Source organism: Hoplias malabaricus, chromosome 3 (genome assembly GCF_029633855.1).
Source record: "Hoplias malabaricus isolate fHopMal1 chromosome 3, fHopMal1.hap1, whole genome shotgun sequence".
Taxonomy (NCBI): Eukaryota; Metazoa; Chordata; class Actinopteri; order Characiformes; family Erythrinidae; genus Hoplias; species Hoplias malabaricus.
Genome location: NC_089802.1, coordinates 68,794,767 through 68,938,945, shown reverse-complemented (window position 1 = coordinate 68,938,945; position 144,179 = coordinate 68,794,767). Strand labels below are relative to the sequence as shown.

At 39.8% G+C, this 144,179-nt stretch overlaps 1 protein-coding gene and 1 long non-coding RNA gene across 3 annotated transcripts; one reads left to right on the top strand and one right to left on the bottom strand.

Moving 5' to 3' along the window:
- The first annotated feature begins 33,697 nt into the window (after positions 1–33,697).
- On the top strand, positions 33,698–36,462 carry LOC136690691 (uncharacterized). Its single transcript, XR_010801750.1, has 4 exons — positions 33,698–33,805; positions 34,450–34,955; positions 35,043–35,135; positions 35,987–36,462. It is a non-coding gene; the product is annotated as an uncharacterized lncRNA (long non-coding RNA).
- A 26,529-nt stretch (positions 36,463–62,991) lies between these two features.
- tns1a (tensin 1a) lies at positions 62,992–139,567 on the bottom strand. 2 transcript variants are annotated; one of them, XM_066663280.1, is made up of 30 exons: positions 139,548–139,567; positions 129,521–129,570; positions 128,779–128,950; positions 127,482–127,532; positions 126,644–126,766; positions 124,030–124,094; positions 122,262–122,345; positions 120,074–120,186; positions 118,974–119,034; positions 118,358–118,433; positions 118,037–118,166; positions 116,527–116,592; positions 113,462–113,578; positions 89,649–91,205; positions 82,409–82,602; positions 81,907–82,057; positions 79,378–79,473; positions 78,447–78,473; positions 77,877–78,033; positions 76,293–76,972; positions 75,708–75,797; positions 75,485–75,613; positions 75,151–75,246; positions 73,635–73,712; positions 72,058–72,129; positions 71,785–71,814; positions 69,106–69,274; positions 67,476–67,544; positions 66,887–66,916; positions 62,992–66,159 (listed from the first exon to the last, which is right to left on the bottom strand). In XM_066663280.1, exons 3-30 carry the CDS (start codon positions 128,938–128,940, stop codon positions 66,018–66,020), a joined length of 4,815 nt encoding a protein of 1,604 aa, XP_066519377.1. In that variant the 5' UTR covers positions 128,941–128,950; positions 129,521–129,570; positions 139,548–139,567; the 3' UTR covers positions 62,992–66,017. The 2 variants fall into 2 exon arrangements, with proteins under 2 accessions (XP_066519377.1, XP_066519379.1); XM_066663282.1 differs by lacking the exon at positions 71,785–71,814 and having other exon boundaries at positions 81,982–82,057.
- Positions 139,568–144,179: the final 4,612 nt, after the last annotated feature.

Here is a 144,179-nt window from a genome sequence, read left to right as displayed (position 1 = left end):
AAGCCAAGGCATAAGAATAAAGAACGAGGAGGAAGGTGAACTTTTGAACCAGCAAGCTCTCTTGAACTTCTCTTGGATGTGAACATACTCTGTTTCCTCTGAAGTTTCGAATCGGGAGGGTTTGCACTGAGCTTGAACTTTTCCTATTAGCCTCTATTATGAATGCTGTTGCCTACTCACACACACACCCATGCAGAGAAAGAGAGACAGAAGAACAGACAGAGAAAAAGACAGGTCACAGGGTGAACTGGCTTTGGTGGCTGTTCCTATGAGACCAAACAACATATTTGTTCAATAGAAAACACTGAGTTGTTGACAGGAGAAAAAATATTAGAACTGGAAATCCTACATAATCTCTAAAAGGACATACAAACAGTCAGCAATAAATTCTTTCTGGTCAGACAGTTTTAAAGGAACACTAGGTAGTATTTTACATTGAAATTACAGCTTCAAAATAATTTTCATGATACACTGACCTTCTGTAGGGAGAACAGAGGCTTTTTCGTTGCTAATCATGGCTCAGCACAGCAGAAACTGCACTATGTAACTTCTGGAGGAGGGTTGGAAACCACCCTCCTTTATTTCAGGACATTGCTGTAAAAGTGAATAACAGTCTGCAGCTCGGGGCTCCCCCAAGTGTAATTCATTATTTACAGCACTGTATTGAAAGAAAGGGGCAGGAGCAGGGAAGGGGATGGTTTCCTACCCTCCTCCAGAAGTTACACAGTGCATTTTCAGCAGTGCTGAATCCAGAGTATCAATCACAGAGGCTCTATTCTCCCTATTACAGTTCAGTGGAACATCAGAAGGATTTTGAAACTGTACTTTTAAGGTAAAAATATTACATAGTGTACCTTTAAGTTACTAGATACTACAGAGTGAACAAGGGATATTATTTAGCATGCACTGGATAATATTAAGGGACCTCCAGATGCTAACATTATTTTGTGCTTTCTTAAAAACTAATCCATCAGAGGCAGTGCTCATGTTAGAGCATAAACCTGGAGCGCATTATTGTGATTAGACCACAGTTCTGTTCTCCGTTTATGGCCGGGTTTCCAGATAAAATGGACAGAATTTTATTTATTTTTGCTTTTCAACATCCTGCAAGACAAAGCATTTCCACTTCTTTCCACATTCCTTTCACCCCTTTTGAATGAAACCTGGATCTCAAACTGGTTCCATTCAAGATTTATGAACCTTGGTGTTATCCAGTGAACCGTACCAGTAATCCACAGCACAAGTTTTGATGGGAATCAAGGCTGCGTCCCTTCACAGAGCTGCTGTCTGTTTTAACCAGGACAGAGCCAGATCCAGAGATAAACTAACAGAGTCAGGAAAGTGTTGTGGTTTATTCTGCTTACAGTGGGTTCAGATCATAGTGATATATGATACATGTGCAAATGATGCTCAGTTGTGTCTGTTTAAGTTCAAAATGAGTATTTTGGAGTAGGGTTCCAGAGCTGTCCTGCTGAGATTCTTTTGTGAAAAAGAGCAGCAGAGAAAAGTATAAGAAAGTCTCTTGACTCACAATGACCTCAGCCCCAGAAAACAGCTTTTTTCCTGATTTTATTTCCTTGCCATTTTCTTTTAAGTTTTCAAATCAGAAAACAGAAAATGGGGCCAGTGCAGCATAACTCATAACCAAAATCATGATTATTAGTCACTGCTTCACATTTACTACATTTACTAGAATGGAGATTGGTGTCAGCACTCATCTCACTTAAGCTATAGTTGCGCAGTTTTAGAAATGTGCCTCCAGTGCCTGCAGTTTTTCTAAATACCCACTTAAAGGGAACATCTACGATTATGGAAAAATGCTGTTCTCCATTTTTTACGTTCTGGGTCTTTGCATCTTTTAAGATGGAGCGATATGTTTGAGAAAAAGATCAACTGTTATTTGTACATGGCTGAACATAAACTAGGGCGGCTCCAGGGGCCTGGAGGTTGTGGGTTCGATTCACGCTCCAGGTGCCTGTCTGTGAGGAGTTGATGTGTTCTCCCCGTGTCCGCGTGGGTTTCCTCCCACAGTCCAAAAACACACGTTGGTAGGTGGATTGGCGACTCCAAAGTGAATGTGTGTGTGTGTGTCTGTGTTGCCCTGTGAAGGACTGGCGCCCCCTCCAGGGTGTATTCCTGCCTTCTGCCCAATGATTCCAGCTAGGCTCTGGACCCACCGCGATCCTGAATTGGATAAGCAGTTACAGATAATGAATGAATGAATGAATGAACATAAACTTACCTGTAACTTTTTTTCACTGTTTGAATTACCACAGAAACACATTTGTAAGTTGAGTTGTTTAGTTTTGTAGCACTTTTGGTCTGTGTTTACTTTCTGAATTTAGAGTTAGTTTCGTCTACAGCATAAATCAGTCAATATAATAAGTCAAGTCCCACCTATGGAGAAGGAATAGAACAATATCCTCATCTCTATTCATGCTTTTCAAAATTTGGAGGTTATTTGGCTGTTTAAAAACATCCACAATGCCTTTTTTTTGCCATGAGCAGAGAGAGAAATCCTAGCACACTATACCAAGACCCATGTTTTTTTTGTTGTTTTTTTACCCACTTATAGACCCTAGACCTTTGAAACACATAGAACTGGTTTTGAGCACACAAACTGACAGGAGAGCTAGAAAATGGTGAGGACAAATCCTCAGAATTAAAATCTTGAATGTTGCCTTTTTTATACTGTACAAAAATGTGGTGGGGCGTCGCCCCAAGTATTTCTAAAAGTGATGGGTCAAATGCCCGCTCCCCTCCGTGGTTCCGGTGGCCCTGACATGAATTTGCTTTTCAAATAAACAGAATTGTGTAACACTTCGTAATTACCATTCGCGCTCCGGTAAACAGAATTTGCTCTGGTCAGCTTTGGTCATGTGTGAGGGTTTATATGATACAAGTAAACCAGCAATTGTGGATGCGCCTGAGGTGTGTGGGTTATGCAAATTCATTTTGAACAGAGAAATACAAACATATTGATATATTCCGGAACACAATATCTGACACAAGGCCTAGCTGTGGTCAGAGCTATTATATCATGTAGAGAGGAAGAATGGAAAGGATGCCTGGCCTCAGCGTGTCAAGGGTAAAGCTAACAAACCAACGCAGCTACAAAATATAGCCTAGGATCTGTTTGAATATATCACAATTGCTGTCACGATAAGCACTCACAGGGCTTGTACCCGGCAGAAAATCCTCTCTCATAATGTCCAAACATCTTGCGTCAATTGTCACCAGCACCCTATCTGTTGGAAGTGCACCTCATAGAGGGATGGGGCATAAACAGAGGCACATAATAAGTCACCTTAATGAAGTAGCACAAGCATATACCGTGTCATGGTTCTTTATAACTGTATACGTTACAGAAGAGTGCTTGAATGAAGACGTGAGCCTCTTGCAGTTGCGCATACTGTGGCACGTAGCTATGCCTTGTCCTGGAGCTGTGCCAGCATATGGAGAGCTGTTTGGTGCCAGGGCCTACCATGCGCCAGAGCTGGAACAGAACATATCAGCACCAAGCTGCGAGGATTAGAGTGCTGCTTGCTAGACTACAAAGAACGAGCTGTCATGACAGAACTCTTCATGCAGAAGCAATGCAAAGAACAGGCACCACAATGAGAGCAGTCCAGTCTGAGAAAAGCTACTCTGGACGTACATGCCGTCTATAGACCATGTGCTCTCAGCTAATTGCTTAACGATAATCCACAAGCTCTAATCCAATTGGTTTACTTATAAAATATGTCTGAATATTAGTAGACACCTTTTGTTACTTAAAGGGGCTCTGGCTGTGGATGTGGACATTCAGTTGTATAATCTCAATGCCCAGAAGTAGGCAAACTCATGAGTGATGTCTGCACTTTTCATTAAATTCAAAGGATGTTTCCTGACCTAGCTAGCTCTCCAGTCTGTTTGCATGCTGGAGAAAGCTCTGGTGTTTGTACACAGCCCTAACTCAGTAAACAGAGAAAACTGCCACCCTGTGCTGGATAAGTGGTTATTTGTCTCACATCGCTTTTCGCCATTTAACATGGCCAAGGGTTCCCTACTGCTGCAGGAAAAGAAGATTGACTGACAAGCAAAAGGACCCATCACAAGTCTGCTCCTTCAGCATGATGTGTAAAATAATAATAAGAACCAGTACAAAACAATACACAAAAATGCATATATGTATATATGTGTATACAGAGAGCCAATCAGAATACAGCTGGCAGAATCCTGTCAGTGAGGCCAGGTTAGTGCACTGAAAGTATCTGACTCTTCGTCAACTTGTGGGAGGAGCATCTGTGACAGAGACTAAGCAGTTACAGACAATGAATGAATGAATAGGGGTAATACTGACTTATTTTTTTTGTTATAGGTTAGGGTTAGGGTTAGGGTTAGCGGTTCAGGAGACTACTAAGTACATGATAGTACATACAGACAACAAGCACTACAAAACTAAACTCAAGTTACAAATAAGTTGCTGTAGTTATTCTTGTGAATAAAAACTTACAGACAAGTTAAACTTCAGCTACCTAAATGCTACAGGCAGTTTCGTACTCAAACACACCATTCCACCTCACAAGGTGCGGAGCTTCAGAATGAACACAAACATGGGGCGTTTGTTGTGCTGTGAGAACAGTAGTCATCCAGAATCTTCAAAGTCACCTTTAAATTTACCACGCTTAAAGCCAAGCAAGAAATAGAGTGGCATAAAATATGGAACTAATTTACTGCTAAAATGTTGCAAAAAAAGGGCAGCACAGTGGCACAGCAGGTAGTGTCGCAGTCACACAGAGGTTGTGGGTTCAAGTCCCACTCCGGGTGACTGTCTGTGAGAAGTTTGGTGTGTTCTCCCTGTGTCCGCGTGGGTTTCCTCCAGGTGCTCCGGTTTCCTCCCAAGGTCCAAAAACACACGTTGGTAGGTGGATAGGCGACTCAAAAGTGTCCGTAGCCCTCTCCAGGGTGTGTCCCCACCTTGCGTCCAGTGAATCTGGGTAGGCTCCGCACCCACCGTGATCCTGAACTGGATAGGCGGTTACAGACAATGAATGAATGAATGAATGCATGTTTTGTATTTGCGAAGCGCAATGCTAGCTAGTTCTGTTTGGCCTATATGGCGCGCTCTTTGTTTGTAAATTGTATTATAGTTACACAGTACATTCTGTTTATTTGATTAGTTCTAACACTGACTTGGTTCAAAAATAATGCCCAGCATTGGAGTGTGGAGCAGTGGAACCTTCTGGAAATCAGTGGCAAACATCAGTGCATGAGCTCACTAAAGTTAATGCAGTAGAATGCAATCATATCCTCACAGCAGTGTGTCAAGATGGAGTATAATACCTTCCTAGAGGACTATGTTCCTGAAGCACAGCAGAAACAAACTGCCAGTCGATACCCTTAATTTCAAAAGAAACAATGAGCATGTAGGAGTCTACAAACGTCTGGCTATAAAGTGCATACAGTTCAGTAAGAACCTATCAGAATTATTGAAGGTGTTAGTGGGATCTGAAGCTTTGTTAGTCCTGGTATTGCAAGTTCCATCTCACAACATTATGGTAATGCTTTGCTGAGTATCACATTGAGCTTGTGCAGCCTCAAATTGTTCTTGCATACATTTTCAGTTACTGGAATGGCTGCCTCTAATTATGAGGGGAACTTCATAAACATTTCAAATTGCTCTTTCCAGGAAAGGCCACATCTCCTTCCACGCTGAGAGTCAACAGACATTTTTGGTGGTTTAGAATCTTCACATTGGACAACAACAACAACAAAAAAAAGAAAGCCAACAGCAATTCCTATCTCAGTATCTCAGTCATAAATTACAAATGTGCATTCTAATATCAGAACATTCCCCAGCAAGCAGGAATAGTTTCCTTCATTCTTTCTAGTTTTTTGGCCACTGAAAACATTGTGCGAGTACAGAAATGCCTGAAGAGCAGTAATCCTCAGCTCAGGATATTTTAATAAAATAACATCATGATATAACTTATGAACTGCTTGGATATTTTATATTTTATGAAGCACATTACAATGAACATAGTTCAGTAAGCTTTTATAAACACAATGTAAACATTGTGCTTTGTGGTGATAAACACAGCTAATGGGTCTAAGGGCCTTTTCTTAAGGGGAACATATTCTACCCCTTTGCCACAGTTGAACACAGTTCAATGTATTGAGTCTTAATGAAATGTCTTTGACATGCTTTGGTCAAAGTATCACAAAGATCAAGCCACACAGCACCTTTCACCCTCTCCCGAAACAGCCCTGTTCAGAAAAAACAGTTTCAGCGCCTGTTCCTTTAAATGAGAATGAGCCTCTGTTCACCCCAGATCCATTTCATGAGGTGAAGCGGACACTGGGGTCATTTAAAACAAATGTAATAGCGGCATTATTCTTATAACACAGCTTTGGCATAATTTCTCACTTTTTTCAGTTGAACAGAGTAGTGGATAACACTACTGTTTTGAAAATGTAAATGGTCATCCCTGACCCCCACAAAATATCATGAGACAGTCTCATACAAATTCAAACAGCGAATGATCAAGCCGCTGATACAGATTAAACCAACCACCCAGGCTCAGTCCGGTTAATATATTGTAGGATTGAATACAAAGTCCAGATATTATTTGACTTTCTCAAGGATTTCAGAGCTCCTAGTTAAGTGTTAACATGGAGACTTACCTGCCTTTCTCCTTCAGAATATTCTGACATGATGCAAACACTTTATAGTTACCTGAAGATGACCATTACCATAGAGCTGGAAACTTACTGGTGAAGTGACATTGAATTCCACAGCATGCAACACTGCCTAGATGCATAGAACCACTGTGGTGTAACCAACTCTTCTTCCTAGGGGATGTCAGTCATTTTGTCCCAGCTGTCGTAGTCATATGAGTCATGATGAAAAAAAAAGAGAGAGAGAGATTCATGTGAGTTAGTAAACCGCTCCTTAATTCAAAACATATCAGTGTGGGCCATACTCAGCAGATCAAGGGTTGACCATAATCTGCTTGTAAATAGAAAAGTATTTCTCATTTGGCAATCATGAGCCTGACAAAGAAGGTGTATCTTTTATTTAACGCAGTTTTAATCTCGGAAACCTTTTATAAGGCTAAAACATTTCTGTGAGCATCTAATTAAATATTAGTGAGCTACAGTACTCATGTATGTTTAGTTCTGCATCTTACAGGGGTTTTCAAGGAGGCGTGAGGTTACGAGACTTTAAACTTCTAACTCTCACACAAACAGAATATAATACTGCAGTGTCCCTGTCCTGAAGGTCCTTAGCCATTCATTTTTCTTTCACTAGTCTCTGACCAATGGCAGCGTGGTTACTGCCTTTATTTAGAAGATGAGTTATACACGAGTTAAGACGAGTGGCTGCAGTGTAAAATAATAAACGACTCCTGTCTTCGATAAATCAGGCTAAATCAGGGGTGTCCAAAGTCTGTGGGTTTCCTCCGGGTGACTGTCTGTGAGGAGTGTGATGTGTTCTCCCCGTGTCTGCGTGGGTTTCCTCCGGGTGACTGTCTGTGAGGAGTGTGGTGTGTTCTCCCTGTGTCTGCGTGGGTTTCCTCCGGGTGACTGTCTGTGAGGAGTGTGGTGTGTTCTCCCCGTGTCTGCATGGGTTTCCTCCGGGTGACTGTCTGTGAGGAGTGTGGTGTGTTCTCCCCGTGTCTGCGTGGGTTTCCTCCGGGTGAATGTCTGTGAGGAGTGTGGTGTGTTCTCCCCGTGTCTGCGTGGGTTTCCTCCGGGTGAATGTCTGTGAGGAGTGTGGTGTGTTCTCCCCGTGTCTGCGTGGGTTTCCTCCGGGTGACTGTCTGTGAAGAGTGTGGTGTGTTCTCCCCGTGTCTGCGTGGGTTTCCTCCGGGTGACTGTCTGTGAGGAGTGTGGTGTGTTCTCCCCGTGTTTGCATGGGTTTCCTCCGGGTGTTCCAGCTTCCTCCCACGGTCCAAATACACACGTTGGTAGGTGGATTGGCAACTCAAAAGTGTCCGTAGGTGTGAGTTTGTGTGAATGTGTGTGTTGCCCTGTGAAGGACTGGCGCCCCCTCCAGGGTGTATTCCTGCCTTGCGCCCAATGATTTCAGGTAGGCTCTGGACCCACCGCGACCCTGAACTGGATAAGCGCTTACAGATAATGAATGAATAAATGAATGAATGTTTGGTAATTGGTATTTTCCATATTTTAAAAACACTGTTATACATCATGTATTAAAAATATATTTGGAAAGAGAGACTGGCCCTTAAGAATTTTGATATGATCCAGTTCAGCCGCCTTTGAAACAATTTGGATACACCTGGGCAAAACAGATTGTGACTGACAATGAAAATCTACTATCTGATTGGCTACAGTTGAAAATGATTAACATGTACCCTATGCACTGACTCCTCCCACTGATGTAAATTCACACTGTTATCCAGCTCAGAGCTTAAAAATAGACAGGTGGCTTGCAAATTTTAAAAGTAAGGCTAAAAGTGAAGATTAGTTCATAGAAGTGAACATAAGTGAAGACTAGAAACTGACGAGCAACCGACAGTTTTTAACAGTCTCGTGCTGCCCGCAAAGACCAGACTCAGGCAAAGACCACAGGCTCCAACACCGAGAAATTTTAAGCAGAATAAACTTAACGGTTACTTAATTGTAGGAACATGGAAGAGGAGGTAGAAACAAAGGCATTTTCTAAACACAAAACACTTTAAGATAATTTTGTATGGGATATCCAGGTATCTTTTTTTTTTTTTTTTTTGGAATCTGTAATTTCTTGACTTATGCACGGAGTGATTTGGGATTAACACCTCTGTGTTTCTCTCATGCGTCATGGTGTTTTGATGCCTCTCTTTAAGAGGTACTATGGGCCCCTACTGGACTTGTTTTCATCTGGAAGGCAATATTTTCTAAAACGTAGAGAGGAAAATTCCAGTTTTTAAAATTAATAGATGGAGTCTTACAACTGTGCATGACAAATTATGCTCATATGTAACTGCTCCCAGGGTGACATTTGACTAATTATAATGGTTGTCTAAAAGGTTTAGGCATATTTTCAGCTAAAATCACTTGCTACAATAGGAGCTGAATATTTAGACATGCATAACTATTACTAAAGAGTTTGGATAAGAACGTAAAGTGATGTCTTTGAAGGAATCAGTTCATCTGGAACTGAGGTAATTAGCAAAGTGCTGCCTGCATGATTCTGAATGGTGCGACAGTGAAGTTTGGTAGTAGGAATAAGTGACCTCAGCCTCTGTTTGACATGTTAAAAAGCAACAGATTACACTCCGGAGTTCCTAAAACTGAATGAAGATTTGGCTCCTTGTGATAAGGAAACATGGACAGCACACCTGTGCCGAAAATGAGTCCCTCAATCCTGGTTTTTGCAGTTAAACAAATTATACTACAGCACACACAGGCATAAATCTAAATTAAATTTGTCTAGGGTACTCCCCATGAGGTCATCAATGGGGGGACTGCTGGAAGGGACTGTATAATGTGTTCTGAACCTGGAAAACATAACCAAACATTTATTCACTTGACAAATTTCATTAAGGCAAACAAAAAGCACTGTATTTGGAAGGGAAGGAAAGTGAGATAAATGACAGAAGGAGGCAGATGTTGCATGTGAGGAAATGAGAATACCCAAGGTGCTGCCTTATGGGATGTGAGGTTGCTAACAGGTTGTTTCTCATGTAATTGCTGCATCTGTAGCAGCCATAACTCTAGCTCTTTCCATCATTCACACTTTCAGTGCATATGTTTTCCAGCTGAGCTCTCCCAGCCTCAAGTTGGGATTTTGCAGTTGTAAGGGATTAGCCCTGTGATGGCCTAACTACCATTTAGGCTGCCGTTCCACGTCTTACTAAATGAAAAACCAAAGCCTGTATGATGCAATTACCACAGATGTTAGCAACAAAACCTTTACTGGCATTACCCAGTCTAAAATGGAAGCCGAGGATAAACCATTCAAACCGGTGTCACTTCTGTGCTAGTGTGTGGGATGACAAATACTCAAATGAGTTTACAGTTAAGACCCACCACTGTGTGTGCCACAATTGTGTGAGAGTGCCCATGTGATAGCCATTTTAAATGCATGTTTATTACTGACAATAGCAGAGAGAACAAATACTGTGCTTCTACACATACGTACCATTACTGAGATATGATTATAGTGGTGCAGAAGTCCTAAAAGCACACACAGTGAATCCAGTTAAACAAAATATTAAGTTTAAAATAATATTTTTTGTGTAACATTTAATTGTAGTTCATAACTCAAACATTTCTTTTGCTTGTTTTTTTTAATGGTTTTGCACAGTATTGAGAATTAAAACTGTCATTTAATTCACTTATTTTTATCTATAAATTAAATCCTAATATGCTATATTCAGTAACACTAACATCAAAACTACCGTCTTTAAATTGACTAAACTGAAACTCACACATACTTTCGGATACAATAATATCCCCAGGAACAGAACAAATAGATGCACATGCTTTTGCAGTGCTCTTTCCTTGAGGGATCTCATAACGAATGCAGAGACGAATAAACACTTCTCGCTTTCCATTCTCAGTCTACTTCATTTTTAGTTTTTTTAATATAATTCTTACTTTCATTTGTAATGCTATGCAATGTTACAATAATGACTTGTTTGAATTTTGAATTACAATTATAAATTACACACAAACAAACAAAAAAACAAAACAAAAAACAAGAGCATGTGAAGCTCTTGCAAGAGCTATTAATTCAAAAGTGAACTCAGAAGTCAGATGTTAATAAATGGCATGGCAATAAGTACTCAGTGGGTGCTCTGATGAACAGGGATCTTACAAAGTCTGAATCTGCACTACATATGGTTGAGGAACTGTATCAGGAGTTTCCATAAGACCTCAGAAAAAGAGTAGTTGATACACATCAGGGTGGAAAAGGTTACAAAACCATCGCTTTGAGTCCAACAGTTTGGACTCAAAACACATTCAGACAGATTGTGTACAAATGGAGCAAATTCAAGACTGTTGTTATGCTCCCCAGTGGTCGACAAACAACGAACACTCCAAGAGCAAGATGTGTGATAGTCTGCGAGGTCACAAAGGTATCCAGGATAACTTCTAAACAACTTAAGGCTTATTTCCATTGGCTAATGTTAATGTTCATGAGTCCAACATCAGAAGGACACTAAACAAAAGTGGTGCGCATGGCAGGGTTTCAAGGAATGCTCTCTAAAAAACACTGCTACCCTTTTTCCATTTTGTAAGGATCACACTGATAAGCCGGAATGCTATCAGAAAAATGTTTTGTTAATAGATAACATTTTGATCTTAATCATGAGCTTTATATCTGGAGAAAGTAAAACACTCCATTCCAGCATAAGAAACTTACTTATCTCATCTGTGAAACATGGTGGTGGTAGTATTGTTCAGGCCTGTTTTGCTCTTCATAGGCGTGATTGAACAAATTCTAAATTTGACTGCAAATTCTAAGGAAACTGTCAGAAATCTGTTTGTGAACAGAATCCCAAGGGATTGTGAATGGTGCTGTGAGATAGCAACCATAAGAGCACAAGCTGTTCTACTAAAGATTGGTTAAAAATGATGAATAAATTAATACTGGAACGGCTGACCTGAGGTCCTAATCCCAGTCCAACTGACATGATGGGGAAAAACCTGAAGGGAGCTGGTCACCTAAGAAAACCCACTAACATAACAGAGTTGCAATGATTTACACAAATATTAAGTGGCACTTTATCTATTCTACACTACATTTATGCTAATTTACATATATATATATATATATATATATATATATATATATATATATATATATATATATATATATATATATATATATATATATATATATATATATAGTTGCAGCTGCTTTCCAGATGGTGATTCACCTACTGACAAGCTTTGTTTGTCATAGTTCATCATTAATCCTCATTAAAGCCCATTCTTCCCCCCTCTTGAATCTCTTCTCAATTTTGCATGTGTTTTGGGTTGGGTTTAGTTGCTCTCCTGGTCCTTCTGCCTGACAGTAAATCAAATGAGGCAAAGTTTGCTCTCATCCCAGACAAACTAACCACACCTCAAACAACGCCGACTTTTACAGCCCTTTCAGGTCCTGTAAGGGACACGTCATTTTAAGAATTCCCACTTTCATCCAAAATGTGTAAACAGAAAACCGAATGGCTCATTCGAGAACCTCAGACGTGCACCAGGAGGAAAACAGGCCTTGATCCACCACTGATAGAAATGTGATTGTGGAGAGAAAAAGGGAAGGAATGAGCCATAATTGAGAGCCACTACATTATTACATTTTTCACCTCATGTAATTGAGTATATGACCTTTAATCTTCTAAGAAAGCTTTACACTAGAGTATTGAATTCAGCCACATGTTTATTAATGTTGTTATTTTGTTAAATGATTCGTTTTGGGTCACAAAGAGGATTCTCGCTCATCCCAATGGTACTTGATTGTGATCCTTGATTATGCATTCTAACTCATCCCACAGATACTTGACTCTGCTCCAGAGAATGCAGATTCAGTCCAACATTTGGGTCTTTATATCCCTCTAGTTGACATGTGGCATTAGGAAAAGTGATATTTTGTAGTGTATTATGGTGTTGCAGCTTGAGATTGCTTGTGTGCAAAATCACTACTCAAATTATTCTGAAGGCAGTGCTGCCTTTGAGCCAACAGGTGGGGAGAAATGTGATTAAGTATTATGCAATGATTTTTTAAAATACCACGAGCTTGAGTGCTACATTCCTGCTGAATTTATAAAACCTATAAACTACAGTTCAAACCAGCATCTCACTTGGCAATCCGTCCTGTGCCTAGATGTGTTTAGACCCCAAAGTCCAGTTTGTTTGACTAGTGTGAGTGCTCTGCTGAACCGTGCCTTAGCCTGCTTGAAGGAGGTGGACCTAGGTAGGATTCAGGGACCGGACACGACAGTGTAAGAGGACACCCTTACTACAGCACGGTATGTTTTAACTGGGCCAAGTGTGAATACACCTTGAGATTTGCCCCAGCCCCCACCATTGAACTTAACATCAATACACTATGTCCAAAACTTTCCACTGACATCCACTGAGCCAACCTTTGCTCTGAAATAAAGGTCCACTCTAGCCAACGCTTGACACAGAGAACAGTTGGGCAGTTGCTGTAGAGCATCCCATTTACATAGACATAAAGCATCAGAGCCGTGAAGCTATCTCTGGTTGGGGAATTACAATAGGACCGATTTATGTCCAGAACTTAGTGAATACCCTTTCTAATTACTGAATTCAGTGAGTTTAATGTGCAGCTATTGCTGACACAGGTGGTCAGTTACAGCCCCAACTTGCGTAACACATTGTATAATCATTATACAAAAACACTGACCATTATAATGAGACACTCTGGAGCATTTGCTCTTGACCATTTGAGCTTGCGGTCAACGTACCTAATGCCAAGCGTGGGGTGGAGGGGTAAAAGAGCCTCGCCAGCATTGGGCTGTGAATCAGTGGAACTGTGTTCTCTAGAAGGATGGCTCTCGATCCAAAACGTTTGATGTGAGCTCGGGTGGCATTTATGATCCAAAACTGAATATCTAATATGATATAATCTGCCCTCACTTATGGTAATGTGGCTGAATGAGATAAAATCTTTTTAGTCCTCAGTGTTAATTTAGTTAATGAATATTATAATGTAATATTACAATTTTTCACTTGTTTTTCTGCACCAATAATAGACAAGAACTAATTAAAAATATGTTTTGGACACTGATATTACATCAACTAATAGATACTAAAGTGAAACTCTGATAAATGACTCATATCTGATTTAAAACTGAAAAGCGAAAAAAAAATTGTATGTTTGTTGTTGTCAGGGCGATGAGAGGGAATAGTGAACAGGAGTCGACTCGCAACTAATCGATTCTTCGAACATCTGGGAGTTGAATCAACTGTTGGATTGTGATTCATAGAATTAAAACTCTTAGAGTCGACTCAGCCTCGGTTTACAAACACAACTTCTATGTTAAATAAATGCAAAATATATTTAGGAACAAAGTGGCCATTTCTTCCCAAAATTTGGATGTTTTTATATGTAACAATTTTTTAAATATTATTTAAATATACATAAAAATCTTCCCAAATCCTAAATCTTTAAAATTTCATGACTAAAATGAGACCTTTGTAATATAACTGGACTAAAACTAGACAAAAATGAGTTTTGTTTTCGTCGACTAAAAACTAAAAGTAATTAAATGACCGTTACAACTTTTAGTCTAAAGACTAAAAATAGACCAAAATTCAGCTGCCAGTATAAACAGTTAGTCACGTAGTCTTCTAAAAACAGAGTAAAAATGAAAAACATATATAACATTTAAACAATAACATTAACACAAATGCAGAATTTAAAAGCTGATACCACTGTGATTGAGCTCATGCAAGAACAGTTACTTGTTTATTTGACCTCTGCTAAGAGCCCCCAAACATTACGTCATCTGTCAGCAACGACAACAAGATCTTACTGGAGAATGAAAGGCGCTGAGAGTCACTGAGCAATCCTGGCTTTTCCTGGCCAGCATGTTCAAGACTTTTAGACACTAATACGCCCGACACGGTCATGCAGGGTTCCTGTAACTTCGACAGCTGTTGTACTTAAAGCAGATGAAATACAGACGCATGATTTCTCCCAGCCTGACAAACAATTGAATTTGATGCGCTGTATCACATTGTTCTCGAAGGCCTCGTTTCCAAAGGGTCCTTCCTGGCCTTATCCAACACAACATTAAAACGTCAGCTTTTGCGAGATGTTGAACTTCACAAGTAAATGATTGCTTCAACGGAACATCTTGTTATGAATTGATATATTGGTTACAAAACGACAGTATGCGGACACCCTTTCAACTGCACTCTCCTGCCTTGACAGATACGATCGCTTTGAGGTACATTAAACATGAAAGCTCCAAGGCTCTCCAAACAACTCCTATGGCATGACTGCATTGTCTTTTGCTAAAGGCATTAAGAGTGATTTATGTTGCCTGGGGACATCATCTTTTTCCTGCAGACCGTTTCTTAGAAAGCGATTGCGAAATCAAGAGCGACAGACCTTCATCTCTGGAAGCATATGAGCTACACTATATGCTCAAAGTTTGTAGACACTGGCTCAACCAATGTTTCTTCTGAAATAAAGGGTATTAACAGTGAGTTTGTTCCCCTTTGCTGTAACAACAGTCTGAGCTTTTCTAGTAAAGCTTTAACACACATATTTGGAACATTGCTATGTTGATTTAACTGATTTCAACCATGTAAACATTAGTAAGGTGAGCTATTGAGGTCTGATGGTTAGTTCTGGACTACAAACATCATTGCAGGTCATCCCAAAGGCATTGTATTGATCAACCTAGAAAAAACATCTTGTTGCTGGGAGGCTTCATACCTCTCTAGCTAAAGCTTGGCATTATGCATGGAGACCTTGGGGTGCTCCAGCTGTGTGAATGGCCATGCCAGCAATGGGTGCACCCTGAAGTAGCTGAATACACTCATTATAAAGGGTGTCTACAAAGGTTTGCCAATTGCAAATTCATAAGCCTTCCAAATCCAAAAGAAATATCGGTGGCAAGGTCAAGATGACGTATGGTCTTGTGAAGAGGGGTGCCATTGAAACAAGGGTGTTGGGAGTTATTTGAGTGGGGTTTTTGCTTGGATTAGAATGTAATGTGTACAATAATCAACACATTTGGAGCTGGTATGAAAACAGAGCTGTTGTGAAGGCCAAAGAGGGGAGAAAAGGAAGGAGAGTCAGAAGGCGTCTGTTAAAAGCCCGTGGCCACAGGGTCAGTCTGGGGCTCTGGGGTACGCTCCGTACATATGAACCAAATTAATTTTCATCATTATTTTGAAAATCATTTTTCCATCACCACTTTTTGCAAAAAAAAGTTTAAGACAAAGTTTTTGCGATTCTAGTTTTCGATTCTAGTTTTTTAATTTGCAAAATATTGGTTGATGGAAATCCCACTATAGACGGTGTGTAGAATCTAAATTGCCCTTTTCTCTTTCTTCTAGCAGGGGCAGAACAAAGGGTCAGAATTAGCGTAAATTTGCGAATACAGACTTTGCCGAGCGCCTGGATGATATCCTTTCTAAATAAATAAATCCAAGTTAACCACATAATCTTCCTCACCAGCATCAAATGTTCATGTAATATGTATTCAATCCTGCTGTATTGATGGAGGCACAAGTTCAAAAGGAGGTTGATATGAAAAGTCAGGCGAGAAGTGTGAATGTAATCAGTGTCCTAGAGTCATGATCCCGACCCATGACAATAACCATGCTCTGCCCTTGATTCTCTGGCCTTTTCTCACAGCACCTTGGCCCCTGGAGTAGCTCTGGTCAGCATTCCAAATGAGTGCGGTGGTCTTGCGTAATTCCAGTTGGCCATCCGATAGGCGGCTTGGGTCAGGTTCCAGTGTTTTGCGGCCCCGTTCGGCGAAAAAGACCTCATCTATCACACTGCTGACAGCATACTACCTCCTCCCTTCTTCCTTCCATCCCACTCTCACTTTTTACTCTCACACCCACCCCTCCATTCCTCCATCTCTCGTCTCTTCCTGTGTGCAAACAGGCCAGTGCACTGTGCAGATGGGAAGTGCACTTGTTGTGTTCCCCTTTGGCCGCCCTTAGGCCCCTGTAGATGTGTTGCGTGGTGACCCGACAAAGAGCCCCGTCTGGCCCAGGCCACTGCAGACTCGCACCTGTCCATTTCTCACAGCTGTATCCTTCACACGGGGTACTGCATTCTACACCACTGTTCATGTCCATTTAGTGTGAGGGGAAAAGCCTGTTAAATCCGTTTCGGAGAAAATATGACATAATGGGATTTGGACTTTCAAACAGTGAAAAGAATTCTTACGTGAAGATTTGAATATTTTGCCAATGTTTGTTCTGTGAAGTGATTTTTCAAGTATCACATAATGCAGATATTTTTCTCATGAAATATTATGTAGTATGGGAGGCATGGTGTCGCAGCAGGTAGCATTGCAGTCACACAGCTCCAGGGGCCTGAAGGTTGCGGGTTCAAGTCTGGGTGACTGTCTGTGAGGAGTTTGGTGTGTTCTCCCTGTGTCTGCGTGGGTTTCCTCCGGGTGCTCCGGTTTCCTCCCACAGTCCAAAAGCACACGTTGGTAAGTGGATTGGTGACTCAAAAGTGTCCGTAGGTGTGAGTGAATGTGTGAGTGAGTGTCGCCCTGAGTAGGACTGGCGCCCCCTCCAGGGTGTATTCCTGCCTTGTGCCCAGTGATTCCAGGTAGGCTCTGGACCCACCGCAACCCTGAAATTGATAAGAGGTTAAAGACAATGAATGAATGAATGAATGAATGAATGAATGAATTAATTAATTAATATTATGTAACACTGACTTCATGTTCAGCAGACTTTTTTTTTTTCTTACAAAAAGTACATGCATCTTGTTCAAGTGGAACGTCACCAATCATACAAAATGTCCCTAAAGATGTAGTGAAGTCAGTGTCAGAGTGGTCTGTTGTGTTTTTTTTCTTTCAGTGGTGATGCTGGTAGGAAGGGGATACAACTCAATTATTGCCCTTTAATTTGCTGTCCGAAACGGCCAATAATCCTGTCTTCAGAGCATTTACAGAGTATATTACACAGTCCAATCATAATATTATGAGTATTTCTATACTCACTGTACATTCTCTTAGCTCTACTGATCATACAGGTCACTTTGTAGTCAACCTGTTGCTCTGCATACTTCATTATACCCTTTTACCTTATTCTTCGATGATCAGGTAACCCAACAAAAGCAATACAGAGCAGTGTCAGTGCTGCAGTAACACTGACGTGGTGGTGGTGTATAAGTTTGTGTTGTGCTGGTGGACTGGATCAGACACATTTCTTCTTTGTTTCCACCATAAATGCACTTTTTGGGTTCAGTCTTAAACATCCATCCATCCATCCATGATCTGTAGCCGCTTATCCAATTCTAGGGTCGCGGGGGGTCCAGAGCCTACCTGGAATCATTGGGTGCAAGGCGGGGAAAACACCCTGAAGGGGGCGCCAGTCCTTCACAGGGCAACACAGACACACACACATTCACTCACACACTCACACCTACGGACACTTTTGAGTCACCAATCCACCTACCAACATGTGCTTTTGGACTGTGGGAGGAAACCGGAGCACCCGGAGGAAACCCACACGACACGGGGCGAACACACCACACTCCTCACAGTCACAGTGCATTACACTTTAGGCTTTCTATCACCACCCCTGACTAGAAGTTACTCTAGAATGAAGAACTTCACATGAAACCATCAGCTATGTGAAAAATCAGCAACATTCCCCTTTAAGCTTTATATTTTACACTTAGATAGGCCCAAACTGAGATACACTACATGGCCTAACGTTTGTGGACACCAGCTTACCCAGTGTTTCTTTTGAAAACACATATTAACATAGAATTTGTTCCACCTTTGCTACAAAAACATTTCTAGGACGACTAGGATGTATGATTAGTTCTGGATTCTCAAACCGCCAAAACTCCAGTTCACTACAAAGTGCTCCATCATTCCAGAAAACTCATTTCCACTGCTTCAGTGTCTCATGCGGTTATTCCAGAGCATCCCATTCTATTTGTGAGCAATGGAAGCGCCTTAAAATGATGGAAATCATTCATTAGAAGATGTGTCTACAAGTAGCACAAGTATATAAACTTTGAATTTTGAAGATGATGCTCCTTAAAACATCTTTGACAGTTTATTTAGTGTGTTTCAGTGAGATCTGTTAACAAGTGTGTAGCAAGCCTGACAGGTCAACAAGCTGAAAGAACCCCCAGTGTCTACAGCGTGCCTTTAAACTGTACTGACATCTTAATGTTTGCACCTCTCTTTCCTCAGCGTCCCAGGAGATAGGGAGTCCTGCTTTCCCTGACATCACCCCGAAAGATTAATGTCTTTGTAGCCTGAGGAAGAAACACAGCTGTACTGAACAAGATTGCTACATGAGTGGCTTTGCCAAAGCAAACTCGCAAGAGATGTATGTTAGCACTTTATTTGAAGGGTAATGGCATAAGCACTTTGTTCAACTATACCCAGAACGCCGCAGAAAAGAACAAAATACATACTTGACATGATGACTAGGAAGGTTTACACTTTCAAATCTGGGATAAACTTACAAAATATGGAATCAATTATAATTAAAGCAACTACCACCAATTTTCTAGATATTAAGGTCACCATGCTCAGAATCCCAAACAGTACTTGACTGTGGAGCTGCGGAACTGTGTGGCCTGGAGTAATGGTGCAATAGAGTTGCGTATGTGATGTAGAAGGACTTGTCCAACATCAATGTATGACCTCACTAATATTCAGTCAAATCCTGAATGTAATGTTGCAATATTGAGTGTAATGCCTTAGCAGAAGCTGTTACTGCAGCAAATGGAGCAGCAAACTCCATGATGTTCCCTTTATTTGGCAGCAAAGTTATCTGTCATTAGAATTTAAATTATTTTAAAAAGATAAAACACTTTAGAACAAGCAATAGGTCTTTGAATATGTTAATATATTCCTATATGTTACTATAGTGTACTAAGTTCATTGACACTCATGGCCCTATAAAAACACTCTAGTGGTGCTTTTCCACTGCATGGACCCAATTGTACTCAATTCATTTCAGCTCAGCTCTAGTACTTGGTCCATGGAACCGGCTACATTTTTAGTCCTTATGCCTGGTACGAAGCGAGCCAAGTAGGGACTAAACATGGCGTGTAAACCTTGCAGAGCTCTGACTGGCCAGAGAGACTTGTTTACACTGCAAAATGCAGACCTCTAGCACAAACTAGCCACTTGTATAATCTTCAGGTTACTGTAGCTATCACATCTGCTTGTATCCAACTCACAACAGAAGCTCGTAAACTTACTCCGTGGTCTTTTGAAGATGTTCAAACACTCACGGGATCAATGTTAGATGAAGAAGTCCAGCAAGAGCTGCACATGAAACCGGGAAATCTCGGTTGATCTGTGAAAACTTGGGAGCAGAGCCAACAAACCTAAACAACCAAAGGAACGGAAATATACAATGTGTAAACAACACATAACTTTACCCCAGCCATTGTTGGGGTTTTTAAAGCTAGTGGTTGGTATTAGAGATGGGATTTTGCGATGTCACTGCCTACATTTTGTGGGGGAGCTGTGTTTGTGTAAAAGCAATCAGAAAAAAGGAAATTCCTGCACATTTGAGTTATGACTGCTGCCTCTGAACGAGCTACGGGATGTTATACAATAAAGACAAAGTGAAATAGCACATCATTGCTGCCTCTGAGTCAGCAGAGCATTTTTGTATGCCATTTAGCAGTTTCTTCAGGAGCAATGATCATAGATCAAATGTGTAAAATGTGCTTGTATAGAATCTGCCTCAGATGCAGCAGAACCTTATTGCAGAATGTCAGAAGCAGCAGTCATAACTCAAATGTACAGGAAAGTACTTCTTCAGTATCTGCCTCAGAGGCAGCAGAGCATTATAACATTCTGCAGCTTCCTCAGAGGCAGTTAAGTGACCCTCCATTCACGCAAAACAAAACACTGGAATTTTATGCGGTAGCTGGAACTGATTCTAAATCCAGGAGACTGCTAAATGCATGAAATAAACACAGACTGAAAGTGATACAAAACTAAACAACCAGAGATACAAATGAGTTTCTGTGGTAATTCAAACAGTGAATAATACAGCTACCTACAAACAATAGTCATTTTTCCCCCTCAAACATACCGTTCCATCTTAAAAGATGCAGAGTTTCAGAACGTAAACAAACCAGAGAGCAGAATTTCCCCACCATTGTAGACGTTCCCTTTAACAGAACGTACTGTGTTCGTTGGCTGGACGTCAGAACATTAGAATGATGTTAGCCTGGCAGCTATGCCATGTGACCACACTCTGCTTTTCAATTTCAAACAAACATTCTCCATATTAGGTGCAAGCCAATGTTTGATATTGATTTTTAATATGGGGGTCCTGGCAATTTATACCATGGAATGATGTGCCATGCAAAACATTATTTCCCTCTTATACTCAGACCTGTCCAAGCTTTGGGGGGTGAGCTTTTCACCAGCTCCAGCTGAAACAGAGAAAGGTGAAAAAGTTTCATAAAAATGAAGCCCCAAAAAACAAGCCATAATAAATAGCATATAAATCAGGGCATGCTGGTAAGCCACAACAAATACAAACACAAAGCAGGAATTTCTGCTGGAATATACAGCCTTGTCCAAGCCTAATTACTTTTATTAGACAATACATACCTTAAATTATATGCTCTAATGTTCAAGGTTTGACATCTGAAGCTTACTGTGCAAACATTCAATAAATAACCAAACCTCTGTGTCAGCTTCTCTTTGCCTAAATCATCAACTTTTAGCATAAACTCAATCATGGTCAGTCTAAGGAAAATTGGTTTCCATCTGTGTTTCTCTATCCATATCCAGTATCACACATGTTGTTGTTGTTTTTTCTCTGCTATTGAATCCTGTAGCGTGTTCACTGGCAGGTAAATATATCCCAGTGTCTTTCTGGTGATATTTATGGCATTATTTTCCACAGTCAGTGCTGCCATGCCAAGAAAAATCTGTTTGGATTTCTTGGATTTCCCTATCCGTAAAATCCATCAGAAAAAACAAGGGAGGGGGGTTGGGGGATGGGGTTAGAACGGAAGCATGTTTACTGCCTCACATTTTGCCCAAGATACAACATTTTAGACTGAATAACAGCTTAAGAGATGTTGGGGAAACTGTTTTGAATATACAGCACTAGTCAGAGGTTTGAACACAAATAACACAGAATTTACTTCACGCTTGCTTCAGATATACATTAGAACCTGTCCAACCTTCCACTGTGTCAATACTAGGGGTCTGAAAGGACATATATGTATAAATAGACAAAAAATGCACTGGAAAATTGAAACTGTACAACTAGCATTAATGTTTTAGGCACTGGGGTTACTACGATCAGGAAAAGTAGAAAACGCAATCAATTTCTGAGACTAAACCATGAAAGAAGGACAAAATATCTCAGTATATTTCTTAAAAAACCTTGTGTCATTAACTGTTAAATGTATCCTCTGATACAGAGAGCTTTGAGGTAAAAGTGTAGTCTCTGGCTTTTAAACAGTACTAAATTAAATGACATTAAAATGCCCCTCAAAAACAACTGAGGAATGAGGGTGGAATTTGCTGAAGCTCATTTTGGTTGGGGCTTGTTTTAAACTTTTTTTTTCCTTTGTGTAAATAATCTGACCCATTATTACAAGTGTTAAATAAGTCCTGCTAGAATGAGGGCACTGATACATGAACTCAACTGAAGCACTGGAAGGAAAGGAAGAGCATGAGGGGGCCTGAAGGGTGTTAAATTTGGGATGGGGCTTGGTATCTGGGAGGGGTAAGTCACCTCATAAAGTTAATGGCCTTTATTAGAAAATTAGATCATTCCCCGTGGACACACGTTATTGCTTATGCTGTCCAGATGGTGGCTAATGGTCTGCACCTGGCTTTTCGCTTGCACGGCCAAATGACCCAACTCCGCCAAGATCACACTGAGACCGCATTTGTCCGTATCAAAAGGGCAAGAGAGCCAGGCCACCATCAGGTCAGCTTTTGGAACACTCCAGTTCAGTCATTCTTCTTTGTGAAATAGGCAGGAAAGAATAGTGCTGGTGCAGAACATGGCAAACCTTCTCATAAAATGCCCAGTTCACTTAGGGATGTTTTTAATCATAGTCTGTATTGCCAGTGAAAACTTTTGCTGTCCTTTCCTTTAAATGGCCAAAATAATTATTGATGGATAGACAGATAAATAGATAGACAGACAAAGGAATATCACCCATATCTGTAAAACATGTACAAAAGCATTCATTCATTCATACACTATCTGTAACCGCTTATCCAATTCAGGGTCGCGGTGGGTCCAGAGCCTACCTGGTATCATTGGGCGCAAGGCGGGAATACACCCTTCACAGGACGACACACACAAACAGACACATTCACACCTACGGACACATTTTTTTTTTTGAGTCACCAATCCACCTACCAATGTGTGTTTTTGGACGGTGGGAGGAAACCGGAGCACCCGGAGGAAACCCACACGGACACGGGGAGAACACACCAATTCCTCACAGACAGTCACCCGGAGTGGGAAACGAACCCACAACCTCCAGGCCCCTGGAGCTGTGTGACTGCGACACTACCTGCTGCGCCACCGTGCCGCCCTGTACAAAAGCAATTCATGTATAATTGACATTTATTTTATGATTATGTAGGCCCAATCCCATTTCCTATTACTACCCACACTACTCATTTTCAAGTGTACTCTTGCTGATCCTAACTTAAAAGATGTGGTGGATAAAATCGTCCCCTGTGGAGTGGGACAACCCTTCAAGAGCCTGATAGGTCATCACCAGCTCTGCCAGTCTGCAGTGATATCAGAGGCATGGTACAATGCTGCCTTCAGAACAGTTCAACAATCATGTCATTACCCACTCCTAACTCTTCTGTGACATGAAGCAAAATTCAGCTTCTTACTTGTCACATTTTCTTTCAGGACTTCCAGTTCCAATTAAAATGCGGCAGTAGCAACAGGCACCAGAATGTAATTGCTTCCCCATTTAAGGTGGAATAGGAAATTTACTCACTAAATTGGTGCAGGGCAACTGTATCCATCTGCCATTAAATGCACTTCTGTTTTTCCACTGTTGTATGCAGGAGACCCACAACAGCAAGAACCTTACCAAGAGTCATTAATTCTGCTACAATCTCCAGAGATTCCAGCTTGACTCCTCTAACCAAGCCAGCCTTCCTGAATGAAAACTCCTTGAATAAATTCTTCTTCAACTGGAAAGATAATTATGGCCATTTTTACCTTCTTTGTGAAGCTTAAAATCCACCAAAACTTGGGTGGGCTGATTTATTCTGTAATTTCTTTCTTAATGAAGACCAAGCAGCATGCTCTCGTGAAAAACGATGCAGCAGAATTCGTGGAGAGCATGTCTGCTTCAGTGTGGGACCTTAAAATTCCAAGTTTTTCAAAGAATAAAAAAAAAAAAAGCCAAATCTATCCAGACCATTTGCACATCCTCTGGATGTAATAATACCGCCTCACGCTTCACTCCAACACAAACAGGCCCCTGCCGAGATCCCTATCAAAGGCCCAAAATGTCCACCACACACCTAATGTGTCAGGTTTCAGCGTGCAGGCTAATGGAAGGGAACGGTGAAAACAAACGGAACTATTAATTAAGGAGGTGTTCGATACCAACCATAATAATAATATCCACCCAGCACACAGTACATGACTGTTAAAGTATAGCACGGGTGGTTTGGTCATCTCCACCCGTGTGGTTCTGAGGCAGAGAATAAAAATTTAGATGTAGGTCGGTAGAACATGATCATTTTATTCAATATTTATCTGTGCCTGTTCCTCACCTAAAATATTTGCACTCTTGGAAGGCCTCATGAATGATTGTGTGTCAAAGAACCGAATGAATGTGTATTGGACCTAAAGCCGTAAAGAATACTGTTTGATTTTGGCCTTGTTTTAAGCTCCATTTGGTAGTCGCTGATTAAACTATAGGTTTGGGCAAAATTTCGACTTCATCAGTTGTCGTCTGATATGCGGCGTGAGGTGAAGCGTTCTTTTAACTGTATGGGTGGATTTATTGATATGAAAACCTCAGAACCAGCTATGCGGCATAAAATTCGCAATCGCAATAACACAGCAAGTTCACAATGGTTTTGAAAAATGCAAAACACTATCAAAATGTGGAGTTGCTCTTGTTTCCTTTGTAAAATGGACAAACCACTGTCCACATTGTTTTTGGGGGTCAGGGGGTGTGATTTCAGTGCACAGTACTCAGTCAGCAAAGCTATACCCAGCTCAACCATAATATTTTGACCACCTCCTTGTTTCTACACTGACTGCCCAATCTCTCAGCTTCATTGACCATACAGGAGCACTTCATAATTCTACAGTTTTACAGGGTGTAGTCCGTCTCTAGTTCTGCTTTCATTGTTTACCAACTTTCAGCCTTTTCCTCAATGCTCAGGACCCCCACAGAGCAGGTATGGTTTGGGTGGTGGAACCAATGAGGTAGGTGTGTCTAACACAGTGGAGAGTAAGTGTTTGTAAAGTCAAGCAGCATTGCTGTGTCTGATCCACTCATATCAGCACAACACACACTAACACACCACCACCACAGTGTGACAGTCAGTGTCACTGCAGCGCTGAGAATGGTTCACCACCCAAATCCCAAACTGTACCTGCTGTACGGGTGTCCTGTGCCAGACTATTAAAGAACAGGGTGAAAGGGGGCAAACAAACTATGCACAGCTACAGATGTATGGTCAATGCAGTTAACTGGCCCTTCTAAAGCACTTCAGACAGTGAGGAACTGTTTTAAAGGTTCCTAAATGGTTCCTAACTTGGGTGAAGGTTAAAGCTCTGATGCAATCGTTAGATGTAGTTACTTAAATTTAAAATGATCTTTACTCTTACACATCTCCTGCATTTGTAGCTGCTACTTTCCCTGGTGGTTTAGGAGTTTATCCACTATCGGCTGACATCTGGCCAAGAGTTTCCATCCACATAGTGGAGTTTGACTGGGCCACAGTTATGGCGCTGATTAGGCCCAGTCAGGGTCCTTTCTTACCATGGTTGCTGTGTTTAACTGGGCCAATAGCCAAGGACATATTCAATGCTGTTTTTCTCTTGGCTCAGAAAAGAGGGCTTTTTTTACAGCAGCTGAGGATATGATAGCCCCAACCTGGGGACTTACCTAATGAAGGGGCAGAGCTGACAGCCTTGAACTGGGGACTTCCTCACTGCAGCCGAGGAGCCGATGGCTCCTGTAGCCTGCCGAACCAGCAGAACGTAAACTGCCACTATATTCAAAATCAGTAAAAACAGTAACAACACAGAGTGACAACCTTTCAACATCCTGTAACTTTAGGTTATAACTTACATTTTACACATAACCTACAGTAGGGGCAAGTCCTGCAGTAAGAACCTTGTTTTAATGCTATCTCACACATACTCTCTGTCTCTCTGTCCTCCGTTTACTCTCTGGAACATGTTTGTGTGTGTTATTCACAGCTTAGATTGAAAACAATGTTAATTTCTCTTGAATTCAAATAGTGATTAATAGAATACCTGCAGCTTTGCTAACATTACCGTCCATTCATTTATACAATGCCCTTAAAATATGTACGAGAACCTCAGTTTAAACATCCAAGCATCAGGAGAAGAGAATTAACACAAATACCACCACTTTATTGTAAAACACACTCTTTTTTTTTTTAATAATTACGTTGGAAACATAACTGATTGGCTGCAGAGAGTGAAGAAATTATTCTGGGCATCAATGTTCTGACCTAACCATCACTTATGCACTTGTTTAAGTGTCTGTATTGCAACTGAAACTGTGTCCCTAGTTTTAACGGGTGAGCTTTCTTACAACTTACAATCAAACTTATGTTTAGCTGGTGCAACAGGCTATAGGCCCAAATGGGGCACATCTGCATGTCTCCTAAAGCCCACATGTGGCCTTGGGCTTCAGCGTGAGTCTGGGTGCCTCAACTCTGCTACAGGCCCATCTTATAAAGGGCCAGATGCAGGTGTGTTGTGGAAAAAATCTGAGCCAAATGTCCAGCTCACACAACACTTGCAGCAAACCGAGTCAAAAGTGAGACCGATTTAGCCTAAATGTGACTGCTGTCTGGGTACTGTGCTCTCATGAAGTCGTTTTTACAGATGGCTGCTATAATGGCCAATGCATAGAATGTCAATTGAGAGCCCATACTTAAACTTTTAAATAATATTACAAAACATTTTTTAAATGTATCAAAATTTTATCTCACATTATCATTTCTAACTGATTTCAAAGTCATGTAGCACATTTTGTTAACACTAATTAATCATTTTACCAAATTTGGCCGCAACATCCCCCTCATAATTCTTTCTTTTTCACAGTCTAGTTACGTATTAGCGACTTTATCTAGCGATGTTAAGTGTCGCTACTATTGAATTCAGAAGGTAGATTACATATTTAATTTGTGTTCACTCTCTCTCTCTCACACAATCACAGCTCCTATTTAGTCTCCTACCTCACTTAATTCCGCCAGTATTGAGCCATGAGTTGCACTGTAACTTCAATTTTCTACATTAAAGCTTGGGTGTCTCCACAAACAAAGTTCTCCCTGAAACTTTAACTCAAAACTACACTGAGATATTATAATAAAGTAAAAAGAATGGTTTCTTCAAGCCAGTTTGTCTACAAATCTCACTACTAAAAATACAAGGAAGTACTAGCATTTTATCTTCATTGCCGTGATTACATTTTTCAATCAATAGACACTATTAATAAAAAGAACTCCATTGTGTTGATCTCACATTGAGTTGTTAATTTTACATGTAAATATATATTATTTAAAGCAAAAAGTCTTTGTGAAGAAGAGGAAATGCGATTAATCGGGTTTAATTTCAACAAATCCAGCTACAAATCAACAGCGCTAAATATCCTAGCCCTAATTAAAACAAGCATTCACAAAAAAGAAAAGAACCAAAAGTCTAAGTATGTTTTAACCATGTTCTCTGCTAGTGAGAAAAGTGCTGTGGCACTACTGGACGTTCTGGATGCTGCCTAAACAAACTTTGAAGTCCTGTGTACAGTCTGTGCGAGCTGATGTAAAGAACGGGGTACTTCTGACCTACCTTTTACCGACACACAAACAGCATTTCCATGGTAATACAGAACAAACAGCACAAATCTAAAATGGAGCATAACCTGTCCATTCGCAGCGCAACCTGAGCCTGCGGCAGCGGTGCCAGATCATGCAGGAAGAAGCCAGGAAATACACACTTCATAACACACTTTAGATTCCACACATGCCTGTCCTGTCAAATGCTGTTAATTGATGGACACTGGAATACCAGGTTGAAGCTGTCAGTCGTGCGTACACCCTGCTTTCAACTTACTCGGGAAGAATTGGAGAGTATATGTGGAGAAAGTGAGGTGCTATTTTGAGACGAAACAAGAAACGAGGCCTTGGCAGTCTACACCAGGATGGATGGATTTTTCTGAGAAGTGGTGGATGTTTTTAATTTTGTTATGGAAACTAATGGGTCTCACAGATGCTTTTGTTGACAGCTAAAGCTCTGTCCAAACCTCACGTTCTTTCTTGAGTGTTCAGGTAACTCTGCTTCAGCATTTGTCAAAGTAATGCTTGAATATGCTGATATAAATCAGACTTTTCAGCATTCCTGCAGTATGCAGGATTAGTTAGCACACTGACTGGTTACCAGACTTAAACAAATAAGCCTAGTTCAGGCTTGGGCATTTCTGTCTGCTAGCACACATCCTCATTCACTGATTTAGAACCGCAGTAAAGTAAGGGCTGTGGAGCTCATCACTGTAGATATGTCTGGGGGCTTTTTGGTCACTGCTTTTGTTTAGTCCTGTGGGTTTGGGGCATTTTTTTTCCCACCAGCCAACTCACTCCTGGCTGACTCTGAAGCCGTATATATATTTATGTGTGTGTGTGTTTAAATCTCTTTGCAGGGACAGATCATGGTCTCCCTTGGGATCTAGCCAAACAGGTATTTGGAGCCCTTCTATGCTCTGTAAAAGATAAAGACCTAAAAAAACAACCATTAAAAATGTTTACACTTGCTTTAAGAAAGATCTTATATAAACAAATAAAAATATGATTAAAAAAGATCAATACATGTGACACAGTCCTGCCCATTTTGGTGTTAAGTCCCCTGACAGTCAGAAGCACTATCTGCAAGAAATCCTAGAAAGTCAGAGTTCCCTAGCAGTCTGCAGCCTCTGGCAGTCGGAAATCTCTGATACTCAGAGGCCTCCTGCAGTTCTTAGTTGGAGGTCCCTAGCAGTCAGAAACCTCTGGCAGTCAGGGATCCCTGGTAGTTAGATACCTCTGGGCAATGGCCTTACGGGCCACAAATCCATCTCTGTCTGTTTGTGAGGGTCAGATATCCTCATAATTGTGGGAAAATGTGAAAATTTGGATGTTCTGACATATGACATGAGTTTGCTAATCACTGAATTTATGAGGAAAAAACTTACATTTGAAGAACTGAAGGGTCAGAACATTGCTGGTGTATTATGCTTAAAGTTAAAGAGCAGAATTTGTTTATGGGAACACACTGCTAAACCAAAAACTCCCCCAAAAAAATTCTCATATTATCAACCACTCTATTATTATTATTTGTGAGAAAAGGATGAGAGAGAGAGAGAGAGAGACTGAGAGAGAGAGAGAGAGAGAGAGAGAGAGAGAGAGAGAGAGAGAGAGAGAGAGATACTGTTAGAGCAGGACCCCTGAGAGGGACCAGCAGGCAGGGTGTGGGAACTTGGCAGGAGAGTCCTATAACCCCCTCCAAACCCCCCCAACCACCAGCCTATAAAAGCACTGAAATAACACTTGAAGGCAAACAAAGCCATGAAATACAAAATGAACTGGTGCATTCTTTTTCAGGCTTGTGAGTGTCAAGACAAAACATTTTCTGTGCGCATAAAGTCATGAATCCCAGCTTAACTGAGGTCAGTCATTCCTGATGTGCGTAGAATGGTATATATGTTCGGCCATACACCCATCTTGCCTCCGCATCTGTGCTCCTTTTCCCACATACAGTAGGTGAAGGGTCATTCTTCGCAGATGGCTAAAGTATCAGGAGAGCGGCGGACAGCTGTGTTTATGCACGGAGGAAAGGGACTGGAAAATAATTGCCTTTCATTGCTGACACCATGCCTCCGTTTCACCCTTCCATTTGCCATGCCCAACTAAATCCTAGCTATATTTAGTTGCACGGACTGTATATTTGTGTATCCTTACAGAGTGCTTACAATGTCCTTTGGAAAATAGCCTCTCCTTGTCTAACGGTGTGTTTATGTAACAGAGGTTAATGGTTCTCCGGGTGCACAGAGGACAGAACCAGCCACTGTCACTGATTAATAGAAAGATGTTAAACCTGTAGTGTAACAGCGAAGGAAGAAGATGGCTTTGTGCAGGGTGAATTACCAAAAAGAAAAAAAAAGTTCTGCGTCAGCTGCATAGATTTATGACGTGTTTATAGGTGAACGCACATTAAATCACATTACATCAGCATGTCTCCTCTGATTCATGGGCCCTTTGTTTCTCTTCAAGTCAACTCCATTGTGTCTCTTTTCTTTCTTTATCTTCCAAATCTTCATCTTCATCTCCTCATATTCTAACAATCAACATTTTGGAATCAGTTGCCCAATGAATCATTTTGGTGCTTTTATACACCAAAGTAAATTATACAGTTAGAAAGAGTATGAACTGGATGTTGGAACATGTCTGAGAGTATTTGACAGCATTCAGCCAAGACCATCCCTCCATTGCTCTCAGTCTAAAGCTGTATTATATGCACAAATCTATCATAAAAATTAAAATGACCTCACTGTATCAACACTCATTGTCCAATTAATCAGCTACTCTTTCCATATGGGTGCACTCTGTATTTCTGCAATTACAGACTAGTCCCTCTGTCATTCTGCATACATCGTAAGCCCTTAAAGAACAGGACTTCTATAGACCTCCAGAACAGGTAGTGTTTAGATGATGGATCATTCTCAGCACTGTAACACTTTTAAAACACTGTAGATGCTGCCCACATGTTGGTAGAATATTCTCAGTCCAGTAAGTAAACCGAGTGGTGTAAATACTCCAGCAGCACTGCTGTGTCTGATCCACATTACCAAGGGTGGCCAGCTGACCAGATTTAAAAGTCCACCTTTTGAGATTAAACTAATTAAACATTTCACTTTGAACTTGTTTTATAACTTGTTTTGGCTAGAGATGCATTAATACTCTATTTGCCAGATACCGTGTTCATTTACTTGTATTTTTAATCCCAAACAAGACTCCGATACCAACATCTGATAGCTTGTGCCAAAATTATTTCACAATAAGTGAAGGCAACCCAAGCAAAGCAGACTGGAGGGAGAACCCGAGAGCAGTGAGTATGCTGCAATGTTTTGACTGTCCTCGAACAAGGTGGGTTTTTCTTCACTCAAAGTGTATTTTCCTCCCAGGAAACGTTTTCTCACTTGCAAGAGCACTGTTCATTGCTTGACGTGTTTTTTCCTCACACTAATTTATTCCCTCGGATTGTGAATTTTGAATCGGATCCGATGCTGTAGATCAGGCTGCTGCTCTTAAATAAACACTGCCAATAAATAAACACTCCCAAGTGCAGAACTTCCCAGCCGTTATCATATAACGCACACTGTTTTACCAAAGATGCTCAATGTAAATGCATATCAAGAGCTTGTTGCAGCTCATATTTCTAATTCATAGATAGATACTTTATTGATCTAATTATTGGTGCTGCACCGTTCCAGAAATGAACAATAAAGTTAAACAAAAATATTTGAATTAATAATTACACTATTACACAATGCTCCTGATTGCTTAATTCTAAGTAAGTATCAGTATTGGCAAGTACAAAAAACACACATACTTCATACTCAATTGGAAAAAAATGGTACTTATGCATCCCTAGTTTTGTCTCCTGCAAATATCATAAGTAACACATTGTATTTAACTGATTCAACAGCAGTTTCCAAGCTGATAAACACAGACAGCACATTTCTGTTTCTACAGGGTGAATAAGATTAAAATAGCAATTTAAACACAGCAGAATCCATGGATCTAAAACTGTGAGGTGCCTGCTGATGTGTTTTTGGGGATGGGAGTGCAGTCGTGCTGGTCGTGTGCAGTGGAGGGAATGAGTGGTGACATAACTGCTGTATAACTAATGCAATTCTAATCTTTTTTGAAAAAAGATAAATGTTATACAGCTGCCTATGTAGGCTGTGGGCAGTAAGGCAGCTCACTAGAGACTGAGACTTACTAAGTGTGTTCCGCAGCATGTGAGCACATCATTTCAGACTGCATATTACTTACTGCATATTTGCATAAAGTTGTTAACTTTCCTTTATGGCATTATAGCTAAATTGGTATTCAGTTAAACAAAGGCTTTTTACAAGGTGAAAGGTTTCTCTGACTACACTGCAGGGTCTCCATTTTTAAGAATGCACAACTGTTAAGCATGGCATTTTACTTGGTATTGTGGTGCTGTGAACACCTTTTCAAAATGTCAAATTATTTCCTTGTTCTATGATGATCAGTCTTCTTCAAATTGTCACATTATATATGCAAAGATGCATCATATAGAAAGAAGAAAATAAATCTGTCATCCAGGTTTTTTACCATATAGTTGAGAATAGGAATGAAAAGGTAGGAACAAAAAGTTCAGAGAGCAGAAGCTGGGGACTTTTTGTACAGCCATGTTGTACATTCATACTTACCAAATGTCGCTTCACCACATTAAAGTTCATTTGCATAAAGTTGAGGAAATCTCAACTCAATTTGTCGCTTGTTGCTAAACTGAGGCCAAGTTTGGTTCTCCTCTACACTGTAAAAAATGTTTGTAGAATTTACGGTAATAAACTATAAAATAGCAACGGTAAAAGATCATAACTTTGAAAATAGTATATCACCGTAACATATAAAGAAGTTTTCCTTAAATAAATAAATAGAATATTACATTAATTTTTACTGACATAATATTTATAATATACACATTTTTACTGTTAATTTTATTACTTTATGTTAAATATATTGGAAAATACCATAATATCATAAGCAAAGTATAACCCTAAAAATAACAGAAATATTCAGTCTAAATTAAAGATTTTGCTGATCTGCACATTTATATTTACAATATTAAACCGTTCATTATTCAACAAAATACCTTGATTTCTACAGAAAGAAAATGTTAAAAAATATGGCATGTGTTGTAAGGTGAAGTAGCTATATATCTTTAAGTATACTAGAATGTCATTTTAGGAATTGTCTTTGCAAATATTGGTTATATATACCACTTAATTTTCTATTTGCAATGGAATATTTTAAACATAAATAGAAAGACACAAATTTTGTTGTAAAGTAATTGCTGGGCAGCAATGCTAACCATTTTTGTGGCTGTCAGAGAAGGTGGTTACTAGGATGTAACCATATATGGGTTGCTAGTTTCTTAATATAAGCTAAGATGTAAAAACTGACCGGGGTGTTTATGGGTTGCTAAGCTGTTCTGGGTGGCCACAAGTGAATGTTGGATTGTTGCAAAGTTTGCTACAGTGTACCAAATAATTGTTATGATGTACTTGGTGGTTGTCAGCATTTCTAGATTGTTAGGATGTACAGGGATCCATAGGTGATTGCAATAGTGCTTATAAGTAGTTACTAGGTGTATAATGTGGTTGCCAAAGGATGTTCTTGTTGGTTGCTTTTATTTACCAGGTGTTTGCTACAATAGAAATACAAAGAATGCTCTCATTACATTAATAAATTGTATGTATACAATATAAAATAATTCTGTGCATGAGCATGAGTTTATATATGTTAACCCTACAGCCTGGGAAAGTGTAAAAGAATACATTTAAATATAAAAATAAACAAAATAAAATTGAATTAAAATTAAATAAATAAATAGAAACATGCATCACCAATTGCTATTATGCCTACTTTAAAATAACTTCTGAGTTCAAGATAATGTTCTAATTTAAAGGACGAGCGAGCCGACAGACTGTTCAATACTAACGGACACTGAACTTTTGACCCCATGTAAACCAAATAACTCAATTTCTGCGCGCCAAAAACCCTACGCATCTGTGGGGTTTAGTCTAACTCCGATGCTGACGGAATTTTTCCTGACTGCTGGTGACAAAAAAAATCTTGAGGTAAGTTTTTCACGTAAATTGTCACAATGTGAGAATAAAACTTTGTTTAAGGCTCGTTTGTGTGTGTATTGTATATACTTTAAATTTGTTTAGCTAACTAGGTCAGGATAGGTAGCACTACTTATTGACTAACATTAAGGATGTGTTCAAACTTGTTTCGGTTCCCTCGGCAGCTACATAGACTGTTAAAGTTTAGCCCTGGATTGGTTTATGTTCCCACTATACACTGACAATCAAACCAACGTAAGTAAAAAAGTCACGTATGATGCACGTATGACTTTTATTTTTGAGCCAGTCTTCAGAGCAGTGTACCCCGCTGGGCTTGATGATTTTTTTGTGGTTCTGTGTGTTTACGTGGTGATATTTTTCCCCACTTGAAAAAAAACGAGAGGCGGTAAAGTGAATAAATGAGTCAAAACAGCGGCAGGAATTCCTCCGCTGCCCAAAGTAGGTCTATTGCAAAGACGTTAGGAGAGGCTTTGGCCTCGGCTCGTTTTTTGTTTTTAACGGACTCAGTTCTCTCGACGCGCGATTATGTTCACGTCTTAGAACACCACATCCTGCCTTTGATCATTTTTTCTTCAGTAAGGTCAAGGCAAAATAATTTATTTATTTTTTTTATTGTTGTTTGGCTGTTTTTTCAGTTACGTCTTACAATTTGAAGGGAAGACCAGTTTCGATTGCATAATTCTGGAAATGGCAAACAGCAATGTGCTTCTTCAACCTGCATCACTTAAAGGTATTCAAATTTTTGGATCCTGGTTTGCAATATATATGCGTGTTCCTAGCAGGGAGACTGTAGAGCTTGATGGTTGTTCATGCATTTGAGTTAATAAAAATTTTTTGGAGAACATTTGATCCTTTATTTGATTGCTTTAATGAATCTTCAGAGTTAGATTGAAGGCTGCTAGCATTGCTAAGATAGGCATCTTCAAGGTAAGAAAACTACATATATATAACAAATGTTTTATCGTGTTATGACTGCATTGTCATAGTTATCTGTACACAGTTCGGTTTTATAAATTGTTTTTATAACGATTGTTGCAGTTTAAATTTTTCATTCCTGCTACCTTTCAGGCATTGCATTCCAGCTCCTATGAGTGGTTGTGGAAGGAACAATGTGCTGGCCTTTGTGACACCCAGGACAATGGTGATATTCTAATTCATTTAAAATCAAGCTTTTGTTGTTTGATACTTTAGAAGATGATTTGTTTGCCATTTTTCCTTTTTTTGACAGCTGTGGTAGAGAGACAAACACAGTGAAGAGAGGGGATGATATGCAAAGGGCCCAGGCCAGAACTGAACTTGCCCGCTACAGTAACAATATGTGGTATGTTTTTTTTTCTTAGAACAATGCATCTCCTTGTCTTTTATTACTTTTGTTTCAGGTATTAAGATTTTTCTTGACATGGACATCACATCCATAAAAAGTGGTAGTTGGTTGTGCAGTTCAGTTTACATTAATTTAATGACAGAAGGCTTTGGGTTAATCTCTTTTTGTAGACTGTGTAGCCATTTCATGTTCAAACAGTGTATGCAGTTGCTGATGCTAAACATGGTCACAATCATATAACCTAACGTGATTTCAATTTCACCCATTCTAGTCCCTTTCTTCAGATGTTTTGATAACTGTTTAATAAATCTTTTATTATTAGTGATTTTATTAACTATTAGGATTTAGGTATTTTATTCCTTATGGGGAGTGATTGCTGTCACAGCAGACTGGAGAGAGGTCAGGTGATTTTTGTCATAGTGACGAACTTGTGCAGTTGTGCTTGATTTATGTATGTTCTATTGGTTCGATAATCTGGTTCAGAAGATACAATGGAGTTTGTTTATGGGCTGGAGACAGCACAGACTGAGCTCCTTCAGTCTCCTTCATTTTCTCTGTCTATTCATTGTTTTAGGTGGCTCATGAAGTCTTTATTGTAACGTGGCTTGCTCTCTTGTTTGTTTGTTTATTTATTATTTACAATTCATTTTAACATACTGTTTGTTAACAATTTAATGTTGTCTTGTTTCATTTATTTAATGTTTTGTATTTTTATCTTTGTTTTGAGAAGCACTCTGCAACTGTGTAAGTGCAATATAAAAAGTTGTTATTGTTATTATGTTTATTATTATTAATTCTAATATTATTAACGTTGTTTTTGCTTATTTTGTTTTTCTTTTGGGCTGCAGAGAGGATCATGTCAGTCTGCAGCAAATGCCTGAGATGTGAGTCTTCAAGCAGAACTGGTGGCAATACACGCTTTTATTTCCAGTTTCTTGAACACGTCTGTGTAAGACTCTGTCCCATGTTAAATGCCACATTTGGACTCAGTGACATTACTTTTGATGAACTAAGGCAAGTGGACACTTTTCATAATGTTTCTTCATTCCACCATGGATTAGTGCATATGTTTGGACACACATGATCTCACCACTGCTTTGTAAGTATACTGGGCAAGTTATTGGATCTGTTCTACACTGTTGGATCTGTTTTACACTGAGAATGTACTAATGCAAGTGCCTCAATAATAGTCTGTACCTTGGTTTATATCTAACTTGTTTTGCCTTTGTAACTTCAATTAGTAATTGTAAAACCCATGGCAAAAAAGTGTAAAGCCTAATGTGTAATGCCGTATTTTTTGCAAGGATATTCTGTCAACCACAGCTGCTGGTAATTTACTGTAAAGTTGAAATTTACAATAAAATACTGTAAAATAATCATGGTTGTAATGTGTTTATCATGGAAATGGGATGTAATATTTTACAGTAAAACTGTGGTTTTTTAATTGTTCACCGTAAACAGGTTCATAAAAATAGCTGTTAATTTTACAGCATAGTACTGTAAACAGGTTCAATATAATTTTTAAAATTTACAGTAATTTTCTGTAATTAAACAACAGTTTTAAACTGTTGAAAATTACGGTTGCCAGAAAAGATACCGTAATGTTATTTACATTGTCAACATTTTTTTTACGGTGAAGTTCTGGCAACCACAGCTGCCAGTATTTCACCGTAAATTTAACAGATTTTTTTTTTACAGTGTAGGAAATGACTGGTCGCTTGTCACTCAGTTAACTAAGGGGTAAGTGAAATGACCCTCAACACCCATAATCCAACACTCAGCACCATGCTAGCTAATTTGGGTAACTATTAGCTAATTTAACAAAACAAACAATCAGGCTGATCACCAGACATCACCAGTTTGAAAAGAAGTGGTGGTTGGCTACAGGCATCTCAGCAAAAGCTTGTGCTAGCCGTCACGCTCCAAGTTTTGCAGCGTTGTGTGTTCTGGGGAGTCCTATCTAGGGATTAGAATCGACAGTAAATCCATTGGGTTAAATTAAAGTTCATCAATAATAGGTTTAATTTCACATTTTATGGTTTCTTGACAACCATAACCTACTGTAAACGTATACCATTTCTTTTTGGAAAAATCATTAAAATGCGGTGATACATTCAGATTTTTCTTATTTTAATTCTATGATATATTGTTATTTCCATTAGTATGGTTGGCCTCACATGGTCCCCCATCAGCACTGCAGTGTGAGCTAACAAATGGCTCTACAGAGTCTCAGCACTCAAACTCACTGCAGTGTGAGTCCTGCACACTCAAAGCTCCTGTCACAGTTAAAGCACCATTTAGAGACCCTGCAGCCGTCCTCCTAGCTGCTCCTGTCTGCACGGTGGTGTCTTGTGATTTCCCAGCAGCCATGACTCTCCATTTGTCAGGGAACTGCATGTGTGCAACTTTGGGCCATTATTTTATGTCATGAATTAGATTCTCATGTGGCAGAAGCCTTAATATATCTCAGTGACATATGATAATGGTAGTTCACCTTGAGCAGTCACGAATACAATATGTGTTTATGTGTGTGTGTGTGTGTGTGTGTATTCTTGGAGTTGGGCATTGACGGTCCTGTTGTACTACAGTAACTGTGAGCCAATCTTGAATATTTATTTTGGAGCACAGCAGAGTTACTCGGAGAGTGTGAGAGAGTGAAAGAGAGAACGAGAGAGGAAAGTTCCCAGCTCCATATGAATCATATTTGCAAGGCAGTTAGCAGGTGTGCAAAGCAGTTTAAGTAAGGGTCAACTGTGTTTAAACACCAGGACGCCACAGATTTATTCTCATCATTTTGGTCTCTTTTAGCAGTGTGTGTGTGTTTGTGTATATCCGATAACTAAAAAGTGCAAATGGTAGAATAAGTTCACTGTGGGGTTGATGACTAATAAAGGAGGAATCATACAAGAACTTCAGCTGTTAGAACACAGTAAATACTTCCTGAAACCTATAGGCCTGAGTACATGGAACAGTGGGGTTTTTATGACACAGAAAAATGGAACACATCATACTGTGGAAGGTATCTATACTCCCAAAAATGTTGTTTGTCAGGTAGGTATTGGTTTTTCAGTATTGAGGTAAAGATACATGTTGTTTTGTGGATTTATTGGCTAGATATTGCCTAGCAATAAAGAGAACGCTCCGCTCTTTTTGTATTTAGGCTCTCCAGCACTAAAAACAACCCTCAGCTCTGCTCCTGGAAACCCCCCACTCCAGCTGTATTCAGGCTTGTCAAAATAAAAGCCCTTGTACAAGTGAAATGCACTCTACATATCCTTAGTGAGCAGAGGCTAGCAAGCAAAGCTGTGCTGAGCCACAACAGTCTATGAGGAAAGCAGCCTGGAGACTGGGCATGGATATTGAACCCCCACCCCCCACTGAATATTCAAATATTCACTTAATATTACTGCTGATGCTTCAAAGCCCTAAAAATAGTATTTGGGACAGCCACATTTTTGGCTCTTTGCTAATCAAACCATGTTTTTTTAGTGAAAATTAAGCTAGTTCCAAAATGTTAGTTTTATCAGTTCAAGATACAGACAAGTGACAACTGCAGTGACGTGCAAAATTCAAAGACAACCATTCATTTCAGCCTGTTGGTGTTTTCAGAAAACCTATATTGAGTCCAGACCTCAACATGATTTCATGTGTTTGGGATGTGAATTTAGATCATGTGACACAGGAAATACAACAAAATTCTAAACAAATTTTAAGATGTGAAAAAACACTTCTATAAGCTTATTCTAAAATAGTATTTATAAAAACAATTGAATCTATTAAAGGGAAGGTGTGGACACACTAAACACCCAAAAATATATAATATTGGATGTTGTTTTCAGGGATTCTATTGTAATTTCCTGGTAAATATATGTTTTATGAGGCTCCTGAGTCATGCGGTGGTCTCAGCCTTGGCTCCATTGTTAGACTGCCAGTAAGATCCACTGTAATGACTAAGTCATCAGAGGCCACAAGTCCAAGAGAGAACAATTGGCCTTGCCCTCTGGGTGAGTATGTTGGCCCCATAACACAATCACAGTGCTGGTAAGAGGAGCAACCTTTTGCAGCATGTTAAATACTCTAGTGGAGATGCAATAGCAGCAGCTCAAAAAAGAGGAAATGGCTAACTTCTTGTGTCTTGGAGTGATATGTGAATGGCCTATCAGATGTTTTATGACTTTTATTTGGAATTTTAAAATAAAAGCTTGCTTATAATGGTCACTTTGACTACATATAAAACAAGAGGGATCGCAGATTGTACACATCACTGCTAAGTACAGGGGTTGGACAATGAAACTGAAACACCTGGTTTTAGACCACAATAATTTTTTAGTATGGTGTAAGGCCTCCTTTTGCGGCCAATACAGCGTCAATTCGTCTTGGGAATGACATATACAAGTCCTGCACAGTGGTCAGAGGGATTTTAAGCCATTCTTCTTGCAGGATAGTGGCCAGGTCACTACGTGATGCTGGTGGAGGAAAACGTTTCCTGACTCGCTCCTCCACGGCACTGCCTTCAGGATACAATGTTTGAACCATTGGATCGACATGGTCCTCCAGAATGGTTCGGTAGACTTTGGCAGTGCCCATCTAGCACAAGTATTCGGCCAAGGTAACGCCATGATACAATCACCCATAATGTTGTGTGCATTGCGATATTTTGAGCAAAACTGTGCTCTTACCCTCTGCTAATTGAACCTTCACACTCTGCTCTTACTGGTGCAATGTGCAATTAATGCAGATTGGCCACCAGGCTGGTCCAATTTAGCCATGAAACCTCCCACACTAAAATGTTGTTTCAGTTTCATTGTCCAACCCCTGTATCTTAGTAAGGTCAAATATCCAACTTTTACTGTACTTTTAGTGTACATTCTTCCATTCTCCCAAATCTAAACACAATTCTGACCTCTCAAATGTTCATTTGTTTTGTAATTAGAAGTTTATATGCTGCAAACCTACTATAATATTTCTCTCTGTATAGCTGTGAGCAGACTAAATGAGCTTCACCTAATCACTTATGTATTTTTGTCCGCCATTTTAACTACATCTTTCCCACAGAACAAAATGAAGATGACCCTTTTTTCCTACTGGAACAATGACCAGCTGAACTGCCTTTATAACAGAAGCTCCTCTCATCGTGACCCAATATAATTCAGAGCATTATTATACATGCAACAGATTATGGATGTTTAGCGTATCATAGAGTGCACCTGTTTAGAGATGTTTCTCCTTTGATTTACAGGATCAACAGAAATTCTTCCAGAGGAACCCACCCAAACACAGACCCAGACAATCCAAGGAGATCCTGATACAGGCGGCTGCTGGAGTTTAAACTCTGCTGGTTATTTCCAGGCTGAATGAACATTTGAGCCAGCCAACTCTGACAGCAGTGGAAAGCCAACATGGGTGTGTGAGGGCCAGTTTAGGGTCACTGAGAAAGGAGAGTACCCCCCACCCCCACCTTCACTAAGCTGTCTAGCCTCTCTGATCTGCGATTCAAAACACATGTACGTATGGCCTCCTCCTATAAGTGTTACCATGTGAAGACCCCATATCCCCTTTTATGATGCAACTTCTACGCAATCTCATAATACAATACACATGGGAGGGAACGCGCCAGGATTTCCTCAGCCTTCTATCCTTGCTTGGGTGTTTACAGGTCAATTGGAGTTTGTCACTGCTGTAAAGTGTCAGTCAAGTGAAATACAGAGTGAAGGTAATTCTCAAGAGGGAACTTTGCACATGCTGCCTTCCATTTGACCCACTTCACCTTAAACAAGTTGGATCTGGCCTGCTTTTGGCCAAGTCTACCGCATGCCAGTTTCCTCCATGGTCTTCCAAGTAAAACAAGAGTGAAGAAAAAAGACAAATCTTTGCAGCTTTAATCACTCACTTTGCACCACTATAACCCATAGACACTGTAGTTATTACTGGTGAAAATGTGTGGGACTATTATTCATCATTTCATTCATTTTCTTTAACTGCTTTATTCTGTCCAGGGTCATGCTGTCTCTGTGCTTAATATCAAGAATTATTGAGCACAAGGCAGGACTCAGGAAAAGGCACCAGACCATTGCAGGTCATTACACACTTACCCCTATGAGCAATTTTACACAGCCAATCAACTTACCAGCAATGGATAGTTTTTGGATTTTGTTTTTCACACATTTATGTATGATAGATGCTGCAGCATGTAGTGTCGCTGTCACACAGCTTCAGGGTCCTGGGGTTCTGGGTTCAAGCCCTGATCCAGGTGAATGTGAGGAGTTTCGTGTGTTCTCCCTGTGTCGACGTAGGTTTCTTCCGGGTGCTCCAGATTCCTCCCACGGTCCAAAAACACGTTGGTAGGAGGATTGGTGACTCAAAAGTGTCCATAAGTGTGAGTGTGAATGTGCGAGTGTGTGTCAACCCTTGAGTGTGTGTTCCAGCCTTGCGCCCAGTGATTCCGGGTAGGCTCTGGACCCATGGTGACCATGAACTTGATAAGCGGTTACTGATATTGAATGAATGAATGAATGAATGTATGGTAGATGATCAAAAATAGTTTATCATAAATCAGTAAGCAACATCCTATTTTACTTGCAATGTCTGAATTTTTATATATTTGCCTGCTCATAGTGTAATGCTTCAAAACAACATGACAAACTTTCTATAATTTAATTTCGGAGTGTGCTACAGGCACCAAATCCACTGTTTGTTTATATTTACAAACACAATCATGTTGGTCAGTGAAATCACTGGAAATATTTTTGTTGTGCTTTTGTCAGTTAAATAAATGAACAGACAAATGACCAGAATTATAAAATCAGATTCTTGCTATGCCATTATAAATATAAATCTGCAATTGAATTTGAGCAGTGCGGCAAAAGGGTTAAATTCCCCTTATACAGCTTGAACAGCTGCTTATTATGAATGTTGTCTTAATCAGTACAGTGAGAACCTGGGGCCAGGAATGTACATGTATGGTTCGTTTGATTCCATAACACTGGTTACTACTGTGCTGTAACCAAGGCTGAGGCTTGTTTAACACGTTCAACAGAAACTCTATATCTCCTCCACATTATTCACATTAATTCACTTTCCTCTTTGCATTAGTCAGTCACTGCCAATCAATTTTTAGCCACAGTGTGGCTGTGCACCCTGACTGAGCTGGTTTAATGACTGTGATCTTGCATTAAAGTTGGTTTAAACTGAATATTCTTATTGTCTCAATAATGTTTTAAAAGTGTCACACTAGATGCCAGACTTTAATATAAGCTCTAATTAGAGTGGAAGTTTAATTTCAGTACATTCTCACCTCTCCAAATCGATTCTTTTTAAAAATCTGCCCTGGTAGTTTACTGAACATTGAAAATAATTATATTAGGGTGACCAGATCTGAGATGCAGAAAAAGAGGACAACTGTCGGTGGGGGGGGGGGGGGGGGGGGGGCTGCCGTTGTATGCTTAGCTGAACCTATGCATGCTTTTAGGTCCTTTACACCTTTATTTGCTACACAAAACATGGAAATTTCTTTTTTAATTCATCTGAGAACTTACATTTTTACGTTTCGGCATAGCTGCTCGAGATGAGGGTAGGTACATGAGCTTTGCCTGACGTAAACAAGGACTACTGACGTGCAGCCTGACCAATTAAATGTTTACAGAGAAAGTTATCGACCAATAACGGTAGCTCTAAAGTCAGACCGTCCAATCAGACGATTTTAGGCTCCTTCACCACGCCCCCTTCTCACTCAAGCGAACCAATCGGAGTAGGGGAGGGCGGGACTAGTTTGTGAACGAAACGCTTCTCGAAATTCTATGTAAGCTCTAGAAAAACAAAATCCCGGAAGTTTGTGAAAGTTTTTAAGTCTAAAAAAAAGAAAATGTCCAGGTAAAAGAGGACGTCTGGTCACCATACATAACCAGCTTAGACCTATAGTCACAAATAGATAAGTGAAACACTCACTTTTCAATGGTTGCTCCCGCTGATTAATTCAGTAAAAATATACAAATATTTAACTAGTTTATATTTGACTAATAGTTACAGTTGTTTAGTTTCTGTTACCACACACATATTCTTTATATTCTTAATACCTTAGTGATCAAAACTTGCTAGTCTGATGGACCCTGTGAGTAGCCTTGAGTTGATAAAGGATTGTAAACTAATTATTGTGTACCACTGCTGAATTATTATTATTTGATTTTTTTTAATGTATTTGGTTTTTATTTATTCATTGGCTTTGTACAAGCATTCTACTGTTTTTAGAAAAAAAAATAGTGTTATTGGTTTTTAGCATTACCTCAGCCCAACATGCTTAAGTGCCTAACGACAAACAGGAGCTGACACTAAGCACTTGGTATTACCCAGACTGATGCTATCAACTTAGCAACATGCACTTACGCTCACTGACCAATTTAAAATGATCTGACAAATCTTTCTGTATTGAAAAGATGTTAGATTTGTAAATTGATAGTTGGCTTTTCCATGGTTTGCTGTGATAATGAGATGCGATTTGGATCACAGGCTTCCTCTCTGAAGGTTGCAAAGTTAAGAAATGTGCCTTTTACCCACATAAGAAGCACACGTTTCCAATTCCTGAGATCAGTTAAGATGCTTCCTGCATCCTGAGCAGGAAGGTTCACCTTCGCCTTGATCTTTTATGATGGAAGACAAACTTTTCTCTGCTTTCAGAAAAAAAAAAGTCTGTGTGTAAATGAGGTAAGCTCATTCTCTTTCAGGGAAAGCATGTTTATGCAATTCTTTAGCTCGGAGCCGAGGCTGGGGATGACTGCTTTGGAGATGCCACAAAAACAGATCATCTTCCATCCGCATCTTTCATATGTGAAACTAAAGTATTATGTCTCCATAACAATGACTCTTGGAGACCATTTTGTTGCTTTGCAGATATACTGCAAAGAGAGTCACATCACGGCATAAGATTACATCACAGACTATAGAATCTACAGCCTTTCTTATGTAGCTTCTGTAGTTTATTTCAGATTTCTTTTTCCAGTTTGTTAAGGTTTTATGAAGATGCTTTGATGTTCTTCCCGGTCCACACCTAACCACAAGCTGACAAATATCATCAGGCAAATTTCTTAGAATAATCAGCCTCAAGGCCATGAAGCTTAGAATGACATCCTTTAGTCTTGAAAAGAAAGAGGTTCTCAGTAAGTTCTCTCAAATGTACGCTGAAAATTAAAAATAGTCTTTCAGTGTGGCACAGCTTGTGGCACAGAAGTCTACCTCCAGGAGTGTGATGGAATCATTCCCACACAATTCCTCACAGCAGGCTCACAACAACAGCTAAATCATGAAGACAGCAACTGAAAACCACAGGGGACCAGAATTTGCTGAAGAATAAAAGGAGAAATCTGTAAAGACAACACAGGCAACTATAGCTGGATTTCCATTCAAAACGTTTGCAAATGTTAGGCGCAATAAAGGAATATTTGAAGGGAAAAAAAGTGAAATAAGTCATGGTTCCATCCACTATACTTCTGCAAATTAACTTTAGATGATGTATGCTCCTGTGATCAGTGGCAGCATCAAAATGAGAGAGATGGAAATATGTGAGTGGGTTTTACTTGTTTACAGTCATTTATATGAAAATGCTTAATATTTATTTGCTGGGGTCATTTCTGTGGTATATATCTTGTTCTTAAGGTTATGAGAGGAGTAAAATGCCTTGTGGTCTCTGATGCGCAGTGTTAGCAGGTTGGGCCATTTATATGGATACACCTTAATAAAATGGGAATGGTTGGTGAAATTAACTTCCTGTTTGTGGCACATTAGTATATGGAAGGGAGGAAACCTTTCAAGATGGATGGTGACCATGGTGGCCATTTTGGATCCAACTTTTGTTTTTTTTCAATGGCAAGAGGGTCATGTGACACATCAAACTCATTAAGAATTTCACAATTTCACATAACTTTATTCTTTCATGAGTTATTTACAAGTTTCTCTTTGTTTACAGCTATTGACATGTCGCAGAGGTTAACATGTGAGGAGCGGATAGAAATTGTGTTGATGTCTGGTGAACGCAGCAGATTTCAATGCAAAACACCCTACGAGACCACCCATCTCCCATGCTACAGTTAGCAAACTGCTTGCCAAGTTTCGTGAAACTGGTACAGTGTTGGATTTGCCAAAATGTGGACACATAAAAACTGTCACTAATGAAGAAACATCAGTGGCTGTCCTAGCTTCATTCAGCAAGAGCCCACAGCGTAGCACTCGCCGCATGTTAATTGGAGAGTGACATCAGTCGAACATCCATTCGGCAGATATTAGCTACTCACAAATGGCATCCCTACAAACTCCAGCTGCTGCAGCAACTCAACGAGGATGACCCCGATCGGTGCACTGAATTTGCAGAATGGGCAAAACAAAAATTGGAACAGGACCCTCAGTTTACACAGAAGACTTTGTTCAGTGATGAGGCAAACTTTTATGTGAAGTTAACAAACAAAACCACTGCTATTGGTCTGACACTAACCCACATTGGATAGATCCCTCCAACAAAAAAAAATGATGGTATGGTGTGGTATATTGGGTACAAAGATAGTGGGGCCATTCTTCATCAATGGAAACCTCAAGGCCACTGGATATGCAAAATTGCTAAATGATGATGCGTTTCCCTCTTTATGCACTGAAGCTGGCAAGTTCCCTGAGTTTTTCCAGCAAGATGGTGCACCACCACATTATGGGTGGCAGGTCCGAGCATTCCTAGATTAACAGTTTCCTGGATAGTGGATTGGGCGTCGTGGGCCAGTTTAATGGCCCCCAAGCTCTCCCGATCTGACCCCCTTAGATTTTTATCGTTGGGGTCATCTGAGGGCAATTGTCTATGCTGTGAAGATACGAGATGTGCCGCACCTGAAAATATCGATACTGGAAGCCTGTGCTAGCATTTCGCCTGCATTGTTGCTATCAGTGTGTGAAGAGTGGGAGAAGAGGGTTGCACTGATCCAACACAATGGGCAGCACTTTGAACACATTTTATAAGTGGTATAAGTATATACAAGCACACCATTGTTTTTCTTGTGAAATTCCCAATAAGTTTGATGTGTCACATGACCCTCTTCCCATTGACAAAACAAAAGTTGGATCCAAAATGGCCACCATGGTCCCCACCCATCTTGAAAAGTTTTCCCCCTCCCATATACTAATGTACCACAAACAGGAAGTTAATATCACCAACCATTCCCATTTTATTAAGGTGTATCCATATAAATGGCCCTCTCTCTCTCTCATTCATATATATATATATACACACACACACACACACACAGAGAATTCTACACATACGCTAAAATAAGTGCTTGTATGAAAACAGTGGTCCTACAGCGTGAAGAGAAGAGGTAAAAAACTCATGGGGTGTCCGTTAAAAGCTTGTGGTCGTGTAGTCCAGAGTTTTGTGCGTACTATGCTGCGTGTGTAGTAGGTATGAACAAGCCAAAATATAATTGGTTATTTAAAAAAAAAACTATTAGCATTTGCACTTTAGGGATAGTCTAACTTTTCCACCTCGTCCGAGCGTCAAACTCTTTTTGCAATATTTGGGTGTATTTGTGAATGTTGGGACTTTTCCATTCTGTTTATTTTATGCGCAGTTTTGCAATTTGCAAATATTCTGTGGATGGAAAAAACGCTTATGTTCAGGCCATAGCATCAGCCTGTGGTTTAAGACCAAGATTCACAACTGGAGACAAACAGTACCCTCCCAAAAACAAAACTCAAAAATAATTTGTCTTACCAGTTTACTAGCCTTATGTCTTGCATTAGTGGTGCATGATAAAGGAGTTGTCTGGACATAGCCCATATTAGATGACCCTTGATGTAGTGCCTGCCTCTGAGTGAACTTAGCAAAATGGTGAAAAGAAGACAAGAAGGCATAAGAAGGGAGTATATAGAAAGAAGTTACTTGAAGGCAGAAGGATGTAAAGCTTCACATAAGGGAAGTATTTGATACGGTTTAGCAAGCGTTGGACATGGCAAGATTTCTTATATGGGCACAGAAATAGAACTCATAGGAGAGATGGTCCATTCTTCATACAAAGCTGGTCTAAATTAATGCCTTCATATGAAAGTGATTTTGGCAGATTGCAATATCACCATTTTTAAAGTAAAACAACCCTTTCAAAAAGTTCCAGGAGAACAATGGCGACATTTTGAAACATAGAAAGGGATATATGTATTACAACGTTTTATTCAAGATTTTGCTAACTTTTACCTACGGATAAAATTAGTTTAATGCTGCCTTTATTTTCGGATTTAGAAAAAAATTCAAATTGCTATTTGTTTCATCACAGTAATATTAAAAGGCAGCGTTTTCTTCTTCATACATTTGCTCAATCAAAACTGTAATAGCTCAGTTAGCACTGTAGTTAACTAATGGAAGGGGTTGCTAATGTGTGGTCCGCACTCTGGTTCCGGACACAGACGTTGTCCTATCTGGACCAGGACATATAACTAATAAACTATGGAGAATTTTTCATTTTATTACCATTCAAATCCTACTGTCCAGAAAACCCACAGACAAATCACTTGTGCTGTACATATCACACATTGCAGTACTCAGCCAATCAAATCTGTGCATTATGATGAGCACAGTAATTTGACAAAAGGCATGGCTCCAGACACCGCTGTCCTGGGGGCAATACAAATATATCCCATGGGATGAGATAAAAGCCCATTTGAGAAAGTCAACCCTGTAGCATTAATGGTAAAGCAGGCATGCTGTAAGTAATTAGCACCAAGTGAAAACATGTTTGATTTGCATACCAAAATCAAATTGTGTGTGTGTGTTGGAGGGAGGGTTTGTTTTTGTGGATTCCGGAACAGAAGCAAATTATTGCTCACAGCTGCTATACAGAGATGATGACCAATGAGAGATTCAGGATAAACATCAAAACACAACGCTGATTGTTCCATTTGATAAGGACAGGGCTTTTTTTTTCCAGCACCCAACTCCTCTCTTTACAGACTAATTGGAACACACACTCTGTACCAGGACTAACAGTATGATATCTAAGTTATTTTAGTTTAACCTTAATTATTAATAAATATAGTGTTAAATGAAAATGTGATACATCATGCTGTGTGGTCATTGTACAACTGTACAATGCAATCTGACCTCTGGCAGGGAACACACACAGACCTGGAGTAGCAGGCCACCTCCCTTGTTGCCCCAGGGATTACCTATGGATGTTCCCCTTGGTTGCACGGATCAAACTGGTGACATTCTGGTCCCAAGCCCATTTTTCTAACAACAAGAACACATCTTTAATGAAAAACCTCTATAAGCAATTAATATTTAGCTTACAACTACAATACATTTTTTTGCCAATTCTGAGTATTATTCAATGTGTATCCATGCAGTTTCTAGGCTTACACACAATTAAATGTTACACACTCAACACAGAAATATTGGTCAACTCAAAACACAAAATCCAATGGTAATTCACTATACTCAACGGCTTATTATTAAATAACTCAATTAACAGGAATCTTTTATGCTCCTAAATCAGTGGTTCCCAAACTGATCTTTTCCATGGCATTGTACCTACTCAGCTTGGCTCAGCTCTGCTTTTCTGCTTTTTCTCTATGCAAATCTGTTTTTTTTTTTTGTTTCCGTCTGGTTCCAAGTGAGCCAAGTATGGATAAAACATGATGGGTAAAACTTGCAGGACCCTGATTGGCCAGCACAAACTAACCACTTGCAAAATCTCCAAGCTACAGTCCAGATCGTACCGTTTAGCCGACTCACTACAGCAGCTCGTAAAAGTGTGGTGTAGTGCTTTGAAGAGGTTCAAACACTCCGTGGATTGTTGGCTGACAAAAGAATCCAGCAAAAGCTGAATGAAGAAACAAGGAACGGACATAATCTATTGATCTGTCAGAACTGGAGCTGTGTTCAGTCCCAAACAAAAACAACAACATGCGAATACACAATGAGTAAACATTGCTTAATGTGACCGTTACCACTGTTGTAGTTTCCAAAGCCCACAGTTCTGGTTAGTGATGTTGGTTTTGGGTTTGTTAATCACACAAGATTTACTGAATAAAGATTCAAAATAAATACGTCTGCTCCAACTTTTCAGACTGGTTCACTGTAAAATGCTTGTCAGAGCTCATAATAAAATGTATGATAATGCTAAAGATCACATAGAGCAGACTAAAAAAATTATCTGCTTAAAATGTAGCATTAAACAGCAATACAAGATGTAACAGTTACAAAAATATAACACTAATAGATATGTCCAAGTTTCAGCAGGCCACAAACTGTCAACTCCAATCACAAAAAAAACTGAAAACTAAATTAATTTGAGTACACAACTAGCATGCCTTGATAACAGTTAATAAAGTACTCAGTCCATTCATGCACATGCCAAATTAATATATGAACTGTATCGTGACTGCATTAGATTCTTGTGTACTCACAATGTGCAGACATCAAACATAGACACTTTCTAACTAATCAATGTCAAAGTAACCCTGTACTGAATTTATATTTCAATCATCTCATCTGCTCTGCATGTGTAAATATATCCCAGGATAAAGATAAATGAAGTGTGTCTGATATTTTTCACTTACTCCCTCTTAACATCATTGGGGTACCCGTTTGAAAACCACCGATAAAAAATACCGCGACTAGACAACGCTACCCTTCTCAAAGCTTTGTGGAATGGAACTTTGAAGATGCCCACCCTGTATGTGGTATACAATTTTTTTTTATCCAAGGGTTTAAAAAAAAATGGCAGACAATCCTTCATACCTCTGAGAAGTTGACTTTCTCCCATATGGTGGGCAGGACACCTACAGTCAGCCTTGGTGGGAACCCAGCAGGAGCCCATAAAATGTATACTGCCAGGGAACCCAGAGGCTCTGATGCAAACTCCTGTACTTTGAACAGTCCTCCAGCACTGAGATTCTCATACACCAGCCTTGAGTTGTGTTAGGAGAATGTAAGGTGAGTAAGGGAAATGTTTTCCTTGTGGTGAGCCCCAAGACCAAAGACTAGAGTCCCAAACATCTCTCAGGCTGGGGGAGGAAGATGAGGTTTCTCTGGTGTGGTGATGAGGATGAGTGGTGTGTGAGGACCTGGGCTGCCAGCCATGACGGCCTCCACCAGTCTGCCAGTGGCGCCATCCAACTGGGCCTCAAATAACTGCTGGAGAAATCCCATAGTATACTTGACGAAGACTTCAAAGCTGTCCTTCAAGGAGTGAGGAGGAAGATGAAGACAGTTTGGAGTTTTTCCTGCAACCTATGCACCATTCCTGTGTTCGATTTGGTGGATGCTCTACAGCGGTTTTTAAAAGTTGGTTCATGTTCTGAAGCTCAGTTATTTACAAGAACAAAAGAACTGACCCGTCCATGCTCTTGCCACAAACGCATTCTTTCACAGTAACAGTTGTGAGGTTGGGCAACTTTTGCTTAACGTTAACCAAATTCCCTTTCAACCCCAGAAGAAAGTCAGATTTTATCAAAATAGAATTAAAATGATATTCATTTCAAACTGCATTTATTTTGCATACATGTTCAAGGTCGTATTATTACACACTGTGTTTATATTGTGGAGCTGTATGGCAAGTAAACAGTAATTGGCAATCTGGTATTGTTGGGGTTGGACTGAGACCCAAACAACACACTACCAAAACCAGAACTTGTGCAAATTTGAATCTCTCTCAGAAAAGAAATTTCTAGAAATATTTATATGACTTATTTTAACACAAAACAGCTAGACATTTTCTTTGAGGGATGAAAAGACAGAAGTAGCACAGTAGTGTCACTGCCCATGCCTTGGGACACTGTCTGTGAATTTGACGTGTTCTCCCTGTGTCCTCCAAGTGCCACAACACATTTGTAGTTGGATTGGTTGTTTAAAAAAAGTGCTAACAGGTGCGAGTGTGTAATGCTCTGCGATGGACTGGCATCACCATGAGATTAACATAAACTTAAAAAAGTATTAGATGAAATGTTCTGAAGTTGTACAAATGAGTCTCCTCAACTTTCACATGAGGCTGGAGAGAAGTGTAGCTTGGATCACTCTAAAAAAACCTGATTTGTGGTTGGAGCACTAGGTTAACTAACCTGAGTTTCCCAGGAATATATGATTTGTTAGCGGTGAGTTTATGAGCTGTTTTCATTGGATTCTTCACCTCCCACTGAACACCTTCAGGTAATAAATATTATGCAATGTCAAAAAGGTATGTTTATGGTCTACTGTATGTGCAGCTGAAAACACTGCTTTGAGATTCCAGCTTCAAAAGTGATGACTGACAAAACTGAGAAGCTAATAATTTATCAATGTTATCCATACCTTGTGCTCAAACACCTTAGATGTTTCACAGTTTAATGGCTGTGGTTGTTCTTGCCTTGTACAAATAAGTGTCCTGACAGTGACTAATCTTCCTGCACATGTATGCCTTCTGTGGATGTCAACATGACAACATGATTGGTCTCTTAGACATCCATCAAATGCTATAGTAACGTTATCTCTCACAAGAGAATACCTAAAGAATATAACAAAAAGTGGGTTAATCATAAGGAATAATGGTGAAAATGCTCAGTACCCCTCAGAAAGAAAAGCAATACTTGGCAAAGAAAACATTGAGCTGTTTCTAAAAATGCATTCTTGTATGTTCTTACGTTCTTGTGTACTTGCCCGACATCGTTTTCCACTGCAGAACTTATGTTCCATTACTCAAGAACACAAACATCAAGTAAGTTTAAAGTACTCAGATGTTGTTCTTGCTCTGGCCAAACAACAAGGATGCATCGGTTCATGACTTGCCCACAAGAACGTCATGAAATTTGCTTGCGAGTTGACTTCTCAAAAACGGTCTTCTGGAGCATGCACTGGACGGGGTGCCAATCCATTACAGAGCACACTGATATACTCACTGCTATGGACAGTTTTGGACAGACAATCCACCTACTAGCATGTATTGTTGGGCTGTGGGAAGAAACAGGAGCACTCAGAAGAAACCCATGCAAGCACACGGGAGAACACTGCCATTCACCAAATAGCATAAATGAATGGATGGATGGATGGATGGATGGATAAATAAATATCCTGCCACCAAAATCTATTTTTGGCCACTGTATTTTCACATATCATGACTAGTTGGTTTCATACTACTCTCAAATGTCCTTCTTACAAACTTTCACCTTAAAGGGGATGCCTACGATGGTGGGGAAACACTGTTGTCTTTGGTTTGTTTAAGTTCAGAAGCTCCACATCTTTTAAGGTGGATGGGGAAAAATGTATGTTTATAAGTGAAGTGGCTGAAGTTTAAGTTGTCTGCAAGATTTTATTCACTGTTTTAATTACCACAGAAACTCATATATAACTTGAGTTGTTAATGTTATATCATGTGGTCATGTGGATCGGGTGGTCTAGAGGTACCTTTTGGGGAAGCGTCTTGTTGTTGGAAAGAGGTACTACAGAGTCAGGAATTACATTCTCCGAAAGTGAGTGTTTAATTAAATACACAGAAAAGAAAACAAAAGATATTTACAAAATATATAAACTAATTACACTTTTAGCAAGGAGCTAAGCTAATTATAGTGAGTTCTGGCTACCACTAGTAAAACTAGATGGCATAATAACTTACCCCAGTCAGTAACAGTAGTAGCTGCTCCAATCATTGAAGTTTACTTGACTCCAATTCACAGTCAGGATCTGGTTTATAGTTAGTTTTTTATCAGCTCTGGGTTTGAGGTCAGTAACGGGGGCACAACAGATAGCAATGATGGCTAATTACAGTTATAAAAGCAGCTTGTATATAACTGCTAGGGAAACATAGGAGGATCTGAGAGTTTGTCAACATTAATATTAGCTATGTGTAGGTTGTGAGCCATATTCCAAACTGCACACTGCTGCACTAAATAGTACACACACACACACACACACACACACACACACACACACACACATCACCCTAAGCAGTTTTTCTATAGTGTAGTATGTAAAGTTCCATAGTGTGTTGTTTGGGACACAGCCTTACTCTCTAATGTTAATCAAATGATGTTTGATGATAAATGCAGTATTTTAGTGCCTTATCTATACAGGTATCAGTTTATAGCTAATATTTTGCGTATGGGGTGGGCTTTGACTCATCAAATATGTCCTCCCCCACCCCAGTATCAAACTCACTCCAGCGCCCTTGCACATGCCTCTGTTCACTTTTGCACAGATTGAAAAGTGAGAAACTGAAGTGCAGTTTAATTAGTGGCCAGTTTTCTGTATTTTTGAACATTGATGTTAATGTTGTAATGTTATAATGTTAAGCTACTGTTCAGAGTTAGAAGCTGATGTTACTTAAATAAAGTAGAAAATTGTAAACTTGTATGTCTATTTTATTACCTCTTTTTGGAGGGCGATATGGGACAGTTGGGACACGGAGATTCCCTTTTGTCTGAGGTGGTGAATGATAGAAAAAGTTTGAAAACCACTGCCCTACACAGACAGACATACCTCAGTATTCCCTGTATCTTTTCACAATGTCCTGTGTGGTAGGTGATAAGGACCTAACATGTTTGCAATCATGTGTGGAGAAATATTGTTCTTAAAATTGTCTGACAGTTCTTTCACAAAGTTTGGCACAAAATGGTTAGCCATGATGTAGTCTCAGCCACACACGCTCTGCCCACAAGTGCCTGCCAACTGCATTCTGATTGGCTATCTGCCCTTCTTTATGGCATGCCAAAATAGCAGGCTTGTGAGTGGTCCTTTTGAGTGTCAATTAAATTTCTCCATAAAATGTCTGGCAATGGGAGACCAGCTATGATGTATCTATGCTCGCAAAGGCTAAGCCATTTGTGTGTGCTCTTTTACACTCAAACATGAGACCCTCACCTGTTATGAATTCACCATTTTATTGTTGATGGTTTCAAAGCTTGAATATTCTTAATAGTTGTCACTCTTATTTTGCCCTGTCTCAGTTTTTTGGATTGTATTACACATATTTAACCAAAATTTATTACATTTACACAATGCATCCAGAAAGTCTGTGAAAATATTAATATACATTTCTTTGTAACTTTTCAGTTCAACAGGCTTTAACAAATCAACGAGAAACATGAGAAAACACAAGAGAAGCAAACGTGTAGCAAGTGTATAAATACCTCTGGTTTTGTATTTAATTGCACTATGCTATACATTAATTATATTTTTCTACCTGCTGAAGAGATGATATCTGCTTAACTGTGTCATGTAACATTTTTGTCTTTGTGTTTATCCCTTATTCTAGGTCTGCCATTTTCTACTCTATACTGCTTTAATCAGTGATTACTATAAAAGAGTCTATATTTAAACAGCAGTTAAGCCAATCCTCCACTAGATCAAATGGCCATCCTACACAGTTTAAAGTAAAAATCCTATGGTCAATCTAGTCGAACCCCGCTTTGATATGCTTCGATCCTTGTTACTAGGCTATTATTACAATCTTAGTAATGAGACACAGCTGCACAGGAACAACTGGATGAGAGAGAGAGAGAGAGAGAGAGAGAGGGGGGGGGGGGACGGCCCAGTGGAGCTTGAACCTGGAACGGATCTTTTCTGAGATGCTGTTAGAGTAATGTTTGTACATGTTGCATGTCTGGTGCATGGCCTTACTTTTCCATTACATTGCGGTCACGCATCAGTCTCACACAAAAAAGGAGCGACCACGCCAAAGCCAAACAAGCGTGGCGCTGTGTTAGCCGCTAACAAAGCAGAACGCCCTCCATCAGCACACGCCACGCTCCGGCGCAGGCGCACTCTCCCCTGCCACGGATTATTTACACAACCGGACAGCACAGCCCCTGAGATTCCCCTCTCTTTCTCTCTCTCTCTCTCTCTCTCTGAAAAACACAAATTACAAGGGTCAGAAGACCTCTGCTGCATGTAAAGCCACTGTAATGAATATTACAATAAGTGATATCACGTAAAATACAAAAAGTACATGAACCTTTATGAACCCATGTACAAGTTTTAAAGCATTTGTGTGAAATGTATAACTGTAATTCAAACTCAAACATTCTCTCATTCATTTTATGATAACTGTCGTGTAATATTAAAAAATGACAATTATTTCATTAAAAAATGTAAAAACTTTGCAAAAATAATAACAAATGCAGTCACCAATAAATTCTTAATTCTTCATGTTTGCCATTTTCTGACGGCTTAAGCAGGAGAGTGTTTGAATTTTGAATTACAATTACAAACTAACCAACCATGACGTTATGACCACTTCCTGTTTCTACACTCACAGTCCAGACAGGAGCAATTTGTAGTTCTACAATTACAGACTACAGTCCATCTCTTGTTCTGCATACTTTATTGGCTCCTTTCACCTTGTTCTTCAATGGTCAGGACCCCCACTGAGCAGGTTTGATTTGGGTGGCACATCATTCTCAATGTTGCAGTGACACTGACATGGTGGTGGTGTGTTAATGAGTGTTTTTCTGGTATGAGTGGATCAGACACAGCAGTGATGCTTGAGTTTTTAAACAATGTGTCCACTCATTGTCCAGTGGTCCTGGCCATTGAAGAACAGGGTGAAAGTGGGGTAACAATGTATGCAGATGAACTACACTACAGAGTAGAACTGCAGAGTGCTCCTGTGTGATCAGTGGGGCTGGGAGAATTAACCTTGACTGTAGAAACATGGAGGTGGTGTTAATATTAAGGCTGATCAGTTTACATGACAATTACATGAGCAGCCGTCAATAGATTAAGACCAACACTAATCATAGTATCCAGTCTAGAGCCCTTTTATAGAGTCCTACTTCAGTAGGAAGGAAAGATCTCACACTTTTCAAATCTCACCCTGTGCAGCTGCATCAGTCCTCTGCTGAATGTGTTTCTGTTTTTCCATTGTTGTGTGCAGGGTGTGTGTTGTATTGTCCATAACGGCCAGCAGTTTATTCAAAGTATATTGCTCTGCTACAACCTCCAGAGAGTCCAGCACAAGTCCTACAGAGCCAGCCTTCAACACTTTGACAGCCAAAGCTTATGACATAATATCGGAATGTACTTACGTGAAAAGAAGCTTCTGATGACCTCAGAAAAATACCCAGGCTACCAATAGGTCAGACTTCAACAATATTACGTTTATTTGGGAATATTTGGACTGTGAGAAGTAACGCAACCAAATTCTAGGACTCTACTTGGAAATACGGAAATATATCCTTGCAGATCTCTTAAACAAACACTGAAACCAAGTCTTCTGGAAAAGAATGGAAGCTACAATAAAGGCATTTTTGGACACACTATAGACCAGGGGTCCTCAAACTTGGTTTTCCTGTCTTTCAGGGGGCCGGAGGGCAGCTAAAAAATAAAATATATCTAAAAATCTATTCACCACGTCATAATTGATGTATTGTCCTATATATGTCTGCAGATTATAGTAATAATGCACATATGATATTTATTTTAAATCATACTTCATACAGTCTCCATATATCAGTCACTGGACTCCCTGACTGCATCTCGTTCTGCTCTTATGGGCTCTAACTTTGCACAGATTTGCACTGTATTCAGGATTCCCTGATAACAATACAGCACTAGTAAAGTCTTAGACCATTTCCTTATCCATTAATCTCTATATACTCCTCTGCCACAAGACAGGAATACAAATGGTTTTGTGTGTTTGTGTGTGAGCAAATACTAATTGGAGACATTCTCAGATTCCCGGCCTGTGAAGCAGAAAGCATGAAGCGGCATGGCGTGTGTCTAAACTCCCTGCAACCAATTTCACACCTACTAACAGGATTTATGAGCTCAGTGGACTTCACTGCCCAAGGCTTTTGAAGAATTAAGTCAAGAGACACTGATGTATTTTCCACATGCGGAACACAAGAAATACACACACACACATTCACTAACAGATGATTCCTTGGTCTGCTAGCATTGGCAGCTGCTTGTCCTCAGGGCCTACATACCTGTCTTCTCTGTCTGACAGGTACAGTGTGTGTGCAGGAATTGGGCAGGGTACTGTGTGGTGGGGGGAGTCCACAGGGCCTGTGACTGTTGAGCTCACATGAAAATGTCTGCCCATCATGCTTCAAATCAAAACAGAGCCACAATTAAAAACATGCCATTACAGCTTGCTTTCACTTCATATCGCTACCTTTCCTCACTGCAGCCTGTGAGTGTGGCGCTCACACACCTTAGCAAATGAAAAAGCACAACAGAGCAGTAGTCTACTCATCTGGTCGTACAGATTTTTGGAACTTAGCTTTGAGCATTACAAATGACATCTTCAAATAAGAGTTTGTCCTGCTTTCACTCTCACAGCTCTGTAGCATAATGTTGTGGGTTCAAATGGGCAATTAATGAAATTGAGGGACAACTGTAAATTAATAAACCAATCAATCCATCCATCCCAAAGTGTCTAATAACCCTGATTAGAATCACTTGTCATTTTTATGATTGCTGTTATTTCATTGGGCGGCATGGTGGCGCAGCAGGTAGTGTCGCAGTCACACAGCTCCAGGGGCCTGGAGGTTGTGGGTTCGATTCCAGCTCCGGGTGACTGTCTGTGAGGAGTTGGTGTGTTCTCCCCGTGTCCGCGTGGGTTTCCTCCGGGTGCTCCGGTTTCCTCCCACAGTCCAAAAACACACGTTGCAGGTGGATTGGCAACTCGAAAGTGTCCGTAGGTGTGAGTGTGTGAGTGAATGTGTGTGTGTCTGTGTTGCCCTGTGAAGGACTGGCGTCCCCTCCAGGGTGTATTCCCGCCTTGCGCCCGATGATTCCAGGTAGGCTCTGGACCCCCCGCGACCCTAAATTGGATAAGCGGTTACAGATAATGGATGGATGGATGGATGTTATTTCATTGAGATATTAGTACTGAGCTATAAATGATATAAATCCAATGCAGTAAAGTACAGGGTGAAAAGGACATGACCTCTTTTAGTATTAAGGCTTTCTGCAGGCTGATTTTATCATGATTTCATTCTCAGGATTTTATATTTTTCTCAGTCACTGCAATCGTATACAACTCCATCTACAACACTGTAGAAATGAAACGTAAATCTGTAGAGAAATATTAGTTGTACAAACTATTTATAAAGCATTGTTTTGTGTAGCGTCTAACTGTAATTCAATATTCAAAATACCTCCTGCACATTTGACATTTTATGGTAATTTGCATAATGTTGAAGTGACCATTTTCATTTAATAATAATATAAACATCAAATAATAATAATAATAAACTAACATCAAAAATATTTTAATCAAAAAATATCCCCAAGAACAGATCAAATTGATACACACACTTTTGGAGCGCTTTTTCTTGATGGAACTCATAATAAATGTTGAATGCAATGACAAGCACACTCTTCTTCTTTGCCGTTTTTAAACTAATTCATTTGCAGGTCATTTTTTCTTGAATAAAACAACAATTGTCATTTTAATACTACACAACAGTTACCATAAAAACAGTCAATATAGGCACATCATGGCCATGTGGCTCCCCATGTTGTTATCACATGCTGTGCATGTGCTGCCCATGCTCTGGACAAAATTTGAGGGGTGAGGCAGTGAGAGCAGCCAATAGGATCAGTCCCCCTCCCCTAACACAGAGAGAAAGAATGAGAGCTCTGACCAAAGAGAGAAAGTGCTTGAGTGTGGTGATTCTTCTTGTTAAAAAAGTGTTCGGTTTAAAGGATCAGGGCGCCCTGAGCCATTAACTATATAATCAAACATATTTTTTTGCATACAGGAAGTGGTATGCAAAAAAATAAATAAATAAATAAACTCTGGAGAGATGTTGTGATATGCAGCTAACTCTGAGAAATGTTTCCAAGCTCTGAGTAAAACTGTGTGGGCAGGTGAACGTGGCATATCTGTAATCTAGAACCAGGGCAGGATATCATGGCTACAGAGTGCTGATTCAGGATTTAAGATTAACACACCGTTAACTGGGACAAGGTCATCCACTAGTGGGAAAGTTGTTACAGTAAATTACCTTTAACTCTGAGGTGACATTTGCGGTAGTTAAAGCTAGATGTAAACAAACATTTCATAACCATAATCAAATCCCACCGTGCCACAATCCTGCATTTATAACACCTGCTTGAAACACCAACGCAGAGAAGAGATTCTCTAAAAGGGTGACAATTTTTTCCCCCACACACTTTGGATAGTCTCCATTTGTGTGTGTGTGTGTGTGTGTGTATATATATATATATATATATATATATAGTTTAGTGTGTTCTCCCTGTGTGTTCTTCCTGTGTCCATGTGGGTTTGCTCCGGCTTTCTCCCATTGTCCAAAAACACGTTGGTAAGTGGATTGGCTACTCAAAATATCTGTGGGTGTGAGTGTGTGTCGCCCTGTGGGGGACTGGCCCCCCTTGCACCCAGTGATTCCAGGTGGATAAGCGGTTAGACAATGAATGAATGAATGAATATATGTATATACACATACACACACACACACACACACACACACACACACATTCCCTTAAAGAGTCAGAACAGTTTACAGATGATGTGTTAGGAACCAGATGTCTGCAGTATTTAATACATCATATAGTTACCTCACAGAATGCTATTTCCAGGTGCTTCAGACAACGTCTTGAGCTTTTTGTGATAACACTTTGTTATAAAACTTTAACCCTTCAAGGGGAAGGAGCATATGTAGGGCACTTTAAATAATAAAATCATCTGCATCTAGTTCTAGACATTACTCACCAGTGTAGCATGTATTTTGTGTGAATCTTATGACAATAAACAGCAGTTGGACTATTATTACTGTTATTAATTAAATTAATACATTTAATGGAAAAAGGGAAACAAACTTCAAGGAAGTAAATAAATACTCCATAATAGCGTGTATAAGCAGGTGGGAGGCAAGAAATGCTGACAGGAATAGCTAAATGTTATGAGAATATTGATTCAAGTCCAGAGCATATTTGCCACCGAGCATGTTGGCCTTTAACTCATTCCTTGCTGCTCCAAAGTCTCCTATTTCATTTCATGCTTTCTGTAATTTTACAGGATGTGAATACACAGTTGAATGTCTGTGTCCACAGTGGATGCAACCTGGCAGAGGCTGAGTTTTTTAAATGATAAGGGGTGTCTACAAACCTTGGAACATTATATATATATATATAATGTGTGTGTGTGTGTGTGTGTGTATAGGAGTGTCTGAAGGAGAAAGGTTGTTAATGGTAAAGGTTTTGATTTGTTTTGTTCGTTTACTATTACTTTTGTGGAGTACATCAGCGTGTGTGTGTGTGTGTATGTAGCAAAGGAAGATATATAGTTTGATTTTAAGCTGGGCTTGTCTGCATCCTATTATGCATCATTTCACATCAGTACACCCTCAAGGTTTCTTTCTGAGCGATATTTTCTCAACGCCTGATCATAACATTACAAAACTTATTTCTTATACATAATTGAGTCCCATTGTCCAAATACTGTCAATACTGGCACCTGCTGGCAATAAGAGGTAATTCTCATCAATTACAACTTTCACTACCAACAGCAGTACAAAAGTCACAATTAAAACTGTAAATATGTTAAATAATACAAAGCTTATTTTTTCAAACTACAAAAATAGTATTAGGCATTCTTACATATGAACATTCATTAAGATTGTGAATATTTATGACTATATGGTTTCCCTTTATCACTCATTCTTTATCTCCATCAGCCTGATTGACCATGGAAGCACTAATGGCACCATATCTTCTAGGTGACCGACAAAGCAGTGATTCAGGATTAAGCCATTACCAGGTGCATCTCCTTGCTAGTACTCTAATACTACAATCTATTTTCCTTTCCTCAAAATGTGGCCCCGATTTTTGCCAGCTCCATATAACCATTAACAGCTGAGAAATGCAGGACAATTGGGCAAATTTGCTCCTCCTGACAATCATAAAAATGTCCCCAGATTTCAGGATATTCCTGGGTGATAATGTAGCTGTTTTTTCCAATCTGGTTTAATACATGGTCCTGCTGATTTTGACAGCATTTGCCCACAATTTGACCTGTCAGCTGTTCTCATGGATCCTTCACAGACACAGGTAGTCCTTGGAGGTGTCTCCATGTGGCCAGCATGGTCTGTTACATTTCTAAACCAACACAGCCTCAGATGGGAAAGCCTGTACCTAGATAGCAGACCAGTTTGGGCCTAATCTGTCACTTATGGCACTTACGGCTCAGGGAGGACATTCGCGTGAGTTTTTTGAGGCCCACATGTCTTTAAACTGATCTGGGCCATTTCTGGCAAAGATGTTATACTGGCCAAAGCGGGCATACTGCATGTTAGCCAAAAGTGACCTGCATATTAAAAACTGCTATTTGGCCCACATGCCTCATATGGGCTCTCAGCCATTTCTTGAAAGGTTTATGCTAATTTGTAACTTACAAAAATGATGTTTTTTCCACCTTAACTCATTAACATAGATTAAATTCAACAGGAAATTTTAAAACCATTATTTTTATTCCATTTTTTCAATTTGCTACAGTAAACTGAACCTTTAACATGTTTGTAACTGTAAACTTGAATAGTTATAGTATCCCTACATGTTTATCCTCCAGGGTTATATGAAAACCAGGGTTCTGCCCTCTGTGAACAAACTGAGGACACACCCACTTTAATAAGAAAATTAACAAGTTTTACCGTAGCATATTGTTCGACAGACACGAACAGTAATTTTCAACCACCATCTTATTTTTCCTAATTCTGTACTTTATCACTGCAAGAAAGCTAATTAATAAGGCCAGAGTTACTATTTTCTAATTCCATCTTAAATGGTGGACTTTTGCAACGTTTCCAAGATGTATCGTCTCTGTTCATGAAGCTTCTTCGAATTTTTGTTCCTCCGTAAATATGAGATATAGCTAGAGAACAGAAGAAATTAACTGATTAGATTTTTCCAGTATATTCCACCACGCTTTAACGGGTATGGTGTGGATTTTTACACAGCGTTTTCGTTTGAGACTATTCCAGCTTAATTTCTTAAACGGAAAACACTGCCACGTAAATCGCGAAATTCAGCCCGTAACGTCATCGTTTGTAGTGGAATAGAACATTCTAAAAGGTCACATTCAGCCTGCACTATCCGAGGTCCGCTGTATTACAAACTTTTAAACTTCGAGCTACAAAATCTTACCTGTAACACGCTCTGTATTTAGTAGTACTTTTCCCGTTCCACCTCAACACGAGTAGTCTCGTTGATTCGGATTTTCCGTTGCGGGTTAAATTGTGCATTCTGGGGTCGCCACAGTTCCACAGTGTATGTCTTGTGTATGAGTTTGTTTTAAGTTTATTCGTACAACCAAATAAAAATGAAAACATATAAATATTTGTAAATAAATAAATAAAATCCCCCCATGTACTGAGAACATGGAATGACCTATGATATATCTTTGGCTACAAAAATGTTACACAAAGCCAATGTCATCATCATAAGCCTTATTGACTTCTAACACTAAAATGGCCTCATCGTTTCTAAACTCTCTGTCTCTATATCTATTCCCAGTCCAGCAGTGACACTGTGAAATGTGTAAAAACTCTGTAACACTGCTGTGTCTGATCCACGCATTCCGGTGCAATGGCAAAACCAAATCACTGCAGTGTTGACAATAATCAAACACAAAATTTGTATATGTTCTGCGGTGACTAGGGGTCCTGACCAGTGCAGAACAAGGTGAAAGGGGGCTAAGAAAGTATGCAGAGCAACAGGTGGACTACAGAATGTAATTGTTGAACTATAAATACAAATGCACCTATGTGGTAATTGGAGCTGATAAAATGGGCAATGACTGTAGAAACAAGAAGGAAATTAAAATGTTATGGCTGATCGATGTAAGTGAAAAGATTTAATTAGAATCATGTATTTATACACCATTTTGTAACAGAGTTGTATTGCTTTTAATGTTCTTTTTTTCTTATCAGGGACAATGAAATAATGCAAACAAAACAAATGAAAAAAGGAAAAACAATACAGTTCAATATAGCCTTAGTAGTACATTCACATCTTCAGAAGCAAAATCCATCTTTTACAAAGCATATGTCTGAACAAAGCTCGCTGTCCAACTCACTGCAGCACGCGATCCCATTTCAGATAACACTGATTACTATGAAGGGCCACTCTCTCAGGAAGAGGACCTTGTTGAACTAAGCTGGACCAGACAGAAATAAATAGGTAAAAATAACAAAAGACATAAATACATTGTATGCAAGCTGATGATGTTGAATTGTATGACGTGGTCATGGAATAGGCAGGTTCAGACCGCAGATGCCCAAAGAGTGCAAACCAGATGGTGAATTAAAGCAAGACCAAAATTAGCATTGAATAAAGTTTTCGGTCTAAAATATACAGGAAATATTTTACCAGGCAAATTTTTCATCTTTAAACTTATTAGTTAAAAAATAAATAAACAAAATTTAAATCTCGTCTATATGTCTAATATATGTCTCATTATGATAAGATATGATAAGATTATACAGCCTTTTTCTACAAAATTGTACTCAATTTTATCTAGAGAAAGTGTTTTATTCTTTTGGCAGATTTCTCTAGAGTGTGATGTAAAACATGCAAACATTTCAAGAAACAGGCTGAAAAATCTTATAATATGCTTACAACAGACTGACTTGCTAAGATCAGAACAAGTTAGTTGCATAGACCACAGTTTGGGCAGCTTTGATCTATGTCCTTGTGAGCATAGCTAGAAGAGGAGTAGCTTTCCACACTATAATGAAGTTGTGATTTATGGACAGGTCTGTTTCTATCCTAAATCCTTAAGTGCTTTACAATCATATATATGGGGTAAAGGTAATGAACTGCAAAAGCAAAAGTCAGCTGACGTTACAGAGGGCACATCATATCAAATTCTGTATTTCTTTGGCAAACATATTATATTGCATTGCCTTGTTTTACATTCCTAAAGAGAACAGTGACTAAGCACTGTTCTTATGACCAGTAACATACTCCATTATCTTTTGCATGATAAATCTGAATTGCACAATTAAATGGCAGCATTCATGGCAAGATCTACGTTTGTTTCTTGTAACCCCAACTGTCTTTTATTCAGTAAATATAATTTTTTTGTACTTTTTTACATTTTTTTTATCAGTTTCATGCCTTTCCATCCTAATCACCTAAAAATGGCATGATGAACACATACTCAAAAAACAAAATGACAAGCTTGTAACATACAGTTTACATCTTACATATTTCAAGAGCTTCTCAAAATCTCCTGACTTTGACATCTTAGCCAAAATAAGTCTTTTTTTTTTCTTCATTTCTTTTCCTATAATGCAATAAATTTTCTTGGTGTACTATACAATTTTTTAAACTCCTCCATATAATGTCTTAGTTACTCGATAGTAACGCAGCAACAAAAATAAATATTTAATTAATGTCATCTTTTTTTTATATATAGTAATACATACATACATATCTAGTAATATTCAATTCCATATTTATATTATCAGTTGTTAGCTTATGGTGTGTGGGTATTGTTGATTTGTTTATTCATTTATTTTTTTTCTGTTAAAAGTCAGGTGCTGACACAGTGAGATAAAGATGGGCTTCTGACCATGACTCGAGAAATAATCCTCAGATTAAAAAAATAACTTGTCTACTTTGTTACAGTCAAATAAAACCCTGCTTCAGAAAGGACACAAATGATACAAGCATAGCAATTCTTTTATGTTTCTTTTCTTCTTTTTTGTACATTTTAGTCCCTATTTCATTAGAAGGGATGTTGAAACTTAGGTTTTTAGACCTTTTCTTTTAAGAGTAGTACAAAATAGATCTACACATGCAGGCAAGCAGCTCGCTAGGGTTAGCGCCCGCTTAGCGTATTCGTCTTTTTGGAGTAGCGCCGAAGCCTAGGGATTAGGGATAGGGAGGGAGAGGGAGGTGATGACGCAGAGCACGGAACACAAGAGCTAAAGGCCTACTAGCACGTGCAATGCACTGCGGACTTGTCCAGAGAGGTCCTTACCGAAAGGGAATTGTCAGAATTAGCACCAACCACAAAGGGAGGAGCCATTGTCCATTAGCCATTAGCCACTAGCTCACGTAGCTGCAGCTGACGTTAATAACACTTTTAACAGTCCCACGTCCCACAGACGAGAGTATCTTATCTCGCTCTCTTATCTCAGTAATCGACTCAGACCTGGGCGAGGTGCTCAATATTGCCAATGTTGGACCACAGTGTATGTTGCTTTTGTTTTTCCCTTGATGCTTTTGGTCTGTTGAGAAAAGGTTGAAGAGTGAAGAGTCGTGTTTTGCGAGAGCACAACACTAAGAGTCCAAAAGACTAGTGGAGGAGGTTCTTTGCAAGCAAACATGCAAATGTTTCTTCATATATATTTATTTTGTTTTATTAGTAGATCAGACACTGATATGAATCCTAGAGGATTTTATATTTTTCACCTGTGTCTGGATCAACAATCTAATCCTTTACAAAAACAAAATTGGGGAAACAAAATTGTCCTGCATGGCCTACTTTTATCTTCTGAGCTCTACCTTTGGTTGTTCCACCTATATTCTCTTCCATGTTATCCTTGAAATATCAGTTTTTTCCTTCTCTTTTCTCCTTTGTTTATACACAAAGCTTCATCTTTTCCCAGGAAAGCTACAGGGATTGGCTGTGTCCCTGTCAATTACATCATCAAACTGTCACAACACCCTTTGGCACCTCCTCAGGCTCCACTTTTAATGTTCGCCAAGCCCTTTTCACGACGTGTCCAAAAATCCTTCACCAAGAAGTCGCCAGAGTAATGGCCTGGAAGCCATGTGTTTTTCAATCGAAGGGAAACACGTTATGTCCACACACAAAAAAATACAAAATAAGAAATGAATAAAGAAATCTTCTTTGGTGGGAGAAAAACACACTTACAGAGAGAGAAACGCAAGATGGCCTCCACAGCGGTCGTTCAGGGTTTCTGAGAGTTGAGCATGACTTTGGAGACAAAACTGACAATGGCTGTAGCTGGCTGGTCGGGCTCCAGCTCGGCAAATAGGTGACTCATATTATCTGTTGTGCTTCCTTGTTTTCGGGCCACAAAGCCAAAGATCCTGAGGTTCAAGAGAAGGAACATCCATTTAGTTTAGCAAATACTTTATTATTACCACCAAGAAGGAGCAAAACATTTTTTATTAAAATTATGGTTTTTTTTTAGTGTTTCCATTTTGTGCAACTCAATAATGAATAACCCAGTTTACATTTCATATAGTGAGTACGGCCATTTTAAAAAAGTGTTAAGTACAAAATCGCAGATACAATCCGGACACTAGGGCTGTGACCAAAATGGCTCCCTATTAACATTTTAGTGAACTAAATAGTGGGGGTGGCACGGTGGCGCAGCAGGTAGTGTCGCAGTCAAACAGCTCCAGAAGACCTGGAGGTTGTGGGTTCGATTCCCGCTCCGGGTGACTGTCTGTGAGGAGTTGGTGTGTTGTCCGCATGGGTTTCCTCCGGGTGCTCCGGTTTCCTCCCACAGTCCAAAAACACACGTTGGTAGGTGGATTGTGTGTGTTCCCGCCTTGCGCCCAATGATTCCAGGTAGGCTCTGGACCCACCGCGACACTGAATTGGATAAGCGCTTACAGATAATAAATGAATGAACTAAATAGTGCCTCACTATATAGCACAAATTACTGAGGGATTAGGGAGTCATTTTGTTTACAGCCTAGGTGATATATATATAAGGGCTGTCTCGTAATGTGAAGAAATATTATTGCTCCTTTAACCAGTTTATCCTTTGCTCTCTTCAAGATATGGATATGGACGTATTTCACTCACCGTGCTGAACCCCCGTCTGCCCTGTTCCACCTGGTAATAAAGAGAATGTTGATCAATGTTGAAATTTTTAATTCAGACCACACTCATATATTAGATCAATCATATATTATTATCACAAATGGCATCACAAAAGCCAAACCAACTCATCCCAAAAGTACTTCATGTTGCTCTTTCACTTCAGACATTGCAGTTCCACTGCTGAACAGTCCATGGCTGATGCTTGGCACTGGGAATGATGACTTTAAGCTCATGCATTTCTGCAGAGCATCTTATTTAATTTCTTTTCATTTCAATTCATACTTTTCTATGAGGATTGCTGTTTGCCCATGATGCAGGCCACTTTCACTGAAATCATTAATAATAACGGGTTTCTACAAACTTGGACATAGAGTGTAATTGGTGAGGGCTGTTGCTGTGAATTTGGATATTTCTGGAGGTCATGGACGTGCAATTGAGCAACACTGTGCTGTCAAATATATAAGTGCTCTCCATTACTGTAGGTCGCCATGCACTGACGGCCCTACTATGAGTTTCCCCTAATATTGACTTCACTGGTGTGAAATACAGTTTGTGTCACTCTAATACTCACTTCCTTTCTTGTGGGTCTACGTTGCAGTATGTGACTGTGTTGACGGGATAGTGACGACGGAAGAAGACCCTTAAAGACACAGGTAACAACACGCAATAGCATTACATAGACATATAAAATGAACAAGCTCATTTTAATCTGAAGCACAATAAACAAATAAGATAATATGTTTTTGTTGTAACATGTTTTGCAATAATGGGTGGAAAATATCTAATAATTCATTGGCAGCTTCACTAATTTGGGTTAAGCTACATTGATTTTACATCATTATTTAACATGTTTGCTTCTAAAATTAAGTAAAATAATCTTTGTAAACTTTGTAGTTCTACAATTATAGACTGTAGTTCACCTGTTTCTCTGCATATCTTATTCCCATTTCACCCTGTGCCTCAACAGCCAGGACCACTGCAGAGCAGGTATGATTTGGGTGGTGAATCATTGTCACTGCTACAGTGACAATGATGTGGTGGTATTGTGTTAGTGTGTGTCGTGCTGGTACAAGTGGATCAGAGACATAAGGGATGCTAGAGATTTAAAGCCCTCAGTGTCAATGCTGGACTGAGATAAAAATATCCAGCCAAAAGCGACCTGTGCGGCCGACACAAACTCTGCAGCCACAGATTAGCTACTGTCTTTGATTTCACACCTGCAAGGTGGACCAACAAGGTAGGTGTGTCTAACAGAGTGGACAATGTTTTTCAAAACTCGAGCAGCACTGCTGTGTCTGATCCACTTGTACCAACCCAACACCCACTAACACATTACCAGCAAGTCAGTTTGAAGACCATGATGAAATGGGGAAAGGAAATATGTCGGAAAACAAGTGAACATTAGGAACAAGGTAGGTGTTCCTAATCCAGTGATTGTTCAGTGTTTATCTCCCTTACACAATAGGCAAAAGCACATGACATTCTTCTGTATATTTTAAATTATCTCTAGATTACTTACAATACCTACAGTAAGTCTAGATGCTATAGTTGTTTACAGAAACAAAATTTGGACACAACGCAGGTAGCTAACAAACAAAATTGTGAGAAATGGTAGAAGGCTACATCAAAGGGAGAACATTATTTTAATTTTTAACCTAATAAATATGTAGAAACTATGCACTAAAATAAACAGTAAATTACCCATAGAGGATGTGGTAACGTATTTACTCTGCAAAAAAAAAAAAATTTTTATATAAAATTTCCCATTTGGGAACAATGCATAAAAATAAACATATTTTTGCAGAGAAAATACGTTACCACATCCTCTATGGGTAATTTTACTGTTTATTTTAATAAAATAAATCAAATTAATGCCTCAGTCACAAAGTTCTAGGGCCCTGAGGTTGTGGGTTCAAGCCCAACTCTGGGTGACTGTCTGTGAAAAGTTTGGTGTGTTCTCCCTGTGTCTGTGTGGGTTTCCTCCAGGTGTCCTTGCTTCCTCCCATTGTCCAAAAATACGTTAGTACATGGATTGGCGACTCAAAACTGTCCATAGGTGTGAGGGTGTGAGTGAAAGTGTGAGTTTGTGTTCCCTGCTGGAGCCCAGTGAGTTCTGGTAGGCTCTGGACCCACTGCAACACTGAACTGGATAAAGAGTTACAGACAGTGAATGAATGAATGAATGAATGTTACAAACTCACTTCCTCTGATTGTCAGTGAGAGTGATGCCCTGCAAGGACACTTTGAAGTGGACGATGGTTGCCATTGGCGCAGGGTTAGTGGCCAGCGTCTCGCTGATGGCTTTGGCCACAGCCTGAGGGCCTGTTAGAGATTCCATATCCACTGAGTTTATATACAGGACGTTACATGCTGCAGGGGAATTGGGACAAAAAAGAGAACAACACATGAATTTTGGTTACAAATGTAATAAAACATATGTGAGAAATGAACAATGAGACATTTAAATGAGGTAGAAGAATTTGTCCTGGATTTTTGGGCTAGGCATTCACTGAGGTGCTGAAACAATGAAGAGATAAGAACTGTATTATTCTGGTAATGTAAAATTAGAAAAAGATTTCTCAAAGCTGGAGAGTTGTGTGACTTTATCCATGCTTTCTGCCTCATGCCTGGGGAAACTCCTTTTGAAAACACAAACCAAGTGAAAAGCACTGCAAAGTGGTGGCAAAGAATTAATGTTGTACAATACTGTAGAGGAGAGCAGGGCACAACCCTAATTTGACTAATAATTTCAAATAAAGTTGAGCAAAACATAAAATAGGCCCGGTCCGGGTGACTGTCTGTGTGGAGTGTGGTGTGTTCTCCCAGTGTCTCCGCGTGTTTCCTCCGGGTGCTCCGGTTTCCTCCCACAGTCCAAAAACACACATTGGTAGGTGGATTGGCGACTCAAAAGTGTCCATAGGTGTGAGTGTGTGAGTGAATGTGTGAGTGTGTGTCGCCCTGTGAAGGAAGGGTGCCCTCTCCAGGGTGTGTTCTTGCCTTGCTCCGGACCCACCACGACCCCTAATAATAATTTAATACAAATAACCAACACAGCTCACCTGTAAATGAAAACAGAAATCTGGTGTAATTATTGAAAAGGTTTAGCCAAATAAGGCATTTACACCCTGAAAATCACTGACCCGTAATGTGGAGAATAGAGCCTCTGTCATGAATAGCCTGGGACTTTTGAAGGAGGGTAGGATACCACTCCCTCCCCTTGATTTCAGGAAAGTGCTATAAAATTGATTTACACTCTGCAACTATAGAGGGAGCCCAGAAGCAAAAATACTAAATCTTATTATGTGTTTCTTTAACTGTTACAGTTCACTCCATAGGTGGGACCAAATGCAAAAGACTGAAAGGCTTGCTGGAAAGGTTTAGTAAATTCATGTAAACGAAACGTTCAACTAAAAGGCAATGTTTCCTCACCCTTTGCTAGCTTTCTGGTTTGGTTATGTGCTGGAAAAAGCTGAGGTGTCAATATACCAGCGGCGATTGCTCTAAGACTGAAAGGGAAGCTCAGCCTCCCCTAAATGTAAAAAATAAGTGATCAAATATATACTGCTGTGTGTACATGTCATTGAATAAATATTCACAACAACGCGCTCAACTTTTGTTCAGATTCATCTTCTTATCACTGGTAAAGACGCGGCTTTCCTCTCAATCATTCCCTTTACAGTGCTTTAAACAGTGAGGACGCTGAGCGTCCACGGAGTTCAATAGCGAAGCAGCGAAACGAGACGAGTCATTGGATAAATGCTGGGCTTTGTCCCGCCCATCGGACGCTCAGCGTCTCTGGGGGTCTATGGGGCAGTGAGCTGGCCTCGGCTGGCCCGGACGCTCAGCTTCTGCATGATGATTGGATGATCTGTCTGAGGCTGAATCCCTTTTGATTGAAAGCGAAACGAGCAAATCAGCGATCCTTTGGTGTAAAGATCCATGGGAGCACAGGCGGACACACTTCACATGGGCCAAGGCCGTTTAAGCAGCCTAGCTCTGCTGGCCATTGAGAGGACACTAGTCAAGTCCCTGGAAAAGACGCCTTGTTGGTACGACAGGGTCACAGATCATTTTCTTGAAAAGGAACGGAGGGTAGAATTTACGTATAAATAAACCGACACATTTTATGATGTAGATTCCCCTCCTTGAAAGACCAGCATCCACCACTGCAATATACATTACACAGCCCTAGCTTGGTAAATGAGTAAATAACTAGGATGACTGAGAAAGGGCTTCTAGAGGAGTTTGGATGAAGGTAAGACCTTAGAACATTGAAAAGCATGAAAAAAACGAGAATGCTGCTCTATTCCTGCTCCATATGTGGGTAACATTGACATATTTTAGCTGTACAGTCTGTTCTTATTGAAACACACTGTTTCACCTTAAATTATTCTGAGCTACTCAATGAAAACAAACACGAGGGGGAGTTTGTTTTGCTGTAGAATCACTGACAGTGCCTTTATTACATGTTTCTAACTATTTGCAAACACTCTGTAAAATAAGTGAATTAATCTACTTGAAGCTATAGATATGTTCAGTGGTGAACCCACACCTTCAGATGCCAGAAATAACTGAAAGTAACTCAAGTTACGTTAAATGTCATTCAAATGTAGTCATATTACCCACAGTACAGATTCAAGGAAAATGAAAAGTAAAAAAAAACACATTCTGATTTCATCTCTTAATTTACATTAAATCTTTACATTTGACCCTTTGTTAGGTTCTGCCCTGCTCTCTGTTTCTGAGCTCTCGAGCATCCACTGAAAGGGGGAGAGGTTATATGACCACTTGCTGTTATTAGTAAATGAACATGCTCATCTATGGGGGGACCAAAAAAAAACACTCAGTAGTGTGGGACAGATACCGAAGGCCATATTTACCATGAGACTCTTCAGGAGGCTTTGGTGGCCCTAGAGTGGTATAGGAGTGACATGGAGAATGAGAAATGAAATAGACACACATTCACACACACACACACACACACAGTCACACACAGCAATGAGTGAAGGTCACTCAGCTATGAGGGTGAACGCAGAAACAGACAGAAAAGTAAGAAACAGAAAACAGAGAGGGGACAAGACAGAGAGAGAGAGAGAGAGAGAAAGAGAGAGAGAGAGATATTGAGAGAGACAGCGAGTATAAGCGAATCATACCTGCGCCTTGTTTGAGGAGATCCATTGCAGAACTTGTGGGTGTGGCCAACTCCAAAGCCTCTTCGTTTGGATCTACTCAGAGAAATTCAATAATAATTTATTACATATTGTACTTTTTGAACATTTCAGTAAAGAAAACTCTGCATGGCATAAACAGTATTTGATGTAAGTGAAATATGAAAGAAATGTAAAAGGAAGCATTTGGTTTTCATTGGTATGCGTGGCGATGGTCTGTTAGCGTTTAATGTAGCGTTTAAAGGCGGTTAATGTTCTCCTCCAAGCGTGTTGAGGTGCCCAGTTGCAGTGGACAGTAGTGAACAGTGGGAAAAGTAGCTTTAGCTGGTCTCTCATTCTTTCAACTTGTTTGCATCATGTGGAGACCTAGCAAGTGGCGGACTCCTTTAAACATGGAGTGTAGTATATGTATTCATATTCATATTCATGACTAAATCCAGTTGCCTCTTACATGTGAAGCAAGTCAAGTCTGCCACTGCTTCTTTACAAACTGCTGCTAACACTGCACAGCTGAACACGCTTGGAGAAGACCAGTAACTGCTTAATTCTTGATAACACTTGATATCAGTGTACTGAGTGTCAGATCAGTGCACACATCAGTGGTGATTTTCCACTGCATGGTACCTACTCTACTGTGTTTTGGTCCTCGGTACTTGGTTCGTTTTTCACTACAATGGCTCTGCAAGGTTAACACATCACATTTAGTCAATACAGAAGGTCCTCAGGTTATGTCAGTTCCGAGTTACGATGTTTTGTGGTTACGACACATCTCCCATTTACTGTATAAAGCCTTGTTTCGACTTAAGTGGTTTTGCGTCGTAAACGTCGTAACGCGAACTTCGTGTTTGGTGTGCGCGGCGGAAGAATGCACCGTTACGCTGCTCGGGACAGAGGAGGATAGGTGTTAGGATAGGATAAGTGCTTACAGTATGTTATCTACGTAGAGTATGTACATATGTTCCGACTTACACCGAAATTCAGTTTACGATGCGACATAGGAACGGATCAACGTCGTAAGTCGAGGACCCCCTGTACTTGGCTCGTGTGTGGAGTTACCAGGGACCAAGTTTTCAGAGTAGAGCCAAGTCGAGTAGAGTAGTTACCATGCCAATAGTTTCAAAAAGGTGTTCCATCCACCATGTTTTTATCAATTACAAAAATGCACATAAAAACCTGAATAGGAAATAGACTAAAATTCACAAAACCACCCAAATATTGCAAACATAAGTTTATAAATGTAGGAGGATATTAAAAAAAAAGAATATGGCTAAAGCCAAAATGGAAAAGGCTTTTTCAAACAAACAATGATATTTTGGCTGGTCCACATCTATGGCGCACGTGGCACAGAGTGCATCTGATCCCTGGACTCTGCAACAACAGGTTTTTAACAGACGGCCCTAGCCCTGTTTTCATACCAGATATTCCTTTGTTATGCATAACATTTAAATGGCTTCATTTGTATGCACACACTGCATGAAGATTCAGAAAATAAAAGGAGTTCGAGTTTACAGAGTACAGTCCAGAGAAGCTGAGAGAATGGAGTGATAGAATGAAGCTCTCACCTCTAGTGGGGATCATAAGCTTGCATGGCAAAGCCAAGGGTGTGATGGAGTGTTGGTACACCAGTGCAGACAGACACCCTGTAGACACACACACACACATACATACACGTACACACATACACGCACATAGTGAGCAGATACTCACAAACATACAGTACATACAGTTACTCTGCACAAATAAGCTGATGGATGGAGCAATCAAAATATGTTCACTCAAACAAAATACCTTTAATACAATATTATTTTACAGATAGGACAAAAGCATAATGATGTGAATGTGCAAATAATGTCCATCTCTGAAGCTGAAGGGCCACAGCAATGCACAGCTCAATCCTGTTCCACCTTAAATGGCGCAGTGCACGGTTCCGCCTTAAATGGCACTAGAAATCTATTACATTTCTCTTTTTCATCCACCGTAATGTGAGAATAAAAAAGAGATTCTTTCTACATTAAACAGTACTTAATAACATTCTGTAACCAATGTTATCACTTTAAGTTCCACCTTAAACAGCTCAAGTGCATTTTCCTTTGTGTGCTAGAAGCTGTTTGAAATAAAGTTTCATCTATGTAGCATATGCATTTCCACAAAAACAATAAACTAAGGTTTATACATCAATGATTATTGATTACCTGTTAAACAAGACTTAATAAAATGATTATCATCTTAATCTCATATGTCTTTTTGTCAACCCCTGGCCCTGTCCTGTGGTTCCCACCATGTGCTTACTTAGCAAAAGGCTCTTTGTTTTGTTTTGTTCCTGTCTCCCTTGTCTACTCCTTAGCCTCTCCTTGGTTTGTAGCTCCAGCCTCTCATCAGTGTCTCCTCTTGTGATTGTTGTTCCCAGGTGTTTTGTGTTGTCCTCTAGTTTATCAGCCCTGTCTTGAGTCTCAGTGTTTGTCGACCATTGCATTCCACATATCCCTTTGTGTCTTAATATCTGTCATTCCAGGTCCCGCTGTTTCTTTGTAGCTCAGTATTTAGATTTAGCGTTAGCTCTGTGTTTAGCATTAGCTCCTTGATTTGGTTTAGCCTTAGCTTTCTGTTTAGTTTTCTGGGTAGTTCTGTTCAGGTTAGTGTTTAGTGTTTTCAAGTTGTTGTTTTCCTTTGTTATAATAAAGTTGCTCCCTGCATTAACCTCTGCCTCCCCGAGTGCATAGCCTGACACTTTTACAGCTTTACATAAGGCAAAAAGAAAACAAGACTAGGGAGTGTGTTGTATTTTTGTCTAAACTTTATTTAATTGTTAATGATAGCCCTATAGGATTTAGGTATGTCCTTTGTACAACGCTAACATGTCTGACTGACTATGCATGGATTAAGGAGAACTTTGTTCATGTTTAATTTTTTTTTTTCAAAGAATTCCTTGATATAAATAAAGATTTCAAGTTCAGCAAAGCTGTGGTCTTGAAGGAAATAAGCCTGACAACACTGGACAAGATATTTCTCTCATTGCATACTGGGTACAACTTTGTTACTGACTGAGTGTATAAAGAATGTAGAGGATAGTTCACCCACCAAAGTGTGGCTCGTTGGGACAGCCTTTCAGCCTGACACCCTTCGGACTAGTCTCGATCAAGAAGTGCCGCACCAGCTCGTTAGTCATGTCCATCGCTTCAACAGCAGAAAGAACATAAGCTTCAATCCTACTGTTCTGTACAGGTACTGTTAGCTTATTATAATGGAATGTAGCATTTGCATTTATGCCCAGCATTCAAGAACATCTGACCACAATTCCAAATAGTTGAGATGCTGTGTAAAATGTAGATGAATGTAAATTAATCTTTTGCAAATTGGGGTAGTTCAGTAGTGTTTACATTAACCTAGTAATTGTGGAGTGTGGTGTGTTTACCTTTCTTGGTCTGCTGTATTGTTGGTGGTGGACAAGCAACTTTCATGGCAAGTCCATATGCCCCTCGGAAGGAGTGGCTGTCCCGAATGACAAATGCCCCTGGCTCCCGATCTTTCAGCAGACTGATGGCTGAGAGGGAGTAATGAGACTGTCAACATGTACAGAGATACGTAGATTTGTTTATTGTATATCTACCTTGGAATTGCTTATCAAATCTAATCACCTTGCTCCCTTGAGATGTCTGGTTTGTACCAAAACTTGGATGTATCTTGAACAAACTTGACATTGAGTTTTATATCTGGAGGTCCATCAGCTGGGAAGAATATGCACACATGGTAAACAAATGAGTATGACATGCAGATTTTAAGTTGTGTACATTGAAACTGGTCAATAATTAAATTTAAAAATAAAGCTCTCGATTTTCTCTATTTCTGTAAAGCTGTTTTGTGACAATGTCAGTTGTATAAAGCGCTATATAAATTTTAATTGATTGATGGTGGTGGTGCAGCAGGTAGTGTCACAGTCACACGGCTCCAGGGACCTGGAGGTTGTGGGTTCAAGTTCTGCTTTGGGTGACAGTCTGTGAGGAGTTTGGTGTGTTCTCCCCATTCTAACTGTATAAACTGGTTAGGTATAAATCCCATTAGCCTAAAACATTGTTAGTTCCTAAAAAGTTAAACAAATATGTCTGGAATAAACCTGGAGTTATTGATGACTATAATAAATTACAATTATACTTCACACTAATATTCTTTAAAACATATTGTTACACCCAATAAATTACCATACAGTAATGGCTTCTACATACCATAGATGGAAACTAAGGTGGTCTCTGTTGGGGATCTCGGAGCAGGGAGGGGGGTGCTGATGCCACTCGGTGCCGGTGTTGGGGTCTTGCTGTTCTGGATGCCGTCTATTGCCACTCTGTCCAGCCTCTCTAGACTGGGCTCCGTCCTTTTGCTTGGTAGTTGGGGCTGCTCCAAGGGAAAGGATGCCATGAGGGCAGTATTAGGGCCCATAGACGAGATGCTATGGCTGGTGTGCCCCCCCAGTCTATTGTCGGCCATGTCCTGGCAGCTGGGCGTAGGTCTGCGGTCAGGGCTGGGGTTGCGGGGGGCAGGTGAGGGGTGTCGGTTCAGCACAGGACTAGGTGGGACAAACTTGCTGTTGCGACCCAGCAGGGGACTATTGGGCGTGGTGGGTTCACTGCTGCCATTACTAGGTGCTATGCGGCGGGCCATGGCTGGACTGCTCTGGCTCCCAAGGCGGCGCTGGAGAGCAGGGCTTGGGGGAGTGTTGGTGGCTACGGTGCGGTGCAGTGTATTTGGGCTCCCAGGGACTCTATGCACCCCCATAACATTGACTGTAGCCTCTTCCGGGTCCAGGTAGCCCAGGGGGTCTGGGAAGAGAGGGGCACGGATGGGCTCAACTGGGAAGGAAGGGAAAACAGGCTCGCTTGTGTGTGCAGGGTTAGTCATCCTTATGCTCCTGTTATAGGAGACAAGAGAAAAACAGAGAAAGAAGCAAATAAAATTGAAAAACGGTGATGAAAATAGCAAACCAAACACAGAGGATGATATTCTCATCATAACCTCCCCCTCAAAAAAAAAGTGCTTCAAAAGCATATGCATCAATTTGTTCTGTTCCTGGCCATAATATTGCATCCAAAAGTATGTGTGTGTTTTGTTTTAGAGGATTCAAAGATGCTGATTTCAATGACAGGAATCATGAAATAAAAATAATTATGATAAAAAGCATTAAAATGCAGTTTGTCCATTTTGGTTACTGAAACAACCTCTACTCTTCTGTGAAGACTTCACACTAGATGTTGGAACACTAGAGGATTTTACATACTGCTGTGTGATTAGTTCTGGATCACAAATGCAACTCCCACTCAGAACACAATTATTAAATGGGAGGTCCAGCATTGGTGCTCCATAGTCCACTGCTGTGGGGCTTAGCCCTTTAGACAGTGCTTGTCTTTGGACTTGGTGAACGAAGGTAAGGCAAGTTTACTTATAGAGCACCTTTCATACACAATGGCAATTCAACGTGCTTTACAAAACAGAAAAAAATTACAGCAGAATAATGCAAAGTTTAAAAAAATATTTAAAAAGAAAAGAATTAAAACCAAGACAGTAAATTAGAATATAAAATACAGCTGTACAACTGTAAATTTTAAACTGAGCTGTAAGCCTGATCAAATATGAATGGTTTTAAAAGTGTAAATCTTAATCTAATGTGGAGACGCATTGACTTTTTTTTAAATGTTTCTCTGAGGAGAGTACGCACACTCTCTGCCAGCAACGGAAGCACTTTAGAGTGGTTTAATTCAGTGAGTAGAAGGGGTACTTACAAGTTTTGTACATATAGTACAGCTTTATGCACTTACCCATCAGGGTTATAGATGGCGCAGCTGGCAGGTGGAGGTGGTGTGAAGGTGTGGGGAGGTTGAACTGGTCTGTTTGGGACAGCAGGAGGGTAGGAGGAGTGGACAGGGGACACCAAGCCCCCTCCTCGGACGACAGAGCCTACGTATCCTTGAGGCTCTGTGGAAAGACAACATAAAACAGATGTTCACATTCTGAAGGTTATGATTTACACTGTGTCTGCTGTTCGCGAGGTTGATTATTAGACAAATAATAAAACAAATCTTTAAATAACAACACATATATCACCACAAATCAGGAGGGAGGTTATAAATATTTCACTGATTCTTACAGAAACCTAAAAAGCTTTGTAAAAAATAAGAAAAGGACAACAACTACAATTACAGGATTAGAGGCAAACACTGCTCAGGTATTTCAGTTGTACTGCAAAATAAATAAATAAATAAATGTTAACATGCAAAAAAGAGAGGAGGATAAGCATGTGTAAGGAAATAAAGACATTTGCAGGAGTTAAAAAGACCAGGACAGGAGTAGTCCAAGGATTATAAACCATCGTTTTAAATGCTTCTTACCTTCTAAATCATCGCTAGAATCAGAATCTGATAGCGGCAAGCAAAGGGGGGAAAAAAGAAAAGGAATAAAAAACTTAAAGGAACACGCTTTGCAAGAATGGAAACAAGAAGTTAGGTGTGCAGAGTGGAAATGAGGGGGCACAGTGTTTAAAAACTTCAACAGCACTGCTGTGTCTGATCCACTCGTACCAGCTCAGCATGCACTAACACGCTGCAGCGCTGAGAATGATCCACCACTCAGATCATACCCACTCTGCTGTGGTCCTGTGGGGGTCCTGACCATTGAGCAACACTGAAAAGGGTGGACTACAGTCTGTAATGGTAAACCTACTTATGCGCTCTTATATGCTCAGTGGAGCTGATTAAATAGACAATGAATGCAGATAGAAAGGTGGATCTTTGAATCTTTGGCACCTGGTGGTTTAAAAATATTTTTAAAAATTCAAATTCTATCCTGTCGCCCTGTGAGGGACTGGCGACCTCTACAGGCTGTGTTCCCACCTTGCGACCAGTGATTCCGTATAGGCTCTGGACCCACCGCGACCCTGAACTGGATGCGTGCTTACAGACAATGAATGAATAAATGAATGGAATTCTATCCTGGAAAAGGTCAATCTAAGGACCATTGCTGTACATTTACATTGTTTTATCTCATCCTAAATACATATCTGTACAGGAACGTTTTCCTGACAGTGTGCAGTGTCCAGGTCTGGATCCAAATTCTGGATTTGAAGACCTCTGGTGCACAGTATATCAAACACCTTCACTCCGATAAGGAAACCCTGGCCCTGGAAGGTTAGAATACCAAATGTGAAGCTTTTGTGTTTAAAGTTACGATTCTTAAGCCACAAGGCTTTCTTACCACAGCGATGATACACCACCTTGAGTAGATCAGTGAAATAACACGGAAGGTTCCCTTGTTTCTACTGACCTGAGCTGCTCTGCTGAAACACAGTTTCTGATGGGTTGCCTTGCTTCAGGCCAACGGTTGAAAGTGGAGTTTTAGCCAGACCCGGTGGTGAGCGACCTGTGTGAAGTATAGAAAGAAAAGAGAGAGAGTCTGTGAACGCAGAAATGAGCAATTATTGCCAATTAAACTTAACCTCCTTTAAATTGTATCATGGAAACTGACGAGTTAGTAATGCATGGTGGCCTACTGAGTAAATTCTGAGTTGAAGGCCCACTCAAATGTGAGCCGGTGTATACTGCCACAATAAAATGGCCACAGTGGGTGGGGGTAGGTTCATGCAAATGACTTGGGTTTATGAGCAGAAAAATATAAGCAGCCGTTGCATGCATGGCACCTGCTATAAATGAGAAGCAAAATGGCTATATTAATGGCAAAATAAATAGCTTGATGCTGATAGATGATACAGGAGGGCTTACTGGACTCATGGAGCTACACTTTATACAGCTAATTAGGAAGCAGCCGCAACTTTCAAATAAGCAGACCACTGTTCTTACATCACTCTATAAGTAAAAGGTTCATAAAGACCAGATTCTTTTTGAATTGGGCAATTTGAATTCCATTGGGCATTCACAGCTTGTATAATCTAAACAGAAATAGTCCAAAGACAACAGGCCCAATTTCAAGCATTGGCTATAGGGGAGTTATGTGCTGTGGAGCCGTGGACATACATTTTTGGGATGAATGGCAATGCCATTCAGCCACAAAAACATCAGTGATGTCAGGAACTGTTGAAATGTTAGGATTATTAGTGCTGGATCCCTTAAAGGAGCAGTCTTTAATACAGACAACAAGTGTTTAAAATGGCTGCCACGTTTATAATTCAAAACACTGGAGTGAGTTACTGCCCCTATCATTTCCTCCGCACACGGGTTGCCAGGTTAAGGGATTTAAACCTACCAAATGAGTTTAGAATCAGTTTACTTTGACGTTTCGTTTCCACATTAATTTTTTTTCCCTAGATGAGGCTAATGTTATATTTCTAAAAGATTTTTCCATTCCATCCTAAAAAATTAAATGTCATTGAAGGTACAAAAGTTTAGTTCCACCTTAAACTACGTTCTGAGGTTAATATTGGCATTACTAGCCAGCTTCTTATTTGATTTTTCTATTCTAACTTAAACAAGCAGATATGCAAGGCTGAAGATTGAAACACAAACCTTATTCTTCACTTTGTTCTTCAAAAACACAAAACAAGCACATTGTCTGCTATTGCGTTTCATACCTGGCAACCCGGGATTTGGGGATTGGGTACTGGGTGGGATCACAGACCAAAACACAAACAGAGTTCTGCTCCAGAACAGACACTTCTCAAACAAGGTCATACTGCCTATAGCACTGCTGTCAGAGATGCCAGCGCTTCAACTTATCATGTTCCCTTATTGGACTTTCCCTTATTGGACTATTGGACTTTTATGATTTTTATGATTTTTTTATTCTTGCTTTTAATTGAACTCTTTCTTCTGTAAAGTACTTTGAATTGCTTTTGTATGAAAGGTGCTCTAAAAATAAACTTGCTTTGCCTTGCCTTAATCCCTGATAATGCATCCTTGCCATTTTATGATTAAAACAGTAAAATGATTACATATTGCTCCATTAGGTCCATTTTGTGTCATGCTTTTCTATGTAAGTTATACAAGCTGTTGCCTACAAGCATTTACACATACAGTGTAAAAGCTACATGCAATACACAATCAAAAATGAACCAAAACACATTTGTTTCTCATTTCATTAAAGCTGCTGCTGCTTTTGCAGAGGCTGCTTCCCACATCCTTGGTCATGCTGACTGAAGCCACAGTGAAATGTTTTGAATGGGAAATGCACTGAACATCATCCATGCTAACTCCACTTACCAAAGAATCCAAATCAATTCTTTGAGTGGCAGCCCAAATGCCCAGTAAAGGGCAGGGAAAGAGAGGAAGAGGTGGGCATTTGGGGCTAATCTCGCCACAGATCGCTTCCCTACAGCAAGTGCAGCCCGCCCTCTCTGCAGGAGGAGGGAGCCATGATGGACAATAATGGTGTCACTTATGTACGGCCAGCACACGCCTCTTTTTTTCACCACAACTATGAGAGAACCCACTTGGTGTGTTGGTGTAGGTGATAGTATTTGAAGGTATTTGAACAGTACATGCATAGGCTTTGATCAGTGTTATGGGCTCCAAAACAACATAAGTCATGAGCTTAAGGACATGACGAGTTTGTTGCTTCAAAGCTTTGATCAGAGATCTGTGTCCTTGTGCTATGACTGTGATGACAAACGGGTGGTAAATTCCATTCAGGAGAAGTGTGACTGCTAACATAAAAGGCATTAGCATTAATTTTAACATTTACAACATGAGTCAAAACATGTTACGGACCACAATTGAAACTGGGATAGACAAAATAAAAGTATGTAAACTTCTTAAACTGTAAAACATTCGTGTTGCATGAAGCATAGGGGTCACGTCTAAGTAAAACAGCGCCCTCTTCTTGCTGGGAGGCTGAACTTACACAAGTTGAAGTATGGGGTCTGTGGCGAGGTGATGGGCGAAACAGGGAAGGCGGGGGTCTGGGGTTGTGCCTCACCAACACTGCTAGGAGTGGGGCTGACTGTCATTGGTTCCGCTTCCTCAAAGGCCTCCCGGTAGCTGTGCAGGTGTCCCTGAAGAGATGAACACACAGAATATCGTTACCCATACATATATCTAAGGGTTAATTTTACGCCTACTCCTTGTTTTCAAGTGTCATATTGCCCATTGAAAATGAGCTACAAGGTGGTGTGGTTAAAATCTTCCAGAGCCTGATACGTCACCAGAACACAAACAAAAATAGACAGTGCTTTATTCCCAGGCTATTAGCAATGCTCAGTAAGGAGCTCTGCCAGTCTGCAGTGATATCAGAGGAGTGCTGCTGGACTTAAAACCCAACAGATGTTACTCACAGTCTTCAGGGGAAAATGGAATACAGTAAGAAACAGTAAAGGAACCCCTGATGGCACACTTTGAAACTGTACCTCTTTCGGCCTTCCTCCAGGATTCAGGGCAATGGTGTTGACAAAATCTGGTGAAATGCAGTGTCCTGTAGACCGTGCTCCTCCAGCGTGAGAAGGACTGTCCTCATGGCTGCTGTTGTATTGACCCTCACTGGTGGTGCGACGACGCGAGCTGGACAAGGCCTCGTCTGGTGTTACTGTGTGTGAGCGTGACCCTGTGAGACAAACAGAGAAGGTATGACTACTACAAACAACTCCGTATCATATGCATAATGAGCATTGCTGCTAGTACCTAGCACTTCCCTAAACAAGAAGTCTTAGCACAATGTTTGTCTTTCAAAATTGTACCACAATATACACTACCTGCAGACTGCATGCTGTTCCAATGCATAGTTTGTGCCCTGTTTATACTGCACATTATTTTACTTTGTGGATGAGTGTATTTTTATGCTGCTGAAACCCTTATGTGTCACAGTTATACATTTCTTTTATCTTTTTGTCTATTTTTAATTATATTTATGGAGCAAACTTTTGACACAGATATATTAGAGGTTCTGTACTAAACCTGTTTAAGTCCTGACTGCCCCCTCTGTGGGGGACCCCACCCTTTGGAGAATAAACTGGGACCTCCTAGGACTACAAAGCAACTTGATTGTTCTCCTCATGTGAGTTTTAATTAAAAGATAAATTATATATCTATATATATCAAAATATTAAATTATCACTTTCATAAATGCTGTTTACTAATTTAGGGCGGCACTGTGGCGCAGCAGATAGTGGCACAGTCACACAGCTCTAGGGACCTGGAGGTTGTGGGTTCAAGCCTCGCTCCAGGTGACTGTCTGTTCTCCCTGTGTCTGTGTGGGTTTCCTCCGGATGACTGTCTGTGAGGAGTGTGGTGTGTTCTCCCTGTGTCCGCGTGGGTTTCCTCCGGGTGCTCCGGTTTCCTCCCACGGACCATAAACACAAATCGGTAGATGGATTGGCAATTCAAAATTGGCATTTTCCTATCTATAGGTGTGAATGTGTGTATGTGTGTGTGTGTCACCCTGTGAAAGACTAGTGCCCCCTCTAGGGTGTATTCCTGCTTTGCGCCCAGTGAATCAGGGAAGGCCCCAGACCCACCGCGACCCTGAACTGGATAAGCGGTTACAGACAATGAATGAATGAACGAATGAATGAATATTTACTAATTTGCATTTAATTCAAATGTTTCTTATTATATATTTTAAACAGTCTGTGGCCTTTTTTGTGTTTTGTGTCAAACAAGTATTGCACCCACCAGGGCAGATATCCTGAATATGCAACATGCTTTACAAAATAAAGACTTTTAAGTTCCTGGATCTTTTCCCTGACCATTAAATCCTTGCTCTTCAAGGGAATAAATAGAAAAGGTATGCCTAATGTAGTGCACTGTTTCAAAATCTATGGCCTTTTGAAAGTGAGTTGGACATTTCCGAGTTTAATTGATTCACACAGCTGATGTGTTGAATGTACTTGCTACAATAATGCAATCTGGCAGAGCAGCACTGCAGAATCAATCCCTATTTGGCACGGTCCAAAGTTAAGATCCTGATGAAAGCGAATCACTTCTTTTGATTTCCCAGAAGTGCGACGGTTACATATATAGAACCCTCAGCAGAATCCTTTTAATACTATAAACGATGGATCAGTGCCCAGTTTCACTGTAACTTCCACTAGATTTTCTTTTCTAAAAGGCAAAATGAATGTTTGTAAGCTCTCCTAACATCATTTTATAACAGCTATAACCCTAAAAGCAACTGAACCCTATTCCCTAACCAAAGCTACTTGGGTACCACCCTAGAGACAATGTTTCTGAGATTGTACATATATTTGAAGCTGATATCTTTCACATTTTCTACATTTTCTCAATTGCCAGCAGATGGGGTTCATTATATTAAATGCTGTGTATTAATTATGTATTCATCAAGCTGTTCTACAAGGACAATGGCCCTAATAGACTAACCATTCAAAAGAAAAAGAAAAAAAAGAGAGTGAGAGAATATTTGAATATTTAATACACTTAATTAATATACATTTATCAGTGAAATTCTAGCTTATTATGTGCTCATATTGAGCTGCTGGTTTTGTAGAGTAACAAACAGACACCTATGGACAATAAACATGAATGCCTAAAGATTTTAAAGAGACAGGTGCTAGAAATTACACTATATCCATATGTAGCTATTTATTCCCTTTCTAAAAAGTGCGTAGCAAGTATTTATGGAAATTAGGGTTGGGCGGTATACCGCGGTATTTAAAATGTGGACGGTATCTATGACGTGGGTGTGTGCTGTGTCAAATTTCTGTCGTGTCTTTACCAACATGGCCAAACATGTTTGTGCATTTAAGTGAGCCGCAGGGAGGGGGCGCTGTGGGAGCTCACTGACTGGAGAGGTGACAGTCTGAAAACGGGTGGAGAAAAACAAGCCCAGTAGCCCACCGCAGTTGTGAGTTTAGCGCTGAGCTTGGGTTAAGAGAGGAAGAAAGATGAAAACAGACAAAATACTCAGAAGACCCTTCAGTTGAATTTGTGCTCACAGGTATGAGGCTTTGTCCTCTAATTATGTGTGTTTTGAGCCTTAGTTGGAAAGTAATGTGTTGTGTATTGTGCCTGTTAGCGCCAGCTCTGCTTCTTAACAGTGTAGAACCGTCATAGTTCGTTTATTTTCAAACATTTCCCTTCCTCCTAATCCAGTCACTGATATTTGCTCTCTGAGAAACGGTTTTGTTTTGTGTTGGTGTGCACTGGCTGGGCTGAGGTAAACTTTGTGCTCACAGATATAAGGTGAAGCTCAGTGCAGCTCAACAGTCTCTGTGTAAATTGTCTCCACAGTAATCATCCTTTGAGAAGAGTCAACAGTTATAAAAATCCTCAAATCATGATTAGAACAAAGAGAGTGAATTACCTTTTCTCTACATTTACCTTCACAGCAAAGTCACCAGTGTTAAATCAACACTATTAGTGTTAACACTGAGAGTGTTAAATAATTACACTAATACCCAGTAAACATTTAGCCGTTGATTCAACGTTGAAATAACGTAAAGACTGCCGTCTAATCAACGTTCTCTTAAGGTTGAAAATGAAAGTTGAAAAGACGTCCAAACACAGACATTGAAAAGACGACTATTAGACGTATTTTGGACGTCCATTGACGTTATTAATTGGTCCCGAAATAAATTACTTGTATAAAACGCGTTTTGGACGTCCACTGACGTTATCGATTGGTCACCACTTAACTAACTTATTAAGAGGGATTTTGGACGTCCATTGACGTTTAAAATATGTCTTTGACGGACAGACTACTTTTAGACCTATTTTAAACGTCCAGGGATGTTCCTTGTTTACTGGGTTGTGTTGATTTAACGCTGGTGAATTTGCTGTGTATAATCTTTTTCTAGCAGAAATAGTGCAAAACCCTTTCCTCTAGCAACCATTTTGAGCTTAAACAATGATAGAATTACAATTTATTTTACTATTCTGATCTGAGCTTGAGTGCGGTGAGAGTTACATTAATGTTATATAATGTAAACACTTGCAGTCAGGTTTTGCTGTTACTACAAGAGTTCTCAAACTCAAAACTCTAAATGTAAACAGTTTTCTTCCCACTATACAGCCAATTCTTTTCTAATATGAACCAGAGACTCTGCACTAAACCTTGGACCCACTGTTTCTAGCACAAATGTGTTACTTTAAAGTGTACACTTAATTAATTTAATTAATCTCAAAATGTTCATATATTTTCCCCCTTGAGAGAGAAAGATACAGAGAAAAATAAACAGTAAAATCAAAAAGATGTAAACAGAGAAAGAAGTGATGTAGTGAGGACAGTGACAGGAGACAAACCGGAGAAAGAATAGGAGCGATGGCGTTCGGGCTGGTTGGACATGCTCTCGGAAATGCCTCGGATGCGAGCGTTGTACTCTGGGTGGGGATGTGATGGGTTGGTGGGAGGAAGAGGAGGAGGAAGAGGAGGGGGAAGATGCAGGCGCAGGAGTAATAGCGTGAAGCATGGTCCAGAGAACAGGGTGAAGACCAGAGAAACAGATAGAAACAAAAAGAAAATAAAAGTGAAACTGGTGGTCTAATCCCTATGTAATCCCACTTTGTATTAATATAATATACTACACCACACAATACCTACTGTACATTTTGGTATAGATTTATTCATATTCACCTGTGTCAGCTTTAGGGAGGTACATATTTTTCACTGATGTCTTACTGATCCAAATACTGCGGTCTAGTGGTCAGTGACAGTACGCAGTGGATTGTAGATACAAGGTTACCCAATATTCTTTCTAAAATCAAGGTTATCAGCAGGGTGTTTTCTGCCTTATTGCTTTACTCTAGTTATTAGAAAACTGCTGTGAGAATCTGATTGCATTCAGCCCCAATTATCCTTGAGCTCAGGTAGTGAGGACTAGTTCTGGATCACAAACTCCACTCCAATTCATCCCAATTCTAGCATGAAATATTTTAATGGTAATTGTGATTTAACTTTGTAATGTGAGTGTGATTTTATAGCCCCCCAGCATTAGGTGGTGGAGCAGTAAAACTGAGTTCTCTGCAGTAATGAAGCTCTACTTTCACCTAATACGTTTGACATGGAGGGCTGAACGATATGCCCAAAATTTATATCACGATATATTTTTTTTAATTTTGGCCGATACGATATAACAGTGATATCAATCTGAAATGTATGAAAGCCACCAAAAAACTATGTTAAAAACAACGTTAATTTCAAACACAACATCACGGGATGGTCAAAGGATGGATGCAGGTACAGTGAAGGAAAACTGTGTTAATATTAGATATTAACTCATATTATATGAGGTTTATGCAGGGGCAACTTTGGGAGAGGCGTTAGTCTCAGCTGGTCTAGAACCAGCAAATTACAGCCTTACACCACCAGCAACGAAAGGGTGGAAACAAATCCACCCAAGTAATGGCTAAAAAGAAAAAAAAAGGGCAGGAAAAACAAAGGAGATGCCAACATGGCATGGCTCAAAAGAGACACGGTACAGAATGTGCTAATCAAAATGAAAAATAAAAAGAGAAGCACCCTTCAAGAAAGAGTGGACTGATTATAATCCGTTATATCTTACAACAAAAATTCAGAGCTTTTTTTTTTCAGCTTTTGAGTCAGAGATGTGCTCTTCCTATTTTTCCTCTTCTTTTTATTTATGGAGTTGAGTACACTTCTCTTTTCTCCTTTTCTCTCTTTCGTTTGTTCTTTTCTATACTGTTTTGAACAGTCTAAGAATACAGTATAAGTCCACCCACAAGGACCCACAGGTGCATCTGGTTGGCACTAATTACCTCTTGGTATTCTGGGACTTTGTGTTTCCCAGAGTAGCAGTGCCTTGCTGCTGCTGCCCCCTGCAGGCAGCGCAGGATGACCCCTTACACATAAACCTCTTGGCTTTGTCAATATTAACATTTTTACACTAAATTTAAAATTGAGAGCAGTGAACTGAGGGCAGCACCCTGTAATGAACATCAGCTAGTGACAGATGCTGTAAGTAATGTATATTTAAATACTGAAAATGTGTTTAAAGTCATAGCATTGTTATTGAAACATTTTATATTGTGATACACACATACATACAATCCAAAACTAATTATCCAACATCATTAAGGTTTACATGGCTGAATGCAAACCAATCCTCCCAGCAATGTTCCAGTACCTGGTCTAAAGTTTTCTGAGAAAAGTATAGGATGCTACTGCAATAAAGTTGGAATTATCTCCCTGTTATTACCTTATTACTGATTTCAGAAGAAGCATTTTGAGTGGGTGTCTACAAACCTTTGGCTATATAAAGACTATATAAACATGCCTGAACTTTAAGGCCATAATTTCATTTCAATTTCACAGCAATAATTGCCATGGATAACTGTCATAAAGTATCACCTAATATTAAAAAGAAAAAAAATATATATATCATGAATATTTCACTTCAACCCCAAAACATTGAAATCACATTAAATTTAGAAGGAACCAGTTATTTCATTTACAGCCACAGTGTGGCGCCTTTGGGAACTCTTCACCAAGACTTGATGGGTTCTCAATGCAGAGAATGTGCGGCAGCTGATCTATTCTTACCAATGATCACTTGTGTCCCAGCACACTCTCACCCTTACACCCAAGACACAGCCAAACTCGTATGTGTGCACAGCTCACTCAGACGATACTAGTTACACAGCACACAAGAAGTCTTTGAATGTTTGTCTCAGTGAATATACTTGTGTACTTTGTAGACAGCATCTTATGGTGATTTTTCCACTGCATGGAACCTACTTGACTTGACTCAGCTCGGCTCGGCTCTTGTGCGTTTCCACTATCTAAATCTGGTATCTGGTCCCTGAAACTGGGTACTTTTTTAGTCCCTACGCTGGGGCATGAAGTCAGGTTCAGTCCAAAAAAATCAGTACTTGAATACACAAAGAGTAAACAGTATCTAACGGTTCTGCTGCCCTTGTCTGGGTTTTCAAAACCCGTGGTTCCCATCAGAGAATAGGTTTTGCAATGTCACTTCCTACAATGTGCAGTGGAGCTGTGCTAGTGAAAAAGCAACCAGGGAAAAGCCATTAAGTCGTGCCGTGCCCAGTTGAGTCAAGTCAAGCCGCTGCCATACATTGGAAAAGCACCGTTAGATGGCTATATTAATCTGAGTACAATTTTAAGTGGTGAGAAATGCCAGAGAGAAAACCTTGAGGAAAAGTAAATTCTAACAAATGCAGCATCAAATTTAATGGGGTAATGGAGTTTTCCGTTGCCTATTCAAGTAACACTAAGTAGTATTTTTACCTTAAAATTACAACTTCAAATTCATTTAGATGTTCCACTGACCTGTAATAGGGAGAATAGAGCCCCTTTTGTTGCAACTTCATGCTCAACACTGTAGAAACCACACTATAACATTTTCGGAGGAGGGTAGGAACTTATGCTTGAGTTAGTGAAAGGCACTATATTAATTAAATTAATAGTTATATTATTATTATTACCCCCTCTTGTTTTCAAGACAGTGTGGTAAAAGTGAAGTATGTTTTGCAACTGTATGGGGACGCTAGGAGGAAAAATACCAAATCTTACATAGTGTTGCTTTAAAAAAACAATCTCTGTGGCATCAACAGATCCAAAGTCAACATGAATTTGTCAACAATGAACATATTACACTGAACTCTCACATCTAGCTGCCTGCATCAAAATTTTTTCCCTAGTTAAAGCTTGCTTTTTACCTGCCACACGATGGGCGACTAGTCCTTCAAGATTGAGGCTTTGCTCCTCAGGCTCAGGCTCTGGCTCCTTAGCAGGCGTAACAGGGGGCAGTGGGGAGGAGGATGCACTGTAGCTATGCTGAGTAGCTGGATATGGAGATGAACCCTGCAAGTCTGGAGAGTAGGACACCACCCCAGCTCCCGGGTAAACAGTCTGAGGCTTAATCGGAGAGGGCAAGGGCATAGTTGGCGATGGAGTAGTGACGGAACCTCCGCGTATGCTGTAGGGATCTTGTTGGTAGGTGGGCGAGGGAGAGTGGGGGTGTTGGTACTGCCTCTGCTGGACATCGGCTGGTGGGGTCATGGGGTACGCCGGAGAAGATCTTTGAGAGGACTGTCCAAAGCTGGCTGAAACAGACAGAGGTTGAGCACCAGTGTAGTTATGGATGGCCTGGTCAGCTTGGTAAGATGGCCTGGTCAGAGTTTGGGAGAATGGCTGGAAGACTGAGTGGTTCTCCCCAGGTGGAGCGCTCTGAGACTTGGGCACTGGCGTATGAGGTTCTAGGTCCAGCATGAGCATGTTAAGTGCCTCTATGGACTGCTCTACATCCTGTTGTGAAGCCCCTCCATGCGTAGGGAAGCGTGGGAGGCCTGCGTTGGGGCCAAAAAAGGGGTCGTCCATCAGGCCATACTGGTGCCAGGCACTTAGCCCACGCTGCACCGCCTCTCTGCTGCTTGTGCTGCGCTCTGGGGCCTGGGGAAGAAACCGAGGACCTCCATCCAGCATTGGGGCACCGTACGACTGCGAGCGATACATCCCACCGTTCTGCCCGCTGTAATCCACCAGATGCTCCTGTGCCGAAGACGAGCCTCTGATCTGGTGCACAGGCATCGCCTTGGCGGTCACCACCAGCCTCCTCTCCTGGAGACCACCCTGTTGCCTGTCGATCTCAACTACAGTCGACTCGGTCTGAGGATGGATGTCTGCTGGAGTCTCCCGTCCCTCGAAGGAAGAGAGGGTCCCGAGGCTGTCAGCGCTGTTGTCCCCTACCTGGCTGTCGGCTAATTCGTCGTCAAGGATGTCTGTCTCACGCTCTGTGCCAGTTCGTCCGTTGACATGGACCTGAGCGGGCACAAGGTGGCGTACGCCTGCTCCGGGGCTTGTGTTGGCCACAGGAAGGAAGCCCTGACGAGGAAGAAGTGGCGAGCCTTCTAGCCCGCTCAACAGTTGCTCGAGCTCACGTTTTTCCCGGGGGCTGATGGGGGCATCAGGAGCAGGGTGGCTCACAGGACCGGAGGAGGACAGGGACTGCTGGGCATCGTCTGTGCGGTCAGTCTTTACAGAAGCAGTGGAGTTGCCAGAATCGCTGCTCACTGACAAGGCATGATCTGCAGCTGGGAGTGGGTGATTAGCTACAGGCAGAGGAAGGGCATGGCTGGCGGCAGGGATGGCTTGTTCACCCACTTCAGGGGTTCGGTCACTGGCAGGGAGACCGTTAACAACACCCTCAAGTGAGTCTTTCTTGCGCACCCGAGCGTAGAGGCTGCCGTCAAGTGGTCCTTGAGTGTGAGCCACGTCTGAAAAAGAGGGGACAATATATCAGCAGAGCCTTAAACACACATGCACAGGCATGCCTAGTTTCCTTAAAAATTAGGGCCCACACAGGACCACCACAGAGCAGGTAGGATTCGGGTGGTGGTTCAGTCTAATTGGAAAGTCATTCTGGGGTCAGACCTTGGCCACATGTTGCTTTTTCTTGCTGTTTGTCTTGCGTGAATCTGCTACTGCCAGTTTTTTTAAAAAAAGTAACACCTGTTTGGGAGCCTCCTTGGCCATCTGCTAAGGTGCTATAAGATGAGCAACAGATGATAAATCTCCACAGCAGGCTAACGTGCTTGTTGGGGGTTGGGCGGAGAGTAGTTGGACTGCAGGCACATGGTAAAGTGCTCTAGCCTATTTTAGCTCTGTTGGTTGTCACTTTCAAAAACATTCACAGCAAGCGTATGCATGTGTTATCTGTATTCAAACTCGCTCTATGATGTTTGTTGTGGTACCATTCCACACAGCTGTCTAACCCAGACATTTTATAGTTACTCTGAATCAAACTCCACTCCAGAGCACAGACTGAAATATCATTAGAACTGCTTGAATTGTAAGTGAAAATGTGACCAAGTTCTAATACTGAAGAATTAAATATTACATTGTGGTGTCACCTGAGATGGGTATTGAGATGCAGTCCTCTGGCCTTTTTTAGGTGCTCTTTATTACACCCTAATAAAGTAGAGGGTACTAGAACTAGAAGTGTTCAAGCAGTATTTTGGCTCGCTCTATAGTGAGATCCAGGGGCAACACGCCTGCAGACACCCTTCTTCCAGACAGTGAGCCCCCAACAATAACAGATCTCACTTCCAAGGGTGGGCGATATGGCCCTAAAATAATATCACGATATTTCTAGGTATTTTGGCGATAAAGATATTCTTAGTGATATGAACAAAACACTGAAAAATACTTGTATTCATTTCAAAAACAGACAGTTGCAACAAAATAAATGTTATATTAATATGAATTATATTCAATTAAATATATTTAATAGATATTAATAATATTAAAGGCTTCTTTAATTTCTAACATAATAACAATAAACCACCTCCACAAGTCACTATACTTTTTTTGGAGCAAATTCCTCCACCTCAGAGCCACTTTCCACTGTACTTCACTGTGGCTAAATGACTTGTGTAAAAACGTATGCCGTATTATGGGTAACTGAATGACGTAATTATGTAAACAAGTCTGAATATCACTAATATAACGAAATGTAGATTTTTTTTATCATTTTAAAATTATGAATATTATTGTGTTCTCCCCGTGTCTGCATAGGTATTCTCCGGGGGCTCCAGTTTCCTTCCACTTTCCAAAAACACACGTTGGTAGGTGGATTGGCGACTCAAAAGTATCCGTAGGTGTGAGTGAATGTGCGTGTGTGTTGCCCTGTGAAGGACTGGCGCCCCCTCCAGGGTGTATTCCCACCTTGCGCCCAATCAATCCAGGTAGGCTCTGGACCCAATGAATGAATGAATATTATTGTGAAAGATACGACATGGTTCAGCCACTTTCACTACACACTTAGCCCAGACACACATACAAACACAAATGAAAACCCTTCCAGTAAGTACATACCCAAAATAATCCCTAAAACTACAAACTGCAGGATGTAATGGTGCATGCTGGGAAATGTACAGTGAGCCTCCAGCCCTGTCCGGAGTCTGGCATTGCTTACATATTAAGTTGTTATAGTTTTAAAGTGATATTCTGAGATATATAAGTGATATATAAATATATTGCTGCTCTCATAATAAAATGTACATTTTTGGGTCTATTCAGCATTAAACCTTTAATTAACATATATGGTACATTTAAATTAAAAGGGCAATATGTGGCTTTGTTCTGAGAGCAGCAAAATGTTTTTCTTTATTTATTCTTGTACTTAATATTTAGGGTGGCACTAGTAGCGTCGCAGTCACACAGCTCCAGGGATCTGGGTTTGGGCGTTCGAGTCCCGCTCCAGGTGACTGTGTGTCCTTCCCTTGTCAATGTGGGTTTCCTCCGGGTGCTCCGGTTTCCTCCCACGGTCCAAAAACACACGTTGGTAGGTGGATTGACTACTCAAAAGTGTCCGTAGGTGTGAGTAAATGTGCGAGTGTGTGTCGCCCAATGAAGGACTGGCACCCACTTCAGGGTGTGCCCAATGATTCGAGGTAGGCTCTGGACCCACCGCGACTCTGAACTGGATAAACGGTTACAGATAATGAATGAATGAATTCAGTGTTAACACTATATCGACTATAATTTAGACTATATTTCATTAGAACAACAAAATATTATTACTATATTTTATACTTAACCTGAATGAAAATGTGACAGATTTCTATACACTACCCACACACACACTTACATATATATATATATTTATTCATTTATTTTTATTATTTTTTGCTAGAATTGAGACTAGTCAAAATGTTACACCAGCTAAGACCTGGGCCAGCCCAATAATGTCATCTGACCTGCTGTACTCCTGTGTGTGTGTGTGTCTGTGTTCGGTTAGGTGGAGGGCAACTTTACAATTCAACAGAAGGTCTGAGTGTCATACACTTCCCACGGAGAGCTACATGGCTATATTTGACAAGGACAGTACTACACCAGATACAGGTGGCCTTTGTCTGGATCTCTATGTTTACAAAGACTATTTAAATATGGGATCACAGACTAACACGTGCATATAACACATGCTCCCCAAACATGCATCTGCTTGTCTAACTTGAACTCAGCAGATGGTTTTAAGCAGTAATAACGAAGGATGCCATGCAGTGTGCGATATACCTTTGAACCTATGTGGTATAAAGCTTCCAGGGGTCCACAAAAACCTGTGGTCATATCATGTGCTTTGATTTAAAGCATTCTTATGACTTGTTATTGAAATTATAAAAAATAAAGACATGAATTCAGATTATATTAAAATATCAGAATCATTGTAAAACCCACAGGAGCTGTTGCTGTTATGTTAGAAGTATGTAGGTGTACTACACATTTGGTAGCTGTTTTCGGAACTTAAATAGCATTCGTGACATGAGTGCATGTGTCAGAGGAGTGGAATCTCTCTGGGGGCTGCCGTAGAGGCCTCTGGAGAAAGGCATCAGGGGCTGGAGCTGTAAAAAGCCCCCCTGCTGTCCCTAACGACCCAGCTGAATCTCTGTGGTGAATTAAGCTGAGTTTCTGTTACAGCATCTGACACTTCATCTAACGTCCATCTCCCAGAAAACATCCAGCTGGCAGAAAAGCAGCTCAGTAAACAGCTCCGTGCCTTCAAGCTCATCCCTCTGCTGTATGAGCTGCTAAAGAGCTGCTCCATCTCAGTCAGTGACTGTAAAAAATATGGACAACCCCATATCTGGCATTGGCAGAACATTGCTTTCCACCTTAAGTGGCACAAAAGTTGTGTTCTGGCACCTACTGAACTTTCTGTTACACCTTAATGGGAGCAGAAATTGTCCAGTTCACTTTAAATGCTGAACTGTTTTAAGGTGGAAAGGAAAATTTGAACAGAAATCAAGCAGAATCAGGTTGTGAAAAGGAAAATAATGAGACATTAAGGTTGTTTGCAGCCTATAAAAAGTTGACTCTGCTTCTGTGGAAGAAGAGAAGGGGTTGTGTCTAACCAAATAAGAGTTGTGTCTGTCTCCGTCACTGGTCTCTACTGCACAGACTCTGCTATCAAATTTGACAAAGTTGCAGACGATGTGGGTTTAATTTCTATAGAACGGGAGGAAATGGAGGCTCACCATCCAGCATAAACAAGCACCATGATGACTGATATATATCAAATCAGACACACATTGGAGAGTAATCTCTGACCAATATTAAACAATACTGGGACTGAATTTGTGTGGCCACTGGACATGCAGTGAGTAATACACTCACTGTCCAAATGTCAATACTACACACAGCACCCCCAACCCCAACCCCAATGGTGAATCCATTGTGGACACACACAATCAGGGTTTAAAAGCTAGTATGCTCTCACCATATCACCAAGACTAATGTGGAACAGTAAAACTGGATTCTCCAGGGTAATAGAGCACGATTTACTACTTCTGGGATAGATGTGATTCGGGGCTAAACGTCCAAAATCCTTAACTTCACTAAAGCTCTTTTGACTGAAATCCTCACAATTGTTCTAAAAACATGTAAACATCCACAAGCAAAGCTGTTTCCTCAGAATCCTACAAACAATATAATCAGCTGTGTCTGGTCAATAGAGGGTGCTAGAGCATCACCCTCCCTGGTGGAGTCATTTTTTCTTTACTTTTTAAATTAAACATATTTATTTACTACATATTATTGACTACTAATTAGAGATATGCATATGCTACAAGGGTTAAATATTGTGTAATATGTAAAATATACTGAGAAAAGGGAGCTTTTTCATGTATGTTGGTACTGGTCAATAATTCCATTGGTGACAATGGGTGACATTTCAGGCACCTGTTTGATTGGCAGAAGCACAGCCAATCAAAAACTGCTGCCGAGAGAAAATGCACATATAGCAACATAAATTCAAACAATTAGCCTCCTCGAAACTGACACCTCGGGGCACGTCCTCTCTCGACCCAAACATATAGTGTAATGTACCTTACAAACGAGCACATTAGAGCTGCGATTTATGGTAATTTTGATAACTATTAATCTGTTAATAGTTAATCTTAATCTGTTTTTATTTATTTATTTTTTTGTGTATTAAAAATGACTGGTTTTCACAGAGGCCCCGTGAAGGACTGGCGCCCCCTCCGGGGTGTGTTCCCGCCTTGCGCCCAATGATTCCAGGTAGGCTCTGGATCCACTGTGACCCTGAACTGGATAAGTGCTTACAGATAATGGATGGATGGATGGTTTTCACAGAGATTTGGTGTCCTACATTTTGTGTTAAATTGCATTGAGATGGTTATTGAAAGTGAGAATGTGGCACCAACATCACAAGTCATCAGCTCAGCACATTTCTGTGGTCTGTGGCATGATCATATACTTCAGTTTACATGTTAGGCCCTGAAATACACAAATCACTGGGCAGACTTTCAAATGCACACATACAGACAGCAGCAGTCCAGACAGTCTGGATCTAGAGGACACTCCTGTAACGCAACTGGGTGAAGAAACCACATATGAAGTGTCTATCAAATAACTCATCAGTTATATGCCCATAACTCAGAGGAAATGCTTTATGAGAGTGCAGGAGATGCAGATGAGAAGAGAGGCGTCTGCCAAGAAGCCATAATATGGAAGTGTCTATTTACTGTCCAACATCATCAGAGAGCAACTGGACACACTAGACATACATGTAATACTAGGGTACTACAAATATATTGGTTGGTAATAAATCATCTAATGTTATTATCTAGCAGATGTATCAGTATCAACATAATTTATAGGTAGTTTGTCAACTACAAACATTGCCCACTAATGTGAACATTGCTGTGAACATCTGCTTACCTACATCCACTTTAACGTTAGTGAGGTCAGGAACTGATGTTAGATGATGAGTTCTGGATCACAAACTGCATCTAAAAGAACACTAGGTAGCATATTAACCTTAAAATTACAGCTTTATCTAGAAACATTTAGACATGTTGCGCTCCTCTGCTGATGTTTGAGAGTATAATAGGCTTTGCAGATGCAAACGAAGGCTGCATAGACCCCTACTTACAATACCAAGGGCACGTAACAAATGAGGTTCTATGGATGTAATATTCCTTCCCAATTCATAGACCAAATACATACCACATTACGAACCAGAACCTCAAATGACCTCACGGAATAAAATTGGCGTTTCTCAGTAGCTGTTAGTTTGAGGTCAGTGGCCAGTGACCCCTGCTGTTACTGTGTTAGCTGGCCAAGTCTGACTCAGTTTAACTAGCAACAGCCATGGCACTGGGTCAGAGCCCAGGGTGATGTCATGGGCGAGTGATGCCAGACTATAGGAGGGAATGATGAGAGAGAGAGTCATTCTGGGAATGAAACAGACCCATAGCAAACACATCACCTCAGCAGACACCTATTTGGATGGGTCTGATGACAGCTCATCTCTGAAATGGAGTCTGAAGTCCATCTGCATATATATAAATATATACATATTGTCGCTGACCAATGATGTCATATGTAATAAACTAAATATTGAGAAAAATGGAGATACATGTTTTTAATTGGACAGCGACAATATTCTTTTTAAGTTTCTCGTACATTATGTAGTGTTTTTTGTTTAATTTCCATTAAAATACCCTGAAATAAAATTAAATGTTCTGAAGCTACTGCACATGAGTCTTAATTCACCAAGGTCAATGTTAAGCATCGGCTAGATTTCTAGAAATCCTCCGAGAACCCGGTAACGAAGCACTGCATCTGTGTTCTCAAGAGCTGTGGAGCACCATCTGTTACATTCAGAATGAATCACTAATGCTCTAAAGGATGAATGCTATCAAATTCACACAGAAATGTTCAAACAAGAAGTGTAAAATTTTCCCAGATGCGAGGAAACTGTTACAAGCAAACTACCACTTATTACCCTTCATTTCAGAAGGAAGTACGATGACGTCCACCTTAATGAAGACTTTGGATAACAGATAAGTAGATTTCAGGCAATAATCTTATCTCTTAATACATACATACATAAACAAAACAGTGTCTCAGGCATCAGGCAACATAATCATAACCATTTCATATAGCAGCTTTCTGTGTGGGGGGCTTGGAATGCTGACTGTATTGGTCTGGTTCCTCTCCAGACCACTGAGATTTGGGAAGTTTTTCTACAATAGAGGGATTCTGAAAGATTTTGTGAATCAGAATTGTAATAAATAAATAAATATCAGTCTGATTTTGCATGAACTATGACAGTATGACATGGCTATATAATATGATGATCACATGGTCAATACATGATCAGAGAAAAGTGGAAGTGAGACATAAAAAAAACAGTAGCAGGGAACAAGAACTGGTAAGAGATATATATACCTAGACATATACGTAGCCAGACAGAGAGACAGACAGACATATATAGCAAGACATTAATAGGGGTGAGGTAGTGAAATAAAAGAGAAACCCTATGTTGTAAGAAGGGATGCAATGACACCAGAATGGCGGGCCGATATGGATATCAAGTCCCATGTACATACACTGTCTACCCAAAAGTTTGGAGACACCTTTTAGAATTAGTGAGTCAGGCTACTATATGGTGCACCCACTGTGGAACAAACTGGGATGCTCTGGAAGAAATACACAAGGCGAAGATCACCATGAACAATGACAAATGTCCTGCAAATGGCGTAGTGGCATTCAAAACTAATCATTCAATATCACTCACTGATTACTAATTGATGTATCTAATATACTCATGGCTGAATGCTATCACAGGTGGTAGAAGGTAGAAGGTAGTGTCGCAGTCACACATCTCCAGGGACCTGGAGGTTGTGGGTTCACGTCCCGCTCCAGGTGACTGTCTGTGAGGAGATTACACACTGTGCTGCGATTTCCTCCCATGGTGTAAAAACACACGTTGGTAGGTGGACTGGCGACACAAACGTGTCTCTAAGTGTGAGGGAATGTGTGAGTGTGTGTCACCCTGTGATGGACTGGTGCCCCCTCCAGGGAGTGTTCTTGCCTTGCACTCAATGATTCCAGGTAGGCTCCGGACCCACCGCGACCATTCACAAACAATTTCTGAAAAGTCTGTTGAAGGCGAGGCTGTTAATACCATTTGTGGAAATGTGGCACGACCTTCAACCATATACTGTTTGTGCCAGCATCCATACAGAGACTGCTACAGAAAATATCAGAAGAAGCTTCACCACATGCAGGTAAAATGTTTGCAGAGGGTTATAAATGCTGCAAAAATAAAGTTTATTATAATAAAGGAGATTATAAAAGAGAAGACACGTCCCATCCTTCAGTAAAAACAAGGGGCATTGCCAAGAAAGCAACAATGTAAAGAGACTTTCCAGGAAATAGAAAATATATGAAATAAATATTATTTGCATTATCCCAAGTTGTGAAGAAGAGAGAACGAGAGATCACACATTTCTATATGGAATCTGCTCTCTCATAAGTCAGCGTTTGTAAATCTACCTCCATACAACAAAGGAAATGTTCATTCATCCATTCATGCTAGACAAGAGTTCCTATAATCATTGGGTGCAAGGCAGGAACACACCATGGACGGAGTGCCAGTCCATTACAGGGCATCACACACTCGCACTAAAGGACACCTCTGAATAGCCAATCTAACTACCAATGAGTGTTTCTGAATTGTGGGAGGAAACTCACACAGACACAGGGAGAACACACCAAAGCCTTCCTCCCAGACAGTGACCTGAGATGGGGATTGAACCCACACACCCAGGACCCTCAAGCTGTGTGACAATGACATTAACTCTTGCACCGCCATGCTTCTCCCATTCACACGTTTCAACACTTTATCTGTTTCAAATACACATTCCCCTGAAGCTGTTAAGAAATAGTTAAGAACCTTGGTTTCCAGAATGATGAACAGTTGCATATGATTCTATAAAGAAAGAGACTAATCTGCATTACATCAAGGATATAGTCACAGATGGCGACAGTATGGGTCAATATGAGCAGAATATATCAGACTGGATACTGGATGGGAAAAATGAAGGAACACATTTCGGGTCTGGAACAAATCAATAAAGAATTTGAAATTGAATTCAGATTGGCTATGTTTTTAAGGTTCAGTATCAGCAGGTAATTGTGAGCTGTTAATAGCAGATGACACTTTAGATATCAGTATTAGTACTTGTACATTTAAAGAGTTTATCATGTCACCTCTAACTAGCGCTACAGTTTTAAACCTTGGGGGGGGGGGGGGGTGTAACAACCCCCTTGGCAGTCCCTGAGTAGTCCTGGGGTGTCATGATATTGGTGTTATAATGCTAACTTGTTATAGTGTCATACAGGCTGGACTTTGTTAAATCCTGGCCTGAATCCTTAATCAAAGTCCAGATTTGAAGATCTCTGACCTAGAGTAACATGTTAGAGCTTGTTCTTTGTGATATCTGAGTGATAGGAAAGACTGAACACTTTCTAGGCTGAAACTATGACTCCTTTGTCGATATGTATGCAGTTTTCTGTCGGTTGTCATGAGAGGTTTATGTAGGAGATATAGTAGGAGATATGTAGGCTTATGAATGGACACCTACAGTAAAGTGTAACTGAATAACCCCAGGAGCGGTTCCCCACATACTTAAGTGACTTGGAGAAGACGGCAGGGCTTTGAATAGCTGTGGGCTACCAACAAGCTCATGAAAAATGACTGTCCAAAAAACAGTTGAAGACTGTGTATGAAGTGTTTATTGTAAACTTTCTGTTGACATGGAAACAAACCTATTCCGCTCGCCTTAAAAATGAGCAGGAAGACCTTCATCCTGTAATTAATCGAGCACAGCCAGACCGCATGCCTGATTAAAACCTCAGTTTAACCCCCACTCCCTGAAAATAACATTTTCACACAGAGCCACACAGCTGAAGACTTCTGTCCAAAACCAGGCCCCTCTCTGCATTCAGTCCAAAGAGGAATACACTAAAACCGTTTTTTAAAAAGTAAATATATTCTGAGTTCAGAAGTTAGGAGTCATATGCCATATTAATATTTGCTAAAACTTTATTCAGTAACAGTGCTGTGTATAGGTTCTAGTGAACAGTTATTCAATTATAAATATTATGGACAGAAAGTATTGGGACAGGCCACCTAATCATTAAATTGAAGTGTTTCAGTCATTGCCACAAGTGTATACAGTCAAGTACGGAGCCTTGCATTTTCCCATTAGCAAAAGAATGGGCATTTCAATGGGTATTTGAGTGTGGTACTCTAAATATGATGCCACAGTTGCAAGTATCTTCCCTCCTAAATATTCTATTAAGAACTGAGAATGGATTTACTGAAAAGTTGAAGTTTTAGGAACCACAGCAACTCAGCCACAAAATAGCAGGCCATGAAAAGTTACAGGGTAGGGGTGCTCCAAAATCACACTGCTTGCGCCAAACTGCAGCATTCCAAACATGCTGTTATAGCTGCACAGGGGGAACCAACTATTAATGCCTGAGGATTTAGAATCGGACACCATTAAAGCTTTTGTCCATATAGAGTATAATCTGTTGAGTCTAGAAATATTTAACAGCGACCCAGGTTCCATAATTTACCCTCTGTACACGAACACAATGGATTTAAAACAAGACTGAAGTGTAGAATATTGTAAAATATCTAGGCTGGAGAATAGTGTAAAATAATTCCTGAAGGCCATCCATTGACATTAAATGACAGCCTGAAGTCTGGAACCCATGGACATGGACGCTTTGAGTTTTCCCCCTTAAGATGCTTTGCCAGGCTTTTGCCAGCTGTCTTCAGCTGCTTTTATAGTGCATGTCTTCTTCCCTGCCTTCATTTTTGTCCACAGTAAGCAATGAACATGCTCTGACAAATACACTGTTATTATTCCTTATTATTATTAAAATATTTTATCTTCTCAATAAGCATTTCATGATGAAACATTTATTAACCTGTAAAACTAGGCATTTAATGATAACCTCAAATAATATTGGATTACCACAAGGAGATATTTAGAAAGGGTTAAATCCACACATTCACATACAGAATATCACTTGTTACTGTAATAATGCTACATGATTTTATTCTAATATTTGGCTTTTTATTGTTTGTTTGTTTTTAAACAAGTAAATCCACACTGCTCAGACAAATAGCTTTTTAAATCTCATTTTCTCCTGTGCACAGTATTATGTATCTACCTCTTTGAGAGTGTTCTTGGCTTGGCTTGATGTTGTGAAGAGGTTTTTCTTTATCAGGGAAAGAATTCTGAGCTTGCCAGCTTTTTTTTTTTTTTAATAATTTACCAAAGTGTTGATTTGTCCCCTTCTAAAGCTTCTGGTGCCTCATGATGGATTTGTTTTGTTTTAGTTTCAGCTCAATCCTGACCTCCTGCACTTGCACTGAAACCCATTTGGAGCATATACGAGAGGTCCTATGATCAGCTGCCAACAGCAAATTCAACACTTGAAGCAACCCCAGATCTTCTAGCTCCTTAATTCGTCATTAGATATGGAGGAAATAGGCCACATCTGGCCATTAAACTGCGTATCTCTCCATTGTCCAATTGCTTTTGAGCCTGTGGAAATGGCTGTACTCCCGAAATGTTTAACGGAGTAATGAATTAAATTTGAAAGTCCACATTTCACATTGATTTCGCGCTTCAAATCCACTGCGATGGTGTTCAGAGGCCAAATAATGAAAATGGTGTAACTCTCCAAATACTTCTGTCAGAACAAACCTCTCCACTTAAGTAGGTAATATAATAATATTTATATATAAAAATACCGAAACGTTAACATTAACATAATTTTTAAGAAAAATCAAAATCTGTATTTGAGTATAGCAAATTTACAGAGACACAGAAACACACACCCACAGAGGGAGAGGTGCATGGTAACACAATACTGCTTTTACCACCACACTTACACACATCAAGACATAGGATATCAGGCATATTACTGATAATGACACTAAATACAATGTAAAAACAACACAAATATTCTCACTGCTCACCAGCTCCTGAGCTCCAGCCTGAGTGTGTCTCAGTCCATGTATCCACCCTCACTTCAATCACTGCACTGTCACACACTTCAGCTCTCTCTCTCTCTCTCTCTCTCTGTCTCTCTCTCTCTCTACCACACACTTCTCTCTCAGTCATTCTAAAAATGCTATGAGGCAGCGTAGCAGCCAAATATGGGAGCTCTGGCAGTAAACAAGGCTCTCTCTCTCTCTCTCTCTCTCTCTCTCTCTCTCTCTCTTTCACTTACACAAACAATTCCTCTATAAATGGTTAAAACATATTAATACTTTACTAAAATGTCTTTATAATAATGTTAAAGCTTTGTCCTGTCTTCAGTGTAGTTACAGCTTCAGAGGGTTCATTGTTAGTAATATTCTAAAGTTTAAAACTTGGAATTACTTATTTGTTAAAATAAACCAAACATCAATTCATTCGTAAGAAGCTGTAAATAAGGCCCAGTTGTCATATATCCTTCTGCCATGGCCATACACTCTCGCACACACACACACACACACACAGCTCTGACATAAATGATGGTCTACAGAAAATCTAACTGATTTTAAGGGTTTTTAACTTAGACCAACACACAAAAATAACTAGCAGTAGCTTCTATAACAGACAGTTTTCAGAAAAAATGTGAAGAGATCAGGTTATTAAAACACACCTTGTAATTGACTTCATTTAGATTCATCAAAATGTAAGAGTGTAAACATGAATTTCAATGAAATTTTGGTTGGAAACTGCACACACATGGAAGCTAAACTGAAGGCCTAACATTCCAGATTAACCACCAAATTTGGCGTATCAGATATATATATATATATATCTCAACAGAGTCTTTTTCTCACAATATGAAAAAATTAAATAAACAATATGTGCCTTTTAAAAGTTTCACATACATGTTTTTAATGTATGAATTGCAAATATTATGTATTAGCTTAGAGCTAATTTTATTGTAATTTGATGTCAATACAGGTCACGTTTCAGGAAATATTCACGCTTGGAAAAAGAAAAGTGAAAACTGAGAAAATGGAGATTTTCAAAAGACAGCAACGTGAGTGAGTAATTAACTCTAAAAACTTTCACTGCTAAGTGACAGACACTGACACATAGACCATTTGCCTCCATCAAAGTGCTCATGTGAGAGGCATGCGTCTGTGTGAGGAACGCCTCATATCTGACCGGTGACTTTAGCCCTAGCTCAGGAGGGTGTGATGAAAGCAGCATGGACACTGAAACCTGGTGGCACCCACTGCCCAGTGGGGGTCTTAACCCCAGAGACAGCTGCCTGAATGGCCAGCTATTACTGGACCTGAGCAAGCACTGTTAGCCTGAGGCACACTGTCCACTACATCCGGTGATTTATAGCCACATTTCCGCCCCATCACCACGGCCATTCTATGACTACGCTTGACATCGTGAAAATTGATTAACTGTTTTTGGTGCCATATAAATCCCTTTTTTAAAAGGTGCTATACAAACATCTATAGCACGTTCTCCATTAATATGGAGAACCCTTTCATGACGCAAATAACCATTTCCTTTAATAAACAGCCTTTGGAGCCAATATTTTTAAGTGTTTACTAATCTAAAGAACCCCTCCACTGTGCAAAGAACACTTTAATCATGCAAAGGGTTCTTTAAATGTTCATGGTTCTCTATAAAACCATTTTCTTTACTAAGGAACCCTTAAAGAACAATGATTTTTAAGTGTGTAGTGTAATTGCAACAGCTCAATAAGTATCAGAATGTTCTGGACTTAGAAATATTAGATGGTGAAGACGGTCTAATATAAAGAAAAATTAAACCAATACAGGTTATATAATATATAGGAGCTGGCTCTTGTGGAATTTAACAGTGTCCTGCAACGGTGGTGAAATCACTGTAGTGTTGGGCTTTGTGTCCAAGGCTTCCTTGGCCGTCTTCATTAACAATCCCCTTCCCTTTGGGCCGGCTCTGCTGTGATCTGCTGCACAGGTGTGAAGAACAACTCTATTTAGGGCCATGCTGGAGATTATTGTACTCTAACATGTGAGCAGATGAGTGAGGTAATCCAAACAAGTGAGCTCGGACCAAATTTAGGCCGGATCTGAAGAACTGGCAAGGCTATAGACTCCGCTGGGCACTGACTGGGCAAAGTCTTGTGTAGGCCCTGAATGACTAATGATAGATCCATGGCTGTGGCTTGTATGTCCATTTCTGCCCATTGTTTACAAGCTCTAAAGGCTTCTGCTGAGGTCAGTTCAAAGGAATGGATGAGAGATGGAACTATTTTGAGGCATAGAAAACGCACACAGAGACAAGTATGTATGAATGTAGCGAATGATAAATGAGCTTTTGGTAGTGTTTAGGATGCCTCCTGTTAGGCTCCTTATGTTTTTCCATGCTCTCATGGACACCGACTTAACAGACACTGGACCAGAGATGGGTTAACAGTTCAGTCATTAATACACAAGATAAAACCTATTCAATGTTTGAATTATTTGTAATAATATTTTAAATAAACATAATGGAAGAAAATACTGGTACAATCTCACTGTAAATCACATGACAGATCAACAGTGTGGAGACAGCCCATCCCATACCTTTGAGATGTGTTGGAATGGTTTCTGAGATCCAGAACTAATTTTCCAACATCAGTAGCTCATTGAGCCCTCGTGGCTAAATTGATTAAAATCCTCACAGCAATGTTAAGAAAAATTAGAGACAGTAGACTAGATGTAGTTTATGCACATGATCTATAAAGAGCTTTGACAGACAGATTGTGATCTGTTGTTTTTGTGCAGTAGAGAATATGTAACATTAAATATAAAAGTAGTACCCGACTTATGGTGAAATGATTTGAGTTTGTATTAGTTCATTTACTCAGTCATTCCTTTGGACGCAATTTGTCCAGTGCCTACCCAGAATCTGGCAAAGAACACACCCTGGACAGGGCACCATCCATCACAGGGTCACTCATCCTTCACCTGGTCACTCACCTACAAACATGGTTTTCTGGACTGTTGGGGGAAACCAGAGCACCTGGAGGAAACCCATAAAGACAAGGAGTGAACACACCAAACTCCTTACAGACAGTGACTTAAAGCAGGGATTGAACCCACCCCTCAGAGTAGAACCGCACTTACAGAGGTCAAATGACTCATTGGTGGCTGGTGTAAAGGGCCAGAGACAGTTAAAAGGCAATGTCTACGATTGTGGGGAAACGCTGTTCTCTCTTGTTTGTTTATGTTTAGAAGCTCAGTGCTGAAGCTTCACTTGTCTGTAAGTTTTTATTTACTGTTTGAAGTACTACAGAAAGTCATTTGTAACTCAAGTTGTTTCCCGAATCTGGAGTCATTTCCAAGTTAAGTGACCAAAACAGCATAAATAAATCAATATTACCCACCTATGGAGCAGAAATAGAGCAACATCCTTATCTTGGTTCATGCTTTTCAACATTTGGTGTGAGCAGAAAGAGAAAGCATTCCAGACTGAGACACTGTTTTTTAGCCACTTACAGACACTGGGGCTTTGTAAAACAGAAGACCAGTTTCAGGTAGAAAATAGACATTAGAGCAGCAAATGGTGAGGATACAATGACAATTAAAGGCTACTTGACTTGACTTGATGACTTGATATCCAGTTCCAACTTAAATGGTGAAGCAATTAAAAGCTGAATTCAGATAGGTGATAATATAAGAACCGTTCTGAAAGGATATGATGCCCTTTATTTGCTGCACTTCCAAAAGTTACTTAACATTATCACCCCTCTGATATCACTGCAGACTGGCAGAGCTATCTACTGATGATCGGTTGACCCAATTCATAGGGGAAGGTTTTACCCACTACACCTTGTAACTCAGATCCAAGGGACAAGGTGACACTCGAAGGTGTAAAATAAGTAATAGATTGAGCCTAAAATGTAAAATCAAAACACTTTATTTTGAGTTTATGTAGTTTTACTGCATAAACTGTGCACTTCAGTATTTCTCAGGAGAATTCTCCATTAAAACCTTCCTATTGGAATAAAGTGCATTGACCAGGAGTAAAGGCTTAGGGCCCAGGTCCTTCAGAATAAGTCTGGACACAGACAAATAGCAATGTCATCAGTAGGGTCAGCAATATATAACCCAGCAAATCCACTTCTCTTTGGAGGTACAGTGGGTGCTGGACTCCTTCCCTTGCTGTGGTCCAGTTGTTTCACTGGTCACACTGTGTTCTAAGGAGCTCTGGCACTCTGGTGCTGGGGATTAATGAAAAGCCTTGGCGCAGCTTTCTGCTGAGAAACTGGGAAGCAGCACATCCAATTATGGCCAAACTGCAAACACCAGCACTTTACTAGCACTCTCTAATTCACAAATGACCGCAATCTTCTGCTTCTCTCAATCTCCTCAGCTCCACGCCTTCTTTTATGGAGGATGTGTGCACTACTGATAATGATGTGTAGAGCCACTAAAGGAAGAAGCTCACTCTGCTTGATTACTGAGTATGAAATGCCTTGATTGAAATGATAGCAGGGTGCTAATCGTGTAGTTACAGATTAACAACACAAGCAATAACAATGTAATTACTGGTTATGTAGTCACAAAGCCAAGTGGATTAGATTACCACAGTGTGGTGAATAGACATGCAATTGCTTGTCATTATGTAATTTTGATATGCATCTTCATAGCTGAAACAGTACATTATCTCTTAGGTGATTACACATTCATAACAGAGTGGGGATATTTATATTGGTTCTGTGGATTTAACAATACTTTAGTGACAACTCAAACTGGCTGGTACTGGCGTAGTCAGGAAACAAGGTGTGTGCTTTTCAAGGAGTTTACTTTTCATTCACTCACACACTAACATTTAACAAAACGTTCTGTGCTATACAGTAGGGCTGTGCCATATATAATGGTTTGCAATAATGTTGATATAACTTTCAAATAAAACCAGTATCATGATATTAGTAACATTCTGACTTGTTTAATACGGCATACGTTCATTTAGACACAGCGGCAAATACGGTGGAAAGTCACTCTGCGGTGGAAGAATTTGCTCCAAAAGGGGAGTGACTTCAGGTGTGTGAAGGTGGTTTGGTTACAAAATATTAGGTGTACAATAAAGGTGACAAGAATCAAAAATACTGTGAGAAAAGTTCAACCGCCAATGAGATCTAACCCAAACACAGAATCCACTGACTAATAAGACCTATTGTTTATCTGTTATGTTATTTACTGTAAAACTTTAAGGTTAACGTTATGTATAATTGTTTACATGTGCTGTTTATATTTTTGTATTATATTTATATCTTTTAAATGTAATAAACTATAATATTTGTAGTGAAATAATAGATCAAACAATTTAATAAAATAAATGCAGTGTTTTGTCACATCACGAAGAATATCGTTATTGGCAAAATCCCTGAAATATTGTGATAGTCATATCGCCCAACCCTTCTACAAAGCATACTATACAGCAGTGTTCCCTAATGTGGCCCACCATTGCCAACACAGCTGCTGTTACATTGGGTTCATGTCTTCATATTTTGGTGTGTGAAATTCTAATAATTTCAATTTGAGCTTTGACAGGCAAATTTGCATCCAAACCAATAGCGCTGCTGCTCTCACTTTTTGACATCTGACACACTCTGTGCTGCTGATTATATAACTATTTCATCCAGGATACAGGCTACAACACAAGCAGTAATCACAGGACAAAAAGAGTTAACAAACTATTTTCTGAGAACTCCTCACAATACCAGCGCTATTCCGATGTGTAATTGCTGAGCCAAAATGGAGGCCGGACTTGAGCCGGCAAAGGGAAATAGAAAAAGAAAAACAATGTGACAGTGTTGAATGCTACTGGCGTCAAAAAGAAAAAAGCAAACCAATCAATGTCTTTGCAAACCCTTTGATATATAGAACCGTTTATAGCATGTTCTCCATCATTCTGAAGATCCCCTTCACAATGCAAGAAACCCTTTAATCATGCAAAAGGTTCTTCTAGTGTTTATTTACTAAATAACTCTCGTAGAACCATCATTTCTAAGTGTGTACCTAATTAATCACCATAATGATTATAATAGGACTACCAGAATAAAGACTCCCATAACGTATGACACAGTATGAGAATGACACAATGGCAATTGCCTTTTGAGGAAAGTAACTGGGGACCCCTGCTTTACAGCACACAATGGTTGATTACTTTAAATAACAGCAGCAGAAGTAGAGTTAGTATTCGCCTATGTACATGGCAAGGGTGTGAATATACTGGTATGCAGTTAGCATGCTGCTAATTGCTGGTATATAAGCCTCCATTAGCCTGAGTCAGTATTGACTCAGTGGTGTGTGAATGCATGGTTTGAGCCAGAAGCTCTGACTGTGCATACACCATCCGTCATGGCTTCAGAGAGTCAAATATCACTGCCCACACCGGCTTCAGTTCCAGCTTCGGTCCAGTTACACGTGTGAGTGAGAGACAAGTGAGATAGAAAGCTGTAGAGTAGGAAGAGGGGTGGTTGTTTTGGGGTCTTCTGACCTGGCCCTCCATCTTGTAGGACACTGGATAGAGCCGTTTCAGTTTTCCACCCCCTCCCAGAGGCTGGGAACGAAGCCACTGACGCCCCCTATTTCTGCAGCCACTATTTAAAGCACTGATTGGCAGGAGGCATGAACGTGGGTCTTTACAGCAGGCCAGATGGGCCAAGGAGAACCAGTAAAGCTGTATTCCAGGGACGTGAGCGAAAACTGCAGCTAAAGACTATTTCTGTAAATGATTATAAGTGTGATAAGTCATTTTGTAAACACAAAGTATCAAACAATTGTTGTAAAGCCATGTTTTAAATTATTAGTTGAAAAGTTTTCACACATTCAGGACACTAGATGTCAGTATGAAGAAAATGACTGACTGCTGCTGTAATCTACATCACCATTATTACATAAGTATACATACACCATAAGTAAGTATTATTATTTACTGATATATATTTTTTTAATATCATTATCGCAAAAATACTCTGAAGTATTGTGACATGTTTAGGCCCTTATTGCCCACCCCTACAAGAGAGGTGACCTTAAGTAAGATGCCAGAGGGTAAAAGCCAGTGGCGGATGCTGGTCTTTCAAGGAGGGGAAGCTCAATTTCCGCCTACATCATAAAATGTGTCGGTTTATTTATACGTAAATTCTACCCTCCATTCCTTTTCAAGAAAATGATCTGTGACCCTGTCGTACCAACAAGGCGTCTTTTCCAGGGACTTGACTAGTGTCCTCTCAATGGCCAGAGAGTGCTTGTGACGGTGGAGGGGCTCAGCAGTACCCGCTAGAAACTGCGATAGAAGTCAGAAAGAGTGATAGAAGTCAGTCTCCAAACACAAGCAGCTACAAAAAACCCACCAGAAATAGAAGCTCGATTTGTCGCTAGTCGTTTTTAACAAAGAAAATGCTGCTAAGAGGTTTAAGAAAGTCTGGTTCAACAAAGAACAGAATGAAAATGTAATGCTCCCACGGATCTTTACACCAAAGGATCACTGATTCGCTCATTTCGCTGTCAATCAAAAAGGGATTCAGCCTCAGACAGATCATCCATGCAGATGCTGAGTGTCCGGGCCAGCCGAGGCCAGCCCACTGCCCCATAGACCCCCAGAGACGCTGAGCGTCCGATGGGCGGGACAAAGCCCAGCATTTATCCAATGACTCGTCTCGTTTCGCTGCACTTCGCTGCTTCGCTGTTGAACTCTGTGGACGCAAAGCACTGTGAATCTGCGCGAAGGATTGAGAGGAAAGCCGCGTCTTTACCAGTGATAAGAAGCTGATTCTGAACAAAAGTTGAGCGTGTTGTAGTCCATATTTATTCAATGACATGTACACACAACAGTATATATTTGATCACTTATTTTTTGACATTTTACTAAGCTTCCCTTGCAGTCTTAGAGCAATCACCTCTGGTATAAGCAGATGCCCCAATCCCAGTGATTGAAACATAAAAATAACAAAAAATAGCCAAACCTACAGCATTCAACCATCAAACTTGTTTTTGTTCCATAAAACGTTTTATTCCATCTTCTGCAGCTCAGCCAGGAAATGTATGCTGCTGTATTTTGGAAAGGCACAACAATGCTCCAAGTCTGGGCTTTAAATGCGATATTAAAATGTCCATTTCTGATCATATACTGTATTTAAGGACAACATACATGAACACTAACAAGAACTAACAAGCACAAGACATCCTTAATGAATGTGGCAATACATGAGGATTCTGTGTCTGGATTCAATAGTGAGCTATTAAGACCTCAGCTGAGACCTCATTCCGTAGGCTCTGATGAAATGCTCCCAGTGATGAAACTACACGTCATTTGAATGCCTAAAGGTACCAAGGGGGAACTTAATAGCGTCATTAAAGTTTCTCTCTTTCTGCCAGCCAAACATCTCGGAGAGCTGCCAATCACTAAGCCTCAGCGAGGTGGGAGGCAGAGCACCATCATATCTCTCCACTGAGCAACAGTTGTTTTGCAGCAGCTAATCAACATAATTTATGACTAACACATGATATGAAATAATGTTGCTGTCAACATACAAAATAGTCTTGTTTAGTTTTAATGTGTTCATTGGTAATTAGGCCCCCTTTTGCTGTAGCAACAGCCCCTACTGCTCTACAAAGACATTACTTTAGATGTTAGGACATTACTGTAAAAAAATCATTGCATCCTCCTACATAGATATTAGTGAAATCAACTACTGATGTTGGGGGTTTGGATCACATTTTGCAGAACAAATTCCACTCCAACTCATCCTGTCCAATCCACTGTTCCCCAGCCCAACGCTAGCCCACACTTGGCATTGTGCTTGGTGACCTTAGGCTTTGGTCCTTGGAGAGCTACATTTATAAGCCTACATTTTCTGCATGACTGAAATTGCCATTGGCTCTGGAGCACAGCATCTGCCAAATAGTAAGTAAGTAAACAAACTCTAATTTATATAGCACCTTTCCAAGTAAAGCTACCAGGTGTTTCACATTAAATCATTTAATATATTAAAAATACATAGTCGCAGTCACACAGCTCCAGGGACCTTGAATGACTGTCTGTGAGAGGTTTGGTGTGTTCTCCCCGTGTCTGCTTGGGTTTCCTCCGGGTGCTCCGGTATCCTCCCATGTTCCAAAAACACGTTGATAGGTGGATTGGCGACTCAAGTGTCCGTAGGTGTCAGTGTATGAGTGTGTGTGTTGTCCTGTGAAGGACTGACGCCCCCTCCAGGGTGTGTTCCTGTCTTGCGCCCAGTGATTCCAGGGAAAGCTCCGGACCCACCGCGACCCTGAATTGGATAAGTGGTTTCAAGCAATGAATAAATGAATGAATGAAAAATACATAGAACTCACAAGTCCATATAATGGACACACACACACACACACACACTAATATAAAACAGTATTGCCTATGACCTAGCCTTGAAAGGTAAGGCATACAAGTGCACATTCCATTTTGTGTAGTCCTTGGGACAACTAAGATCCCTTAACTAGAAGACATCAGTATCCTTTCGTTTGAAAAGGCACTAAAACATCAGAAATGCATTTTGTAGCATTAGTTTTAATATATTTTATAAAAACTATGACGGAAAATAAACTGACGACCAATTTTTCATCATGAAAATAAGACGTTTCTAAATTTATTAAAAAAATTAAAGACAAGTCTTATGACAAACTGTATTACACTTTTTTTCTCATTCAATAAAAATGAACTGATAATGTGAATGACTAATTACCTGTTATTCAATTCGTGATTTGAAAACAGAAAATTGCAAGGAAATAAAAACAGGAAAATGCTCTGTTTGCTGTTGTCATGGCAACAAAGTGTGCTCAATTATTTGCTGCTCTCTCTGTTCAGAGTTGTTGTTTAGACAACTCTGGAACTACATTCTGAAATCATTTTACACATGGCACAAACAACACATCACAGTATCTGCCACTGTGTCACATGATTATGGGGATTATGGTTTCCTTTAGGAGTGTAAAAAGACTTTGGCCAAGTATGGCATTAGTCCACTCTCAATTTATATCTTAAAATACTCTCTTTCTCAAAATCCTGCGACATGGGGCAGTTATAAATTAGCAGTGTCTGTAAACATCGAGAGTGGGGTAGAATCCAAAAGAATCGTTTCTTTGAGTATTTGGAAGTCACTCGTATCTACATTTGGCCAGTGATTCATAAAGATGAGAATCTTGGAGTTGATTCAGTCTTTACAAGCATATTCCTTGGTTTGGCCATATTCCTTTGGCCATAATTGTGGATGTTAATGTGTTTTTAAATGTAACATTTCAGCTATTGTTCATTAAGGTTAGTAATGAATAATGCCTTTAAAGATACATGACTAAAATTAGGCTGATTTTTTTTTTATTACTAAATTTGGACTAATTTTAAGAACATAACATATTCTTATTTACAACAATCAAGTACCAGTTTGTTATATACTGTAAAAAATATCATTCTGAATCAAAAATGGTGGCAAAATATCGAGGGTAAGGATTTATCCTTGATGCCAAAGACCCTAGATCCTTCCATAGACCACATCCTTAAACCAAATGCACTAAAAACTCATGTAAAAATAAACTAAATGTAAGTGTAAAAATAAATGGTGACTTGACTGACATTAAATAAACTGGCAGTTACAGCACGGGTAAAGTTCTCACCATCAGTGTTGTCCTCACATCGCCGGTTGAAGTTTTCATATGAGTCCCAGCGGATGAGAGGGTCCTGGGTGTTGTAGTCCACAGACACACTGGGACCATTCTCTAGGTGGTCCAGCCCTGAGGGTTACAAGAAATGTATATAATAAACCCACTACGTCTCCATGCCCTTTCCAGTCTTCTTTCTTGAACTTCTAAACCTATTTCTCAGGGATTGAAGGAAATGTTTTTGATAGTATACCAGGGGTTCCAAAAGTTTCCAGAAATGTTGAGCAAGTGATGCCACATGGATGTTAACAAGGTTCTTATATATGCCTTTCTCTCTCTCTTTCTTTCTTTTTATTGTTTTTTTTTTTTGCTTCTTTTGACAGTAACATAGAAGATACATAATCTGTAGTGTTTGGCATTGTAATGAATACACAATAGCTTAATAAAACCCAGAAATGAATGTAACATTTAACCCATCTGGGGTACACACACACGCGCATTGAGCACACAAACACACACACTCTCACAGATACGCACATGGAGTGGTGGGCAGACAGCCACGGCACACGTGGAAGAGCTGAGGGTGCCATGCTCAAGGGCACCTCAGCTGTAAATACTGAGGGAGGTGAAAGTTCCTGTTCCTTTACTCCCCCAGCATTCTTAATATTTAGGCCACAGCTTCCCCCACATCTCTATTTGTTAGTTATACTGTATTTGTCTTATAACAGAATCTCTGAACAGAATCTCTGAATATATAAAATGATTTTGTGGTATTTGGTGTAAAGAGAAAACTGCAAAAGCTAGAAACCACCCTTCATTTATTTAATTTCCAGTAAAAAAAATACCCATCATACAAACTACACAATGCTAAAAGGTGTGGAGCTGTCATGAAGCCACTACAGAGAAAGATATATCTAAAAATGGGGCAGTTATAAGTTAGCAGTGTCTGTACACATCTGTATATATATAAAAATCTGCTGGAGTGCTTAGAACAATGGACTTGCTGCCCCTGGGCTCCAACCTCAATACTGAAAGTGCCTGGGAAAGAAACGTAAAGTGCATTTTTTAAAATGGAACTTTGGTGGGTGTGGAAAAATATCCCAGCAGATTTGTTTGGAAAGTGATATTATGGTAAACACCAAAATATTTAAATTATATTTGAGTTGTAGAGATTTCTGTGTAGTTTTCTGTTAAATATCTAAATGCCCTGATATTTTGACTGGGAATGAAACGGTCTCTGACTGTTGCACAGTGATGTATATCCACTGTGAGGAACTGAGCTGTACTGTCATCAAAAAAAAATAAAAAATAAAAAATAAAAAAAAAACAGCCAGGCTGAATCAAACTGTTAAGTTTGGATGAAATTCCCAAGAATGTTGGAAAAACTGAACTAAGCTGTCTAAGATGTCTGGAAGCTTTGTAAGGCTGCAACAACAGCCAGGAACAGCTAAAAAACATTCAGCTTGTTTTCCCCATGTCTCCCAATCTGTCAACCCTTCAATGGAACTGTCTGCAGAATAAACACTCTTTATTACTTTATGTAGTGGTTTATCAGAATGTTTACATTTCAACATACTTTGACTGTTGGAACAAAACCTTGTAACTTGGACATCATTTACACTGAATAATCACTGCATTAGGAACACTTACCATGTATCTACACTCATTTATCAGCTTCACTGACCACACAGGAGCATTTTGTAGTTCTACAATTACAGAGTATAGCCCCCCTGTTTCTCCGCATACTTCCTTATCCCCACGTCACCCTGCTCTTCACTGGTCAAGGACCCCCACAGTTATTATCAAGCAATTAACCATTTCTCATAGTAATATATCAGCTGTAAGCACTTACAAATGTGTAAAATGTTTTTTTACGGTTCTTTAAATAGGTAATTAGCTGTTTATTTACTAATGTTCTAAATACTTTTTGCATTGCAAGACGACCTCAAATGTCTTTAAATGGCAAACTGACCCCAGAATGTAAATAGGTTAAAAATTCTTAAATCCAGACTGATCTAATTTGGTACACTGTAAAAAATATCTGTAAATTTTATGGTGAAAAACTGTCAAACCATCCCAGTAAAAGACAGTAAACTCTAAAAAAAAGTTCTGTAACAGTGAAATACTGTAGACACTAATTTTTATATCTCTTTACTGGAAAAAAATATTATTCCGAAGTTAAATACACTTGCATTGTGCTTATAATCACAGTATAACAGAAAAGCACTTTAAACAAAACAAACAGTTCTGTAAAATGTAAAAATGTGAATTTTACGATTGCCAAAAATAACACTGTAATATCATATACAGTTCTACTGTAGATTTTACAGTGAAATTCTGGCAACCAACACACCACAGTTTTTTGTACCGTAATTTTTTTTACAGTGTGATTGTGCTAGTAAATTAACTAATTTGCAAAACTTAGGATTCATATATGTCTTAGTGTCTTGCTGATCAGAAATCACTATGAACCAGCAATACATTTACAATGAGCAGGGTAGTATGCAACTGCATTATTGTGCTTTTGGAACTATAGCAATAATTAGCACTTCCTAAGGGTAAGTCAGTAGTTATAAAAGGTGAATTAGTTACACTTTAGTTATGGTCTCACAAATCCCTTAATATTTAATTAATGTAGGTTGTTCTTCATGAAGTACTTCCACAACATTAAAAAGCACTTAAAAACCCAATACATTTTGCAATTCCAAAAGAAGAGTCTTTCAATCTAATGGCCACTGAAATTTTACTCCATGAAGAAAAAGAAACTTCTGTAAACACACAATATGCTCCTTGACAGCTACAATAATAGTGAATTTGCCTCGCAGCTTACAAGACAATTTAACCTGTAATAAAGTGGTTACTCTGAAATTCTGTTCAGTTACCAGTATTCAGCGCATTATATAAATACATTTATAACACACTTGTAAGCTCTCTTACAAATATTATGTTAATATCAAATAAGTAATAACTATTAACGGTTTGATAATCATGAATTAACTGCTTGTTAATAGTTAATAAACTGTAAAGTTCAGACCTTAAAATAAAGTTTTACCACATTGTATAAGATTTAACTCATTTACCTCTGATCTTCTCTGGCCCAAAAGAGAAGATAAACTCCACTTTCCCGTCTTCAGGATATCGGTCATCTGTTGGAACACGTTTTTATGGTTAGTCTTAGTAAGTGTCTAACACTGCTTTGTCAAATGTGGAGCTCTGTATTCGTCAGATTTAGTACAGGTCATTGCGTCATTGCGTGAACTGCAGATGGAGGGCAGGAAGTGATTTTATACACAAGGAGCTCTATGAGGATGCTCTAATAAAGCCTGTGGTTTGCGTCCTGTACTCTCTTAAAATCATTTCAACTGATAAATCACATGATAAAGGACACTGTATCATTTACAAAGTAGAAAATTGAAAGAATGTGGCTGAACAACAGCGGTACAACAGCTGCCGCCTGCGGTCCAGACTTGACGGAAGTTAGTGGTGTTTCTTGTAGATATTATTTTAAGTTTTATTTAATTATAACACCAGCACACAGCCACAGCACCAACAGAACCGTGCAAAACACAATACACACTTCTCATAGCCTCACAAGGCTGAAGTCAGCTTTTAATTCGACAGCATCCCATTCCACCTTAAAGGTGACATTCAGGATTTTAATCAAAAAATATTTTTTATTAAATTATTAAATAAAATATTTCCTCACCACTTCTCACTGCTCTCCAGTCTGTTTGTGTGCTCATAACTGGTCTAATGTGTTTATGTTGTGTTTGTAAATGGCTAAAAAACAAACTGTCTTGGTCTGCAATGCTAGGCTTTCCCTCTCACTTTGCTCATGGCAGAGGCATTTGGAGTTTTTTAGACCATGAAGAGAACTCCAAACATTGAAAAGTATGAGCCAAGATGAGGATGTTGCTCTATTCCTGCTCCATATGTGAGTAATATTGACTTAATTTTCACTACGAAAAGTGCTACAAAACCTTTTTCCTCAAACATACCATTCCACCTTAAAAGACTTGGAGCTTCTGAATGTAAGCAAATAGGCAATCTGTCCCATTTAAATGCACCATTTTTGGTGAAAACTGACTTGATTGTGCGGTCTATGAGGAACGAGTATTTTATATATTGCTCAGTCCTGTGAGTATCCACTGGTGATAGACTTCAAACCTTAAATTACCTTAAGTACATGGTAACGGTGAGAGGCGTCATGATGCTGAATGTTTTTGTTGCAGAGTTAATCCACAGGACAATAAAAGAGAACCAAACCAGTCGTGGAGCACCTTGGTACTAAGGTCAATCCAACTTCTAACAAACAAGCTGTATGTCTCAATACTTCTGTGAGCATCTGGAGAAGAAGACTGTTCTACCGCCTCAACACCAGTTAATCCTACAGTTCAGTTCAAAATCTTTCCCCATAACATAAGCATCATATCTAAAACATGTTGTGATTTTTTTTGTTTATACATTTCTCCTCTGTTTATCACTTCCTGTCCTCCATCTGGATTTCTCATGGCGTCGGGACCATGTGACTGAAAACAACCGATCTGCTGTTGTTGTAAATACAAAAGTACAGAAGAAGTTCTGAAGAACCTCTGAAGGTCTCATCCAGGTCGTTCTTGGTGAAGACCAAGCCTAAATCATGCACGGCACACGTGTGGAACTGAACTCTGAAGATCACGTCTCGACTCGGGTTCCGATAGCGCTTGTGGTAACATTTTAACTGCAGGAGACAGAGAGAACAGAACAGTGGTTTAAAGAAAATAAAAATTATGACCTTGGTTTCAGCAACTGCTATAGGGTGCCTCATTCATTACATGCATTTCTAAGGAGATTATACAAGCTGTATGCACAACGACACATACATATCCCCTGCATAACTTAGTTAAGTCCCACATTTTAAAATATTGTTACCAGTATGTCTCCTTTTAGCAGCAGGCCTGGTTCGATGGTGATGCAGATGCTTGTGTGACTGTCCCCTTGAACATTACTGTTAAAATCACAGAGAGAGAGAGAGAGAGAGAGAGAGAATTAAGGCTCTATTAAGATCAGAATGGTCTGTGTTCTAGCCTGCAGTCAATATGAAAAGGTGAATAAATGAGCACCATGTGCTGAACTCACTAAATGAAGCAGAATATGAAATTTTAACCACTCATTAGATATTCATTATATTCATCCAAACCCAATGGATGTCAGAGTGGCCTATAAAAGTCAAGTGGACGTTTGTGCTGCGAGGGATAACGATGATGGAGTGAATGCAGAGAGAGTGCTGGAGGAAGAGCAGCTGGACAGTGAGGTAATCGGACATTTCCGTGCTGTTGTATTTCTGTCAGTGACGGAGAGGACAGGGGAAGAAAAGAAGGGTTTGCAGTGTGCCACTGTGACGGCCAGCGTCACACACAGGGGCAGATTAACAGGCTAATCCCTTAACAAGGGTTCAGCAGATGGAGGTAACACACACACACACACACCATCAACCTGCTGTCTCATTTAAATAGGACTAATACACGTAAGCATGCACAGTACTTACTATATGCCAGACGTATATACTGGCTGCATCGCCTGGTAGATCTTGAGGAACGGTCTGCAACCTGAGAAAAAAACTGTTTAACAAGTGTTTTACAATTTGATCGAATGAAGAAACGACAGTCAAAGTTAAGTAGACAAGGCTGTAGATTATGGCTATTTCTCTGCAACTCACACAGTGTCGAAAAGCTTAAAGTCACGGGACCCCACAGATACAACCCCTTTAAATCAGTGCAAAATCTCACTATCATTATTAATGAAGTATTAATTGTATGAATTATGTATTTGAAAATCTGCTCTGTCAGGTTCATAAGTTACTTCTGAACAGTTCCCACTTTAACAGTCGATGTGTTAGGAGTCCTTCATTGATTAATTACTATTTGATCATTAATATTTCAGCATCTGGTACAGTGTCCAAATGTTAGTAGACACCCCCATGTTTCTCCAATACTTCCCCTGAAATGAAATGATTTTAGATTTTTTTCTAGGAAGGCTGTACACTAAAGCTGTATCCAAAATGGCTCCCTATTTATGTTTTAGGGCATTAAAGTGTACTTCAAGGCCCTACAATCTCTCACAGTACATTTACATTTATGGCATTTTGGCAGACATTCTTATCCAGAGTGACTCACAAGGTTACTGGTACACTGGTAGGCCAACGCAGTGTTAGGAGTCCTGCCCAAGGTCTCTCATCAAACATCAAACCCAGGTCTCTCACATGGGAGTTACTTAGCAACGAACAGTGGATGTGTCCAAATTAACTTATAATTCTTAATGCCTCACTACATAGCACAATACTAATGAGAGATAAGGGAGCATTTTCAGTCACAGCCTAGGTGTTTGAACATTGCTAGAAGGATGTGATTGCATTCAGCAACAACAGTGTATCAGGATGAACTGTTTTGGATCCCAAACACCACCTGATTGTTCCACAGTTCAATGCTGGGGGTCTTTATAGTCCTCCAGCCCCACCTTGGCATTGGGCATGTTCCAGCTGCTCCGGAGCGTATATTCCTGTTAGAGGGTTCTGAGATGTTGTAGTGATTTCTATGGGAATTCACTCTTCAGAAGGGCTCTCTGTTTAAATAAAAGATTCGTTCTCACCTCCTTTAGATTCAAAGTTGGGGATCCCGTGCATGATGACATGGTGAAGGAACAAGGGCTTGTTGTTGATCTTTATGTGTCCAGAGAGAAGCCCAGCAAAGTACTGCACGTATCTGCTCACAGACAAACATAAAAACTAGTGAATCATTTACAACTAAATGAATAAATTAATTCATTTATAATAATAATAATAATAATAATAATAATAATAATAATAATAATAAGTCATACATCAAAGCCTTAAAAAATGACAAGTCCTGGAATTAGAAAAAAAAATCTGAATGTTTATTAATTAATACTGCAACTTTTTTCTAGAAATAACAGCTTTTTATTTCAATAAATGTATGACTTTTATACTTTTAAATGCCACTTGTTTTCTTTTAATGTTATAATTACTCTTTCTTTTTTCTCTTTATTTCGCTCTCAAACTCCTCCACCCTCTGTGTGTGTGTGTGTGTGTGTGTGTGTATGTGTGTGTGTGTGTTTGTGTGTGTGTGTGTGTGTGTGTGTGCATTAATGTCAGATACACTACTCCTCTGTTTAGACCTCAGACTACAGGGCACTGGCTGCTGTTAAATTTAACCCCTGCAGCAGGAAATAGTCTCTGATGGCAGGACAGGGGATATCTGAGGCGATGAAGGGCAAAAGGTGGTTGTGAGGGGCTTACCAGGGGCTTCTCTGTCAAACACAAAATGCATGATCTCAATCTTTGATCCTGGAGAAGCCTACAATGCGCACACTTTGGTTTAGTTTCTCGTCTTATTTTTTTTTGTTTGGCGTCAAAAAATATTAAATGTCAAGAAAATCATATCAATACTTATTTTGTTCTTTCGAAACAACAAGCTTTTAAAAGCCAAAACACAATGTAATGTTTCTTTGAAAACTTCTGAAGTACTGCTCCTTTCTGATAGTGTGTCTATGAGATTCAAATGGTGGGTTAGCACTAAGCAGGACACACTAGCGTAACATTTGAAACATGTTAAAGATATTTAAAGCACTGTAAAGAGTGTGTAGATCATAATCACAGTCAAAGTCATGGGAGAGTTAGCTTGGATTTATCTACCTTGATATCACAGACAAAAAGAAATCTGTCTGGATAACACACACACACACACACACACACACGGACATCACCCATAACATTATGACCACCTCGTTTCCACACTTGCTGTCCATTCTCTGAGTCCCACTGATCCGATAGGAGCCCTTTGTAGTTTCATAATTACACCCTATAGCCCATTTGTTGCACTGTATACTTTATTTTAATGTGATTTCCCCCCTTTCACACTGTTCTTCAATGTTTGGGACCCCCACAGAACCACCACAGAGTGGGTATGATTCGAGTGGTGGACAATTGCGGTGAAACTGACGAGGTGGTGGTGTTAGTGTGTGTTGTGCTGTGTCCATGAACAAACACTGTGTCCACTCACTGTCCACTCTGTTAGACACACCTACCTCGCTGGACCACCTTGTGGATGTAAAGCCATAGACAGACTCAGACTCATCTGTTGCTGCACAGTTTGTGTTAGTTCATCAGTGGACACAGGACAGCACCCACAGGACACTGTTGTCTGGATATTTTTGGTTGGTGGACTATTCTCAGTGCAGTAGTCACAGAGAGCTTTAAAATCTCCAGCAGCACTGCTGTGTCTGATCCACTCGTATCAGCGAAACACACACTAACTCATCACCACCACATCGGTGTCATTGCAGCGCTGAGAATGATCCACCACCTGAATCTGAATCATACCTGCTCTGTGGTGGTCCAGTGGGGGTCCTGACCATTGAAGAACAGGGTGAAATTTGTAATTTGAAATTTGAAAACATAAATTGTTTATAAATTCATGTACTCTTCCCTTACTGCGTAGGGTTTCCTACTCTCATAATGAATCCATTACAGGAAAGAAGAGGAAATGCTTATCACTGACAAACACAGAAACATTTCAAAAAAGCAAAGTGAACTATATTTAATGAGGTTAAGTAGAACTTTCTGAAAAGCATTAAAGCATATATTTGTCAAATGTAGTGAAACCAGTTCTAAATTAAAGACAAGTTTGGTTTGTCTTTAAGAGAGTGTCGGGGAAAAGCTGGTCATGTGGCACGGTGGTGTGAGCGGTGGTTTGACCTCAGGGTGGAGGTTGTATAAGCAGTGTGGACACAGCGAGGAGAAGGAGGTGCTGTTACTGACCTCCTCTGAGACGGCTGGCCCACAGGCATGGCTTTGTCCTCATAAAAACGCTTCATGGCAAACCTGTCCAGAGCCTGGTCCGCACTGCAAAACCATCACACACACAACACAGTCATAAAAAACAAACAGCAGCTGCTTGGCGCCACGTGCCAACACACACACACACACACCAGACTGAGACATCCGTCCAAATAAAGAACATCAGTTCCTTATGAATAACATTAAGTGCATTAACAATTATTTCGTAAATATTTGAATAAATTCACTGCATTCTTCACTTCACTGATTACTTCCATTAGTCACTGGCTTTAAGAAGCAATCAACACTGACATCTAAAAGCCTGGATGTACTGGAAGAACTGCCCTAAACTTACCACAGACCTGGTTGCCCCAGTGTTGGCAAATTTGCTCATTTAATTTGAAACCCTTTGATGCGTTTCCACCAACATAAATTGGTTCAAGAACCAGTAAATTTAGTTCCCAAATGAAACCAAACAACAATAGGCTCTTCAGCACGACTGGGAATGTCTATACTCTCAGAAATAAGGTAAGGTAGAAGTACATTACTGGTACATCACAGTGGTTTTAAAGTCCAGATGTGTTCCCTAAAAGTACAGTAGGTATATGTACCCATGATGGTACCACAATAGTGACAGCTTTTCTGACAGTGTTTGGGCCTGTCCAGTGAAAACACAGAGCTTCAAAAAGTGTTATCGCACAGTGGAGTGGAACAGATTATTCGCAGTGTGTTATATAAATAAATAACAGGAAACAAAACAGGAACATCCTCTATTTGTGTGTTCCGTGTAACACAAGGCATATTGGCTACTTTTCTCCACTAGGATGTGAACTTGCTGTATCACTTGCTCTGCTGCTGAATTCAGCCACGGCGACACCAGAACCAGAAAACCACACAAAGCCCACGGTTGAAGACGTATCCTTAGTTCCCATTAAAACATAAGCCATTTTGGGTCCAAGAATCCTGTATGAAACTGGTTCAAGATCCGGAGTTCTTTTGATGGAAAGGGGCTAATTATGGACCATAAACAGTTTGAATATTCCATCCTTCCATCCATTATCTGTAACCGCTTATCCAGTTCAGGATCACGGTGGGTCCAGAGCCTGCCTGGAATCATTGGGTGCAAGGCAGGAATACACCCTGGAGGGGGCGCCAGTCCTTCACAGGGCAACACCCAACTCACACATTCACTCACACCTACGGACACTGTTAAGTCACCAATTCACCTACCAATGTGTGTTTTTGGACTGTGGGAGGAAACCGGAGCACCTGGAGGAAACCCACGCAGACACAGGGAGAACACACCAACTCCACACAGACAGTCACCCGGAGGAAACCCACGCAGACACAGGGAGAACACACCACACTCCTCACAGAAAGTCACCCGGAGGAAACCCGCGCAGACACAGGGAGAACACACCACACTCCTCACAGACAGTCACCCGGAGGAAACCCACGCAGGCACAGGGAGAACACACCACACTCCTCACAGACATTCACCTGGAGCTGTGTGACTATGACACTACCTGCTGCACCACTGTGCCGCCCAGGTTGAATATTGTCAGTTGAATTTAACAATAAAGTATAATTTATGTATACATTGTCAAACTCTTTAGAGGTAAATACAACTGCTACCTTAATATTCTATGGAACAAAAGTCTTACTGTAAAATACACACATTTAACAAATTCACAAATTCAGAGTTGATCCTGGAGCTGGCATATTGTCATGTAGTCAGCCATCACCGTACCTGGCAGATATGTTGCTGTAGTGCATATAGGCAGCCACAACCACTCCGGTTCTCCCTCGGTTCCCCTGGAAAAGGCAAACAGGTCAAGGATTAGTAGGCAGGAACTGGAGGGATTGAAAAGTAATGATGGAGAAAAGTGGCATAAAACAGACACATTTCAAAACCCGCCTCAGAGGATAGATGAAAATAGTAAAATAAATATATAAATTACATATATTCATTTATTATCTGTAACTGCCTATCCAGTTCAGGGTCACGGTGGGTCAGGAGCCTCCCCGGAATCACTGGGCACAAGGCAGGAACACACCCCATAGGGGGCACCAGTCCTTCACAGGGCAACACACACTCACATAGTATATGGACACATTTGAATCGCCAATCTACCTACTAACGTGTTTTTTCTACTGTGGCAGAACACACCAAATTCACAGACAGTCACTTGTCTCCCTGGAGCTGTGTGACTGTGACACTACTTCCTGCGCCACCGTGCCACCCTTACGTATACAGTTCTGTGCAGAAGTCTTAGGCACCTAAGATAATTATATATATTTAAACTAATGCCTTCTGAGTAAGCGTGGTGCTTGTATAAAGTCATATATAATCACAGTAAATAGAAAAAAATAATAATTATATAACAAATAAGAAATAAAAGTAATTTTTTCCCATAAAGTAGTAGGTGTGAGTGAGTATTAAGAACAATGTTTTGTTCAGATTCTCCTTGATTGCATGAATTTGTTAAATCAACAGCACACATTATTTAAAGTCATTATTTATTAACCGCTAAAACTAGGTATTGGATGATAACCTCAAATAATACGGACTCCACGAGGAGAGATTTGGAAAAAGTTAAACCCACACAGTCACACACAGAATATCACACTTATTGGAATAATTGTATTGGGTTTTATTCTAATGTTGGGTGTTTTACCTGTTGTTTGTTTGTTAAGTTTTTTTAGCCAATAAACATTTATTGCTCAGATAAACAGCTTTAAATGTCAACCTCAGCTGCCTAAAGCTTTTGCAGAGAACTGTATATATTTGATATATATGATAATTTGAGGGGAGTTTGTGGTGTTCTCCCTGTGTCTGCGTGGGTTAACTCCCACGGTCCAAAAACACATGTTGGTAGGTGAATTGGTGATGCAAAAGTGTCCATAGGTGTGAGTTCATGAGTGAACGTGTGCATGTGGGTGTTTCCCTGTGCAAGACTGGCGCCCCCTCCAGGGTGTGTTCCCCTCTAGCTGATGATTTGCATAGGGCACTGTCACATTAAAGGAACACTAGGTAGTATTTGTACCTTAAAATTACAGCTTCAATATCATTATGATGTTTCATGGACCTGTAATAAGGAGAACAAGGCCTCTGCCGTGGCTACTCCGGGCTTAGCACTGCAGAGATTGTACTATGTAACTTGTGGAGGACAGTGATGTTAAAGTAAATTACACTCTGCAGCAGTAGGGGAGGCCAGGAGTAAAAGTACCAAAACTCACTTAGTGTTCCTTTAAGCACATTTGTATCAGCTACACAGTTTTCAAAGCCTTTTCTGTGGAGATTAAACAAGCCGTGAATGTCTGTGTCCAAAACGGGTGCATTTCAAAGCATCAATAAGAGTCCTTGGGCAAGACTCCCAAAGCTTCTATAAAACAAAATTAAATTCCATATTTAACAAGTGGAATCACTCATTGACTTCCCTCATCTGCACAAGATTTTCTTTCCTTCTTTTCTTGAACTCTCATCTGCTTCACAAAGAGCTTGAACTTCTACACTAAGGGGGAAAAGCAGCAGTGCGATGTGGTTGCCATGGTGACCCAGTGTTTGAGGCTGAGGCTGTTGTAGTGGATTCTTTATTTGTGCTGTGCTCAGGCTCACAGCCTCAGACTGATCTGGTTGCATTTTTCAAAGCGAGAAACTCTTCAGAGCCTCAAGCTTTCACTGCTGATCTTAGCACTGGCCTGACACCATCTACTTGAAGTGGACAGGATGTTTTGCAGGTGCTGTGTGAACCTAAAGAGGGAGCCAGTGTGATGCTTCTCTCTCTCTCTCTCTCTCTCTCTCAGTGTGTGTGTGTGTGTTAAAACATCTACATCCTTTGCACCATTTTAGGTGTTTGTTTTCCTGAACTGGAAATCCACTGATTTGTGATGGGAGGGTTAAAAAATGCAATCACAACACAAATCATGTAAATCAGACTCGACTAACTGCCTCAGTGGGAAGACCGCAGAGAGAAATGCCACCCTTCATGAATTCTGAACAACATTAGAGCGCCCTCTACTGTTTAAATCTGTCAAAAACGGTCCTTCATTTTCTGTGTATTAATTATCACATTTTCTGTAACCACTTTATTCTGTTAAGGATTTCTGTAACCACTTTGGGTCCAGAGTCTATCCAGAATCAATGAATGCATGGCAGGAACCAACCCTGGATCTATAAGGAACTCATGGTTCTGTTTTAATAGTGTACCTGTTGTGCTGTGTATCGTGCACAGACAGTCAAACTAGTTAGAGTGGTAGCAGTCTAACAGTGTGAGAAGTTTGAATTGCATATGTATGTGCTAGAATAGAGGAGTGTATGTGTGTGTGTGCATGTGACACACTACATGGAACATATTGCTCACCTTGTTGTGCAACACCACCACATTATGAGCGTCAGCGTTGAGCCAGGTGTCCATGGCCTTGCAGATACTGCAGATTTTATCCAGTGCTGGAGCGTGGTGGTCAGGCCAGCCGAAGTCCAGCACCTGTCATTAACACAACATTCACACACTTAGAACATAAAGTGATAGAGAAGGTTGTAAACCAATGATTATTATTAAAGGTAGTGTGTATGACTGTGGGGAACTGCAGTTCTCTCTGGTTTATTTACGTTCAGAAGCTCGGTATCTGTTAAGTTTGAATTATATGTTTGAGGAAAAAACAACAGCAGGTTGTACGTGGCTAATGTTGAACTTTCACTTTTTGAATTACCACAGAAACTCATTTGTAACTCAAGCTGTTTAGTTTTGCAGCAATTTGGTCTGTGTTTACTTTCATGCTGTTAGATTACTCCCGAATATAGAGTCAGCTCCAAACTGTAATCTGAAACAGCAAAAATACGTCAATATTACCCACCAATGGAGCAGGAATAAATCAATATCCTCATCTCTTCTCATGATTTTTAATGTTTGGATGCAATGAGTAGAGACAGAGGAAGCCTAGCATGTACGATCGAGCTGCTTTGTTGTTGTTTTTTTTGTTTTTTTTACCATTTACTGACACTGAGGGTTCGTAAACACATTACACCAGTTTCCAGTGTACATACAGACTGGAGAACTAGCAAACGGTGAGGAAACATATTTATCTGCTTTTTATATATATATATATTTAAATGTGAATCTCTAATTGAATCTGTGTCTCTAACAGTGTGCGATTATCATCAGCTAATGGGAGTAGTAAATTAGTGCTCACTTCACTCACTTTTGGGTTGAGTTTGGTGATGTCATGCCTCCTCTCACTGAGGTTCAGCAGCTGGATTCAATACAAAAACACATTAAAATCAAAGGTCACACTTTACAGTAACAACAAAAAATGTTCATTTATTCATTTTATTTAACTGCTTCAAACCTTTATGACTATTTTAATCAAATACAGCCATCATTAAATGCATTCAATAATGATTTACAAGTGTATAATGTATCTGTTTGTAAACAAATTCAGTGATTTAAGTATAATGTTTTTGACATGTTCTTTAATGCCTTTAATAAGCAGAGGAAAATAAACTCTCAGCACTCAGAAAGCTTTAATTATTGGGTAGTGTGTTAAAAATGAACCATCTGGAAAATTTGTGAATATTTTGTTAGACTTTAGTAGAATATAATGTTCATAAGGTTACAAAACAACTAGAGATGCTATTGTGGCTTTAAGTGCTTGAATAAAATTGGAAACTGCTGTTGTCAGCTTTGACACTGATGTCAGGTATTTTTCTGATTGTCATGGTATATTTCTGCCAGTATTAATATACAATTTATTTTTTAGTTCAGTTTTTCACCCATTATTTTTTCATACAATTTTTATTCAATTTGTACCTGTAACATTTTGAGTATTTTGTACATTTTGTAGTTACATATAAATAAATGGAAGTGTAGAAGTAGACTACCCTCTGAAGTAGAGTACTGCGCAAAATCTTAGGCACCTAAGATTATTCATTCATTCATTGTCTGTAACCGGTTATCCAGTTCAGGGTCGCAGTATGTCTGGAGCCCACCTGGAATCACTGGCCACAAGGCAGGAACACACCCTGGAGGGGGCGCCAGTCCTTCACAGGGCAACACACTCACACCTACGGACACTTTTGAGTCGCCAATCCACCTACCAACGTGTATTTTTGGACTGTGGGAGGAAACTGGAGCACCCGGAGGAAACACAGACACAGGGAGAACACACCAACTCCTCACAGACAGTCACCCGGAGCGGGAATCGAACCCACAACCTCCAGGCCCCTGGAGCTGTGTGACTGCAATTGTACATTGCGATAAATGCAAAACACAAATAAAGTAAACATAAACTGATTTTACTTTCTAAAATTAGTAGATGTGTTGAGTGTTTGTGAAGAACCTTGTTTCCAGATGTTCTCCTTAAACGTATGGATTTGTTAAATCAACAGCACACTTGATTTTTACATAATAAAGTATTTTCTCCACTTTTCCTGCACAGGAGAATGGGAGAGGGTGGACAGGAGTTGCAGAGTGTCTCCTCGTGGGGTGGAGTTCCTCACCATGTAGTGCTGCTTGTGTTTGGAGCGCAGCATACTGATGACCTCACGCAGGTGCACACTGTAACTGTGTTCCTCCACTCCACCAGGGAACGACAGAGAAATGATCCTCTCCGTGATGTACACCAGGTCAACCTCATAACTCTCCTCCATGGCCTGGATCATACTTAGACTCCTGACATGCATTGCATAAACACATACACACGCACACAAACAAGAAACAGAACACAAAAACAGACTGTGTAATAGACTTGAAGCAATGGGTAGCACTGAATGGAGCATACTGTTAATTGTGAGAGAGAACTGTCACAACATTGTATTTCCCTTCAGAAATTGTTGGATGTGGTCAGTTTCTGGTCACAATCCTTTAATAGGTCTAAAATCTGAGCCTAATGATGTTTCATAGAAAATCCAGAGCTGTGTGTTTTTGAGTTTGACTGGGTTTATCAGTTTGTGTTTGATTTACAGGATAAGCACATACAAGTCAAATACAATAATAAAATAATAATAATAGTGAATAATAACATTGTTAAATAGTATTTTAATAGTAAACCTTATTGACTTCAGGGAACAATCTCTATCATTTATTTATTTATTTATTTATTTATTTATTTATGGTTTTGACTTACATATAGTAATTCTAGATTTATAAGTAAATAAGAGCTTACTGTCATTTAGAATATCTACAAAATTAGCTGTTTGTAGGTGCCCAGTCCTTGTAAGAAAAAAAACAAGAGAGTTGTACCTGGATGGTCTTCTTCTGGAGTCTGTGCTCTTGAAGGACTTTGTGGATCCCTGTTCGGGAAAGAAAAAAAAAAAAAAGTAGTCACAAATAGTACTCCAGTACAATTTTACAATTAAATTGTCACTTGACAAATACACTTTTACATGAGTGGAAGACAGCAAAAAACGTACATCCAGTGCAGTCTTGCACTCAAAAAAACGTATTTTTGAACTGTTTGAATTCTTTCAAGACGTGAGCTGTGACTTTGCAGACGAATCCATGGGAGATACTCTATTTATTACACTCCTACTTTTCCAGCTTATTGTGGAATCTTTTAAAATATTGTAATATATTCTGTAACTTTGTGTGTTCATATTTAGGTGTAATGTAAATTACTAATTAAAACACGCTTTATATTTACAAAATACAATCAAGTTGGTGAGTGATGTATTTTTTTCAAAATTGTTCGTGCATTTGCCTGTTGAATAATAAATTGCCTAAACAAAAATCACAGATGGTTGTTTTTATTGCTTTTCACAAAACATCCAACATTTTTGGAAATGAGGCTCTACTATGTCTCTAACCTGAAAGCCTTAATTCAAATTTAAAAGCTGACATTCATTTGGGTCAAACAAAGCAACAAGAACATTCAGAAAATCTCACAGCAGACCAGACAATGAACCCGAGGTGAAGACACTCTCACTTTCATGAGTTTGGTGGATGGTGTCCATCAAACAGCATTCGTTTATTACATTACATTGAGTCCCCCACATTCTCTAGAGTGGCTTTTCCACTGAAACACATACATTCAACCTCAAAAATGAAAACAGGCCTGAGGAACACAGCAGCCATCAACAGTCCATACAATTGTTCTGTGGAAACCAATTGGAAAATGAGAAACAAAGCAACCAAAATTTGTTATATAACTATAAACCTCGCCTTCAGTGTCTAAGCAGGGTTAAACTAGGACATCCATTATTTGGTGAATCCATTCCATTCTGAATACATATTCAATACAGTTTTTTTATTTTGGTATTATTATTATTATTATTATATCCATATTTTGTTTAACATCTCTGCATATTTGGCAACCCAAGCTTTGGCAATCTAGCATCACTTTTGAAATCAAAGATCTTAGCCTCCCCTTTGCTGCCATACTAGCCTCTGCTTTTACCTGGAAGGGCTTTACATTAGCTGCTGAAACATTGCTGTGAGGATTTGATTGTGTTCAACCATGGGAGCCTAAGTGAGGTCAGGAACTCCAACTCATTACAAATATTTTTGATCACTTTTGAGATGTTATCTGCAGCGCTCAACGGCCCAGTGTTGGGGGTCTTTATAACCCTCAGGCTGACACCTACTAATGGAAAGGGTTGAGTGTAGATTCTGTGAAGCTGCTTTAAAATAGTAGCATTTCTCTACAAACTCGAGTGCAATTCAGTCATTAAAAGTTTTGCCTGCACACTTTAGGACATATGGTCTACCACTAATCCCTTACTTGTCCTGCCATTTAAGCAGCCTGATTTGAACTGAATTCAAGCAGTTATGGCATCAGATCTACAGACTGTGTTTCATTCCAACAGCAATAGCCCAACTATGAACTCTTTTTCATGGAGAGATGTGATATGACTCCCGTTAGCAGTGAGAACAGATGCCAGCAACACATCAAGGACACACTCAGTTCAGTGCTGGATTACTGAAGCAATTTCTGCAGCACTAAAAATGTGTTGCATTAAATGTACTTATATATATATATATATATATATCTACGATTGTGGGGGAGTGCGATTTTCTCTGGTTTGTTTACATTCAGAACCTCTGCGTCTTTTAAGATGGAACAGTACGGTTGAGAGGAAAAAAGTTTTATTTACTGTTTGAATTACCACAGAAACTCATTTGTAACTCGAGTTGATTAGTTTTGAGGCCATTTTGTCTGTGTTTACGTTCATGCTGTCAGAGCTCTTCTGAATTTAGTCTACATGGTCTGTTCCATCTACAGTAAAAATAAGTCCATACAAAATAAGTCCAACAAAGCAGGAATAGAGCAATATCCTCATCTCTGGTCATGCTTTTCAACCTTTATTACTCAAACTGTTTAGCTTTGTACCACGTACAGTCTGTGTTTACTTTCATGCAGTTAGCGGTCTTCTGAATTTGGAGTCAGTCCCACCTTAACTAGTAAATACAGCAAAAATAAGTCAATATTACCCACCTATGGAGCAACATTCAGCAACATTCTCATCTCTTTTCATGAGTTCTGAGATTCTTTGCTGTTTAAAAGCCTCCAGATAACGTTTCTCATACTATGTTTGTTTTCCCATTTAATAGTGTTAGTAATGCATACAAATATCAGAGGATTGTCCAGTGTGCAAACTGACCAGAGAGCTAGAAATAGCCTCAGAATGTTTTAAAAAGTGTTGTTTGATTACAATCATGGACATTGCCTTTAAGACAGCAACTGCAAGAAGGTCTTCACTGTTTTTATTGTTTTTGGCCACTGTTAGTGGAGAATACATGAATTGTTGAGTTGACACAAAGTTATTCTCTCTATTTCTCTCTCTCTCTCTCTCTCTCTCTGAATGTCAGCTATATTACAGGTCCTGTACCATGCCCTGAAAAAAGAAAAAAAAATTATTTCCCCTTTGCACACGCTCATAATGACATCCATTATCCTCACAACGGCAACGTGATCCAGATGTGCTGGCAACGATGCACTCGCTTATTGAATGTGGCGGTATATTTATGAATAATGACATGAAACACATGAGTTTTATGCACTGTTCAAAGCCAGAGCTGAGAAAAGAGTGGGGGGATTGGGGGTTGTGGGGAGTGTGGGTCATCATTCCCAGGAAGAGCCTACCCCATCCAAAATAAAAGCTCTGAACCAGGAAGAGTATACTACACAAATAAGAGTCCAGGCACAATAATCCTGATTCGACAGTAGTCCACCACTGCAGCATGGGTATATAAGTAAGTCGCTCTAGACGATAACAGCCACCAAATTCAGTCCATGTAAATATAAATTCCTCACATGATTAGCAGTTACTGAATGATACGTCACATATAATTTATGTACATTTCAATACATTGTTTCAGAAAATGAGTTAAAAAATCATAAACAAGGTGTTCAAACCCTATGGAAACTATGGAACTATGAACTTACCAAATATTTACAGATTAACGTTAAAAACATGTCATTTATCAAAACCAGTGCTTTGCCGTTAACCACAGAGGAAGGGGATGGGAGGTGACGCTCATTTCGGCAGGTCTCTCACTTGCTGTTCATGTTTAACAGCTGTTTTGTTGCTTGTTGAAAGGCTAATAAGATGATGCAATAACTTAGTAATTTGTTTCCCTAATAATTCTTGCTCATGTCCTTAAGTAACAACTATATGACATTCATTCATTCATTCGTTGTCTGTAACCACCCATCCAGTCCATCACTCACACACTCACACCAGGGACTTACATCAGTGTTTTGGACTGTGGGAGGAGGCCAGGGCACTCTGAGAACATCTATAGTGACATAGGGAGAAAACACACGACTCCTCACAGACAGTCACCCGAGGCGGGAATTGAACCCACAACCACAGGAACCTGCAGCTGTGTGACGGCATGATGCACCCTTACATTACATTATATTAAATAAACATTTACCTATTTTAAACATGGCCACTCCCGTGGGGGACAACCACTATGAAGCCTCATAGACTCCAAACTGTTTCATTCTCTCAGAGAAAAAAATATTAAAATAAATAAATACATAAATAAATATATAAACATCACTTTACTTTTTGGTGGTAAAAATGCCTTATTAAAAAACTTATAAGTACTCAGACACTTTCAGCCAATCCCTCTGCGAGATGGAAACTTTCAAAGGAGGACAAAGTACACCCCTTCATGGATGTTGTAACCCCTTCCTCTCCTCTGTCCAGCCTTGGCCCTTACCTTGAGCAGGTGACCTGTGCTGCGTCTCCATGCCGACCTCAGAGAGCTGAAGCGTCGCCGTAGTGACGATGCGGGGTTCATAGCGGAGGACTCAAAACACTAGGAGGATTTTTCAGCGTGACAGCCAGAGGCTTTTTTCCCCCACTGTCTCAACTTCACATGGGACAACACATGCTAAAAGTCCAGATTTCCCCACCCGCACTTATCCTCTCCTCCCTCCCTCCCTCTCTCTCTCTCTCTCTCTCTCTCTCTCTCTCTCTCTCTCTCTCTCTCTCTTTGACTCTTCCCAACCCTATTTCTCTCTTACTCATACACTCCCTCCCTCTCTCTCTCTCCCCCACATGACTGACCTCTATTCCTTTTTTTGCTCTCTACCTCTTTTTTCCCCTCCCCTTTTATGCTCCCTCCTCCTGTTCTCACTCTTTTGATAGGGCAGTGATCAGAATTTTCTCCCACTGTCTCAGTTTGTTTGTGTGTGTGTGTGTGTGTGTGTGTGTGTGTGTATTGATGTAAGCCCGACTGAAAAGATGAGTGTTTACTGTATTTATTTACAAATTATATGTCCAAAAGTTTGTGGACACATCTTATAATGTATTATTATTAGTGGGATAAGTTATTTAAGGTGCAATGTTGTTCAATTGTGAACAGATAACTTCCCTATCAAGAAGGCACACATGACGTTAAATTAATACAAGCTCCCAGATTGAGCACAGGTTGGAGTACATTTTTGTGAACCAGAGCCATTCCTCCAACATGAGTGCCTGACCTTATCTACGTCTATGTGGTTGAAGGCAATTCCATCTTCACAGTCATCTAGTGTAAACATTTCCCAGTAATAGTGCTGAGTATGAAAACGTAATGACATATATGAAAGAGAACCAGTGTGTTGAATGTGAGTGTGATAATTATGTGATCTCTGAGCTCTTTCAGTAGTCTGGCCTTGATTTGAGCATTTTGGAGCTTCCCTGGACCCGGCCGGCTGGACCCATACTGATTCAATTAGGAAAACAATGGGGATCTCACACATAGCTCCCAGCGCACAGTGCATACTATCCCAATAAAACCAGCCTGCGGTTTCCTGTTTCTGCACCAAAAATACAAAAAAAAAAAAAGAAAATCACTTCCACTAATAAGAGCACAAAGCAGCTCACCTGAGCCCATGAGCAACACATTTCTCTGCTGATGTGTAAGCACCGCAGAGGAGGAGTACCAACCCCAATCCCAAAAATGTTGGTGCAGAATGTGAAATGCTGGTAAATGATAGCAGTAAAGTCTTGAGTAAATTCTTTATAGAGCAAGGGAAGGCTAGTTTTGCCAGACTGCCACTGGCTCCAATATCTTGCCCCACAAATAAGTAATAGGGAGCCTGAATATGTAGCTGTAGATTTAAACTGACTGGGAGAAATCATGACATAATTTGAATTCAGATATTATGATTTAGTTGAATTTATGATGATTGTTTAGTGATGTTAAGCTGTGAAACGTTCATACGTCATTAGATATCCTGCAAAATACTACAAAAAAATCGCTTTAATCAGTTCATTGTATATGTACAAAAGAATGATTTGTTCATGAATTCAACATTAATGATTAATATTCCAAACAGCAACTTCTAAAGATGTATCAACATTTAATTCTGACTGATATTTTTAAAAACTACTTAAAATGCATGTTTAGGGCGTGTTCAGACTTGTCCGTTGTGGTTCGGTTAAAACAAGCCTTGGTGTGATTGCTCGGTTAGTGCGGTTTGATAGAGTAAGTGTGAACGCTTGCTTACTCTAGTGCAGCCCAAACAAGAAGACTGAGACCACCTGAACAGGTTTAGAAACAGACTCTGGTGCAGTTCAAGTGTGAAGTGTGAATGCAACACAAATAAAAGGCATCGAAATGAACCAAACACAGTCCCAAAACTGAACAAAATTCAAGCTGCGAGGCAACAGATTGCGTTAAAAACAATGTGCAGAGGACAAACTTAGTGTAGAGGACCCTCTTTGGTTCATGCAGTGGAGAAATTCTGACATGACTCTACCATTTTATCACCTCTTGCTGGGTTGGTTACCAGCTGGTAAACACAACAAAAATACCAAAAGGGAAAAACACACAAAGCGGATAAGTGTGTTAGTGACTGGCTCGTAGAATAAAAGTCAGGCATGCTTCATATGCCACTTTTTTTGAGACTGCCATGGGGAAAAATATTCTTGAAGGTTGTTATATTAGATCTGTGAAGCTGATGAAAGGCTGTTGAAGTAGCTTCACACTTCATGTTGTAAGATTACCAACCCACCAAACACCAGACATCGTCTGAACATTGTTTATTGGGTTAAATCTAGTTCGGTCGGTCATGACCTTTATTTAGCCCAAAAATAGACATTGAGATTTGGGCTCTGCTTTGGTCTGTCTGATTTGGTCCAAATTTAGCCCAAGACCAATGTCTTTTTTTCAGACCATTTACCACATTTCGATCAATTTTAGATGTAGACAGACATATTTTTGTAGATGTCTTTTCACTGTTCATTTAGATGGATGAGAAGGCTGGCCAAGTCATCTTTTCAATTCCTTTTCAACAAGTTTTTGCTGGGTAGGAAGCCAACATGAACCATATTGCAGTTTATAATGATCCACCAGAGTTGTAAATATAAGGTGAGTATGTGTTTTAAATACACTCAAACTACACTCAAAGTCTTCACCTCTTTTTGATGTTTTACCATATTATTTATTTATTTTTTGGAAGGAAATTGCATCAATATGTTCCAAAAAGACAGGACCATGTTTATCACTGTTTTCCAACACCCTTCATTCACCAAACACTTAATAGTCATTTGGGAACTGGAGGCATGGAATTGATAAGGCAAAACTTTAAATACCTCGTGTCTTGCACTGGTTTTGTTTAAATACAGGCTTTATTTACATTTCAAATACTCCATGTAATAATCAATATCCAGAAGGCCCTTAAGGCCGGCTGGAGGTTATATAATGGAGAAGCTGGCAGCGAACCAGAAGGCGCATCAGTCTAGAGTATTTTGAGAGTGAGGATGGCTATCTAAGTGGCTAACCACATGCGGAGTCACAAGGGAGGGCTTGAGGTCAGTCAGGGAGCCTGGGTAATTTTGTAATTAGTTTTTCAGAGATATGACACAGCAAGATGCCAAAACTGGATATTTCTCTTTATTTTATCTCAGCCTTTCAACAATTTTCTTTTTCTGGGATTTCCAAAGTACACCATACAGCCAAACATTTGTTGACACCACTAATAATTACTGACTTAAGCTACTTTAAGCTACACCCATTGTGGAAACAGATGCAGACACAGCTTGTATTATTTCTACAGAAAAGCATCAAATGAAATGGGTTGCTCTGGAACTGCTGCGCATGAGCTTTCAGCTAGGGGGCTTTGGGATGTGTTGGAGTGTACACGAGTACCTGCCCTCATCCAACATGTGTAACTGACCTCAATCTTATGGCTGATTGCCATCAAATTGTCACAGAAATCTAGTCTACAGCCATCCCGAAAAAGGTAAAGGAGGAACAGTATCAGTTAATGGCATTCATTTCATCAGAAACACTTCGGTTCATCTTGTAGTTGTATTCACTGACCACACAGGTGCAATTTGTAGCTTTGGAATTACTGACTGTAGCTCAAATGCTACTTTGTCCATCGATAGACAGGAATTTTGCATAGCAGTGATGCCAAGTGCTTAAATTGTACCCATAGAACCAAGTTTGATTTCAACATGATCCCCACAAAATTTAATCAAGGCCAAACTCAGAGTGGCCTGAGTCCAACAAGATTCTCATTCGGAACAGGATTTTAATCAATCAAACTACTCATATTCTACTTGAACCCAAACACAACCTGAGCCCACTTGTAACACAACCCTATACTTAGTCCAAACCCAGATTCCCAGAGCTAATCAAGACCCAAATCTAATTAAACTCAAACCCAAACTCAATCTTAAATAATACAAACCCATACCCAAAAAAGATCAAACCCAACCCCAAACCTAACTCTATAGGAACTTTATAGAAGTATAGAAGTTTAATTTACGATGAAAGCCAGTGTAAAGTCGTTTTGGAATTTTCACACAATGTGAAGGACAGCTGCTGTGCCCAACCTAAACCCCAAAAAAGATCCAAACCCAACTTGAACCCAACACAACCCAAACTTGACAGGACACTCATGGTCATGCTACTTTTTACCCTGCATTTCCTCCTTTCTTGGAAAAATACAAAGTACAATATACAGCAGTCTTACATTACACTCATAATTTATGGTTGTCACACTCTAACCCTTTCAAATATTTACCTTGAGGAGAAAAACAGGTCATAATAATTATTTTACAAAATGTCATTTTCATTGAGAAAACAACATTTGTGTTAGACTACTACTCTAGTACATGCGCTGGGCCTCACAGTCTGAACATATTCATTGTGTCAAAGCAGCTTAGCGCAATTTCAATCAAAGACAACTTCATACGTGTTAATAATCACTAGAATAAATCATTGCAATTAAATCCATATGTGAGCAAGTCAGATTCAAGCATGTAGTGAAACATTTCCTGTGATCCTGCAACTGTATGAGTGCTCACTGACTGAAGTTTGGCCTTAGTGCTTCCCCCTACAAAGCATATGCAGACGCAGTATTACTCACATCTGGCACAGATGCTTTTTATGAATAGGTTCTGTTCTATTGCAGTAGAGGGATCCTAAGCCAAAAATGATAAAATCCTTAAAAATCCATATTAAGTTGAACAAAGTGGCTTTGAATTCTCTTTTGTCACTGGAAGGGAAAGAAGACATGTTTTTTGTTGGTTTGCTTTGGGCCAAGGAAGACGGGCGGTGCTTTCATCATACTTCATACTGTTTTTATGATTTGCTTCAAAAGAAAACAAAAAGTAATGAAAGGAATTTCATTCATGAAGGAGGTTTATCTGTAAAGTGACACTGGGGAGTGAATGTGTCATTGCTAATGTGTATCTGCCTCACTGACACATAAAGTTAGTCTCTATCATTTGCTTATTAAAGCATGACACATTTTTTTCATTTGTGTGTTTTTCATTATTTCTTTTTCTTTTAGAAATTTGGCCTTGTATGTTATTTTTGACTTCTGATTTGAAAGTAGGGTGGTAGAATAAAAACTAGCAGTCTAATGCAAACCCAACCAGAGCTCAATCTGAACCCAAACCCTAACAAAGCCCAAACCAAACTTAGATCCAACCCACCCAACTCAGCCCAAACTCAGACTCAACCCAAAACTGACCCAAACATAACCCGACCTGAACCCATACCCTTTTCTAACCCAGAACTCAAAACTCAGACCCAACCCAAACGCAAACCTGCCTTTCAAACCCAACACAAATCCAAGCACAACCTATACCCAGTCTGTACCCAAACCAGACGTCAAACCCAAACCAAAAACAATCCAAACTCAAACTCAGACCAAACCCAAACTTGAATCCAACCCAAATACCACTCAAACCCAAATCCAACTCACACTCAAACTCAGACCCAGCCCAAATGCAAACCTGCCTTTCAAATCCAACCCAAACCCAACCACAAACTATACACAATCTGAACCCAAACCAGACCCAATCCATACACTACTCGAATTCCAATCCAAACACAACTCAAACCACATCTCAAACACAAATCCAACCTACTTAAACTCAGACCTAACCCGAACACCACTTAGACCCAAACCTCAAAACTCAACTACAACCAGAACCAAGAAACAATCCAAACCCAGAGCTGAAGTCAAATTCTACCCCTGAATTACATTTCTGCCAACCTGGCAGTGACATAACTTGGACTTATTCTATTGAAGTTTGGCCACTCATTTGCGGAAATCTTCATGTCTTAAAGTACATTAAGACAGTGTTCCAAAGATTGCCCTGAGCCTTCAACTGAACTGAAGTAAATAATGAGATACTATACTAATACTAACAACACTAATAACTAAGGTTTCATATTCAGTTTCTCAGAAGGTTTCTGCAACTGTGCTGTGTGCATGTATTAAACCAAAACATCCATCAGCAAGACCACCATACAAGTTATGTACATATTAATTGCACATTTGGAATGTTGAGAGAAGAATGTGACTTACTGGAGTTTCTACATGCTTCAGAGGGAGATCATTCGCAGGAGGCTGGGAAGAGAGAGAGAGAGAGAGAGAGAGAGAGAGAGAGAGAGAGAGAGAGATACATTTTCTTTCAAGTACATTCACCAAGATCCAGATACAGTGTTAGAAGCAGATAATGGTAATAGTTTACTCTAAGAACATAGGTTCCTTTGATGTGATGTAACTTTATACAAACATGAGTAATAAATAATTTTATAAGTAATATCATATACATTTTATCAATAATAAAAGTAAGTAAGTAAACTGAAATTATAAATAATTTAATCTATAAGATAACATTGTTGTTGTGCCTCCAGATTTCTTTGGAAACCTGAAAGCCTTCTGAAAATGCATGTTTGAACAAAAGCAAAGAGTGGACACACAATATATACATGATATATTATAATTAGTTGTTTTGGCTCTTTATTTATTTATTACTGATTTTAAAAAAAATCCATTTAGCATGGCAGTCTACTGAATGACAGGCAGTCTCTAACATTTCCCCAGTACGGTATGTTCATGGCTGAATTTAAATATAGACAGAATAATCAGAAAATGGGATGCAAAATGCAGCAACAAGACCAGAGGTTTCTTTTGACTCATAATGGCATGAGAACGTACATACATCTATGTTATAAAAGAAATGCTCAGGAAGACAAATATAAGGAAGGAAGACATATTGGTTAGATACCCATTTAAATACTTTTTGAAAGCTACGTCTAGATACTCTGTGTCATCCAGTCATCTACTTGTATCATCATTTAAACATGCACAGCAACTTACCAGCTCATAGTTTGTGGAGGGAGCACAGGCTGTGGCTACCTGCAAAGAGAGAGAGAGAGAGAGATAATGAAGTATATTGTTTGTTTTGAATATATTTTTCATTTTCATTATTCATTGTTAAAGCACTGTACTGAAATCAGCAGGAAGGGTTTAGGATTTCCTACCCTCCTCCAAAAATTACATAGTGCAGTTTCTGCAGTCCTGAGCCCAGAGTAGCCATGACAGATTCTCTATTCTCCCTAGTACTGGGCATATTACATAGTGTTCCTTTAAGTCCTGCTTTGTCTTGTCTGTTTTATTGTCTGTCTGGTGAGAACACTGAGGGCCCTGACTGCTGTTTCTTATTGGTGTTTTGTTCGTATTTCCTGTTTTGTTTTGTAACTTTTGAGCACAGAATGTTGGGCTCCACCGCTGCAATTTTTGGTGTCTGCTGCTGCTCGTGATGCTTGCCAGCTAGCTGCCTATTATCATCATAATACTCTGCCATTCCTACTGACTAAGGGAGTCTGCTTTCACCACCACTAACAGGCCCTACTCTTTAGCAATCTGATGTGACTGATGACTGAGGGAGTGTATTTTAATCGCTGATGCTCAGTAGCTAGCTGCCTGCTAATACTGCTGCTATCCACTTTACCTGTAGCACCTGCTGACTGCAGTAGGCCATTGTTATCCCCAAAGCTCAGAGCTGCCAGCTGGTTGGCTACATATTCTCACCAATACTGTCTGTGCTGCTGCCTACCCCCTGGACTTTTGTATTTGTTTTGGTTTTTACTATTTTTTTTTCTTTTGTTCTTTTGTTTTGTTAGTGATTTGGGTTCTTGAAAACTAGTAAACGTATTATTATTATTATTATTATTATTATTATTATTATTATTATTTATGCACATAGAACAAACATGTTGGAATGCAAAAAAAGAAGGAAAACATACAACGCAAAATTTTAACGGGGAATTGTCAGAAAAACTGTCACTGCGGTGCTACTCTCAAAGACACTTACTAGGGTTGGGCAGTAACCAAAATCCACAGAAATTCTAATCAGCATCATTTTGTCTATATCAATTATTTTAACTGATTTATTATTAGTATTTTTTTTATTCTTTTATGTCCCCACTATGTGTTCATGTACTGTCCTTTTAAAACCACACTACCACTCTGTAGTCACATGATTCTGCCCCTATCTGCCACATGGAAGAAACATGGAGGAGAACCTAAATGCAGAGGCCAACCGAGCAGCTTGTACCAAAGGAAAGTACAGTGCCAGTGGTGTGGACATGTTTTTTTTTGTCTTTAATTTAGACAACACTGAACAAAAATAATTAAAATGTAAACACTGAGATAAAACCATTTCAATGACCAAATTACACAGCAAATATGAACAGTGAAAAAATATTTAGAAAAAGTATTTAGAAAAAATTCCCCAGCATTATTACTGGAGCATACTGGACTATGAGGATAAAAAAAATAAATAAATAACCCTTCATTAAACATAATCATGGTAAAATGTACAATTTATCATGATTTGCGCTTATATCGTCCAGCACTAGTACTTGCGCTGAACCTTAAATTTGGGAACTGAATTGTACTTTAATCTATTATTATTGTAGATTATACAATTGTGTTGATTTTATATGCCCCATTTCATCTATAGGACTTATATCATGTTCTTTTATTTTTGACAGTTCTGTAAAGGAAGATCACAAATATTCACCTCTCCTTCTGGAGAAGAGAATGTAATGTACCTTTAGGGAACATAGCTGGAATTTAACACCACTGTTGTACCTTTAAAAGGTACATTTACCTAGGTTTGTACCTTTAGTGACAGTAATTCTTCTGAAGAAATATGAGATACTAGGTTATCTTAAGAATATTCTAAGATTAATCAACTATTTTCTAGACATTTTGGAAGACTTTCTGGAGAAAGAGTCTTATCCTGTTGCCATATCACATAACTACAAGAAAAATATATAATTTTACTCTTTTCAAAGAATGTACCTGGAATAAGAAAAAAAACACAGAAAACTACCAATGGAATTAAAAACTCCGTAACTAATTTAAAACAAGTGAAACATGTCTAACAATATATTGAAAAGTCATAGAATATTAGATGTATGGACTAAACTTATGATTTTTTCACTTAATATGATTCTGCTTTTCACAGTGAAGTGTGCTGAACCTGGAAAATGTCAGAGTCCATGGTTTGTTGGGAGAAAACAGAAAAGGAAAGCAGCCAAGAAACATTTTTTCACTCTGTTGCTATTTTGTGCTTTCTGTCTCTCTGCCATTGCCACTCTTTGTGTCTGTTTTCAAGTGGGTAACTTTTTTAGTCGGTTTAAACTGGTTTTCCAGCAAAATTTGGAAAACTGAACCTGACTGGTACACTATTTATACCAAAGAACGCAAAATTCCATGAGAAAAATATCTCACTGGAAATCACCACCCTTAAGAGGTCATCAAATTCTACCTCCTTATACAGATCAAGTGAAATTACCTCAAGTTTATCCAATATTGCATATCAGGTGTTTCTCATTATGAGATTGTCTTAAGAATATTCTACGATTTGGCAACTTGTCTCAATGTCTCATTCTGTAAAATCATCCACATCGTTTCTTGAGACAATCCCCTATAACATTCCAATGAAAGCAGACACTTTCTCCAGGTAAAATGAACTAAAAACAAGATGTCAGTCATTTTCTCCAGGAAATCTCTTCTCGAATCAGCCACAACACTGACATCTGTGGTCTGGATGTTTCAGAGATCAGATCCAGTACTAAACCCTATGGAGCATGTAGTCACTGTCCAAAGAAAAACATGTATTTCCATTTTCGTTAATCATTCGTTTACTATGTCACCTGAACACTGCCACTGTCTGACACATTGTAAGAAAACTTCATTCAAAATGACATAGAATTAAATCTTTTTACATTTACTTCTATTTACACAGCCCCCCCAACCCCCCACCCAAATTTAAAGTTGCTATTCTAGAGATATGTGTGTTTTTTCTTTGGACAACGATGATAAAATTGCTACAGAGCAGTTTGGTTTGTCATGTCATTGGAGTTCTTGAGTATATAATAAATGATCATTTAAATGATCACCACAAATTTGGTTTAGCTCATTTTTTGCTTAAAAATTACATCATCATTTTATGATTTCTCCTTCTTTTCTGCATTGTTGGGTGATTTTCAGACTGAAGCTGACGGTCAAAATGTTTTGATTTGTTTTCTGTCGGATAAAAGTAATAACAGGATGTTTTGGGCAGTACGCGGAGCATTAGCCGGGTGATGAATGGATCTATTGGAGTGAGGTTGAGGGGTGGGATTGTGTCAGAGGATGTTTTTTGCATGTCGCCACGTAAACAATGATAATTTATCAGTGGAGCTCAGCTACAGAGGAAGGATGTGATTACTGCAGGGAGCTGACGAACACCGGAGCAGAGAGAAGGGCTGCTGAGAGCTGACTGGCGGACCACCAAGCTCTTGCGTCCAGAGATAACAGCATAATACAGTGGCATGCTGAAGGATAATCAATTGATTCCACATCACAGAAAACAAGCACTGATGTGCTCTTGTAGGATTCGCTCATCTCTCTGGCCCTCTGTTTATCTGTCTCTGACTCTCACTTGTCACATTATTAAAATGTGTAAATGGATAATTGCCCAATCAGAATTTAGATTTCTCTGTGGTATTTAGATGCAGTCTAAATCTGTCTTTGGTTAGGCCTTCAAGAGCTAAACAGAAGGCCGTAGACATTGATTGCTAATATATTAATACATTCAAAGCCAAGGTGCATTCACCAGTAATATCTTTGTTTACAACCCCATTTCCAAAAAAATGG

Bases quoted from the DNA above. Each gene is read 5' to 3' on its own strand.
- tns1a (XM_066663280.1), bottom strand. From the start codon at position 128,940: ATGATCCAGGCCATGGAGGAGAGTTATGAGGTTGACCTGGTGTACATC. The intron at 91,206-113,461 runs GTGAGAACTTTA...CCTCTTTTTCAG, and splicing joins ATGTGAGGACAACACTGATG to ACGTGGCTCACACTCAAGGA. The intron at 82,058-82,408 runs GTACAGTTTCAA...TCATCTCTTCAG, and splicing joins CTGGAGGAAGGCCGAAAGAG to GGACACCTGCACAGCTACCG.